Source organism: Zea mays, chromosome 1 (genome assembly GCF_902167145.1).
Source record: "Zea mays cultivar B73 chromosome 1, Zm-B73-REFERENCE-NAM-5.0, whole genome shotgun sequence".
In the NCBI taxonomy this organism is placed as follows: domain Eukaryota; kingdom Viridiplantae; phylum Streptophyta; class Magnoliopsida; order Poales; family Poaceae; genus Zea; species Zea mays.
The window spans coordinates 307421571-307563868 of record NC_050096.1 but is presented as its reverse complement, the minus strand read 5'-3'; the positions used below and the strand labels follow the sequence as shown (position 1 = coordinate 307563868).

The 142298-nt window shown below is 48.6% G+C and overlaps 6 protein-coding genes and 1 long non-coding RNA gene across 10 annotated transcripts; 3 read left to right on the top strand and 4 right to left on the bottom strand.

Annotated features, from left to right (window-relative positions):
• Nucleotides 1-40208: 40208 nt before the first annotated feature.
• Nucleotides 40209-40731, bottom strand: LOC103644352 (uncharacterized). Its single transcript, XR_002266900.1, has 2 exons — nucleotides 40620-40731; nucleotides 40209-40284 (listed from the first exon to the last, which is right to left on the bottom strand). It is a non-coding gene; the product is annotated as an uncharacterized lncRNA (long non-coding RNA).
• A 5284-nt stretch (nucleotides 40732-46015) lies between these two features.
• Nucleotides 46016-48212, top strand: LOC100285763 (glutathione S-transferase theta-1). The gene is made up of 6 exons (NM_001158653.1): nucleotides 46016-46171; nucleotides 46251-46324; nucleotides 46599-46659; nucleotides 47267-47320; nucleotides 47529-47814; nucleotides 47896-48212. Exons 1-6 carry the CDS (start codon nucleotides 46104-46106, stop codon nucleotides 48100-48102), a joined length of 750 nt encoding a protein of 249 aa, NP_001152125.1. The 5' UTR covers nucleotides 46016-46103; the 3' UTR covers nucleotides 48103-48212.
• Nucleotides 48145-55924, bottom strand: LOC103644346 (uncharacterized). The gene is made up of 10 exons (XM_008667562.3): nucleotides 52421-55924; nucleotides 52238-52330; nucleotides 51211-52118; nucleotides 50399-50487; nucleotides 50097-50200; nucleotides 49908-50007; nucleotides 49759-49834; nucleotides 49535-49649; nucleotides 48934-49465; nucleotides 48145-48842 (listed from the first exon to the last, which is right to left on the bottom strand). Exons 1-10 carry the CDS (start codon nucleotides 52665-52667, stop codon nucleotides 48347-48349), a joined length of 2760 nt encoding a protein of 919 aa, XP_008665784.1. The 5' UTR covers nucleotides 52668-55924; the 3' UTR covers nucleotides 48145-48346.
• LOC103644347 (actin cytoskeleton-regulatory complex protein PAN1) lies at nucleotides 52863-62707 on the top strand. Of its 4 annotated transcripts, XR_002266609.3 has the most exons (8): nucleotides 52992-54292; nucleotides 54394-55361; nucleotides 55458-55972; nucleotides 61759-61873; nucleotides 61954-62035; nucleotides 62183-62234; nucleotides 62349-62403; nucleotides 62478-62707. XR_002266609.3 is itself a non-coding variant. In XM_020547060.3 (2 exons), the coding sequence occupies exons 1-2, from the start codon at nucleotides 53080-53082 to the stop codon at nucleotides 55053-55055; spliced, it is 1875 nt and encodes a 624-aa protein (XP_020402649.1). In that variant the 5' UTR covers nucleotides 52992-53079; the 3' UTR covers nucleotides 55056-55991. The 4 variants fall into 4 exon arrangements, 1 of the variants encoding a protein (XP_020402649.1); XR_002266608.2 differs by having other exon boundaries at nucleotides 52863-54292; nucleotides 54394-55972; XR_002266610.3 differs by lacking the exons at nucleotides 61759-61873; nucleotides 61954-62035; nucleotides 62183-62234; nucleotides 62349-62403; nucleotides 62478-62707 and adding an exon at nucleotides 56531-56916 and having other exon boundaries at nucleotides 54394-55972.
• On the bottom strand, nucleotides 62579-73016 carry LOC103644348 (pentatricopeptide repeat-containing protein At5g52850, chloroplastic). The gene is made up of 2 exons (XM_023301378.2): nucleotides 63521-73016; nucleotides 62579-63245 (listed from the first exon to the last, which is right to left on the bottom strand). The coding sequence occupies exon 1, from the start codon at nucleotides 72901-72903 to the stop codon at nucleotides 70783-70785; it is 2121 nt and encodes a 706-aa protein (XP_023157146.1). The 5' UTR covers nucleotides 72904-73016; the 3' UTR covers nucleotides 62579-63245; nucleotides 63521-70782.
• On the top strand, nucleotides 72930-80356 carry LOC103644349 (rhodanese-like domain-containing protein 8, chloroplastic). Its single transcript, XM_020547061.3, has 8 exons — nucleotides 72930-73393; nucleotides 73548-73601; nucleotides 73962-74111; nucleotides 78744-78906; nucleotides 79170-79258; nucleotides 79345-79439; nucleotides 79614-79877; nucleotides 79963-80356. Exons 1-8 carry the CDS (start codon nucleotides 73094-73096, stop codon nucleotides 80147-80149), a joined length of 1302 nt encoding a protein of 433 aa, XP_020402650.1. The 5' UTR covers nucleotides 72930-73093; the 3' UTR covers nucleotides 80150-80356.
• Nucleotides 80357-81857: 1501 nt separating this feature from the next.
• LOC103644350 (COP1-interacting protein 7) lies at nucleotides 81858-94890 on the bottom strand. The gene is made up of 13 exons (XM_008667568.3): nucleotides 94477-94890; nucleotides 93940-94119; nucleotides 93730-93850; nucleotides 93607-93646; nucleotides 92984-93036; nucleotides 92830-92891; nucleotides 92325-92477; nucleotides 87467-87678; nucleotides 85697-87198; nucleotides 83049-83927; nucleotides 82451-82775; nucleotides 82284-82340; nucleotides 81858-82187 (listed from the first exon to the last, which is right to left on the bottom strand). Exons 1-13 carry the CDS (start codon nucleotides 94533-94535, stop codon nucleotides 82126-82128), a joined length of 3705 nt encoding a protein of 1234 aa, XP_008665790.1. The 5' UTR covers nucleotides 94536-94890; the 3' UTR covers nucleotides 81858-82125.
• Between the last annotated feature and the right edge of the window lie 47408 nt (nucleotides 94891-142298).

Below are 142298 nucleotides of genomic sequence, written 5' to 3'. Positions count from 1 at the left end.
TTGATCAATGATTTCAAAAACTCCCCCTTTTCCCCATAATCAACACTTTTCCCCACAAGAGACAATAAAAGAGTTTTGACAAACCAAAAACTCTAATCTACTATTTTCAAAATTTCTCAAGTGGTAGCTGATCCATTATTGCTTTGGCCTTTATTTTCTCCCCCTTTGGCATCAAGCACCAAAACGGGATCAATCTTGGCCCTTTAACCCCATTGCCTCACCAAAATCTTCAAATAAGAGTACAAAGGCAATAAGAGTACATGAGATGAACTTGGAATAAGTTACCCTCTCATCGGAGTGCAGTGGAAGTCTTTCATGGTCCAAGTCCACCTTTTCCCTTTCAAACCTCCTTTGAGACTAAAACAAGCAAACTCAAGCATAGGGTTAGTCTCAAAGGGTCAAGTTGTAGCACAGCTCCCCCTAAATATGTGCATCACTTGCAAAAAGGACTTGTGAGGTCCAGGGAGTGTTTGTACAACTTGAGCACCACAATAAGCAGCAAAATGCAGAATGAACATGATCAAAGGCATAAACACATGTATGCTACAATTCAATCCAAGTTCCGCGAATCTAAGACATTTAGCTCACTCCGCAGCCTGCAAAAGGTCTTCTCATCTAGAGGCTTGGTAAAGATATCGGCTAGCTGGTTCTCGGTGCTAACATGAAACACTTCGATATCTCCCTTTTGCTGGTGATCTCTCAAAAAGTGATGTCGGATGTCAATGTGCTTTGTGCGGCTATGCTCAACAGGATTTTCCGCTATTCGGATAGCACTCTCATTATCACATAGGAGTGGGACTTTGCTCAGAATGTAGCCAAAGTCCCTGAGGGTTTGCCTCATCCAAAGTAGTTGCGCGCAACACTGTCCTGCGGCAACATACTCGGCCTCAGTGGTGGATAGGGCAACGGAAGTTTGTTTCTTAGAATTCCATGACACCAGGGACCTTCCTAAGAATTGGCACGTCCCCGATGTACTCTTCCTATCGACCTTACATCCAGCATAGTCGGAATCTGAGTACCCAATCAAGTCAAAGTTAGACCCCTTTGGATACTAGATCCCGAAGCAAGGCGTAGCGACTAAATATCGAAGAATTCGCTTCACAGCCACTAAGTGACACTCCTTAGGATCGGATTGAAATCTAGCACACATGCATACGCTAAGCATAATATCCGGTCTACTAGCACATAAATAAAGCAAAGAACCTATCATGGATCGGTATGCTTTTTGATCAACGGACTTACCTCCTTTGTTGAGGTCGGTGTGTCCGTCAGTTCCCATCGGTGTCTTTGAGGGCTTGGCGTCCTTCATCCCAAACCGCTTTAGCAAGTCTTGCGTGTACTTCGTTTGGGAGATGAAAGTGCCGTCCTTGAGTTGCTTCACTTGGAACCCAAGGAAGTAGTTCAACTTGCCCATCATCGACATCTCAAATTTCTGCGTCATCACCCTGATAAACTCTTCACAAGACTTTTGATTAGTAGAACCAAATATTATGTCATCGACATAAATTTGGCACACAAAAAGATCACCATCACAAGTCTTAGTAAAAAGAGTTGGATCGGCTTTCCCAACCTTGAAAGCATTAGCAATTAAGAAGTCTCTAAGGCATTCATACCATGCTCTTGGGGCTTGCTTAAGTCCATAGAGCGCCTTAGAGAGCTTACACACGTGGTCGGGGTACCGTTCATCCTCGAAGCCAGGGGGTTGCTCCACGTACACCTCCTCTTTGATCGCCCCGTTGAGGAAAGCGCTCTTCACATCCATTTGGTACAACCTGAAAGAATGGTGAGCGGCATATGCTAGCAAGATATGAATTGATTCTAGCCTAGCCACAGGAGCGAATGTCTCCTCAAAGTCCAAACCTGCGACTTGGGCATAACCTTTTGCCACAAGCCGAGCCTTGTTCCTTGTCACCACCCCGTGCTCGTCCTGTTTGTTGCGGAACACCCACTTGGTTCCCACAACATTTTGCTTGGGGCGAGGCACCAGTGTCCAAACTTCATTGCGCTTGAAATTGTTGAGTTCCTCCTGCATGGCCAACACCCAGTCCGGATCTAGCAAGGCCTCTTCTACCCTGAAAGGCTCAATAGAAGATACAAAAGAGTAATGCTCACAAAAATTAACTAATCTTGAACGAGTAGTTACTCCCTTGCTAATATCACCCAATATCTGGTCGACGGGATGATCCCTTTGAATTGTCGCTCGAACTTGGGTCGGAGGTGCCTGAGGTGCTTCTTCCTCTTCAACTTGAACATCCTGTGCTCCCCCTTGATCATGCGCCTCCACTTGAGGTACTTGTTCGTCATCTTGGGTTGGGGGATGCACCATAGTTGAGGAAGACGGTTGATCTTGCTCCAAATGTTCCTGAGGCCGTACATCACCAATCGCCATGGTGCGTATTGCGGCCGTTGGAACGTCTTCTTCATCTATATCATCAAGATCAACAACTTGCTCTCTTGGAGAGCCATTAGTCTCATCAAATACAACGTCGCTAGAGACTTCAACCAAACCCGATGATTTGTTGAAGACCCTATACGCCTTTGTATTTGAGTCATAACCTAATAAAAACCCTTCTACAGCTTTGGGAGCAAATTTGGAATTCCTACCCTTCTTCACTAGAATGTAGCATTTACTCCCAAATACACGAAAGTACGATACATTGGGTTTGTTACCGATTAGCAGCTCATATGAAGTCTTCTTGAGAAGGCGGTGAAGGTAGACCCTGTTGATGGCGTGGCAAGCCGTGTTCACGGCTTTCGACCAAAAGCACTCGGGGGTCTTGAACTCTCCAAGCATAGTCCTCGCCATATCTATGAGCGTCCTGTTCTTCCTCTCTACCACACCATTTTGCTGAGGTGTGTAGGGAGCGGAGAACTCGTGCTTGATCCCCTCCTCCTCAAGGAACTCCTCCACTTGAAGATTCTTGAATTCGGACCCGTTGTCGCTCCTTATCTTCTTCACCTTGAGCTCAAACTCATTTTGAGCTCTCCTGAGGAAGCGCTTGAGGGTCCCTTGGGTTTCAGACTTATCCTGCAAAAAGAACACCCAAGTGAAGCGGGAAAAGTCATCAATAATAACTAGACCATACTTACTTCCTCCTATGCTCAGATAGGCGACGGGTTCGAAGAGGTCCATATGTAGCAGCTCCAGGGGTCTTGATGTTGTCATCACATTTTTGGTGTGATGAGAGCCTCCCACCTGTTTCCCTGCTTGACAAGCTGCACAAGGTCTATCTTTTTCGAAATGTACATTGGTTAGACCTATCACGTGTTCTCCCTTTAGAAGCTTGTGGAGGTTCTTCATCCCCACATGTGCTAAGCGGCGATGCCACAACCAGCCCATGCAAGTCTTAGCCATTAAGCATGCATCTAGACCGGCCTCTTCTTTTGCAAAATCAACCAAATAAAGTTTGCCGTCTAGTACACCCTTAAAAGCTAGAGAACCATCACATCTTCTAAAGACAGACACATCTACATTTGTAAATAGACAATTATATCCCATATTACATAATTGACTGACAGATAGTAAGTTATATTCAAGAGACTCAACTAAAAACACATTAGAGATAGAGTGCTCATTGGATATTGCAATCTTGCCTAAACCTTTCACCTTGCCTTGGTTCCCATCACCGAATATGATTGAATCTTGGGAATCCTTATTCTTGATGTAGGAGGTGAACATTTTCTTCTCCCCCATCATATGGTTTGTGCATCCGCTGTCGATAATCCAGCTTGAGCCCCCGGATGCATAAACCTACAAGGCAAATTTAGGCTTGGGTCTTAGGTACCCAACTCTTGTTGGGTCCTACAAGGTTAGTCACAATTTCCTTAGGGATCCAAATGCAAGTTTTATCGCCCTTGCATTTTGCCCCTAACTTCCTAGCAACTATCTTCCTATCCTTTCTACAAATAGCGAAGGAAGCATTTAAAGCATGATAAATTGCAGAGGGACCATTCATAACTTTTCTAGGAACATGAACAATATTCTTCCTAGGCACATGATGAATATTTTTCCTAGGCATATCTCTACCATGCATATAGGAAGAACTGGAAGCATACATAGTATAAGAGTCATAAGCATGTGAATCAAAAGTATTACAACTCCTATGAGACTGTCTTCCATCATTGTACATAAAAGCATGGTTCTTTTTAGTACTACTTGCCATAGGGGCCTTCCCTTTCTCCTTGGCGGAGATGGGAGCCTTATGGCTTGTTAAGTTCTCGGCTTCCCTCTTGAAGCCAAGCCCATCCTTAATTGAGGGGTGTCTACCAATCGTGTAGGCATCCCTAGCAAATTTTAGTTTATCAAAATCACTTTTGCTAGCCTTAAGTTGGGCATTGAGACTAGCCATTTCATTATTTAACTTTGCAATAGAAGCTATGTGTTCACTACAAGCATCAATATCAAAGTCTTTACATCTATTGCAAATAACAACATTTTCTACACAAGTTGTCGATTTACTAGCTATTTCTATCTTAGCATTCAAATCATCATTAATGCTCCTTAAGCTAGAAATCGTCTCATGGCAAGAAGATAATTCACAAGAAAGCATTTCATTTCTTTTAACTTCTAAAGCATGAGATTTTTGTGCTTCTACAAATTTGTCATGTTCTTCATACAACAAATCTTCTTGTTTTTCTAAAAGCCTATTCTTATCATTCAAGGCATCAATTAATTCATTAATTTTATCTACCTTGGTTCTATCTAGGCCCTTAAATAAACATGAATAATCTATTTCATCCTCATCACTAGATTCGTCCTCACTTGAAGAAGCATAAGTAGAGTTTTGACTACATACCTTCTTCTCCCTTGCCATAAGGCATGTGTGACGCTCGTTGGGGAAGAGGGATGACTTGTTGAAGGCGGTGGCGGCGAGTCCTTCATTGTCGGAGTCAGAGGAGGAGCAATCCGAGTCCCACTCCTTTCCTAGATGTGCCTCGCCCTTGGCCTTCTTGTAATTTTTCTTCTTTTCCCTCTTGCTCCCATGTTCCTGGTCATTTTCATTATCGGGACAGTTAGCAATAAAATGACCAATCTTACCGCATTTGAAGCATGAGCGCTTCCCCTTGGCTTTGGTCTTGCTTGGCTGTCCCTTGCGACCCTTAAGCGCCGTCTTGAATCTCTTGATGATGAGGGCCATCTCTTCATCATTAAGTCCGGTGGCCTCAATTTGTGCTACATTGCTGGGTAACGCCTCCTTGCTCCTTGTTGCCTTGAGAGCAACGGGTTGAGGCTCATTGATTGGACCGTTTAGAGCGTCGTCCACGTACCTTGCTTCCTTGATCATCATTCGCCCGCTTACGAATTTTCCAAGGACTTCTTCGGGCGACATTTTGGTGTACCTGGGATTCTCACGAATGTTATTCACCAAATGAGGATCAAGAATGGTAAAGGACCTTAGCATCAATCGGACGACGTCGTGGTCCGTCCATCGCGTGCTTCCGTAGCTCCTTATTTTGTTGATAAGGGTCTTGAGCCGGTTGTATGTTTGTGTCGGCTCCTTGCCCCTTATCATCGCGAATCGTCCAAGCTCGCCCTCCACCAACTCCATCTTGGTGAGCAAGGTGACGTCGTTCCCCTCATGTGAAATCTTGAGGGTGTCCCAGATCTGCTTGGCGTTATCCAAGCCGCTCACTTTGTGGTATTCATCCCTGCACAATGAAGCTAGAAGAACAGTAGTAGCTTGTGCATTTTTATGAATTTGCTCATTAATAAACATGGGACTATCCGTACTATCAAAGTGCATTCCACTTTCTACAATCTCCCATATACTAGGATGGAGAGAGAACAAGTGACTACGCATTTTGTGACTCCAAAATCCATAGTCCTCTCCATCAAAATGAGGAGGTTTACCAAGTGGAATAGATAATAGATGAGCATTTGCACTTTGAGGAATACGAGAGTAATCGAAAGAAAAGTTCGAATTGACCGTTTTCTTTTTCTCGTAGTCGTCGTCGTCGTCCTTTTGGGAAGAGGAAGATTCGTCGCTGTCGTAGTAGACGATCTCCTTGATGCGCCTTGTCTTCTTCTTCTTCCCGTCTTTGCGCTTGTGGCCCGAGCCCGAGTCCATAGGCTTGTCATCCTTCGGCTCGTTGAAGATAGATTCCTTCTCATTGTTGATCACGATACCCTTCCTCTTAGGATCCATCTCTTCGGGCGGTTAGTCCCTTTGTGAAGAGAACGGCTCCGATACCAATTGAGAGCACCTAGAGGGGGGGTGAATAGGTGATCCTGTGAAACTTAAAAACTTAGGCCACAAAACTTGGTTAATCGTTAGCACAATAATTGCCAAGTGGCTAGAGAGGAATCCTCAACAAAACACAATAACCAACAAGAATCAATTACAGAGAGGACACGGTGGTTATCCCGTGGTTCGGCCAAGACCAACGCTTGCCTACTCCACGTTGTGGCGTCCCAACGGACGAGGGTTGCAATCAACCCCTCTCAAGCGGTCCAAAGACCCACTTGAATACCACGGTGTTTTGCTTGCTTTTTCTCAATCCCGTTTGCGAGGAATCTCCACAACTTGGAGCCTCTCGCCCTTACACTTGAAATTCACAAAGAACACGGAGCAAGGGAGGGATTAGCAACGCACACAAGACACAAGAATCAGAGTGTCAACACGCACACAAGTCGCAACAAGAGCTCGCAACACAACTCAATGAGTTCACAACTCCACTAGAGCTCTATGCTATCACAATGAAAAGAATGCGCGAAATCGATGTCTTGGTGCTTAGGAATGTTGTAGGAATGCTTGGTTTTCTCCTCCATGCGCCTAGGGGTCCTTTTTATAGCCCCAAGGCAGCTAGGAGCCGTTGAGAGCAATCAGGGAAGGCAATTCTTGCCTTCTGTCGTCTGGCGCACCGGACAGTCCGGTGCACACCGGACACTGTCCGGTGCCCGATTTCTTTCCTTAATAACCGAAGCCGACCATTGGCAGACTTGGAGCCGTTGGCGCACCGGACATGTCCGGTGCACACCGGACATGTCCGGTGCACACCGGACAGTCCGGTGCCCCCTTTCAGCCGTTGGCTCGGCCACGTGTCCCGCGCAGATTGCGCGGCCGACCGTTGGCTCGGCCGACCGTTGGCTCGGCCGACCGTTGGCTCACCGGACAGTCCGGTGCACACCGGACAGTCCGGTGAATTATAGTCGTACGTCGCCGGTGAATTCCCGAGAGCGGCCACTTCGCTCGAACCAGCCTGCACCACCGGACACTGTCCGGTGCACCACCGGACAGTCCGGTGCTCCCAGACTCAGCAGAGTCTTGGCTGCTCGAGCCAAGACATTTACAATTGGATTTTTCCTGTTTCCAGCACTTAGACACAATACATTAGTCCATAAAACAATGTACTAAGTCTGAGAAACATACCTTTATTCTTGATTTGTACTTTGTTCACCTTTTTACACTTAGGCACTTGTGTTGGACACTAAATCACCAAAATACTTAGAAATGGCCCAAGGGCACATTTCCCTTTCAGTTCTTCGACCTCCTTAAGGATGCAGAAGAACCATCGTATGAACACACAAAAGTTTCCATCCTCGCTTTCATGACTCGACTTATGGCTATTAAGTCTAAGTTCGTGTTCTTGAACAATTGTTACAACGAGTTCTTGATCTTAATCAGTGAAGTGTTTCCACCAAAACACAAGATGCCGAAAGACGTGTATCAATGCAGGAAACTGCTCTCTGGTCGAGGTATGGACTATCAAAAAATCGATGTTCGTCCATATAATTGTATGCTTTTCTGGAAGGATCATGAGAACGATAAGAAGTGTCAGTGTGGACTCTACATATCTTATATTATTTCATTGGTTGAGTGCAATACATGTATTCTTAATCTGTCGTGATGTTACTTGTTTTGTAGGTACACAATGTTTGCTAACGTCATCGACTCGAGCCAGGTGAGGGTTCAGCGTGGAGGTTCGTCGAGGTCTGCTGCTCGTAGCTCCCGTCGCTCCACTCAAGATCCAGCAGAAGTGGAGCAACTGCGAGAAGAACTTAGGCGACAACAGGATCAACAAGCTGCGTAACATGAATATTATGCTACACAGATTCAACAACAGCAAACACTCATACAAGTAAGTTTAAAAGATAATAGCTTTCACTTTAAGATATGTATTGATTTAAAACGCTGATGTGAATGAGTTCGAGAAATTTGTAGCAACTAGAACAGGCCCAAGGGATGCACGTCCCGGTGCCCCCACCACCACCACCACCTCCCGTTCATTATCCTTGGTCTTCACCTCCACCTACACCTATATCTCCATCTACCGAACATCAGGTATGCAAATTCATCATTATTTACTTGTTATTAGTTATATTATGATGTAACTTAGCAAATACCATTTGTACATGTATATTAGACCCCTCCAGCTACCTTGCTGACGCATGAACGAGAAGACGGGTTAGACTTTGTCGAAACCCTCTTCGCTAGTGGTGGTATCAACCATCACTCGTCACTGTAACCCGATGGTGACCGGCGACCGTGAGCTTCCATGTTATTGTGTTCTGATACTTGAGACTTTTATTATGACTATGTATGAGATATTGTCTCTTATTAGTACTGGATGATGAGATGTGTCTTATTATAACTATGGATGAGACTTTTGTGATGTAATTGATGAGACTATGGATTTAAATATTGTTTTGTGATTGTGTGTGAGATGTTTTATGTGAAAATATGTTGTGCTATATAGTTGTTGATATATTTGTTATGTTGTGGAATGTGGTGTAAAATAAAAATAAACAACATTTGTAATGCTGGTCAAATTAACTTCCTAGAGGCTTATTGGGCCGTAGGTAACTTCTTAGGGCTACAGTCAATCGCTAACTTCCTAGGTGAAAGTCGCCTAGAGGGGGGGGGGGTGAATAGGGCGAAACTAAAATTTACAAAGTTAATCACAACTACAAGCCGGGTTAGCGTTAGAAATATAATCGAGTCCACGAGAGAGGGTGAAAAACAAATCGCAAGCGAATAAAGAGTGTGACACGCGGATTTGTTTTACCGAGGTTCGGTTCTCGCAAACCTACTCCTCGTTGAGGTGGTCACAAAGACTTGGTCTCTTTCAACCCTTTCCCTCTCTCAAACGGTCCCTCGGACCGAGTGAGCTTTCTCTTCTCAAATCAACCGGGAACAAAACTTCCCCGCAAGGACCACCACACAATTGGTGTCTCTTGCCTTGGTTACAATTGAGTATTGATCACAAGAAAGAATGAGAAAGAAGAAAGCGATCCAAGCGCAAGAGCTCAAAAGAACACGACAAATCACTCTCAGTAGTCACTAATGCTTTTGTGGAATTGGGAGAGGATTTGATCACTTGTGTGTGTCTTGTATTGAATGCCTAGCTCTTGTAAGTGGTTGGAAGGTTGAAAACTTGGATAACTTGAATGTGGGGTGGTTGGGGGTATTTATAACTGTAGCATCCCAAAAATTCAAATCCTGAAACTTTCTGAACCTTGCTCTAAATTCAAAATGAATTTCAAATTTCATTTCAAAATGTTTGTTTGCGAGTTGATATCAACAAATAAAGTATAGCGGTCTATATTCTCTCTAAAATCCTCCTCAAAATATCCTACAAATATTTCCCCAGTGATCCCCCTCAAATTGTTTACAGAAATACTGCCCAGATATTTCCCTAGTGATCCTCTTCAAGTTCTTTCCAGAAATACTGCCCAAATATTCCACCGATATATCTCCAGATATTTTCCTCCTGAGAAATACCTTCAGAATCATTTTTCAAGTCCCTATAAATATTTTCTTCATAACTTTCCTCATGCTCATACGTATACGTATGCCTCCAGTGTCATACGGTGAGCTCTACAAGCTAATCTCACTTATACAAGACAAATACATGCTAATCTCCCACTAATCCTCTCATCCTCCCCCTAATCCTCTCATCCCTCCCCCTAATCCCCCCACCATGGCTATAAATAGAGGGGCAAGGGCCTCCTCTCATCCCACCCCAAGCCATTTCATGGCAACTCTCTTCCCCCCCCCACACACACCCACTCCATGTTCCACACAAGCACACACTAGCACAAGGATCGTTCGGTCGTTCTTCGATCGTTCATCCCCCTGTTCTTAGTTTGTTCGTTCGTTCGTCCGATCGTTCATGGTTCGTTCGTCCGTTCGTTCGATCGTTCGTCCGTTCGTTCGTCCAAATAATCTTTTTCCTACCGTTATGCTGCCGAAATTCCGATCGTTCGTTCGTTCGATCATTCGATCGTTCATCGTTCGTTCATAGTTCCTATTCATCGTTCATCGTTCGTTCATAGTCCCTATTCATCGTTATTCCAGATAATCTTTGTCCTGCCGTTATGCTGCCGAAATTTCGATCGTTCGTTCGTCCGATCATTCAATCGTTCGTCCGTTCGTTCATAGTTCCTATTCATCGTTCATCGTTCGTTCATCGTCACTATTCATCGTGCGTTTATACGACTATTCACCATTACTATTCATCGTTACTATTTACCATTACTGTTCACCATCGTTACTATTCATCGACACTATTCACCATCGTTACCATTTATCGTTACTATTCATCGAACATCCGATCACCCCAAATTTCAACTACTCATCCGTCATGTTGTTTAGTCCACCTAAGACCAGCCAGACCCATATTTCAGTCATACGAACTCCGGTGACTGTGAATTTCCTTCCAGTAGGGAACCTCCCATCTGGTCACCCATCCTAGGTTTCTCCAAGTTGAGCATGCTTTACTTTGAGATTCCTTTGAACCAGGCTTCCAAACTCAGATTCCAATAATTCTTGTTTCTAAATTCTTATCAAACTATTCCCTATCCAACCATGTCATCCCTTAAGCCTGGTCCATATTCTAGAAAACTCCCAAAATACTCTTGTCCCATATTCTGCCTATAACTCTCCTGTTCATACTAAGTCAGACGATTCATTCGTCACTATTCTCACCAACAGTGAACTTCACTGTGCTACACCACATACACCCAGCTACCCTCTCCCTCTCCACACACACTCAACACCCTCAGCCAAGGAAAACACCCTACCCACTCAGTTACTCCGCTCTTCCGGCTACACGCATAGTGTCGCTTCGCCTCCAGTCCACCCTCCTGGTAAGCACCTCCGCTCCACCACCAGTAATATCACAACACCACATGACACAGATTCTACTCAAGACTCTACCCATCCATATATCGCTATTCTGACCACTATACTAAATATTTGTTGGTATACTTGCTTGTTTGTATGTTTGCTTATTCATGTTGCATAGTTATCGGAGCGTTCGTGTCGTCTCGTGGAGGTCAGATCTGCATGTCTACGCCAGGCAGTGGAGCTAGAAGCCAGTTCCAAGAGCTCCCCTTCCCCCTTCGCCGAATAAGCACGGCAAGCTCACTAGATCCCTTTGATGCATAAATTACCTATGATTTTTCAACCACAACCCTCAGCCTGTTATTTTATGCATGATATGATTTTGAGACAAGTTATTATGGCCACCCAAGCCGCTTGCCGCAATCAATCCTTAATATATTTGTTACAAATGATTTGAGAAAAGGTGTGAGTTTTTCAAAAGAAAATGCTTTTCAAAATGTGTATGATGAAGGGTTTTCACCCTTATCACCTTTGAGTAGGGATGATCAGGGACTACCTGGTTTAGGGGAGGGCCTAAGGTGAAGGCTCAGCTGGTTTAGGCGTGAGCAGAAGGATTGTCCCCTCATATAAGGACCGGTTTGTCATCTTTCACTACCTGTACTCATGATAAGTACAACCACTCGAGACTGTGTGGGCAGTCACTCAATCTGAACTCGTACGGTCCAACCCCAGGGTTATGAAGGCTGGGGAGCACCGGGAGGATAAGGAGGGGGAATGTTTGTCCGGTTTGGACATGGTGGTGGCCTGACTCCTTCCGGTATAACCGTTAAGGTTAGGACGTGCGGGGAAAGAAAGAGATTCGGATTCGGATCTCATTGATCATGAGATCACAGAGCCGGACTAGTGGGTAAAGTGTACACCTCTGCGCAGAGTTTGAAAACCTATTCAAATAGTCTGTGTCCACAGGAATGGACGAGTCTGGTATGGTATGGCAATTAATGTTTTGTTTCCAAAAAAAAGATATGGTTTTGAGAAAAGTGGTTTTTAAAAGGTTCGGCGGTTGAGCCGTGAGCTATGGTGGACGGGAAGTCCAGTAGCTGTTTTTGAAAATGAAAACCAGTGGGAACTGCTGAGATACCTGAATGGTTTAGTCCAGGGGATTTTGTTATAATACTGAAAAACTTCCTGCTCCTTTTGGAGAGGATGCGCTTTGCAAAAATACAAAATGTTTTTTCAAAACAACTCTGTATAAATTATTGTTGTTTCTGCAAAATATCTTGAGCTCCACATATTCCATGCATTATATCTGATTTCCCCATTCCGTGGGTGAAGGTGGGCTGCTGAGTACGTTTGTACTCACCCTTGCTTATTTGTTGTTTTTCAGAAAAAGGAGATCGGGTAAGAGTTACGACTGTTCCCAACCTTGCCTGTGGCTGTTGGACCGCTGAATTGCTTCACTGCGTATATCGGACTGCTTCAGCCCCACTCTGATGATATGTCTCAAGTTGTGGACCAACTCTTAAAGTTGTTCGCCACCTTTGTAGGTTTGTCTCGTTTAAGCAGATTTGGTATCATCTGATGTATAAATGTGTTTACTAGTCTCCTGGGACTAGTAATTGTATCACATTTGAGTCCTAGAGGATTGGGGACGCTTCAGGTGGTATCGGAGCTGTTAGGTTGGCCGCAGGACGTAACCCTTAGCCTGATCAAAAGTTTTTGAGTCAAAAACTATTTTCTTAAAAAAATCTTGCTCTCATCCCTTCATTTCAAAAATGTTTTTCCCCCTTTCCTTCTCTCAGAAGTCAGATGGAGGTCCGTTGCCAAACCAGCTTTTGCCAGAATGAAGATGGTTTCCCCAAGTTGCTGAGAGCATGTACAGTTCGCCTCAGAATCAGGAGTCAGCCAGAGTATGATGGTCGTGAATTCGTCGAGCATGGCATAGAGAAGTGTGTCGTGACTGTATACATTGGATCCAGTCCGCGCCATGTGGAATGGAGTGTCACTGCTGCTGGGCACAGATTCAGAGACACCTGCCAAGTCGTCGCTCGCAAGGCATTGAGGGCCCTGTGTAAGATCTATGAAGAAGAAGTGGCCGACACACCGCTCAGATTCTTTCTGCCCTTTCAGAGAGATCGTCCTGTTTGGATGGCCAGGATGCGTGCATTGGAAGGGAAGCAGCTGCTTGAGGACGACCCTACAGTCGTGTACCTCACTGCATACCTGCTCACCCTGGATGCACAGTATGATTTCTTGGCTCGGCACCACCGTCAGATGATTGCTCGAGCAGAAGATGAAGAGAAGCTCAACCATAAGCTCCATGTGGATCTCACCACAGCTCAAGCCCGTGTAGCTGCCTTGGAAAGTCGTGAAGTCATTGATGTTTCTGCAAAATATCCTGAGCTCCACATATTCCATGCATTATATCTGATTTCCCCATTCCGCGAGTGAAGGTGGGCTGCTGAGTACGTTTGTACTCACCCTTGCTTATTTGTTGTTTTTCAGAAAAAGGAGATCGGGTAAGAGTTACGACTGTTCCCAACCTTGCCTGTGGCTGTTGGACCGCTGAATTGCTTCACTGCGTATATCGGGCTGCTTCAGCCCCACTCTGATGATATGTCTCGAGTTGTGGACCAACTCTTAAAGTTGTTCGCCACCTTTGTAGGTTTGTCTCGTTTAAGCAGATTTGGTATCATCTGATGTATAAATGTGTTTACTAGCCTCATGGGACTAGTAATTGTATCACATTTGAGTCCCAGAGGATTGGGGACGCTTCAATAACCCCAACCACCAAACTAGCCGTTTGGTGGAGGCTGCTGTCGCATGGCGCACCGGACAGTCCGGTGCGCCACCGGACACTGTCCGGTGCGCCAGCCACGTCACCAGGCCGTTGGGTTTCGACCGTTGGAGCTCTGACTGCTGGGCCCGCCTGGATGTCCAGTGGCACACCGGACATGTACTATAGAGTGTCTGGTGCGCCACTTCGCGCGTGCCTGACTTCTGCGTGCTCTGGCGCGCATTTAATGGTGTAGCAGGTGACCGTTGGCGCGAAGTAGTCGTTGCTCCGCTGGCTCACCGGACAGTCCGGTGCACACCGGACATGTCCGGTGAATTATAGCGGAGCGAATTCCCGAAGCTGGCGAGTTCCAGAGTCTCTGTCCTCTGGGGCACCGGACACTGTCCGGTGTACACCGGACAGTCCGGTGAATCATAGCGGAGCGCCTCTGGATTTTCCCGAAGGTGAAGAGTTTGGCTTGAAGTCCCCTGGTGCACCGGACACTGTCCGGTGGTGCACCGGACACTGTTCGGTGGCACACCGGACAGTCCGGTGCGCCAGACCAGGGCTGCCTTCGGTTATCCCTTGCTCTCTTTGTTGAAACCGATTCTTGGTCTTTTTATTGGCTAAGTGTGAACCTTTGGCACCTGTATAACTTATACACTAGAGCAAACTAGTTAGTCCAATTATTTGTGTTGGGCAATTCAACCACCAAAATCAATTAGAAAATAGGTGTAAGCCTACTTCCCTTTCAATCTCCCCCTTTTTGGTGATTGATGCCAACACAAACCAAAACAAATATGGAAGTACATAATTGAACTAGTTTGCATGCTTGTAAGTGCAAAGGTTACTTATAATTGAGCCAATATAAATACTTATAAGATGCGCATGGATAGTTTCTTCATTTTTATCATTTTGGACCACGCTTGCACCACATGTTTTGTTTTTGCAACTTCTTTTGTAAATCCTTTTCAAAGTTCTTTTGCAAATAGTCAAAGGTAAATGAATAAGATTTTGCGAAGAATTTTCAAGATTTGAAATTTTCTCCCCCTGTTTGAAATGCCTTTCCTTTGACTAAACAAAACTCCCCCTTGATAAATTCCCCCTCTTAGTGTTCAAAAGGGTTTTAAGATATTGATTTTGAAAATACTACTCTCTTCCTCTTTTGAACACAAAGAGATACCAATTTGAAAATCATACCAATTGAAAACTCTTTCTAAAATTAGTACCAATTGAAAACCAAAATTTTTGAAATTGGTGGTGGTGCGGTCCTTTTGCTTTGGGTCCTTTTGCTTTGGGCTAATACTTTCTCCCCCTTTGGCATGAATCGCCAAAAACGAAGTCATTAGAGCCCTTTGAATAACTACTTTCTCCCCCTTTGGTAAAAGACATAAGAGTGAAGATTATACCAAAGACGGAGTCCTTTTGCGTTGTACTTAGGCTCTCTCCCCCAAAGATGGAGAGTTGCCCGGAGCGACGGCGAAGGATGAGTTACGGAGTGGAAGCCTTTGTCTTCGCCGAAGACTCCAATTCCCTTTCAATACACCTATGACTTGGTTTAAAATAGACTTGAAAACACATTAGTCATAGCATATGAAAGAGACATGATCAAAGGTATATGAATGAGCTATGTGTGCAAATCAACAAAAGAAGTTCCTAGAATCAAGAATATTTAGCTCATGCCTAAGTTTGTTAAAAGTTTGTTCATCTAGTGGCTTGGTAAAGATATCGGCTAATTGATCTTTAGTGTTAATATATGAAATCTCGATATCTCCCTTTTGTTGGTGATCCCTTAAAAAGTGATACCGAATGGCTATGTGTTTAGTGCGGCTATGCTCAATGGGATTATCTGCCATGCGCATTGCACTTTCATTATCACATAGAAGAGGAACTTTGGTTAATTTGTAACCGTAGTCCCTAAGGGTTTGCCTCATCCAAAGTAGTTGCGCACAACAATGGCCTGCGGCAATGTACTCGGCTTCGGCGGTAGAAAGAGCTACGGAATTTTGCTTCTTTGAAGCCCAAGACACCAAGGATCTTCCCAAGAACTGGCAAGTCCCCGATGTGCTCTTTCTATTAATTTTGCACCCCGCCCAATCGGCATCCGAGTAACCAATTAAATCAAAAGTGGATCCCTTAGGATACCAAAGCCCAAACTTAGGAGTATAAACTAAATATCTCAAGATTCGTTTTACGGCCGTAAGGTGAGCTTCTTTAGGGTCGGCTTGGAATCTTGCACACATGCATACGGAAAGCATAATATCTGGTCGAGATGCACATAAATATAGCAAAGAGCCTATCATCGACCGGTATACCTTTTGAGCCACGGACTTACCTTCCGTGTTGAGGTCGAGATGCCCATTGGTTCCCATGGGTGTCTTGATGGGTTTGGCATCCTTCATCCCAAACTTGCTTAGAATGTCTTGAGTATACTTTGTTTGGCTAAGGAAGGTGCCCTCTTGGAGTTGCTTCACTTGAAATCCCAAGAAATACTTCAATTCCCCCATCATAGACATCTCAAACTTTTGTGTCATGATCCTACTAAATTCTTCACATGTAGACTCGTTAGTAGACCCAAATATAATATCATCAATATAAATTTGGCATACGAACAAGTCATTTTCAAGAGTTTTAGTGAATAAAGTAGCATCGGCTTTTCCGACTTTGAATCCATTAGTGATAAGAAAATCTCTAAGGCATTCATACCATGCTCTTGGGGCTTGCTTGAGCCCATAAAGCGCCTTAGAGAGTTTATAAACATGGTTAGGGTACTCACTATCTTCAAAGCCGGGAGGTTGCTCAACATAGACCTCTTCCTTGATTGGTCCATTGAGGAAGGCGCTCTTCACGTCCATTTGATAAAGCTTGAAGCCATGGTAAGTAGCATAGGTCAATAATATACGAATTGACTCAAGCCTAGCTACGGGTGCATAGGTTTCACCGAAATCCAAACCTTCGACTTGGGAGTATCCTTTGGCCACAAGTCGTGCTTTATTCCTTGTCACCACACCATGCTCGTCTTGCTTGTTGCGGAACACCCATTTGGTTCCTACAACATTTTGGTTAGGATGTGGAACTAAATGCCATACCTCATTCCTAGTGAAGTTGTTGAGCTCCTCTTGCATCGCCACCACCCAATCCGAATCTTGTAGTGCTTCCTCTACCTTGTGTGGCTCAATAGAGGAAACAAAAGAGTAATGTTCACAAAAATGTGCAACACGAGATCTAGTGGTTACCCCCTTATGAATGTCGCCGAGGATGGTGTCGACGGGGTGATCTCGTTGAATTGCTTGGTGGACTCTTGGGTGTGGCGGTCTTTGTTCTTCATCCTCCTTATCTTGATCATTTGCATCTCCCCCTTGATCATTGTCGTCATCTTGAGGTGGCTCATTTGTTTGATCATGTACTTCATCAACTTGAGCTTCATCCTCATTTTGAGTTGGTGGAGATGCTTGTGTGGAGGAGGTTGGTTGATCTTGTGCATTTGGAGGCTCTTCGGATTCCTTAGGACACACATCCCCAATGGACATGTTCCTTAGCGCGATGCACGGAGCCTCTTCATCACCTATCTCATCAAGATCAACTTGCTCTACTTGAGAGCCGTTAGTCTCATCAAACACAACGTCACAAGAAACTTCAACTTGTCCGGAGGACTTGTTAAAGACTCTATATGCCCTTGTGTTTGAATCATATCCTAGTAAAAAGCCTTCTACAGTCTTAGGAGCAAATTTAGATTTTCTACCTCTTTTGACAAGAATAAAGCATTTGCTACCAAAGACTCTAAAATATGAAATGTTGGGCTTTTTACCGGTTAGGAGTTCGTATGATGTCTTCTTGAGGATTCGGTGAAGATATAACCGGTTGATGGCGTAGCAGGCGGTGTTGACTGCCTCGGCCCAAAACCAATCCGAAGTCTTGTACTCATCAAGCATGGTTCTTGCCATGTCCAATAAAGTTCTATTCTTCCTCTTCACTACACCATTTTGTTGTGGGGTGTAGGGAGAAGAGAACTCATGCTTGATGCCCTCCTCCTCAAGGAAGCCTTCAATTTGAGAGTTCTTGAACTCCGTCCCGTTGTCGCTTCTGATCTTTTTGATCCTTAAGCCGAACTCATTTTGAGCCCGTCTCAAGAATCCCTTTAATGTCTCTTGGGTATGAGATTTTTCCTGTAAAAAGAATACCCAAGTGAAGCGAGAATAATCATCCACAATAACTAGACAGTACTTACTCCCGCCGATGCTTATGTAAGCAATCGGGCTGAATAGATCCATGTGTAGGAGCTCCAGTGGCCTGTCAGTCGTCATGATGTTCTTATGTGGATTATGAGTACCAACTTGCTTCCCTGCTTGGCATGCGCTACAGATCCTGTCTTTCTCAAAATGAACATTTGTTAATCCTAAAATGTGCTTTCCCTTTAGAAGCTTATGAAGATTCTTCATCCCAACATGGGCCAGTCGGCGGTGCCAGAGCCAACCCATGTTAGTCTTAGCAATTAAGCAAGTGTCGAGTTCAGCTCTATCAAAATCTACCAAGTATAGCTGACCCTCTAACACTCCCTTAAATGCTACTGAATCATCACTTCTTCTAAAGACAGTGACACCTACATCAGTAAAAAGACAGTTGTAGCCCATTTGACATAATTGAGAAACGAAAAGCAAATTGTAATCTAAAGAATCTATAAGAAAAACATTGGAAATGGAATGGTCAGGAGATATAGCAATTTTACCCAATCCTTTGACCAAACCTTGATTTCCATCCCCGAATGTGATAGCTCTTTGGGGATCTTGGTTTTTCTCGTAGGAGGAGAACATCTTCTTCTCCCCTGTCATGTGGTTTGTGCACCCGCTATCGATGATCCAACTTGAGCCCCCGGATGCATAAACCTACAAAACAAGTTTAGTTCTTGACTTTAGGTACCCAAATGGTTTTGGGTCCTTTGGCATTAGACACAAGAACTTTGGGTACCCAAACACAAGTCTTTGACCCCTTGTGCTTGCCCCCAACATATTTGGCAACTACCTTGCCGGATTTGTTAGTTAAGACATATGATGCATCAAAAGTTTTAAATGAAATGTCATGATCATTTGATGCACTAGGAGTTTTCTTCTTAGGCAACTTAGCACGGGTTGGTTGCCTAGAACTAGATGTCTCACCCTTATACATAAATGCATGATTAGGGCCAGAGTGAGACTTCCTAGAATGAATTCTCCTAATTTTGCTCTCACGATAACCGGCAGGGTACAAAATGTAACCCTCGTTATCCTGAGGCATGGGAGCCTTGCCTTTAACAAAATTAGACAATTTCTTAGGAGGAGCATTAAGTTTGACATTGTCCCCTTTTGGAAGCCAATGCCATCCTTAATGCCAGGGCGTCTCCCACTATAGAGCATACTACGAGCAAATTTAAATTTTTCATTTTCAAGTTCATGCTCGGCAATTTTAGCATCTAATTTTGCTATATGATCATTTTGTTGTTTAATTAAAACCATGTGATCATGAATAGCATCAATATCAACATCTCTACATCTCGTGCAAATAGTGACATGCTCAGTGGTAGATGTAGAGGGTTTGCAAGAATTAAGTTCAACAATCTTAGCACACAATATATCATTTTTGTCTCTAAGATCGGAAATGGAAACATTGCAAACATGTAATTCTTTAGCCTTAGCAAGCAATTTTTCATTTTCAAACCTAAGGCTAGCAAGAGATATGTTTAATTCTTCAATCTTAGCAAGCAAATCATCATTATCATTTCTAAGATTGGGAATTGAAACATTACAAGCAATAGAATCAACCTTATCTAACAAATTAGAATTCTCATTTCTAAGGTTGTCTATAGTCTCATGGCTAGTGCTTAGCTCACTAGATAATTTTTCACATTTTCCAACTTCTAGAGCATAAGCATTTTTAATTTTAACATGCTTTTTGTTTTCCTTGATTAGGAAGTCCTCTTGGGAGTCCAAGAGATCATCCTTCTCATGGATGACACTAATTAATTCATTTAATTTCTCTTTTTGTTGCATGTTTAAGTTGGCAAAAAGAGTACGCAAATTATCTTCCTCATCACTAGCATTATCATCACTAGAGGACTCATATCTAGTGGAGGATTTAGATTTAACCTTCTTCTTTTTGCCGTCCTTTGCCATGAGGCACTTGTGGCCGACGTTGGGGAAGAGAAGTCCCTTGGTGACGGCGATGTTGGCGGCGTCCTCGTCGTCGGAGGAGTCGCTAGAGCTTTCGTCGGAGTCCCACTCGCGACAAACATGGGCATCGCCGCCCTTCTTCTTGTAGTACCTCTTCTTCTCCTTTCTTCTCCCCTTCTTGTCATCGCCCCTGTCACTGTCACTAGAAATAGGACATTTTGCAATAAAGTGACCGGGCTTACCACACTTGTAGCAAACCTTCTTGGAGTGGGGCTTGTAATCTTTCCCCCTCCTTTGTTTGAGGATTTGGCGGAAGCTTTTGATGACAAGCGCCATTTCCTCGTTGTCGAGCTTTGAGGCGTCGATGGGTGTTCTACTCGGTGTAGACTCCTCCTTCTTCTCTTCCGTCGCTTTGAATGCGACCGGTTGAGCATCGGACATAGAAGGACCGTCAAGCTCTTTGATCTTCCGTGAGCCCTTGATCATAAATTCAAAGCTCACAAAATTCCCGATTACTTCCTCGGGAGTCATTAGTGTATATCTTGGATTGCCACGAATTTATTGTACTTGAGTAGGGTTAAGAAAAATAAGTGATTTTAAAATAACCTTAACCACCTCGTGGTCATCCCACTTTTTGCTCCCGAGGTTGCGCACTTGATTCACCAAGGTTTTGAGTCGGTTGTACATGTCTTGTGGCTCCTCCCCTTAGCGAAGACGGAAGCGACCGAGCTCCCCCTCGATCGTTTCCCGCTTGGTGATCTTGGTGAGTTCATCACCCTCGTGCGCGGTTTTGAGCATGTCCCAAACTTCCTTGGCGCTCTTCAATCCTTGCACTTTGTTGTACTCCTCCCTACTTAGAGAGGCGAGGAGTATTGTTGTGGCTTGGGAGTTGAAGTGCTCGATTTGGGCCACTTCGTCCTCATCAAAATCCTCATCCCCTACGGATGGTACCTGTGCTCCAAACTCAACAACATTCCATATACTTTTGTGGAGTGAGGTTAGATGAAATTTCGTTAAATCACTCCACCTAGCATAATCTTCACCGTCAAAGGTTGGCGGTTTGCCTAATGGAACGGAAAGTAATGGAGTATGTCTAGAAGTACGAGGATAGTGTAAGGGGATCTTACTAAACTTCTTGCGCTCATGGCGCTTAGAAGTTATGGAGGGCGCGTCGGAGCCGGAGGTGGAAGGTGATGAAGTGTCGGTCTCGTAGTAGACCACCTTCCTCATTTTCTTTTTCTTGTCGCCACTCCGATGCGACTTGTGGGAGGAAGCTTTCTTCTCCTTCCCTTTCTTTTTGTTGCGGGACTCTTCCGATGAAGCCTTCCTGTGGCTTGTAGCGGGCTTGTCGCCGGTCTCCATCTCCTTCTTGGCGTGTTCTCCCGACATCACTTCGAGCGGTTAGGCTCTAATGAAGCACCGGGCTCTAATACCAATTGAAAGTCGCCTAGAGGGGGGGTGAATAGGGCGAAACTGAAATTTACAAAGTTAATCACAACTACAAGCCGGGTTAGCGTTAGAAATATAATCGAGTCCGCGAGAGAGGGTGAAAAACAAATCGCAAGCGAATAAAGAGTGTGACACGCGGATTTGTTTTACCGAGGTTCGGTTCTCGCAAACCTACTCCCCGTTGAGGTGGTCACAAAGACCGGGTCTCTTTCAACCCTTTCCCTCTCTCAAATGGTCCCTCGGACCGAGTGAGCTTTCTCTTCTCAAATCAACCGGGAACAAAACTTTCCTTGACTTCCCCGCAAGGACCACCACACAATTGGTGTCTCTTGCCTTGGTTACAATTGAGTATTGATCACAAGAAAGAATGAGAAAGAAGAAAGCTGTCGGCGTTTCGAGACCGGGGGGTCCCTAAGCCGACGAGTGAATGTCGCCGCGTGCCCCAGCCCAGATGGGTCGACACGAGGCCGAGCGCGAAGGGGGGAAGTGAGGTGGCCGGAGACAGGCGTGAGAGAGGTGGAAATCCCGCGGCCTTCGTGTTCGTCCCGCGCCCAGGTCGGGTGCGCTTGCAGTAGGGGGTTACAAGCGTCCACGCGGGAGAGGGAGCGAGCGGCCTCACGCGAGCGCCTGTCTCCTCCTCGTCCCCGCGCGGCCAACCTTCTCTAAGAGGGCCCTGGTCCTTCCTTTTATAGGCGTAAGGAGAGGATCCAGGTGTACAATGGGGGGTATAGCAGAGTGCTACGTGTCTAGCGGAGGAGAGCTAGCGCCCTAAGTACATGCCGTCGTGGCAGCCGGAGAGATTTTGGCACCCAGCTGGTGTGATGTCGTGGCCGTCGGAGGAGTGTTGGTGCCTAGCGGAGGGACAGCTGTCGGAGCTATTGAGTCCTTGCTGACGTCCTCTTGCTTCCGTAAGGGGGCTGAGAGCCGCCGTCGTCACAGAGTATGCGGGGCGCCATCATTGCCTTTCTGGCGGAGCGAGCCAGATGGGACGCCGGTCTTGTTCCCCGTGGCCCGAGTTAGCTCGGGGTAGGGTGATGATGGCGTCTCCTGTTGACGTGGCTGGTCTGCGCCCTAGGTTGGGTGATGTGGAAGCTCCTCCGAAGCCGAGGTCGAGTCTGTCTTCCATGGCCGAGGTCGAGTCCGAGCCCCTGGTTCGGGCGAGGCGGAGACCGTCGGCTGAGGCCAGGGCGGAGTCCGAGCCCTGGGGTCGGGCGGAGCGGAGTTCGTCGTCTTCCGGGGCTGAGCCCAAGTCCGAGCCTTGGGTCGGGCGGAGCGGAGTTCGCCGTCTTCCGGGGCTTAGCCCGAATCCGAGCCCTGGGTCGGGCGGAGCGGAGTTCGCCGTCTTCCTGGGCTTAGCCCGAGTCCGAGCCCTGGGTCAGGCGGAGCGGAGTTCGCCGTCTTCCAGGGCTTAGCCTGAGTCCGAGCCCTGGGTCGGGCAGAGCGGAGTTCGCTGTCTTCCGGGGCTTAGCCCGAGTCCGAGCCCTGGGTCGGGCGGAGCGGAGTTCGCCGTCTTCCGGGGCTTAGCCCGAGTCCGAGCCCTGGGTCGGGCGAAGCGGAGCTTCCTATGGTGCCTGCGGCCGGGCCTGACTGCCTGTCAGCCTCACTCTATCAAATGGCACCGCAGTCGGAGCGGCGCAGGCGGCGCTGTCTTTCTGTCAGGCCGGTCAGTGGAGCGGTGAAGTGACGGCGGTCACTTCGGCTCTGTCGGCTGGGGGGCGCGCGTCAGGATAAAGGTGTTAGGCCACCTTAGCATTAAATGCTCCTGCAATTTGGTCGGTCGGTGCGGCGATTTGGTCAGGGTTGCTTCTTGGCGAAGACAGGGCCTCGGGCGAGCCGGAAATATGTTCACCGCTGGAGGGGGCCTCGGGCGAGACGGAGATCCTCCGGGGTCGGCTGCTCTTGTCCGAGGCTAGGCTCGGGCGAGGCGTGATCGAGTCCCTCGAATGGACTGATCCCTGACTTAATCGCACCCATCAGGCCTTTGCAGCTTTATGCTGATGGGGGTTACCAGCTGAGAATTAGGAGCCTTGAGGGTACCCCTAATTATGGTCCCCGACAGTAGCCCCCGAGCCTCGAAGGGAGTGTTAGCACTCGCTTGGAGGCTTTCGTCGCACTTTTTTGCAAGGGGACCAGCCTTTCTTGGTTGCGTTTTGTTCCGGTGGGTGCGCGCGAGCGCACCCGCCGGGTGTAGCCCCCGAGGCCTCGGAGGAGTGGTTTCACTCCTCCGAGGTCTTAATGCCTCGCGTAATGCTTCGGCTGGTCTGGTCGTCCCTCATGCGAGCTGGCCGTAGCCCGGGTGTACGGTCGGGTCCCAAGTTCTCGGGCTGGTATGTTGACGCTGTCAACGGTTCGGCCGGAGCCGGGTTTGCGAGAGCAGCCCCGAGCCTCTGCACAGGGCGAGAGGGCGATCAGGGATAGACTCGACTTTTTTACATACGCCCCTGTGTCGCCTTTCCGCAAGGAGGAGGGGGGGGGGGAAAGCGCCATGTTGCCCTCGATGGGCGCCGAACATGGTGTCTCCGGTGAGCTGCAAGCGGGTAATCCGAGTGGACGTCCGTGCCCCGTTCGTTAGGGGTCGGCTAGGGGCCCAGAGCTGCGCCCAAAAGTACCTGCGGGTGATCTGCCGGACTCGGTCCCCGGGCGACGGGGTCCGAGGGCTCGATGCCTCCCTCTGATGGGATTCCGTTACAAGATCGTTCCCGCTGGTCTCGGAAATGTCCTAGGGTACCTCGGGAGCGTAGCCCGAGCCTTGGTTATGTATCGAACGTACCCATGGTCATCCCTCGCTCTGTGTCTGAAGCGGCTGTGAACCTTTCGGGGGCCAGCCTTCGAACACCTGATCAGTAGTGGGCGCGGAGCCCGAGTAGCCTGAGGCGGCCGTGGAACCCTTCCGAGGGGCCGGCCTTCGAACCTCTGACCAGTAGTGGGTGTAGAGCCCACGCGATCTGAGGCAGCTGTTGAACCCTTCCGAGGGGCCAGCCTTCGAACCTTTGATCAGTAGGGAGGCTCGGAGCCTGGTTCCTTCGGGGAAGGATCCTTTTCGGGGTATCCCCCTTTCCCGGTCCCTGTTGCAAGAGAGAGAAAGAGGAAAAAGGAAAAGGATACAAAATCGAACGACGCGGCGTACCTTTTTGACGTGGTCATTATGGCGAAGGCGAAGCGTCGCCCGCTTCTCCTGCCAGAGGCGCCGCCTGTCCCGCCGCGGAGTTAATGCGACGGGGCGAGTGGTTCGCGAGGCGGCCGTTGCACGTGCACGAGCCGTTCGAGGAACGGAACACGGACGCGTTGTCTTCACGCCGTGAGAGAGGGTTCTCTCGTCGCCCCTGGATGGGACGTAGGCTTGGCTGACGACGTGACCGCTGCTCCTGCCCGCCTGCCACCGCCATTACTGCCGGCCCATTTTTGGCCGTATTGACCGTCGCGCCAGGCTGGCGCTGCTGGGTCGTGCGCTGGGTCGCCTCGAGTCGCGGTATTGGTTCCGCAGTCGAGGAGGCGCGGTGGTGGCGCAAGTGGCGGTGCAGCTGCATGCACGAAGCATTCGGCGCGCCGGTTGCATGACGCGTGGGCCTGGGCCTCCATGCCGGGCGTGTTGGGAGTCGGAGAAGTGCGCCCACTTGGCGCGGTTGCATGCCGCCTGCATGGCTGCCTGCCCTTTTGCTCGCTGGTCTGGGCAAAAGTGGAGAGTCGCTTGTAACCGCTGGGCGGTTGTACGCACCACGCACGGCGGTTTGGCTTCTTCTGCTCTGAGCCGGCTTGCATGACGTGTGGGACCCAGCCCCCGCGCCGTAGGGGAAGACCTTGGAGCGTGTTGGAGAAGACTCAGCCCACGACGGCTGGGGACGCAAGTAGGGAGAGTCGCCTTTAAAAGGAGGGTGACCCTCTTGGAAGGCGACCATGTCTTCGCGCTCCCTTATGCATCGTGTCCTTCCACCTTCCAAGCCCCCGGATGGGGGATTCCCGCCGTCTTTCCGCTTCGTCGTTGGAGGAACGCAACTCCGCGGGAGTTGGTACCTTTCAGCCATCGTTCGGCTTCAAGGATTTTCATCATGCAACCCGGTTGCACCCCTCCACCGGCGGTCACCCAAGATGGTGACCTCCAGTTCGACGGCGGGGGAAAGCAAACCGGGCCGCGGCCTCTGCCCCTCCCTCAGCCTCAAGGATTTTCATCACCAGGGTTGGGGAGGGGAGTGTGCCGAGTTGGGGTCGGCCCCTGCGTGGGCGGCGGCCCGCTCCTTCCCTCAGTGATCGGGGGAAGGGCGGTTGTTGTCCGTGGCGCTGGCAGCTGCCGCGTGCCTGGCTCTCGGACGCGAGTGGCTTCGGAGCCGCTCTCGGCGTTGGTTTCTGCCACGGCAGTTGGAAGAGGTTCTTCCGCCGACGAGATAGCCAGGGCCGCCCACGGACCGACCTCCAACTCTACGGCCTTCTGCCCGTCCTTGCCTCACGAGTTTGGGCATGGGCGGGGGCCTCCTGGCAGCAGCATTCGCCCTGAGGTCATCGCTGCCGCTGTTTGGCCCCCCAGAGCAGAAGTCGTCGTCGTCACCGCTGCCGGAGCGGGTGACGGCGTGCCGTTCGTCGGTCTTCTGTTGCTCCGCAGGCCCCCCCATCAAGTGGGGTTGTTCATACCTGCGGAGGTGGAACCGGAGTTCCGTTTGTAATGGCACTTTGAATGCCAGTGTTTTTGTTCATTGTGGCTGTCGAGGCCTGAACATGTATGTAATTTCGGCACGGAGCCGTATTTTTTCCTCATTTTCGAGCACTAAGACTCGCCTGTTGGTTGTCTGAACCGCTTCACCAAGCGTGAGTCGCCCCGTGTAAGGGTGACGAGTGAGGTATCCGTATCCCGGAGGCGTAGGAGTCCCTCGGCTCGGTCAGCCTTGTTGTCCGAGGCTTCTCTTGCTCAATTAAAGGAACCCCTCGGCCGCTCTTCGATGAGCCGAGGCCAGGGGTAGCGGTGTCAGCGCGAACAGAGGCAGAGTTGGCTTGAAAAGAAGACCTGGTCGGCCGGAGCCTGGCCGGGTCGTCCGTTAGCGGGACCGACGCCGGAATTGACCAGCCGAGGCCTCGGGTTGGGCTGACGTCCTCGGAGGACAGCTGACCGAGGCCCCGGGGTGACCGGCCGAGCCGCCTGCTCGGGCCGAATTCCCGGAGAAGACCCTGGCGGCGACGGCCCGGGCTTGGTGATGACGCCGTCCTTCAGAGTGGAGGTCTTCGGACCGCGTCGTCGTCCGAGGCTGGGTCGGACTTCGCCGAAGGTGTTGTCGACGCCGAGGTTGCTGCTGCTTCCTTCAAGCGTCAAGATCCGAGCCTGCAGGATCGGATTGTCTTGTAGCGTGTGTTTCCTGCGGCCGCCGAGGCCAAAACAAACCCTCGCCGTGTTGTAAAGCTGCGTCTTTTTTCCTCTTGTTTTGAGTACCCGGACTTTTTTGTCGGTAACAGAATTGTTTGTGCGAGCGAGAGCTGCTTCTCACGGAAGGTGATGAGTGAGGTATCCGTATCCCGGAGGCGTAGGAGTCCCTCGGCTCGGTCAGCCTTGCCGCTTACGCGCACTCTTACCCGTCCATGGGGTTCTGTCACCGACGTAGTCAAGAAGGCTCGAAGAATCGCTCCGGCAGAAGAGCTTCCGAACGTGAAGACTTGTTCGATCCGCGGAATCACTTATCCGAACGTGAGTTACTTATCGCAGAAGGTGATGAGTGAGGTATCCGTATCCCGGGGGCGTAGGAGTCCCTCGGCTCGGTCAGCCTTGGCTGCTTACGTGTACTCCGCCGTTTTCAGGATCCACTTTCGAAGTAGTCAAAAAGCACGAAAGACATTCTGGCAGAAGGGATCTTTTTTCGAGGAAAAAATTCGACGCAGAGGGGGTTCCCCCCTTTTAGCCCCCGAGGGAGGGTCGGGCTTTGCCGAGGCGAGGCCGACCCTTCCTTGATGACTAAACTTTGCGTGGGAGCGAGGTATATGAACAACTTGAAAACATCTTAAGGGTAGAAGCGACGTAGCTGTTGGATGTTCCAAGCGTTGCTGTAGACCTCGCCTTGACTGTTGGCCAGCTTGTACGTTCCGGGCTTCAGAACTTTGGCGATGACGAACGGCCCCTCCCAGGGGGGCGTGAGCTTGTGCCGCCCTCGGGCGTCTTGTCGCAGCCGAAGCACCAGGTCGCCCACCTGGAGGTCTCGGGACCGGACCCCTCGGGCGTGGTAGCGTCGCAGGGACTGCTGGTACCGCGCCGAGTGTAGTAAGGCCTTGTCCCGAGCCTCTTCCAGCTGGTCCAGCGAGTCTTCTCGACTAGCTTGGTTGCTTTGGCTGGCATAGGCCCTTGTCCTTGGGGAGCCGTATTCCAGGTCTGTGGGCAGGATGGCATCAGCCCCATAGACTAGAAAGAACGGCGTGAAGCCCGTGGCTCGGCTCGGCGTTGTCCTCAGGCTCCAAACCACCGAGGGGAGTTCCTTCATCCATCGCTTGCCGAACTTGTTGAGGTCGTTGTAGATCCGAGGCTTGAGCCCTTGTAGAATCATGCCGTTGGCACGCTCTACTTGCCCATTTGACATGGGGTGAGCTACGGCGGCCCAGTCCACCCGGATGTGGTGATCCTCGCAGAAGTCCAGGAACTTTCTGCCGGTGAACTGGGTGCCGTTGTCGGTGATGATGGAGTTCGGGACCCCGAATCGATGGATGATGTTGGTGAAGAACGCCACCGCCTGCTCGGACCTGATGCTGTTTAGGGGTCGGACCTCGATCCACTTGGAGAATTTGTCGATGGCGACCAACAGGTGCGAGTAGCCCCCGGGTGCCTTCTGCAAGGGGCCGACGAGGTCCAGACCCCATACAGCAAAAGGCCAGGTGATGGGTATCGTCTGTAGACCCTGAGCGGGCAGGTGGGTCTGCCTTGCGTAGAACTGACACCCTTCGCCGGCGCGGACAATTCTAGTGGCGACGACCACCGCCGTGGGCCAGTAGAAGCCTTGTCAGAAAGCATTCCCGACAAGGGCTCGAGGCGCTGCGTGATGGCCGCAAGCCCCCGAGTGTATCTCTCTCAGGAGTTCCTGACCTTCGGCGATGGAGATGCATCGCTGGAGGATGCCGGAGGGGCTGCGGTGGTAGAGCTCCTTCTCATCTCCCAGCAGGACGAACGGCTTGGCGCGCCGCGCCACCCGCCGAGCTTCGGCTCGGTCGGAGGGTAGCTCTCCTTGGTGGAGATATTGCAGGTACGGGGTCTGCCAGTTTTGATCAGGCGTGACCCCGCTTTGCTCCCCCTCGACGCACAGCGTCTCGCCCTCGGGGGCCGAGGGTACCTCGGGCCGAGCCGTGGGTGCCTCGGGCTGTGCCGAGGGTACCTCGGGATGTGCTGAGGGTACCTCGGGCTGGGCCGAGGGCGCCTCAGGCTCGGGCGTGTCGCCGATCTTGACGGAGGGTTGATGCAGGTCTCGGGAGAAGACGTCCGGGGGAACCGTTGTTCGCCCCGAGGCTATTTTAGCCAGCTCATCCGCAGTCTCGTTGTAGCATCGGGCGATGTGGTTGAGCTCGAGCCCGTAGAACTTGTCTTCCAGGCGCCGAACCTCATCGCAGTAGGCCTCCATCTTCGGGTCGTGGCAGTGGGAGTTCTTCATGACTTGGTCGATGACGAGCTGCGAGTCACCGCGAGCGTCGAGGCGTCGGACCCCTAGCTCGATGGCGATTCGCAACCCGTTGACCAGAGCCTCATACTCGGCCACATTGTTGGACGCCGGGAAATGGAGGCGTAGCACATAGTGTAGGTGCTTCCCGAGGGGCGAGATGAAGAGTAGGCCTGCGCCAGCTCCTGTCTTCATCAGCGACCCGTCGAAGAACATGGTCCAGAGCTCCGGCTGGATCGGAGCTGTTGGGAGCTGAGTGTCGACCCATTCAGCTACGAAGTCCGCCAAGACCTGGGACTTGATGGCCTTCCGAGGACCGAACGAGATTGCTTCGCCCATGATTTCCACCGCCCACTTTGCGATTCTACCCGAGGCCTCTCGGCACTGGATGATCTCCCCCAGGGGGAAGGACGACACCACAGTTACCGGATGAGACTCGAAGTAGTGTCGCAGCTTCCGCCGTGTCAGGATCACCGCATACAGCAGCTTCTGGACTTGTGGATAGTGGATCTTGGTTTCGGACAGTACCTCGCTGACGAAGTAGACTGGCCTCTGAACGGGCAATGCATGCCCCTCTTCTTGCCTCTCGACCACAATCGCGGCGCTAACCACCTGAGTGGTCGCGGCGACGTAGACCAAGAGGGCTTCTCTGGCAGCTGGGGGCACCAAGATAGGCGCCTTCGTGAGGAGCGCCTTCAGGTTCCCGAGGGCTTCCTCGGCCTCAGGGGTCCAAGTGAAGCACTCGGCCTTCCTTAAGAGGCGGTACAGAGGTAGACCTCTTTCGCCGAGGCGTGAGATGAAGCAGCTCAGAGCCGCGAGACATCCCATGACCCTCTGCACGCCTTTCAAGTCCTTGATGGGCCCCATGCTGGTGATGGTTGCGATCTTCTCCGGGTTGGCTTCGATGCCCCGCTCGGAGACGATGAACCCCAAGAGCATGCCTCGGGGCACCCCGAAGACACACTTCTCGGGATTGAGCTTGACGCCTTTCGCCTTGAGACATCGGAATGTCACTTCAAGGTCGGAAAGGAGGTCGGAGGCTTTCCTCGTCTTGACTACAATGTCATCGACGTAGGCCTCGACCGTGCGGCCAATGTGTTCGCCGAACACATGGTTCATGCACCGCTGGTACGTCGCACCCGCATTCCTCAAACCGAATGGCATGGTGACATAGCAGTACATGCCGAAGGGTGTGATGAAAGAAGTCGCGAGCTGGTCGGACTCTTTCATCCTGATTTGGTGATACCCTGAGTAGGCATCGAGGAAAGACAGGGTTTCGCACCCAGCAGTGGAATCCACGATTTGGTCGATGCGAGGCAGAGGGTAGGGAACCTTCGGACATGCTTTGTTCAGACCAGTGTAGTCTACACACATCCGCCATTTCCCCCCTTTCTTTCTCACAAGCATAGGGTTGGCAAGCCATTCGGGATGGAATACCTCTTTGATGAACCCTGCCGCCATTAGCTTGTGGATCTCCTCGCCTATGGCTCTAAGCTTCTCCTCGTCGAACCGGCGCAGAGGCTGCTTGATGGGTCGGGCTCCGGCTCGGATGTCCAGCGAGTGCTCGGCGACATCCCTCGGTATGCCGGGCATGTCCGAGGGACTCCACGCGAAGACGTCGACGTTCGCGCGGAGAAAGTCGACGAGCACTGCTTCCTATTTGGGATCGAGCCCGGAGCCGATCCGGATCTGCTTGGAGGCGTCGCCGCTGAGGTCAAGGGGGACAGCCTTAACCGTCTCCGCTGGCTCAAAGTTGCCGGCATGACGCTTCACGTCTGGCACCTCCTTAGAGAGGCTCTCCAGGTCGGCGATGAGGGCCTCAGACTCGGCGAGGGCCTCGGCGTACTCCACGCACTCCATGTCGCATTCGAACGCGTGTTTGTACGTGGGGCCGACGGTGATGACCCGTTGGGGCCCGGCATCTTGAGCTTCAGGTAAGTGTAGTTGGGGACGGCCATGAACTTCGCGTAGCATGGTCTTCCCAGTACCGCGTGGTAGGTTCCTCGGAACCCGACCACCTCGAACGTCAGGGTCTCCCTTCGGAAGTTGGAGGGTGTTCCGAAGCAGACGGGAAGGTCGAGTTGTCCGAGGGGCTGGACGCGCTTCCCGGGAATGATCCCATGGAAGGGCGCAGCGCCTGCCCAGACAGAGGACAGATCGACACGCAGGAGCCCGAGGGTCTCGACGTAGATGATGTTGAGGCTGCTGCCTCCGTCCATTAGGACCTTGGTGAGCCTGACGTCGCCGATGACGGGGTCGACGACGAGCGGGTATTTCCCCGAGCTCGGCACATGGTCGGGGTGGTCGGCTTGGTCGAAAGTGATGGGCTTGTCGGACCAGTCTAGGTAGACTGGCGCTGCCACCTTCACCGAACAGACCTCCCGACGCTCTTGCTTGCGGTGCCAAGCCGAGGCATCCGCCGCTTGCCCACCGTAGATCATGAAGCAGTCGCGGACCTCGGGGAACTCTCCTGCTTGGTGATCTTCCTTCTTGTCGTCGTCGCGGGCCTTGCCACCCTCCGCGGGTGGCCCGGCCCTGTGGAAGTGGCGCCGAAGCATGACGCACTCCTCAAGGGTGTGCTTGACGGGCCCCTGGTGATAGGGGCACGGCTCCTTGAGCATCTTGTCGAAGAGGTTGGCACCTCTGGGGGGTTTCTGAGGGTTCTTGTACTCGGCGGCGGCGACAAGGTCCGCGTCGGCGGCGTCGCGTTTCGCTTGCGACTTCTTCTTGCCCTTCTTCTTGGAGCCGCGCTGAGTTGACGCCTCAGGGGCATCTTCCGATGGGCGACCCTGGGGCTGCTTGTCCTTCCGGAAGATAGCCTCGACCGCCTCCTGGCCGGAGGCGAACTTGGTGGCGATGTCCATCAGCTTGCTCGCCCTGGTGGGGGTCTTGCGACCCAGCTTGCTCACTAGGTCGCGGCAGGTGGTGCCAGCGAGGAACGCGCCGATGACATCCGAGTCGGTGATGTTGGGCAGCTCGGTGCGCTGCTTCGAGAATCGCCGGATGTAGTCCCGGAGAGACTCTCCCGGCTGCTGTCGGCAGCTTCGGAGGTCCCAGGAATTCCCGAGGCGCACGTACGTGCCTTGGAAATTGCCGGTGAAAGCTTGGACTAGGTCGTCCCAGTTGGAGATCTGCCCCGGAGGCAGGTGCTCCAACCAGGCGCGGGCGGTGTCGGAGATAAACAGGGGGAGGTTACGGATGATGAGGTTGTCATCGTCCGTTCCACCTAGTTGGCAGGCCAGACGGTAGTCCGTGAGCCACAGTTCCGGTCTCGTCTCCCCCGAGTACTTTGTGATAGTAGTCGGGGGTCGGAACCGGGTCGGGAACGGCGCCCGTCGTATGGCCCGGTTGAAGGCCTGCGGACCGGGTGGTTCGGGCGAAGGACTCTGATCCTCCCCGCTGTCGTAGCGTCGCCCACGCCTGGGGTGGTAGCCTCGGCGCACCCTCTCGTCGAGGTGGGCTCGACGGTCGCGGTGATGGTGCTCGTTGCCGAGGCGACCCGGGGCCGCATGCGCTGTGTTGCGCGTGCGCCTGGTGTAGACCGAGGCTTCCCGCATGAATCGGGAAGTCGCGACATGAGGTTCCGAGGGGTACCCCTGCCTTCGGGAGGCGGAGCTCTCGGCCCGTCGGACCGCGGCGCCTTCCAGGAGATTCTTGAGCTCTCCCTGGATTCGCCGCCCCTCGGTGGTTGATGGCTCCAGCATCGCGCGGAGCAGCATTGCTGCTGCAGCCAGGTTCTGGCCAACCCCACTGGATGCGGGTGGCGGCCTGACCCTGACATCGTCGGCGATGCGGTGCTAGAAGCCCTGGGGTAGATGACGTATTTCTCCGGCCGGAGGTTGAGCCGCCCATGCCTGCCCGACGTCCCGGCGGATCGGCTCAAGCGCTCCTGCTCCCTCGTCGAGCCTGGCCTGCACCCCGCGGATTTGCTCGAGCTGTGGGTCATGGCCCCCCGCCTGAATGGGGACCACAGCTAGCTCCCGTGGGATGTCAACGCGAGGCACCGGCCTAGGGAGATCACCGTCCTCCGGCATGCCGAGATGGTTGCCTTCGGAGGGACCCCCTAGATCGACGTGGAAACAATCGCGGCTTGGGCCGCAGCCCTCGTCGCCGAGGCTACGGCTACCGTCGGAACAGTCGGAAAGGCAGTAGTCGCATGCGGTCATGAAGTCCCGCATGGCACTGGGGTTGCCAAGTCCGGAGAAATCCCAACAGAAGTTGGGCTCATCGTCTTCCTCGGACCCAGAGGGCCCGTAGGTCGAGACGTCCGTCAGCCGGTCCCAAGGCGACCGCATATGAAATCCCAGAGGGTTTGGACTCGCCTCTACGAGAGCGCCCGCCAAAGCGAAACCGCTAGGTGGGTTGAGGCTGAATCCAAATGACGTGGGATGGGAATCGGTCGGTACCTCTTGGTCGACGGGCGGTGATGAAGTCACGTCGGGGACTGACTGCACCGTCGTCTCAGGTACAAGGGTGACACCCAGCAAGCCTTCCGCGAGCGTGCTGGCGTCGTCCGTTTGCTCGGGATTGGCGTGTTGCGGGGAGACGGCGCTCGTCTTCATCTCAAGCGCGAGGTCGATGCCCGGTGCGCCCACCACGCGGGGAAGACGTCGTCGATTCCGCCGCCGGCGGGCGGGCTGTCAGCCGCCATTGCTGCTGTCGCCCGGCGGTGGAATGAGTATCATGTCGTAGCTGCCGTCGAGGGACATGAACTCAAGACTCCCGAAACGGAGCACCGTCCCGGGTTGGAGAGGTTGCTGGAGACTGGCCATCTGGAGCTTGACGGGCAGCTGTTCGTCAACACGCAGCAGGCCCCTACCTGGCGCGCCAACTATCGGCGTTTCGAGACCGGGGGGTCCCTAAGCCGACGAGTGAATGTCGCCGCGTGCCCCAGCCCAGATGGGTCGATGCGAGGCCGAGCGCGAAGGGGGGAAGTGAGGTGGCCGGAGACAGGCGTGAGAGAGGTGGAAATCCCGCGGCCTTCGTGATTGTCCCGCGCCCAGGTCGGGTGCGCTTGCAGTAGGGGGTTACAAGCGTCCACGCGGGAGAGGGAGCGAGCGGCCTCACGCGAGCGCCTGTCTCCTCCTCGTCCTCGCGCGGCCAACCTTCTCTAAGAGGGCCCTGGTCCTTCCTTTTATAGGCGTAAGTAGAGGATCCAGGTGTACAATGGGGGGTATAGCAGAGTGCTACGTGTCTAGCAGAGGAGAGCTAGCGCCCTAAGTACATGCCGTCGTGGCAGCCGGAGAGATTTTGGCACCCAACTGGTGTGATGTCGTGGCCGTCGGAGGAGTGTTGGTGCCTGGCGGAGGGACAGCTGTCGGAGCTGTTGAGTCCTTGCTGACGTCCTCTTGCTTCCGTAAGGGGGCTGAGAGCCGTCGTCGTCACAGAGTATGCGGGGCGCCATCATTGCCTTTCTGGCAGAGCGAGCCAGATGGGACGCTGGTCTTGTTCCCCGTGGCCCGAGTCAGCTCGGGGTAGGGTGATGATGGCATCTCCTGTTGACGTGGCTGGTCTGCGCCCTAGGCTGGGTGATGTGGAAGCTCCTCCGAAGCCGAGGTCGAGTCTGTCTTTCGTGGCCGAGGTCGAGTCCGAGCCCCTGGTTCGGGCGAGGCGGAGACCGTCGACTGAGGCCAGGGCGGAGTCCGAGCCCTGGGGTCGGGCGGAGCGGAGTTCGTCGTATTCCGGGGCTGAGCCCAAGTCCGAGCCCTGGGTCGGGCGGAGCGGAGTTCGCCGTCTTCCAGGGCTTAGCCCGAGTCCGAGCCCTGGGTCGGGCGGAGCGGAGTTCGCCGTCTTCCTGGGCTTAGCCCGAGTCCGAGCCCTGGGTCGGGCGGAGCGGAGTTCGCCGTCTTTCAGGGCTTAGCCTGAGTCCGAGCCCTGGGTCGGGCGGAGCGGAGTTCGCCGTCTTCCGGGGCTTAGCCCGAGTCCGAGCCCTGGGTCGGGCGGAGCGGAGTTCGCCGTCTTCCGGGGCTTAGCCCGAGTCTGAGCCCTGGGTCGGGCGAAGCGGAGCTTCCTATGGTGCCTGCGGCCGGGCCTGACTGCCTGTCAGCCTCACTCTGTCAAATGGCACCGCAGTTGGAGCGGCGCAGGCGGCGCTGTCTTTCTGTCAGGCCGGTCAGTGGAGCGGCGGAGTGACGCCGGTCACTTCGGCTCTGTCGGCTGGGGGGCGCGCGTCAGGATAAAGGTGTCAGGCCACCTTAGCATTAAATGCTCCTGCAATTTGGTCGGTCGGTGCGGCGATTTGGTCAGGGTTGCTTCTTGGCGAAGACATGGCCTCGGGCGAGCCGGAAATATGTTCGCCGCTGGAGGGGGGCCTCGGGCGAGACGGAGATCCTCCGGGGTCGGCTGCCCTTGTCCGAGGCTAGGCTCGGGCGAGGCGTGATCGAGTCCCTCGAATGGACTGATCCCTGACTTAATCGCACCCATCAGGCCTTTGCAGCTTTATGCTGATGGGGGTTACCAGCTGAGAATTAGGAGCCTTGAGGGTACCCCTAATTATGGTCCCCGACAAAAGCGATCCAAGCGCAAGAGCTCAAAAGAACACGACAAATCACTCTCACTAGTCACTAATGCTTTTGTGGAATTGGGAGAGGATTTGATCACTTGGGTGTGTCTTGTATTGAATGCCTAGCTCTTGTAAGTGGTTGGAAGGTTGAAAACTTGGATAACTTGAATGTGGGGTGGTTGGGGTATTTATAACCCCAACCACCAAACTAGCCGTTTGGTGGAGGCTGCTGTCGCATGGCACACCGGACAGTCCGGTGCGCCACCGGACACTGTCCGGTGCGCCAGCCACGTCACCAGGCCGTTGGGTTTCGACCGTTGGAGCTCTGACTGCTGGGCCCGCCTAGATGTCCGGTGGCACACCGGACATGTACTGTAGAGTGTCTGGTGCGCCACTTCGCGCGTGCCTGACTTCTGCGCGCTCTAGCGCGCATTTAATGCTGTAGCAGGTGACCGTTGGCGCGAAGTAGCCGTTGCTCCGCTGGCTCACCGGACAGTCCGGTGCACACCGGACATGTCCGGTGAATTATAACGGAGCGAATTCCCGAAGCTGGCGAGTTCCAGAGTCGCTCTCCTCTGGGGCACCGGACACTGTCCGGTGTACACCGGACAGTCCGGTGAATTATAGCGGAGCGCCTCTGGATTTTCCCGAAGGTGAAGAGTTTGGCTTGAAGTCCCCTGGTGCACCGGACACTGTCCGGTGGCACACCGGATAGTCCGGTGCGCCAGACCAGGGCTGCCTTTGGTTATCCCTTGCTCTCTTTGTTGAACCCAATTCTTGGTCTTTTTATTGGCTAAGTGTGAACCTTTGGCACCTGTATAACTTATACACTAGAGCAAACTAGTTAGTCCAATTATTTGTGTTGGGCAATTCAACCACCAAAATCAATTAGGAAATAGGTGTAAGCCTACTTCCCTTTCACTAGGGGCTACAGTTAGCCGTAAGAAGTTAGTCGTAGGAAGTTAGTCAGCTGACGGCGCTGACGGCGTGAAGCTACTAACTTCCGAGAACCTACTGTTGGGGACTTGTTCTCAAATGCTATGAGTTAAGAACAAGGCAACACAAAATGTTAATGATTAAAGACCTTCGTCCTTCGAAGCATTATCTCCCTTAGGAAATAATGATCTTCAGACGAAGGTTATGAAGGACGTACCTTCACCATCTCGGTATATAATAATAATGAAAGTAGAAGCATATAAAACATGGAAAATAACATGAATAATCATATGACATCATTAGGATATTTTTATTATATCATCATGAATAAACATGAATAATATCGAATTACATTTATACCTTCGGCTTGACATAAGGTAAAAATCCAGGTGCGACATGCGAGTGAATCCAAGTTAGCGTGAACAATACGGTGTTACTGTTCATCTATTTATAGGCACATGACGCAGCCTATGTAAAATTACATCCATGCCCTTGATATTTACTATTGAGTTAAGGTCAATCTATCGAGGACTAGATAGCCTTTTCCTCTTTAAGTCGGTTTCATTTTCCACCGCTAAGCCAAAGCTTCTCCACGCGTAGCTCCAGAACTGGTTCATCCTTCTCCCAGACCATGCTTTTCCTATCGTGTACAACTTCATTCCGAGGCCGAAGGTCCCTGTGAATGTATTATACTTGGAAAACATGTTAGTTGTGTTTTTGAGGACCTTCGGAAGATGAAGGCCCCCAACACCTACTAACTTCCGAGAGGCTTCTTTGGTTGTAGGAAGTTAGCTAACTTCCTAGAGGGCTCTAGAAAGTTCCGACAAAAATTTCCGAGAGCCAAACTTCCGACGGGATGGCTTAACTTCCGAGAGTTTAGCTAACTTTCTAGAGTTTAGGGCTAACTTCCTAGGGTTTAGGCTCTAGGAAGTTTACTATTTTGGTGTAGTGTAAGAAGGACATAGAGAATCAGATGAACTTTTGATCGATAGGTAGTGAATATATCCTATATTCTAAAACGTGTGAGTTTACTTGCAAAACAGACAGGCCGCGTCACCTAGGATGTCTCCATCGTTGGATCGAGTTCTAAAGTAATATGAGATGTCTATCTATATTTTACATCTAGACCCTTGGTGAAACTCTTTTTGTCTCGTGGTCCTTCCACCTCCCTTTGCTCCAGAGTCTTCGAGCTCTCTTATACGAAAGAGATGTGCATTGTATGTCTTTTAATGTCTTTTTTCTTCTAAAAGAACCGCCTTTTACTGCTGAGAAGATGTTTTTGTTTTTCTTTGCCACTACTATACTATAATGTATTAGCCGAAGTATATTAGCCATAGACGTGTCGTTACTAGCTTGAACCGTACCCAATGGGTTATTGGTAAAAAAAATATTGCCAAGCACACATAAATATAACTAGGTCTGTGCCCGTGCGTTGCCACGGGAGTAAAAATTCAGTGTGAAACATAGATACGACAAATATTACTACGATATACAAAATTCGCGTGCCAAGAAAAACAAAATACAATGCAATGAAAAATGTTATACTCTTGCCATGCTACACAAACTGTAGTTTCACAAAGTCATCGCAAGCAATTCGACCAAGCAGAAAAATTGTAGCACATTTGCTAGAGGTCTACATTGTTTTTGTTTCCCATTTGCCGATTCTATCAGGTCATGCAGGGTCTCAGTCACCACCTGCTGCTTGGATTTGAGCACCCTAGTAAACTCTAAAGCAGCACCCTACAAGAAAATTATCCAAACATCGTGAAGAACTCCGAGGGTGATATAACCACCACAATCTTTGTTGTTAATAAAGCTGAGATATGAAAACAGAGAACACACCTGATTGTAAGAATATGACATACAAAATATCTGGTGTGGTGATAGGGACAATTTTATTACATTACAAGTAAAAATAGTAATCACCATATACAATATTTGTTGTTGCAGCTGCAGTCGAAAGCAAGCAATCAACACGGAAAATGATTCATAGCTCCATACAAATGTAAAAACGATGGTCATTCGATCCTAAAAATAACTGTGGCACATGAACAAATCACTGCAACCCATGAAAATCAGCAGCATAAAATGGTGACTGTAAAATCATATGTCAGCAAATGGAACAGTCATCCTTGGAACATATTGTGCAGCCATAGATCATATTGTTGTAGGTTAAACTTGTAAAAGACCACATACCTAGCATGTTTCCCAGCTCCCAAAAGAGATCATTCTGCTTGTCCTTCTTACATTTCTCCCTCTCAGATTTATGCACTTTCTTTGGAGCCTTCCTTCCACACTTATTGTTCAAGAAGATAGGTCTGTCAAGATGTTCAGCATCAGCAAAAAATGTGTCATGCACTTGTAGTAGAAAAGCTAGTTAATTCCTCAAAGAGCATAATGAGCCTATCCCACTCTCTGATTCTACCTTATCCATAGCCTCGACATTAGAGAAAGGCTAGTTTAATTTGAAGGTGTTATCAATTATTCAGTGACATACATCCGAATTTGCTTCTGCTAGTTTCCCAGGTACATGATACAAAACATACAGACTAAAAGAAATTTCCAAAAATCGTCTGATCATTATACTTTCCTTCATAACTTGATGTTCAGTAAACCCTACTAACTATGGCTGATATGTTAGCAGCTATTAAGATATACTCTGTATATGTGCATATTGAGTTGATCGGACCTGTTCATACTAAGAAAAGAGCTCATCTTGTGTTGTATCCACCATAACCTCCGACAACTACATTTGCCTGACAAAAAAACAGATGTTAGTAAGGAAAAATAAGAAGGAAAATGACAAAACCCCACATAAACATTAGTGGTGTGGTTTTAAAAACCTAGCTGCATTTCATACAATCTAACATCTGAAAAATTTATAAGGTTTCAATATCCAAATAATCCTCCTCAAGGGTTTGACTAACAAGCAGTTTCTTAGCTGCCACCATCTTCATCACCATCAGCTTCAATTTTTGTGGTCGCATCATATGTTAATCGCATCGTATGGAACCTTTTAGGGATTTGTTCTGTCAGTATATCAGTGGCTATTCATGATATCAATGGCCAAATCAAAATAAGAGGGAGTATAACTCTCCATTTGCATGTGTATAATCGACTTCCAATGGCAAAAATATAAGGCGCAAGCAATATATATGCATATCTGCAATAGGAAAAAGTATCCCACAAAAAATAGCATTTTTTAAAAATGTTTAGTACTCGAAATATGGGTGTTGTTTCAGCACCAATGGTAACGTTATCAGTTTACTACCAAACAAATTTCCGCACATTTCACTTGGTTATTTAGAACAATAATCTGTAATTCGATTATTAATTCTCAAGAATATCATAATATTTGTAACAGGACAACATCTTTGGCGACTAATGGGTGCCTTTAATGATTGAACGGCACTACGACAGCACCAAAATTAACACACGAAGGGTACCCACCAGATCAAACAAAATTTTGGATGTCAATCTAAGCCTTAGGGAAGGTGCCACAAGTTAATTTAAACTAAGGGCCTGTATAGCTTCAGACCCAACTCCTTGGTGCTAGGCGTCCTTAAAACATCTTGATTTCGATTCCATTTTGAACTAAAGACTCAAACCACTACATTTTAGGCCACAAACCCCAAATTACGTAAGAATCTAGGAGCTAGATCAAGTATCTCCTTAGCAACGGGAAAAAGGGACATGGTCAAAGTACCTTCCCAAGTAGACTTCCAAGAAAATGGAAATATTGCAGATGTAGTTCATGAACCAATCCTGATCCTGGGTTTGGGTACAAAAGATGATCAGCAGTCTCCTACAAAAGAAAAATCAAGTATTCCAAAAGAAGCACGTGAGGCCTCATCCAACTGTAAAGCGATACTACAAGTACATATAATAGCTATTCCACCAGAGCAATTCTGTTTGTGACATCAAAATAAATATATTTGTGAACCAGAATTCTACTAACTTAGTACTCCCTCCGTTCTTTTTTATTTGTCACCGATTAGTTCAAAAATAAACTAACGAGCGATAAATATTCGAGAACGGAGGTAGTAACATGTATTAGTAGTTTAGGACACAAAAATATAATGGTCGCTGCTACAATGATACCATTGCACTGGATGAATGAGACCAACCAAAAAAAGATACCTTGAAGAGACCGTACTGCACATCAAAAGCCGCTCGAGTAATATTTTCCATGAAATCCTTGAAAATTCCACCACCATCAATTCTCCTCACCATGTTCATTAATAAATGAAACTCAAATCTACATACATCAAGAAGTTTGAAGTATCATATGATATTAGCACTTTAGCAGAATGTGTCACGTGTTAAACCCACGAGGAAAGATAAGAGAATGTCATCATACTGGTCATTTGAGATCTTCTTCAGAAAGCAAACTTAGCTGATCAAAAGCATCTTCCAAAAGTCGACTTCTTATTTTGAACCGTTGTCTTGTCAATGCAGAATGTGATGTTGATTGTCTAGAACACGTTAATTGGGACTGCTAGCAGAAAGTGGAAAAAAGTTCAAGACATTGTTTGGGAATATCTCAGCTCACAAAAGTTTAATGATTGCAAATTGGTCAACATTCATACATGCTTCTCAAAAAAATGGAAGAGCACTGCAGAGCTTTAGGCTATAAGTGAATTTATGCCACACACTCGTGGAGCAAATAAATCCTACATCATTGAACCAAAAGAAAATATTCAACAACAACAGGTGTAAGGTGTTTTTTATTTTGTGCTATCCCAGATTCAGGGCACAACATCAGGTTCATGATGTCTTTCCGGTAAAGCGACAGCCGACCATGTGTGCACTACCCAAAGAAACACCAGTAGTCCAGTATGCATACAGTATCATTAAAATTTTCTCAATAATCAACAAATAAGTATGATATGAAGTCCTTACAACAAAAAAGAAACACAACCTGCCCAAAATCAGAATTCAAAGAAAACAAAGAAATAATAACATGATATCAAGACAAGATTATCAACCTGTGTGAGAAGTTCAGATAACCCAACCCTAGCTCTAGTCTTGACATTCTCCACTGACAACTTTTTAAGGCCTGAAGGGTTGGGTGACACTTTTTGAGTAGAAGAGGATGGAATAACCCACAGAAGTTGCCATAATGCCTGCAGATTGATATAGTACTCAATTGAAACCAACAACAAACACTCAATATTATAGGACATAAAATCACAGTTGAAAAAATAGTTATGATGTATGCACTCTTTGTGACAGTTCAGAACATGACATTATTTTCGTTCAAATTTTTATTAGCTTATTAGTTAACAAGTACAAGCCATGAATGGAATGTCGTATCCCAGTCAGAATTACTATAGGGATTGCAGCATGCTTGAAAACAAGATGCAGCCAGAAAAACACCCCCACCCACCCACCCAACCACCCAATAATAGAGCTTCCATAAGGCTGCCTCCAGCAGCTCCTGCATTCGGTTGCGGGTGCGCAAAATGGGGAACAAAAACACATTATTCACGCATCCAGCAGGTTGCACATGAGGTCACACAAAATGTTGTGGCCTTTAAGACAGTTATCCATGCCCCTGGAAGATATTTAACAATCAGCACTCAGCAGTAGAGGATCTGACATCAATCAAGAAACCTCACCAAATAACTTAACACATTACTTCTTAAGAAAATGTATAACTAAAACCCTTTGGCAACTACAGTAAAAAACCAGAGATAGAGAAGCAAAATATGATACATGAAAGGCACATGAACTGACCAAGTCTTGGAAGCCATACAACTTTGAAGTAGTCAAGAAACCCAACACACTCAACAAAATCTTGCAGAAAGGATTCAAATAATTCAACATCACCAGTCCCTCTGCATATAATAGAAATTGCATCTCCAAGACGTTTGGCCATTGTCGATCGCTTCTCAATGTCTGAACATTTGTTAAGCAAATTTTTATGCCAAGCATGCCGGATACGCCATAAACTGATCAGCACAGGGCAATGGAATACTTCTCTGTTAAACATGTTATATGGTCAGGCAATGCAGCACAAGGAAAAAGTAAAATGAAGTTTTAAAAAGCTATTCACTACCTTATTGTGCGAACGTCAGCCAAGGGACCATCAATAATGAAGCCACCCAATTGCCAAGTAGGATCTTTTGTATGCGCTCGATCATAAAAGAGCACCCACCCATTTATATATTTCACCATGTGCAAAATTGGGGTTATAATCCACGCAATAGGAATTGCATTTTTGTGCTGATCGAAAACAAGGATGCTATGTACAGGATACTGCAAAATAGTGAATGAGAATGCTACACTGGAATGAGTAAATTTTAAACTACTATTGGAACGACATATTTTAAACTACAATCCTGGTTATTTTCAACCCATAAGCCAATACTAATAGTGTCATCATCATCAAGCTCATAAACAGAACGACATATTTTCCTTTCCAGTCTCCTAACATATCTATGAGTAAGAAGATCGTCCCTGTTTGATGGACCTCCTGCTTTTCAACCATTTTAGTATGCCTCTGCATTATGGTCTCCACTGGAATGCCAACATAGAGCAAAGACATAACTTGAAGACGCAACTCATCAGATATGTATGGTGCAAACATTGCCTTTGTCCCTACAGCCATCTTGTCCATAGATGGTTCAACAATCAAGCGCTTCACAATAAAATGGCACACACATCCCCGCTTTGTATTAGGTGCCAACATGTGGTAGTTTGTCGCGATGTGGGATGCACATCTGCAAGTGCGACCTACTGAAAACCGCTACCCTAAATGCACAATGCACAGTGCCTATTTGGGGATGCACATGCGTGAGCTGCTGGATGCAAGTCTAACAAAGAAAGAGGTATAACCAACAACAGAAAGCTTAAGAGGTATAACCAACAACAGAAAGCTAATCCCTATTCTAATTCTCTATCCAAAATTCCAGATTTAAACAATCAAACCTCGATCATGCACCATCTCACCAGATCAACGAACCAGGCTTAGCAAACACGAATCTAGACAAGCACCATCACATATAGCCAAATCCCTACACAGATCTACTGCTTTGAAATGTCATTTCCTTCCTCGATCTAGTTCAATAGAATCTGACACACATCAACAACGAAACTTAGACAGAGCGGAAAATGAAGAAAGGGGAGCAGAGCAACCTCAATGGCGAAAGAATTGGTGAGAAAGTAGGCGAGCCCAACGACAGCCACGAACATGGCACACTCACGGCTCCACGCCACGTCGGACCTTCTTTCTTAGACAGAGCAGAAAATGAAGGAAGGGAGTAGAGCGGTCGGACGATAGAAGGGAGGGACGGAGGGTTTGCTACCTGGAATCCTAGAGCTTGGGTGTGGACTTCTTCTCAACGCTGAGGACAATGGTGTCCGTGCCCCGAACGCCGACGACGGTGTTGCCCTTGCGGACGGCCTGGAGAGCGTACTCCACCTGGAAGAGGTGTCCATCGGGGTTGAAGACAGTGATGGCGCGGTCATAGCGGGCCATCGTGCTGGCATCGCCGGCGGTTAGGGTTTGAGCTTGCTTCCCGACCGATGGTGGTGGCGTGTGGGGCGGGGTACGGGGAGGTGAGGGTGAGGGTATGGCGGCTGGCAGGCGGCGTGCGGGTGGTTCGCGCGGCGGCATTTGCGGCGTGCGTGCGGTGCGGCTGGCAGGCGGCGTGCGGGTGGTTCGCGCGGGCGGTTCGCGCGGCGGCATTCGCGGCGGGCGTGCGGAGCAGTAGCGGCGGGCTGTTCGCGGCGGCAGCAGTCTACAGTATCCCCTTAATAGTTAGTAGAGATAATAATAATATAGTCTATAAAATTTTCCTTTTCATGATAGGGTAATATGATACTATATACACTTTTTTATTTTGCTATTTTTATTTTTCATGTTTTTGTCAAAAGCGGATTTGGGCCCTAAAGACTCACACACAATAATTTCATCACATGAAACAAATTTACGTCTGTTTTTATCTATTGAGATACTTCGAGCAAAAGAGAATACATCAAAAGCTTCAAAATTCTTCTCTTTGTAGCTCTAGTTCCGAGAATACAGAAACAAACTAAAAATCAAATCCTTTCACTTACCCATCAGCCACTAAAATAAAATAAATTCTTGCAAGTAATCAAGATCAGAGCATTAGCTCAATCGGTCCATACAAGCTATATCAAGATAAATACACTCTATATAGCTATCCTTTTTAATGAACATGTGATTCTTTTCTCTATTTTTTTCATTGCAATCCCAGAATTGATATGATTTCACTACACTGAAATTATTAGAAATGGATAGACCATTCAAAAACATAAATGGTCAAATATTAATATATATAAAGTACATACTTTGGAGAATAGATGTACAAGAAGAAACCTCAATTATTGATAATTTCAGTTATTGAGGTTTCTTCTTTTACCTCTATTCTGCAAAGTATGTCCTTTATTAATATTCTTCTTTTTACATCTATTCTCCAGCGAGCGACCTTTGTTAACCTCGGCCTAAAAACCACTCTCACTAGAATTCAAACTAAGTACTTGAGGAGTGCTACTTAGACCACCTAACCAACTCATTTAGAGGCCCTTTCGCGGGTCAACACACTCAACTATGATGCTAAAACTCCTTAGTAATGTATGTAGCTATTTGCTATATGTTTAACCAACCATCAATGTATAAAAGTATATCCTACAAGTGTTGTTAATAAGCATGCTCATTTGAATGCTATGTTAACATTATTATACCTTGATGAAAATATATTATATTCTCCATTTCAGAAACATATAAGCCTGTGATTTTGTAATCATTCAAAATTTTACAAAATAGTGCTATCCGCAATTATAGACTATACCAAAAGAAAGGTACAATAAAAATAAAACGATGTGCATAGCAACGTCGTGCGAAAATTCTAGTTAGCATTCTATAGCCCGAAAGATGCAAATGCATTGTACTGCATGTCTGCCTATTTCACAGCAACGAAGCCCAGTTACTCCCTTACCACAATCATGCAATTGGTGTGGTGCATCAAGACAAGGGACTCTCCTAGCCCTAGTGACAGAGGGTTCTAGGGCCTCTCATTAGCCCCTTTGGAAGGGAGTCTCCTCGTGTATGTACCAAGAAAGCCTCAAGAAGGTTCACCTAGGCGAGACCATGCAGTGACAAATAACACCATGTAGTTAAGCATCATGCTACATGCATAGAAGTAAGAGGGAGTGGTTGTGACACTATTGACACCCTCCTACATGACAAATGAGTTCCTAAAGATGCTAAGACAAAAGAACCAAAATCACCATATAGAGAAGCCCTAGATTCAAATCCCTAAGACAAAAGAACCATAATCACCATATAGAGAAGCCCTAGGTTCAAATCTACACGACTTGTATACCTCGTTTCCTTCTTAATATAGAAGTAAACAAATGTATAATAAATTTGTCTCGTATATGTAATTGCTTTATAATAATTAGATTATATATTTAAATATTCGATGTGATATATGCTAAATAAGTGGGTGGAAACACCCTTATACGTTGCCCTCGCTGCGCCGCGTCTGCGTTCTGTCTGTCTTCACTTATCCGAGGTTCCGTGCAGCAGTGGAAAAGAGCAGATTTTAGCAGAGCAGCGAGGGTCGGAGAAGCCTCCCCAAGCTTCGAATCGCTATGCAGCCCGTCAAGGTGTACGCCGACCGGCGGTCGCAACCCTCCCGAGCTGTCATCATCTTCTGCAGGTATTGTTGTGACCCCGTTCCGTTCAGTCATCCTCCGGCCGGCCGGCCGCCGATTCTTGATGCCCGCCACCGTTTGCAGGGTGAACCAGATCGATTTCGAGGAGGTCACGGTGGATCTGTTCAAGTCTCAGCACCTCACACCCGAATTCAAAAGTACCATCCTCAGACCCTTTCTTGACCCCCATCCACCCCTTCTCTCTGTCTGTCTGTCTGTCTGTCTGTGATATAGAGACATATGAGAGGGAGAGTTCTTCCACCTTCCTCAAATTCAGCGGCAGCTGTGTAATATTTCGTAATTTTTTTATGTGCTTTCCGTTGCTATATGGTCTTGCTTGCATGAGTGACTGTGGGTAAATATTGAAACTCATTTCATTAGTATTGCAGTGTTTCTGCATGTACGCTCATCTGCCTTTCTCTCTTCTTTCAGAAATAAACCCAATGGGACAGGTACCTGCAATTGTTGATGGAAGATTCAAACTATTTGAAAGGTGTGCCTTTTTGTTTATTATTTGCTTGCTTATCTTTTTCTCAACTTTGCTGAAAGGTCAACCACATAGACAGACTGCATTAAGCTTGACACGGGCTAAAAAAATCTTTATTTTCCCTTGTTTTCTGCTGGTAGCGTGTTAGCTTTGTTTTTTTTTCTTTACCACATATTAATTAGAAGATGACGCATTCCTATTCTTACATTATATAAGTTTGAATAGAAACTGCAAGCGTATCTGATGCCTAAAAAGAAATTTTCTAGACCTTCCAATAGAGCTGTTTAACAACTATGGCGATAGTAACAGAAAGAGACTTGAAAAAGAGACTTGAAAGGATGAAATATAACCGAATACTTATTTTTAAATAGGAGCACATGAAAAACTACTTGATTCATGGTTTCTGTTGGGTTTGAACCCTAGTCTATCCAACTTGCTTGGGAGTTGGGACTAAAAAGGCTTTGTTGTTATTGTTGTTTTTATTGATATGATTGGGATCATCTGGTTACAATATTATTTTTGTTATACGCAATTATTTTGTACATGCTTAAACTGTCCTATTTATGGTTGTAATACTTGATGTTTCGTGATGAAAAATTTGCTTTTGTGGCAGTCATGCGATTTTGAGGTATCTTGCATCGGTTTTCCCTGGAGTAGCTGACCACTGGTGCGTTACATATTAGCACTAAACTTATTTTATTTCCACAAGTGTCGCTTTATCTTTTAGGAATATTATGATTTAATGATCTTCGAATATTAATGGCATTTAATGTAGATGTGGCAATTTTATGTGTAACAAGCACTTCATCTTTGTTGATCGTTCAAGTTAAATCCGAGTATGGTAATTAATTAGTAATATTTAATTTATGATATAGGTATCCTTCTGACTTGTTCACCAGAGCCAAAATTGAGTCAATCTTGGATTGGCATCACTCAAATTTGCGGCGTGGTGCAGCAACCCTTGTAATGCACACTGCATTGGCTCCCTTCCTTGGTCTTACGACAAGTCATGAGGCTGTGAAACAAGCAGAGAAGCTTGTGATGCAGTCACTGGGGGTGATCGAATCCGTATGGCTGAAAGGCGATGCCAAGTTCTTGCTAGGTATCCCCCAGCCATCGATTGCAGATCTGAGCCTTGTCTGTGAGATAATGCAGTTGGAGGTATGCATGCTTACTGCTTGCTGCTGCTGCTATCCAGATCCAGATCCTCCTTGGCGATGATGACCCCTTGTATGTTTGCAGATCCTTGGCGATGAGGTCCGTGACCGATTCCTGGGAGCTCATGAGAGGATCCTTGTCTGGATGGACAAGGTGAAGAAAGCCACGAGCCCTCATTTTGAGGAAGCCCACGAGCTCCTTTTCCAAGTGAAGAAGGCACGCATGGTGCAAGGCAGCAGCAGCAAGGCTTTTGAGTCGAGCACAAAGCTCAAAACAGCATCAAAGCTCTGACGACCAAAGGCAGAATAAGCGACAGACAGATCCATCTTGTGATATAATATAATAAACGGGAACTATTATTAATTACTGTTGGTATTAATTACACTTATTCCAGAAGGCCACAAGTGCTTCGTTGCACTTACTTATTCCACAAGGCCACGGTCGGGAACTACTTACTGTTCGTTCCAGCATGCTATAGTAAACAACTCTGCAACAACATCATCCCCAAAAAACAAGCAAACAACAAAATTGGTATCTAGTCTGTCTTGAATCTGTGTGAAATCCTCTCCAGGCCGTCCTTGCACTCTTCCATTGCCCTCTTCGACTTGTCTCCAAGGGTTGCACCAAACGCAGATACGCTTCCCTTCACTTGTGCTGATACCTCGTTTGCCCTGGAAGCAGCACAAGCCCCAAACTCGGTACACCACTGCCTTGCATCTGCAGCTTGCTGCTTTAGGATTGCGATGAAGGACCTCACATGCTGCATCACTCTCTCCACCGCACCCCGAGACCTCACCTCCATCTCACCAGACATTGTCTTGAGCTTCTCCAGCAGAGCTTCTGCCTGGTTGATAGACTCGTCGACTGCGTTTTCTTTGCCAGCGTTAGCCCATGTCACCCCAGCTGAGGCGTCATCCTTCAGTTCTCCTTCGACAACAACTCTGATTCCTTGACGCTCCCATTGGTTCCGGGCCTCCTCAAGGGCGCGTGCATGCTCCCGGGCCTTTTTGGCTTCCTCCTCTGCCCAAGCCCTGGTTAAGTTAAAGAGCACAATAACATCATGCACAATGAAATAATATGCACAAAAATGATCAAATCTCAGATGTCAAGAATTCTTCTTGCCTTGCCATAGATAACGCCTTCCTCTCCACTTCAAGCTCATACTGAAGTTGCACAACAGCCGAGTTATCGCTCTCAATTTCCTTTTGGAGTTTCTCAATCCTACTCTTCTCGAACGACACCTCCACCTTCTTGCTCAGTACGTTCTGCAGCTGTTCCTCTACCTCACTCCTCAACTTCAACAGAACTTCCATTTCAGACTCAACAGCAGCTCTGCCCCTGACCAGAATATTCTTCTCTTCCTCTCTTTCTGCCCTCAACCTATCTAGCTCCACCCTAGCTTCTTCAGCTACTTTTTCAAGGGTCTCTACCCTTTCTCTTTCCTCCTTAAGCTCCCTTTCAAAACTTGCATTAAGATCTTTCTCGACCTGAGCAACCAATGCAGCATGTGCATTTACAGCTGCTTCAGCTATTTTCTCTGCCTCGATACGGGCAACCTCCTCCAGAACCACTTCGCCAGAATCACCAGCTGAAAATGCTAGGGCAGCTTGTCCCTTTGTCACAGGTTTGTTCGGTTGGAAAAGTCTTGTGAAACCTTCAAGACAAGAGCTTTAGCGATAACCCTGAATCCACACCAGGAAGATCAATTATACAAAGAGCTTACCGAAGGCAAGAGCTGTAATGCTCTGGTCTCCAGCATCCAAGTCTGCAGCCAAAGCTGGCCAGGCAGCTGTGTTTATCTTATCGATGTCTATGTAGCCAGATAGTTTGAACAAACACTGCCCAGAGAGAGAGAGAGAGAGAGAGCACATTAATGTAAGCATAGACAGCTGATGTCAAGATAGAAATCATAAAATTTTAGATGAAAAAAAAAATTCTATTTCTTACATTTCTGTCAACTTCAGGCAGTTGTCTCTTATCCAGGGCCATTTTCCAACTCACAAGGTCTTGACGTGACAAAGGACTGAAGGGAAGACAACTGATTAGGAGTTTGATAGAGCGTATGAGAGAGGCACATACAATTGAAATATCATCACCTCTCAGGGGAAAACAAGATATGATTGTCATGAACATCTTCTGGGATATTCATATCAGATCTTGAAAGCTTGCTAGAAATCAATCCAGCTTCTGCTAGGCCTATGGATATATTGGAATGAACATGAATGACATTACACAATAATGATTCACTAATCCATACATAAACTTAGCTTCGAGACATGCCTCACCTTGTATGAATGGAAAATCAGGATCTTCAGGTGTGACATCGTCAAATGCAAGTTCAGTGACATTATCAATATACATTGCTGGATACACTTTTGAGAAAGTGTTCCTGTATGGAAACCACGAGAATAAGTTGGTTAACAGAATAATCACCTAAGAGAGCAAAACTGAAAATTTAACAGCAAGAGGCAATGACCTTAAACGTATGAAGAATATGAAATAGGACAAAAGAGAAATGGGACCATACTGCATATTTGCAACAAACACTTGGGAGGTCTACTGATACAAAGGAATAATAGATATGCACCTTGAAAGGCAATTGCTCGCAGCTACCAACCATCGAGCATACTCACGCCGGGTACACAATTCACCAGCTTGAGCACTGGATTCGATCACCTTAAAAGAGGACAAATTATTAGGCAAGGTGTTCCATAAAGATTATCTATCTAACTAACTCCATTCCATAGTTTACATCATGCAAATGAGACGGCACAAGATATGGCATGGCACTTATCCACAATGGGTGAGTTTCGATTGAGGAAAAGTTGGAAGGGGTGGGGCAACCCATGGTTTTAGATTTAGAGATGGAGCCATCCATGTTAGATGTGTTGTGAAGATGGGATGAACCAATTTTTCGTTTGGTTCAATGGATGAGGGGTGGATGGGATGAGAATAGTCAACTATTTATATCTCTTACCTTCAAATAATAACAGTTAATGGTATACAAATCAATGGCAATCAACACTAATATTTTCATGGTTACTATTAATTTATAACAGAATATGTTAATCATCATTGACTTTACTCTAATAAAAACTAAGTGACAGCAAAATAGACTAATTTCCATAATTAACGCTAATGTTGATATAGTAATCAACAACAGCATAGACTAATTACCAAACAAACAACAAAAAAAAAACCCAAAGGAGGTCAGGTTAAGGCCCAACCTCCGATGAGCAAACAATATTGCTTCATGGCTAAATTAAGTTTTTTTTATATATCCTTAGAGGCTTAGGCCATCCAAATGTTATAGACAAAACAAAGAACCATCCCCACAGATCAAAACTAAAATAACAAGAATCATCATCAAACTGAGTAACAGTGACTCCCGAGAGATACCTTTAGAATCTGCAATGCAGCTATAGCATTTTCCTGGGTTGGGTCAACAGAAGCTGGAACCACAATCGGCCCTGCGGGCACCTGTAAAGCAGTGGATACTACAGAGGGAGCAGGAATTCCAGGAGAAGAAAAATATTGGTCAGGTGGTGTGGACTCCAATTGTTTGTTTTGGTTTTCTAATTCACTTTCTCCTTTATACAGATCCTCTACTATAGTTTCCTCCCCATCTCCTGTCTCACTGGTCCTTGTAGCCATGGATAACTCGTTTGATCCAAGTGGATGCATCCCATCGGCGCTTACATGTTCCATATAATCAGGCAATCCGGATGGAGAAAGTTCATCTTTGTCAAGAGTTTGTGGGTTCTGCTCGACACCTTTGTCTTCTGGGTGAAATGCAGCAGCAATGGCACCTTCAGAGATGTCCTGGATGGGCACAACATCTGAATCTAGCACCATTGCATCTGAAGTTAATGTTTCATCGAAATGCTGGTTTTCTGGCAAATCCATTTTGGGATCTGATGTTTCTTCTACATCAGGAATTTCCTCCGAGGGGCCTGCAGCATCGAGTATGGGCAAAGGTGGTGGTGGATCTTGATTACCATCGGATGCAATGAGATTGTCAAACTGATTCGCTTCTTCACCGACAACATGGTCACCATCAGTAACAGGCTCAGTGTTCTGCAACAGGTGCCCCACTTCACCTTCAGCTGGCACCCCAGGAACCTCGTTTGACTGTAGAGGCGTCAGGAATTCATCTGTATCTTCTTTTTTATCGAGGTTGTCATAGTCTTCTTCGTCCCAATCCGTTGGTAAGGAAGCTTCCCTGGTAGCACCATCCTCTTTGTGGGAGTGATAATCAGGGTAAGATTCCGTGGCAGCAGTCTCTGTAGGCAAGTTTTGCAATTTTCCTGCATAGAGCAAAGTGAGCAGGATAGGGAGGCTTTGGTTCTTGGAAATGGAATGAAAATGTACGATGTTTTTGCTAGGGTTAGGGGAAAAAAAGCAAAGAAAGAGAAGAGATGAATACCAGCTGCGTGGGTGCCACTGCTTCTGATAGAGACGGCAGCAAAGGTAATGCCGGCGAGGAAGAAAAAGGCAGCAAGTCCAGGTCCAAGAAGCCCTGAGGAGGAGCTACCATATCAAAGGTTTAGCTAGCTAGAAGATGGGAAAGTAAGGAGGAGAAGAAGATGGCGGATGGAGTGAGTCTCACCTCCTGCTCGGCCGAACCCTAGAGTAGATTTGTCGGCGCCGTCATCCGCGCTGTCGGAGTCGGAGGACCAGCCAGCGAAGGAGTTGGGCGGGGACGAGCCGGGAGACGCTCTGACGGGGCGCAGGCGCGGGGTCGAGAGGAGGAAGAGGACCCGAGCAGGGAGCGGAGCAGGGGACGGCCGGCGAAGATGGTGGAGCTGGAGACAGCATGCCATCTTGGCCGGGTAGACAGCGACAGAGGCGGGCATCTTGCCCTTGTGGCCGGGTGCAGTGAGGCAGGCAAGCTGAGAAGAGAGGCACGTGGTGGTGGTGCTGCTTCGGCTCTTTTTATCTGCTCGGCTGCCTGGCCGTCGCCGGAGCAGGACGACGACGGCGTAAGATAAGAGAAAGATAGGGTGAGCTGAGCTGAGCACCCACCCACCAACTTATTTTTAGATGTCCTATCTCATTTTATTTTTTATATTAAAAAATAATAAGGGCCCAAGCGAGAAAGAAGAGAGAGAGAGACGAGGGGCTCTCGTATCTCTTTCCTCATCACCCACACCCCACATCTGATTGGATAGTCTGGGCTGGGCATGAACGAAAACGGCCCAGCCCATCCTCCGGTCCTTCCCCGGTTTGGCCGCTCGCCCGCTGGCTCCCGGTCCTTCGAATTGGTCGATGATTTGGATTGGAAGATCGGATCAGAATCAAACCTATCCAATATTGCAATCCAAGTTCAGTTCAACAGATCGAGGATTCAGCCAGGAATTTGAGGCAGCAGAAACAGAGGACAGGAACATCGATCGATCCATGGCCGCGACGCACGTCCTGCACAGCTTCTGGCGACGCCACCGGTGGACGGTCCTGCGCTCCCTGCTCCTTGTCGCTCTGCTCCACCGTCTCCATCTCTTGGCCTTCCTCGCCGCCTCCTCGCCCGTCTGGCTGCTCACCGCCTTCCTTCTCGGCGCAGTCCTCGTCAACAGCGAACCCAACGTCCCCCTCGCGGTCGCGGCGGCATTAGAGGATCATGAGGGCCGCCACCTCACCACCGCCGGCACGGGGCCCAGCTCCAGCTCCAGCTCCTCGGACGACGGCGCCAACGAATCCGAGGAGGACGTGGATGAGGACCACCTCGTCGTCGACAAAAAGGAGGCCGTTGCCTGGACGGCGGACGACGAGCATAGCATCCAGAGCATCGGGTCGCTGGAGCTGGAGAGGAACGCCAGGCTGGAGAAGCTCATGTCCAGGATAACTGTCCATCGGGGCCTCACCGACCTCGATGTCCACACCCCCGCCGTGCTGGCGCCCAGGACCAAGAACCCCTTCGACCTCGACCTCGACCACGACGCAGCTATGGACGCCCCCGGCTCCGCCCCGTCGTCCTTGCTCGGCCAGCACACCAACCCATTCGACATCCACATCCAGCAACCGGACGAGGTGGAGGAGGAGGACGACGACAAGAAAGCGGCAATGCTGGTGGGACGGCACGACAGCTTCACGGCCCAGCCATCGCGCTTCATGCCCTACTTTGTCGCCGACGTCCCGGAGGAAGAAGGCGGCGGCGGCAGCGGCAGGGACGCCGGCAGCGACAACTCCAACTCCAACTCCTCCAGCCCGTCAGCCTCTACGGCCAGCGATCACCAGACTCAACAAGAAGCCGCAGTCAAAGTAGAAGAAGCACCTGCGGCAATGGCATCGACGTGGGACGGCAAGGGGAACGGGACGGTGGTGGCGGTGGACGTGGAGCTCATCAGTGATTCCTCTGACGACGACATGTCGCTGCAGGCTGACGATGCCACCGGCGGCAGCCTGAACAATGCCCATGATCCCTCGGACGAGGACGAGGAGGACTCGTTCGAGGTGGAGAGCATCACGCAGCAAGTAGCTGCAGGTACCTGCTCTGCATTTTGGTTTCGGAGAAGCCTCAGCCATTGCTTGCTGCGAATGCAACTGTATCCAAAAAAATAATGAATAAATCCATGTGATGTGCAGCCAAGCAGCAGCTGCAGCCCGTGTCGCCTCCGTCAGAGCAGGGGCACCGGGACGAAGAAGACAAAGAGGTCGCGAGCATCGTCAGCGGCCGCAACGAGTGGGTGCCGCTCACTACGTTGGTGTCAGTGGAAGAGAAGGAGAAGGGGGAGAGGGGGCTCACAGAGAACAGGGAGCACCATATATTGGGCGCTGTTCCGGCCATCGACGCCTCCGCTGGTGCTCGAGTTGGAGCTGCAGGTGCAGTGGTCGCAGCCGCACCAACACCACCGGCAACAGATGTTGCTTCAGGACCACCACCTGTAACGGCAGCAGCACCAACACCGCGGCCAACTACTGTGGCGCCACCAACCCCACCGGCAACAGATGCTGCTGCAGGACCACCACCTGTAGCAGCAGCACCACCACCACCGGCAACAGATGTTGCTTCAGGACCACCACCTGTAGCAGCAGCACCACCACCGCGGCCAACTACTGTGGCGGCACCACCACCACCGGCAACAGATGTTGCTTCAGGACCACCACAACCGGCAGCAGCAGCACCACCACGGCCAACTGCCGCGGTAGCATCAGCACCACCATCAGGGAAGCTGAGCAGCAAATCCAAGGTGGCCTCCAAGAAGATAGACCCCAAGAAGGCTGTCTTCGGCTTCTTCCGAAAATAGTGAATGCTTCTCTATTCCTTTGTTTGTTTTTTATTTCTTTATTTACTGACACGCCTCTCAGGCTTGTACTCTACACGAACAAAGAGCAGTTTCCATGTATATAGGTGGTATAGCCAAACAACCCAATAAATAGATCAATTAAAGGGCAAACAATTCTACAAAAAGGTAAATGTAAGACATTTTGTTTTTTTTCTATATATATTACTTTTACTAAGCATCTAGACATAGTCACATAGTGTATATATATCCAAGTACACAGCAAAAGACATTATAACTTGGAATGGAGGGAGTACTTACCAGTAAAAGGTTAGTAGTTGGACGATTGGCTGCAACTGCATCTACAAGATTCAGATTCTTACCACTAAGCAGAGATGGAAAGCAATCCCTTACTTATGTTGGCAGGATGGATGATGCTTTATGCTTCGATCTTGGTATCGGTGACAGATTTCACACGCAAACCATCTTATTCTTAAACCACCCACCACGCAAGTTGATCCACCCCACACACCTTCAGCTTCAGGCGATCTCTTTTATCAAGCAAGCAAACCCCTACCCATTCATTGCTCACGCACGCATTCAAGACCATGAAGTCCACCTTGCCATCTATGTCCTTCCAATCACCCTGTTTCAAGATCCAACCGGCTACTCAGCAGAGCCTCTGGCCTCCTCGGCGACAGAGCACGAGGAAACCAGGACTTCCTCTAAAGCTTATACGTGCAGCATTAGGACCAGACGCCAATGGCGGACTCCTCAATGCTGACCGCAGAGGTGCCACCTTACCATCTTCGCCCCTGTCAGATGTAGTTCAGGAGTTTTACTCCTCCCTCAATGAAAGGAACAGCAAACGGCTCGACAAGTTGATGGCCCCTGATTGCATCATCGAGGATACCGCATATTATAAGCCACTGGATGCTAAGGTCAATTTCTCACCTGCTTCAGCATTTCAGTCACCCATGTAACATTGAAGCATCAGGCTTGCATGGTTCCTATTGTTGCATAATCCAGCTCGGTTTTCGTTTTCTTTTTAATTGGTTGATTAGCTTCCTTTCTTTTTTTACCTAATTGATAAATTGGTTAGTTTCTTTTCTTAGGTCCTGTTTGGAAGCAAGCCAGTTTTTAAGAAACTATGAATCCAATTTCTATAAACTGACGCATAAACTGATATGTTTGGAACCACCTCAATTTCCATAAGCCAGTTTATTAAAAATTGGGTGCTTCCAAACATGCCCATAGTTGATTGGTCCACTTCCTTTCTTAGCTGATTAGTTTCCTTTTTTTAACATATTGGTTCATTTCCTTTCTTAGCTACTTGATTGTTCATTGATGTTGTGACTTGTGGCTGTGAGCCTTTGTAATTACATGTGTAATCAGATCAAGAGAACACACCTAACGCAGCGGTGTATTTTGGCAGCACCAAAACTTAGTGTGTTCTTCTAATGTCCGTGTTGAGTTTTATGAGCGTTTGAGTGATTCAGGGATCATCTTCGTTTCTGGCAAGGCTCACCGGAGTACAAGGCGACAACTGGTATCAACGTCGTTGTCGTGTTGGGACTGTGCTTGCAGTTATGCAACGCGGACAAACTGCCTCACCACCGCATCGCCGTCAAGAGACGGGGAGCGACTCTGGCAATGGCGACCGTGTCCTGGTGATCTATCAAATCGTGAAAGAGATACTGACCAAGACCAACGACTCCCTTCGTTCATAAATATATGACACCGTTGTCTTTTTAAAAAAACTTTGACCACTCGTCTTATTCAAAAAATAATGAGTTATCATTTATTTTGTTGTGATTTGTTTTATCACTTAAGGTAGTTTGTTCTTTATTTAAAATTTACATTTTTGAATAAATATTTTGAATAAGACGAGTGGTCAAAGTTTTCGAAAAAATCAACAGTGTCATATATTTGTGAACAGAGGTAGTATTATTCATGGGTGACGCTCTTGAAGTTGAAGCTATAGGCGAGAGGCCTGTGGACAACCGTGAACGTTGGCACCACTGACTACACCAACGATCGCAATGCTCTAGAGGCCATCACCCTCGGCCCTTAGGGTACCTCCGGAGATGCAAGGGACGACCACGAGCAAGACGACCGCTAAGATTGCGTGTGACACACTCAAGAAACGCACCTCGCTGCAGACCGAGTGCGCCAAGCGAAGGTGAACACGCTACGACGCTAGTTCAACTCGCTCAGGTTCAAGGACAGTGAATTTGTTAACGACTTCAGCATGCACATCATTGACCTAGTCAACCAACTAGAGATCCTAGACATTGATTACCAGGAACCAGAGACAGGCTAGTCCACCGAGGCACTCGTAGATTGTGATGATGATTAAAACCCTTCTCAATCTCAAAACACTATCTATGAAGGAGTTGATTGGAAAGCTCAAGGCGAAGGAGGAACAATACGATCTCGGTGGTAGCAACGGTGGCGAAGCCTTAGCTGGCCTAAACCTGACCGAGAATGAGTTGGTGGCACATGTTGTGCTCCAGCAGTGGAAGCTCGGGCGGCAATCAGACGTCGCCAGGCATGAGTCGTGGCGTGGTAGCGGGCACAACAGAGTTAGTGACAGCTTAAGGCCACCATAGGACAACAATGACAATGGAAAGGGAAGCGGATTGTTGCTGACAAATGTAAGTATTGTGGTAAAACAGACCATTGGGCTCGTGAATGTCTTAGGAAGAAGAGGGACGAAGTAGGCCCGTGCGACCCAGGCTAGGGAGGAGCTCACCGAAGAGGCAATAATGTTGGCCCTTTACCTCCATCGTGACCCAAACTAAAGAAGAGACAAGGGGACACCAATGTAGTTGTCCTCCCCGAATCCATCATCATCATCGACGCATCTCGCGTCGCCAGATGCTAGAGATGGACTCACTTTCCAGATCGAGGATGGAGGCAGCACGCAATGGGTGTTCACTGAGGACCTTGAGCCTGTGGCACTCATGGCTTCGGCGTTCGCCAATGACACTAGACTGCCTCCCACAAAGGCAGCCCCAACCCCTACACCAAAGATCCACCTCGATGAGAACTGGATGTTCGTCTAGCTTGAGAAGGGCGGTGGCACGAGCACGCGCTGGATCCTTGACATCAGTGCGATGAACCACATGACAAGGGAGCGCATGGCCTTCTCTGAGCTCGACACCGACGTCCACATGACCGTTCGGTTCGGTGATGACACCATGGTCGCCATCGAGGGCCGCGACATTGTCCTCTTTAGGTGTAAGAGTGGGAGCACCAGGTGTTGGCTGGTGTCTACTGTAACACCCCATCCACTCCCAGATCGGCGGTACTTACTCCTGGCAGCTCTCTAGGATCATATATTGTCCCCACAGACCAACACGAGTTTTTTGTGCGCACTTTGTCCTCACTCATGCGCACCTGAGAAAACTCCCTGGTCGGTCACCCATCCCAAATTGCTCCAAGCCAAGCACATTTAACTTGGAGGTTCTTTCGAGATAGGCTTCCAAAAAAGAAGATGCACCTTGTTGATATGAGTACTCTATTAATTCTATTAAGCCTTGGGCCAGAATATCACCATCCTCCGGGGCTAGGATATCACATCTACTTCATCCCCTGATTGACAACAATCATCACCAGCCTTGGTCAACTAAACGAGGATGGACACAAGGTCCTGATCAAGAACGACGTTCTCAGGATCTAGGACCAGCGCCTACGGTTGCTGAACGTGCGACGTTCAGCAAGCCACCTCTACGTCCTTGACATCAACATCGCTCAACCTCTGTGCCTCGATGGTAGGCGCTCGGAGGTGACCTGGCAATGGCATGCCAGGTTCGGACATCTCGGGTTCCAGGGCTCCGGGAACTATCGAAGGATGGCATGGTGCGCGAACTACCACTGGTCGACCACATCCGTTCCCTACGGCCAACAAGTATTGTGTGCCTCATTTGCTCGACCTAGTGCATGCAGACTTATGTAGTTACCCTGGAGACACCTGGAGGGAAGTTGTTCCTCCCTGTCGATGGCAAGAGTCGCTTTATGTGGCTCATGTTGCTGGTGTCAAAGGACCAGGCTATGGAAGCCATCATCCAACTCCAGGGACACGTAGAGATGAGGCAAAACCGACTATGGTGGCGAGTCCACGACGCACATGTTGGATGACTATTGCTCCAAGCATGACATCCACCATCTCGTTGTGCCATACACGCCCTAGTAAAATGGTGGGGGTGCAGAGGCATAACCAACGATGCTTGGCATGGCTAGAAGCATGTTGAAGACCAAGGGGATGTCGGGCTGGTTGTGGCGGGAGGAGGTCACCACAACCATCTTCATACTCAACTGATCACCGACGAGGAGTGCCGAAGGAAAGGCGTCGTTTGAAGCATGGTATGATATAAAGCCTTTGGTTCACTTCCTCCCGCATGGTGCATGTGAAGATGGTCGAAAAGCACCAGCAAAAGCTAGATGACCGGAGTACACCGATGGTGTTCATCGAGTACGAGCCAGGGTCCAATGTGTATAGGTTCTACAATCCTAACACCGGATGTGGTGTTTGAAGAAGGAAACACGTGGCACTAGATCAGGGTCAACGGGTCCAACGCTACGGGAGCAGAACCGTTCCACATTGAGTTTTCGACGGTGATGCTCTAAGGCACGGACACCGTTGAATCAGAAAAGGAAGGCACTGAAGACATAACATCTATGTCGGGTACAAGCGATGTGGTGCCTGTGTTAGGCTCGCTAGGGCACATGAGTGGTGCAACATCAGCGCCAGGCTCGCCAACGATGCCAACGACATGCAACACATATACACCCACGCTCGGTACACCTCCAGCGATCGGTACACCTTCATCATAGACGAAGGTGGAGTTTGTGTTACCACTTGACACTACTTCAAACCTTGCCATTGACCACAGCAGTGGGATGCCTTTCCGATTCAAGATGCTAGATAATGTGCTTAGGTTGGTGGAAATTCCCGGGTTGGTAGAACGAGAGTTCGTGGTGGCTGAGGACTTGCTCCTTACCACCACTGATGATGAACCGGCCACGTTCGAGGAGCCTCGAGGCGATGCCCGCTGGTGCAAGGAAATAACAGGAGATGCCATCCATTGAGGAGAACAAGATGTGAGCTCTAGTCGACCTTCCTCTAGGCCATCGTCCAATTGGCCTGAAGTGGGTTTACAAACTAAAGCACGATGAGCAAGCGTTGCTGTTAGGCATAAGGTACAGATTGTTGCAAGGGGCACACCGGCACATCCAGTAGCCAGAGATAGACTACCGACGAGGCGTTTGTTCCGGTCGCACAGATGGAATCTATGCAGATCTTGCTTGTTGTTGCAACTCAGAGGGGCTAGCTTATGCATAAAATGGATGTCAAGTTAGCGTTCCTGAATGGCGAGCTCAAGGAGGTGTACATCCGGCAACAGTCGAGCTTTGTTGTTGTTGAGCACGAAGCGAAGGTCCTACGACTAAAGAAGGCGTTGTATGGGCTTCGCCTGGCGTTGTGAGCTGGAACACAAAAAAATGGACAACACCCTATGCCAACTCGCTCTTCACCACGTGTGCCAGCGAGCATGGGATGTACACCAAGGGCATCACAACGTCGCGTGTGGTGGTCGGGGTCTATGTCGATGACCTGATCATCACTGGAGCAAGGTTGGAGGACATCGATGCGTTCAAGTAGCAGATGCATCGTCTGTTCCGGATGAGAGATCTTGGTCTCTTGTCCTTCCATCTCGGGCTGAAGGCCAAGCAAGGGCGTGACTTGATCACGTTGGGGGAAGAAGCGTACGCCCGCAAGCTGATGGCGAAGGCTGACATGGGGAACTATAACCCATGCCACACGCCAATGGAGGTCCGATTAAAGCTCTCGACGAAGAGCTCAATAATGGAGGTCGATACGACGATGTACAAAAGTTTGGTGGGGAGCCTACGCTATCTGGTTCATATTAGGCCAGACATTACATTTGTGGTGGGTTTTGTGAGCCGTTTCATGGAGAGACCGCGACAAGAGCAGCTAGCCACCCTCAAGCACATCAGGCACATTCTGACAAAATCAAGCAGGAGGCGATAACCATGCTAGGATTGCCGATCTTCAACAAAATGGTAAACCTAGCATACAAAATTAGAAGCTAATTAATTCTGATAAACAACTATGGTATACAACGTCAAGCAACACATAATGAAAGCAAGCCACACACAACATCATTATTTGTTCCGTTTAAAACCGTGGCACATGAATGTAACGTCGGACAAAAGTATAAAGATGACAACGACAGACAATGCGTCCATGGCAAGATTGGCATCCTTAAGGTCAAATAAACCGAGATAGACTTAGGGGGAGATTATTGCATAATCTAGCTCAAATTTTATTTCCTTCTTAGCTGATTGGTTAGTTTCCTTTCTTAGCTAATTGATAGCTGATTGGTTAGTTTATTTTCTTAGCTAATTGGTAGTTGATTGGTTAGTTTCCCTTAGCTAATTGATTGTTGATTGGTGTTGTAATTTGTGGTTGTGAGCCTTTATAATTGTGTATATAATCAAATCAATAGAACACACCTAACACAACAATGTATTTTGGCAGCACCAAAACTCAGTGTGTTCTCCTAGTGTTCGTGTTGAGTTCTGTGAGCTTTTGAATGATCTAGGAATTATCTTCTTCGTCTCTGGCAAGGGACACCGTAGAGTAGAAGGCGACACCTGTACTTATGTACACAAAAATAAAAGAAAAAAATCTGGCATGCAGTGTACCCATATCTACTTCAAACGACTGATGGAATCCATGGGAGAGAAGGTCAAATTTGCCATCGACGAGGTTTGTCAAGGTGCAGGACGGACCGCTGCAGTAATGTGGCACCTTGGTAAGATCACTGTGCTTTTAAATTATAAAGCGATGGGAAAATTTGACAGGACAATTATGTCGTCATATTTCTTGCTACAGAATGGAATGGATACATCATCCCCTTTAGCAGGGGCTGCAGCTTCTACATATGCTCAGTAAATGGAGCAGTGCTTCTTATCAGGTAGCTGAGATCAACCCCTCTGTATTTCAGCCAAGCTCTTAGAATTATGGTAGTGTTGGTTATGGTTTGTACAATTTGCATTAAGCAATGAAAAAGTAAATGTGCATCCCTTTACCTGAGATAGCAATGATTTCACATACACTGCAGGAAAATCCACATCTTCAATGAGTCACCACTGAAGCCAGGAAAGTGGGCATTGGTAGGCACACTAATGAGGCTCCTGCCTTTGCTGCTGCACAAATCTGTATAAGTCCAATCGAACAAGCCATACCTTGCACTAATCATCTCCCATGAAAAATTTCAATGCCTACAGGAAATACTCAACATTGTTACCAACTTATTCAACGTGTTCCCCAAACCAGCTGAAGGTATGTGCTTCAACAAAAATTCCGTATAGACTGTTACTATCTAAATCTAGCTAAGCATACTGATATCCCTACAGGTTTCCTCAAGGATCCAGAAGCAGTAGCTCAACCATTCATTAACCTCTACAAGTTTTATGTGGAGCCTTTTATCATCCCCTTTCTTGCATATTATACCCACTTTTGGACATATGTGGGTCGAGGATTGAGTATGGTGCTACACATCTTGTATAACCTATATAAACGGCTTATGTAAAGAGCTTAACTGACTGAAATTCAGAACAATAAATTTGCAAAGATTGGTCTATTAGTATGTTAATTGTTAACTCGATGCAATGAGCTAAAAAAAACGTCCTTCATTGAAAAATATCTATTGGTGAATTACCAGTAACATCAGGAATAGGCGAGAAGCAACCAGCCCATGAGAACCAGATGTGCTATGGGGAGACTCCGTGGTCAAACTTTTCATATAATGTGATACTGGTTATGTTATGACGGGTAAGGTGTATAGTAGGAGGCCAAAAGGGCCAGTTAACCGGGACACAATAGAAACCAGTTCAGATTGAGTCTGTTGCAGGTTTGTTGCAACAGAAATAGGAGAGTTTGCTGCAGGTTTGTTGCAACAGAAATAGGAGTCCTTAAATCAAGGCCAGTTTGTTAGGCCATTAGGTTTTCTGTTCAGCAGGGATATATATTCCCATCCGTGTAATGAGTAATGTATGCATTGATCAATCTAAGAAAAAGGAATTGTTCCTTGCCTTTTGCCGAGTTCTCCAGCCGAGCAGCAGCACGGCTCCTCCTCGCCCCGCTCGTCCAACCCTCACCCTGAGATAACCCACTCCTATAATCTGAGAAGTAGAGAAACAGAAAATGACAACATTTAGTTTGTCTATAAAAAATGACGTTTTATCATAAGGATGTAGATATTCACATGAAATGTCTACAAGAACTACAGAGCATTTAGTTTGTTTAAGTCCTGATGTTTTATTAACAATAGTATTGAGAAAAATGTGCTCTGAAAAGAAAGTGCTGCCCCACCAGAACCGGGGTAGCATTCGCCTGCCACCATCACCATGGATGCGGCGCTGGAGGTTGCTGTGGGTTCGGAGACAACTCAACTCACCGGCATGGAGAACGCTCAACAGGCTACAACTGCTTTCCCAGAGCTAGGGGAGCCGGCCCCTACCACTGTGGCATCCTTCATCAGCAACCACACCTGCCCTGCTGCACCACCGCTGCTCCAGGAGCTCCATCAAGCGCCACCAAACCTGAAGAAAAAGAAGAAGCAAGAGTCCAGGCCGACCCGCAGGAGCATGCGGCTGGCGGCGATCGCATGGCCATGTGGGAACATCCAGGAACGCGCGCGCCAGGTCCTGCTGAAGCGCCTGGGCTTGCTGCCTAAGGAAGGCCAGCCGTCTGATCAGGTTGCTGCAAGTGCCGCGCTGGAGACCTGCATCAACCTCTTCAAGGGCCCGTTGTCGTCCTTGGTGCTGCAAGCGCTGATGGACCTCTGCGGAATCCTTCCACCACAGGGCCCTGCGGCACAGGGTTAAGGCATGCGGTCAGCCACGCTCTGTGTAGCACTTCTTCGTTCTTTTGTGCAGGATGTGTCATGTTATATCTGCACCACCAATTTGTCCGGTGGTCCAGAATCACGGCAGCAGCCAGGGGCCTTCAATTGCTGCGATTCTGCTGGACCACTCAGCTTAGCCGTCGTCGTTCGTCGTCACATGTGCTTGTCTGTCTACTATCTGCAGTGTTCTGGGAACTTCAAGGTTCATGCCAGTACCCCCTGTTCTGGATCTGTTTCGAGTGTAATGGAATTAATTTGCCACTTCCTTGGCTTGGTTTGTTTTATCTTGGGTCTCAGCTGTCTACCGATGTCTCAACATAACTGCAAATTTTGAGCTGGAATCTGCGTGGGCTCAATGAAGTGGCTAGGCGTGATTCTGTACAGGAACTGGTCCGGGATACTGGTAGTACCATTGTTTGCTTGCAGGAGACTAAACTCGCTACAATCGACGATGCAACCATCCTTCGCACCTTGGGTCAGAAATTTTTTAACAACACTGCTATGCTGCCTGCAAATGGATCTAGGGGTGGGATTCTGCTTGCAGCTTCGAATGATTTTTTCTCACTTTCGCAAGTGTACACCACCTCACACACTGTCTCGGCCTTGATCACTATGAAGGCAGACAATTCAGCTTGGTGGATCACATGGGTTTATGGGCCACAGTTGGGCGCTGAGAAACTTGTTTTTCTTCAAGAACTAAGTGGAGCACAACGTTGGACAAAGTGGTTGGCGTTAGGAGATTTCAATCTCATATATCAAGCCTCGGATAAAAATAATTGTAACTTGAATCGACGCCTCATGGGCGCGTTCAAATCAGCGTTGGACAGCCTACAGATGAAGGAAATCCACCTCAATGGTCGCCGCTTCACTTGGAGCAACGGGCAAGTAAATCCAATGCTAACAAGAATTGACAGATTCTTCTGTACAACGGAATGGGAGCTGCATTTTCCTAGCTGCTATCTGCACTCCCTTCCCTCCCTCATGTCTGGCCACACTCTGCTTCTCCAGGGAGAATTGACGACGACACATAGCCCCTCTTTCCGTTTTGAAAATTTTTGAGTAAAGATGGAGGGATTCAAGGAGGCTGTTCAAGCTGCCTGGCTGAAACCGCTTCATTCTTCCTTTGCACCCCTGAAGCGCCTTCATATCAAATTAGCGCGTGCAGCAAAGGCCATCAAACTATGGCGCAAGACCAAAGTGGGAGACACGAGATTACAACTTGCAATTTCCAAAGAATTAATCCTCTGATTTGAAATTGCTCAAGAGGAGTGTGTGCTCACCCAAGAGGAACTGGATCTCCTGAAGGCACTCAAAGTCAGAGCCTTGGGACTTGCTGTAATTGAAAAATCGAGGATCCGTCAAAGGGCTCGCCTCACTCGCATTAGGTTGGGCGACGCAAACACTAAGTTCTTCCACCTCTCTGCTAGCTCCAGAGCGCGTAAGAACTTCATCCATTGTCTGCCGCCCCCAATGGGAAACTTAGTGGTAGCCCATGAGGAAAAAGAAAAGACCATTCATGAACACTTTAAATCTCACCTAGGGACAGCCCCGGAGAGAGGGATCACCCTCAACTAGCCGGCTCTAGCTTTAGCGCAGCATGACCTCTCATCGCTAGAAGCGTCGTTCTCCCTCGAAGAAATAAAGGAAACAATCTTCTCAATGCCGAGTGACAAAGCACCAGGCCCGGATGGTTTTACAGGTTTATTCTTCAAAGTATGCTGGGATATCATCAAGGAGGACGTTCTTGAGGCTTTTCACCAACTTCATAGCATGAATGGGGCGGATTTTAAATTACTCAACTCTGCCAACATCGTGCTTATCCCTAAGAAGACGGATGCTTTGACAGTGGGTAACTACTGCCCCATCAGTTTGATACACAACATAGCAAAAATCTTCTCCAAACTGCTTGCTAACCGGCTGGCCCCGCTCCTCAACACTCTAATCTCCAAATCACAAAGTGCCTTCATCCATAAAAGATGTATACAAGACAACTTCCTTTATGTGCATAACGTAGTTAGAAGACTACATAAGCAGAAAAATCCGACGCTCTTCCTGAAGCTTGACATCCAGAAGGCTTTCGACACAGTTAATTGGGGATATCTCCTGGAAGTCCTCCAGACCTAGTGCTGCAACTTGGGCCGTGCCGTGCCGGCCCGGCACGAACCCACCGTGCTTCGGGCCTTAGTTAGTCGGGCCTAACAAGCACGAAATAAAATCGGGCCGTGCTTTACCGGGCCTGGTGAGTAGAAATAAGGCCCAGCACGGCCCTAAAGCACGGCGGGCTTCCATCGGGCCGTGCTGGCCCAGGCACGGCACGCAGCACACAGAGGACGCAGAGTCCAAGACGCGACGCAGACGGAGAAGGTGTCGCCGTGGACGCTGCGCCTGCGGCTGCGCAGTGCGTGCGCTCCAGCAGTCCAGCTCGTGGACGCTGCGGACTGCGGCTGCGCTCCAGCGCCCAGCGCCCAGCGGTCTCCAGAAGTCCAGCCGAGCGGCTGCGCAGGATCTCATCCGACATCCGCTGCTGGTCGTCGGGAGTACGAGAGAAAGAAAGGCGTTGGCCGTCGGGAGCTCGTGCACTCATCCACATCCACTGTTGGCCGCTGGGCGTAGGAGCAGGCCGCTGGGCGTAGGAGCAGGCGAGCAGCAAGCTGGGCGGCTGGGCGTGTAGTAGATGAATGGATTGCGGCGGCCGGTGGAGCGAAGTGATAGGAAACAGGAAACCCTAATCGCGTGCGGTAGCCGGTAGACTGAGTGAGCCTGTGACTGGGTGTGCGGTGGAGAAAACGTGCTGTTTCGTGCCGGGCCGGCACGAACCCGGCCCACAGCGACGTGCCGGGCCTCATAGCACGACGGGCCAACATTTGGAGCACGGCCCAGCACGCGATTCGTGCCGTGCTAGCCCGTTTTTAAATCAGCCGTGTCGGGCCGTGCTTTTTTCATTTTTTGCGGGCCGTGCTCGGGCCGGCCCATTGGGCACGGCCCAAACTTTCAGGACTATCCAGACCATGGGTTTTGGCCCTCGTTGGCGTGAGTGGATTTCCATCCTTTTTGGGTCTGTCTCGTCTCGAGCCATCCTCAATGGCCGATAAAGAGCAACCATCCAGCACAGGAGAGGTGTTAGGCAGCGAGACCCCCTTTCCCCTATGTTGTTCATCCTCGCCATTGATCCGCTGCAGCGTATCCTGGACCTTGCAGCCAGAAATGGGATCCTTTCCCCCGTTTCGCTAACTACAGCAAAACTAAGGACTTCTCTCTATGATGATGACGCTGCTATCTTTATCAACCCCTCTAGAGAAGACCTCCTGGCGGTCAAAGACATCCAACACGCTTTTGGATGTGCCTCGGGCTTGGTCACTAACCTTGAGAAGAGCTCTATCCACCCGCTAAGATGTGAAAACACTGACCTAGACCACATGCTCCAGCCGTTCCAAGGGACCCGGGGGACCTTCCCGTGCCGTTACCTTAGCCTCCAACTTCACACCCGGGCGCTCTAGAGAATTCATGTCCAACCTCTGATCGAGAAAATCGGGAACCGCTTGGCCGGATGGAAAGGAAGCATGCTAAATCGGGCTGGCCGTCTCACGCTTATGTCTTCCGTCATGTCCACTATGCCCACATACCACTTGTCGGTCTTTCCCCTCGCGACATGGGCCCGTAAACGCATCGACAGGATCCGCCGCTCCTTCCTTTGGAAAGGAAAGGTTGAATCAAATGAAGGTCATTGTCATATGGCTTGGCCGCTAGTCAGCAAGCCCAAAGCCCTTGGCGGTCTGGGCATCCTCAACCTCGACAAATTCAGCTGCGCCCTCCGGCTAAGATGGCTTTGGAAGAGCTGGACAGGAGAGGATCACCCTTGGAAAGGGTTTGATGTGCCTTGTAACCTTACGGAAGGCTCCTCTTTAGCGCCTCCACCATCGTCACCGTTGGAGATGGCAAGACAGCCAAATTCTGGCATGACAGTTGGCTTGATGACATGGTGCCAAGAAACCTAGCACCACACCTCTTCGAGCTAGTCTCAAGAAAGAACAAGTCGGTTGCTAATGAAATCAATGACGGGAATTGGATCAGGTCGTTGAGAAGCAAGATTACCTCCATGGTTCAGATCGAGGAATTCGTCTCCCTCTAGATTAGACTCCATGATTTCCACCTTCAACCACAGGTGTTGGACTCCATTACCTGGAAATGGAACCCTGACGGTGTCTTCACGGTAAAATCAGCCTACAACGCGGAATTCATCGGATCGTACAACCACATTAATTCTGGTTTTGTCTGGCGGGCACAGGCAGAGCAAAAGTGCAAGGTTTTTGCTTGGATTCTTCTACAGGACAAGCTCCTTACTGCTAACAATCTTGTCACTTGGGGTTGGCCGCACCAACCAAACCGCTCCCTCTGCAATGGTCCCTTGGAGACCAGCCCCCACCTCTGTTTGCAATGCCCTTTTGCCCGTGCGGTGTGGCATCAGATTCTAGTTTGGGAGGGCTTGAGCCTCCCGGCCTAGGCTGACCCTGCTCACTTCTCTAGCATAAAAGACTGGTGGGAAGCTAAATCCTCCCCGCTCCCAAATAACCAAAAGCGTGACTTCAACGGCCTCATGATATACACCCTGTGAATATCTGGAAGGAGAGAAACCGGAGGATATTTGAAAACAGCGCCCTCACCCCTATCCAATTAGCCTTGAGGATTAAAGAGGATGTGTTAACTTTCAAGAGAGCTATGTTCCCCCAGTATTAGGGCTGCTGCAGTGGTTTAACTGCTTTGTGCGGGTCTGTTGGGAGCGTTCCTCATGTTGTGTTTGCTAGTCTGTCTTGTCTCGGTCCTCGGACCTGTACAATGTGTTTTCTAAACACTCTCCTTGTAATGATTAGGTAGAGCTCCTGCCATTTTTTTCAAAAAAAAGAATTTCCCAATAATGGTTAATTGTTGTTTCTACTGTTATATAATACTACTTCCGTCCTAGTACATAAGGTGTAACCACTTTTCATTCTAGTCCCACTGCCAGGGCCCCTCAGATAGGTTAGATAAAGATAAGGCTAGTTTGGGATAAGATTATAATTAGAGATAAGATTAGATCTAGTGCTCAGAGGTCAAGTAACACTCTATAGAAGGAGAAGGATTGTATCAATTGAAGGTAAGCAAGAGATTAGAAGGAAATCCCTTCTCTCTTGTCGAACGTGGGTAAAGCCCTGCGGCCGGCATCCCTAGTGCCTCTAACCCTAGCTGTCGCCGTCAAATCCTCGCAGCCATCTGCGGCCCATAACACCTACAATATAAAGCGTCTCTCTCTAAACATGTTTACATTGATGTAGTAGTATAGAGAATAAATACATTTCTCAGTCTTTAAACCAGATGTGGTTACACCTTATATACTGGGATGGAGGAAGTATGTGCTAGCGTTGTGTAATGAATGTGACTATGTGTCCTTTAAAGGAGAATAGGAGATAATGTACTACATTGAGCAGTACAGTTCACATGAAAGGTAGAAAAGTGTTATGTTTTAGACCACTTTCTGGCAAAAATTATAGTGCTAGCTTTCTATATCTTACTATATCGTGATTTGAGATTGAAAATCGACTGCAGTGAACAGAATGGTTTTTTTGTGGGAAGAAGCAACAATCAGAGCATCTGACATCTAAGTATCTTAGCATAGAAATTAGAAACCCAAATAAACTTTGTTATATGAGATTAATGATTATTTGCTATTGGCTAACTGAGTAGGTGAAAATGGCAAGTGCCATATTCTGCCGTTGGCATAGAAGGTTGTGACGTCAAAGGTGTATAATCAATTTCATAGAATGTATCATGTGTGGTTTTTTTCTCGAACGCGCAGGAGGACTGTGCATCTTTATATATTAGAGAAAAGAAAAACACCCACGAAGGGCAAAAGTACAGAACACAAACACACACTCAACCACACACACTCTTCTAAAGCACACACCAAGACAGGGAGACCTGCCACGCAGACCCCAACGCTTACAAAGCACAAACATGGTCAACCAAATTAATGCTCCCTAACTGCTTGGCCTCGGCTAGAACCCAGCAAGCGAGCTCATCAAGGAAGGATCTTAACACCTTCACAATGAAAGGGGACTCCTCATGGAAGATCACCCGGTTCCTATGAAATCAAAGGCACAATGCCCCAAGGATGATAGCAATGTTGAAGCCCTTCTTCTTGTCTTTATGGATCTGATTGATCACTCCTCCCCACCACTCTGCAAAGGAGGCCTCCACAGGACTAGGAATAAGATATCCTAGATTAAAAGATGATAGAATGCCATGCCAGAACTGACGTGCAAAAACACATGTAGTTAGAAGATGTTGAACTGTCTCCTGCTCTTGATCATAAAGGAGGCAGACTACCGGGTGGGGCATGCCACACTTTTGCAATCTATCAGTTGTCCAACACCTATTTCTTATGGCCAGCTATAGTAAGGTTTTGCATTTTTGGAGGCCCATGATTTCTATAAACGCTTCCATGGCTCAAAGGTGATAGAACCAGTGAATAAAAACGCTTCCATGGCTCAAAGATGATAGAACCAGTGAATAAAACTTTTTAACAAGATTTAGAAGAAAACTGGTCAGATGACTCATGCCTCCATACATGTGTGGTTTCTGTGCACTGAAATATCCATAAATTCTTGTGAGGGAAGTGTCTCCGCAAGAACAAATAAGCAGACCCAGAATTGACCTTCTTTTCATCCCAAAAAGTTTAATGTGGAGCTCCTTTTCGTATACTCTGATTGAAGAATCGCACAGAAAAAAAAATACTTACATTTCCATGGGAATACTTAACAAGAACCCAAGCTCGGTTTTCAGCAATTGATCGGCAGCACAGAACTTGGATGCCTGCATCCCTCTTCATCCCACAAATATATCTGTTCGTCATGATCTTGTATCCGAGGAGCACGGCGGATGCCTGAAAGTGTATTCCGTGACACTGAATCTGATGGATCCAACTCTAGTGCCTTCTTGGCAATATATTCACCAACCACCGGTTCATTGTGGAACTTGCAATATACCAGCAGGGTCCTGTAAATTGATAAGTCTGGCTGGACGGGCATGGCCTCGATGGTGTGTGCCACCTCTGTAAAGCGGCCTGATCGTCCTAGCATATCCAGGAACAATGTATAGTGGCTCTTTTGTGGGGGGACATCAAACATATTCGCCATAGAGTTGAAGTGTTTGATGCCAATGTCAACTAAGCCACCATGGCTGCAGGCAGAAAGCACAACTGTGAAAGTGACCCCATCAGGCTGAGCTCCAGCCAGAATCATGTCTTCAAAAACTGACAACGCTTCAGTGTAAGAGCCGTTGAATGCCATCCCAAAGATTATAGCATTCCACGACACGACACTGGGTTCCCTGATTGACTGGAAAACACTCTTAGCATCCTCCAGACTCTTGCACCTGCTGTACATGTTTATGAGGCTGTTGGAGAGAGATACCTGACCGCTCAATCCCAATTTCACTGCACAGCAGTGCAGCTGCTTCCCGGACTCTATGGATGCCAATGTCGCAGCAGCAGAAAGGAAGCAAGCTAGGCTGAAACCGTCGATACTAACCTCCTCGTGGAACATGTGAAGTATCATGCCGAGTGCCCTGTGGTGAAGCCCCATCTGATTCAGCCCTTTGGCCAGGCTTGTGTATGTGAATCTGTCCCTCACGAAGGACATTGTGGTAGCCACCTTCCACGCGTCATCCATTCTTGCAGACCTTGCGTACACATCAACAAACGAGTTTCCGGCAGCCGCGTCCAATGACTCCGAACTGGTCTTGAGCACATAGGCATGGATCTTTGCAGCGTGCAGACATGCATGTGCGGAGGTGCAGCCTTTCAGAAGAGTGGACAGGGTGAAGGAGTTGGGCTTCACTCCGGTAGCCCGCATACGAGCAAATGCCGCAAGCGCCTCTTGTTCCCTGCCATGGCGCATCAGTCCAGCAATGAAGGAAGTCCAGGTCACCACGTTGGGCATGTCAGCCGCGTGGAAAGCAAGCAGCAAGTCGAGGGAACGTGCGGAGGACTTGCTGTACAAGTCGAGGAGCGCATTGCAAGCAGAGGTGTCGTGCTCCAGACCAGACTTGAAGAGGCGGCCATGGAGCTGCTGTCCGATGTGCAGCGAGTGGTCCGCGGAGCAGGCGGCGATGAGCGCTGCGTAGGTGAAGGCATTGGGAAGCACAGCAGAGCGTTCCATGTCACGGAACGCCAGCAGAGCACGATGGAGCTGGCCGCGACGCGTGTAGGCGGTGATAATTGCCGTCCAGAGCACGACGTCGGTTTCGGGAGTGGCGTGGAGCACGGCGCGTGCGGAGACCATGGCGCCGCAAGCGGCGTACATGTGGACGAGCGCGGTCTTGAGGACCAGGCCGAGGTGGGGGCCCCAGCAGCCCCAGCGGAGGAGCTGCGCGTGGAGCTGGCTGCCGTGGCGGTGCAAGCGCATGGAGGCGCAGGGCGCGAGCAGCTTGGAGAAGGTGTGCTGGGTGGGTGCGCAAAGTGGGAGCATGCACGGGTAGAGCGCGAGCGCCCCGTGGCAGTCCCCGGCGCGGAGGAGGGCGGATATCATGGCGGTGTAGGACACGGTGTCTGGGCACGGCATTTCGCTGAACACCCTGGTGGCGCCGTTCCACTCCTCGCAGTCGGCATAGAAGATGAGGAGGGAGCAAGCGAGGACGGGGTTGGAGGCGGTCAGGCCACGACGGCACGCCTGGGCATGTATCTGGTACGCGAGGCGGCGGTCGCGGCACCGGAGCAGGGCGGCATAGGCGAACTGGTCGGAGGCAGCGACGGCGGGGTGGGCTCGGAGAACGCGGCGGAAGACGGTAAGTGCGGCGGCGTGGCGACCGCAGCGCGCGTGGCCAGCGATGGCGGCGGCCCAGGAGGAGGCGAGGCGTTGTTGGCGGAAGACGGCGAAGAGCGGCGATGGCTGCCATGGCATGTCGCTGGGCGGCGACGGTTCTTCCTTCCCGGTACTTCCCTCCGCTGTCGGTGTCTGCTCTCTTTCCCAGTATAATTTTACATAGTTTACGAGTTTTTTTTAATATAACTCTAAAAAAACCCAGGTGTCCTAGAAATCCGAAGAAGAGTAGAGCAGAGCAGACAGAGGATAGCGTGCGTGAAAGCCGCCCATGGCGTCCACTGTCCACCACAACAGCCACCAGGCGCTCCTCCTCCGGCCTCTCCCCACTCCGTCTCGCCACCCCCGCCTCTCCTTCTCGCCGCGCCCAGCCGGCCTCCGTTCCTTCTTCCCGGCTTCTGGTTGCCGCCTTGGCACGCATGGCGTTGCGCTTGCAGAGCCAGAGTTCGTTCCCCTACAGGAGGAGGAGGAGGAGGAGGAGGACGCCCGATTCGTCGTGGTGACCTTCTACAAATTCGTGCCCCTCTTTGACCCCCACGCCGAGGTCGCCAGACACCTCAACTTCCTCCAGGTTCTTCTGTCCTGCTCGACTTCGCTTTCGTCCAGTACTACCGTGTCTCATTTCTCCACCCAATTTACCACATAGAGTATGGGAAACGATGCGATTTCTTATGCGTCGGCGTCGCGTCTGTCTAAATCTCTTCTTCTTATGTATCATATATCAGGGACGCGACATACATGGTCGCATTTACTTGAATGAGAAGGGAATCAATGCTCAGGTAACAAGCTTCTGCCCCCATCCCCAGAATAAAATTATACACGAGCACTCATTGTTGCCATTGACTGCCCCAGAGGCTTAACCTATGTTCAAATCAAATGCCTCTCGCATCGTGTCCTTTTTTCTTTTGAAACGAAAGCAACTATAATCAAAAGCAGTTGTTGGCTTGCCATCAAAATATTAATGTAGCACTTTAGATCTTATTAGTATGGAAAGTTAAAAGTAGCTTGTTATTTTGTTAACTGCACTAAGCGGTTCGAGCACGTGAATGTGCTAGGCCCTATATTCTTTACATACATGATCAAAAAATGCTGCTGCACCTGTGATATTTTTTATATTCTAAATTTTGTTATTGCCGCAGTACAGTGGCCCTCACAAAGATGCAGTGGCATATGCAGACTGGGTTAAGAAACATCATCAGTTTTCTGATATGCTTGTTCAAACCTCACCAGCTGTAACTGGGCATGCCTTTCCTAGACTGAAACTACGGTACAAACCATCACTTGTTCAGGTATGTTATCCCTGTTTTTTTGTTGCACATGAAATACAAGGTTCAGTAGCGTCTGATTGGCTCTACTGAGCAAAAATAGCGAATAGTTTTTGTAGTCAAGGGTCCATTGATAATAAAGCTTGAGAAAATGTATGTGCTTAAATAGGAGAAATTTTTAGCCCTCTGCTTCAAGATTCAATCCCGAAGCTTGTATGTCTTAGTCACTTCTTTGCAAATTCAAAAGCTTATACATGGTGATGACCTTCCACAGTTCTGCCCCCAGTCCCCAGGTCCCTCTCATGTTCCTACATTTTTATTGATGATGAATTACCTTACTGCTTTCTGTCAAAACTAGTAGGATTCCCTCTTGTAGTGTATTCCTAACTTGCTTTCTGATGGAACTGGTTGAAGGCCTTCAGTCTAGAAACATGAAACAATTTTGTGACAGAATTACTCATTAGTTTAAACTTGACCAGTATTGTATGGTTTATTCATTGAATGTTAGTTCAGACATGAAATTTGGTGCTTATACTATACAAATTTACATGCTATCAGTTATTAGGTGATGACTCCTGCTCTTTTCTAGTTCTGGAGTTGAAAGTGCAGTGTAATATTAATAATATGGCAAACACGACCTGGTGGACGCTTCGGCGGTTAGTGTTGCGAGAACCCTTTTTTTCTACTTAACACAAAGAAACGCAATTGGTAGCATTGTGTGTTCCTCTTCAATATTAGGATTATTGTACATCCTAGCCTATTATACAACATGTACTTGACTTGTACTACACGATGTACTCCTCTTGTACATGACTATATATATGAAAGGCAGCCCCCACAATAGGTGTATGGTGATTCCCTCAATACCAATCTACCTGGTACCAAAGACTTGTCCACCCACCACAAACCCTAATGCCGCCCCTCTAGGTCATGTGTGCCTAGCTCGTCGCTTGTCGTGTCGTCCACCTCCCTAGACCGTGCCTTCTCCACCCCCTGCCCCCTAACCCTTCCCAACCGGCGGCGCTGGCAATCCTCCTCGTCGCCATCATCTTCCAAACTCACCATGATGACGGCGGCGGCGTCCAGCCCCCGCCACCGGCACCCTCACCAACTCCTCTAGATCAAAGTCTGTCCCGGTGTTCAACATCTCATCATAAGGCACCATCTCCATCAAGTGCCATGTGCCGATCACCCTCAAGTTTAAGTGTCCTAACTCTCCCTGTTCGGCAAATTCAGTCTTCACTCGGACATCGGTGGCACGACAGAGCCACGTCATGACAATCTAGTGTGGGCAGCGGCGGATCCCTATGTCCACAACTGGCTCCTCACCACCGTCGCAGATGATGTCCTTGGCCTTAGGCTCGCCCACGAACCAGATCAAACCGCCCACCAACTTTGGACGGTGATTGTGGACCTCTTCCAGGCGAACAAGGCCCCCTACGCCATCTTTCTCAATCATGAGTTCCACTCCATGACTCATATGACCTCTTCGTCGACGAGTACTGTCAGGAGATGAAAGCCACCACCAACACCCTTCTTGACGTTGGTCATACCATCGTCGACTCGCAGCCCATCCTCAACCTTCTATGAGGTGTCAACCCTCGCTTCTCCACCACCACCACCAACATCGTCAATTCCAATCTGCTAACTGACTTCACAACGACACATGAGAGGTTGGTGCTCAAGGAACTCAATCTCGCTAATGAAGGGAAGGTGACGTTGTAGATGGCCCTCTATGCGGGTTCCCCTTGCTGCGACTCAGCCTGACACGTGACCACCTCTAGTCTAGGCACCCACGTCCTATGCAGTGGCGGTCGCGCCTACACCAATACTGCAGCAGTCAAGGCAACTGCCCAGTCAGCAGTGTTGGCGACCCCAACAATGGACATGTTTGTTTTACTTTTTTGCTGATTGTGGCCACCAGAAACTATTGCGGGCTGCCAAACGCCTTTCTTTTTAGCCCGCATTTGTGAGAATTGCTTTGGTAAAAATTGTCCAAATCAACGTGAACACAGAAGTGACTGTGTCATCGTGATAGGAGGAATCCATCACTTCCTAGATTCTAAACCCTATTTTCCCCTTCATCTTCCTCTGATGTAATCCCTACGATACTCAAATTCTCCCCACAACCAGATTCTCCCCACAATTAGATTCTCATAAAAGCTCGTTAGAAAAAAGCTGAACCAAACAGGCCCAACAAGCACAAAGGTCGCGACGGTGGCAGTGGTAGACTGTTCCAAGACGGATCCACAATGCCATCCCACTGGTTGGCCCCTGGATCTACTTCAACCCCTGGTGCGACCAGTAGGCGTAGTGCAGTCCCCTGTGCCCTAGCATGCCTGGCGTGCTGCCGGTGCCCCCATCCGACATCCTTGGTGCCTACTCACATGCACACACCACCTGTGTCGGCGTAGTTCTTCGACATCACTACTCCTCCGACTGTTGCACATCCACCTTGTCGGCAACAACACCACTTTTCGTCTTAATAATGTTATCGTTGTCCCTGCCTATCTGCTACCCCTGCCTATCTGCTACGACAAAGTTAATGTTGTCTATATGACCGCCAACCCGTAACAAGTATATCGAGATTGACATTCATTTCGTCCATGAGATAGTTGCTTTGGGACAAGTTTGTGTTCTTCGTTCTCCTCGGCCCACCAGTTCGCTGGTATCAAGACCAAGGGTCTTCCCGTGTAGTTTTTTATTTTTATTTTTGGACCAATCTATGTGTTTGTGATCCTTCCGCTCTATGGATGGGTGTTAGAATTACCATATAGCCTAGCCTATTGTTATCGTTAAAATAGAAACCCTAACCTAGAGTTGAGAGTGAGGTTTCTTTCCTAGGATGCCACGGAGGCGAGGCGGAGCGTGCAGGCTAGGAAAGCGGAGTGGAAGAGGAGCGCTGCGAGGAGCGGTGGGAGAAAGGTTGGGTGAGGGAGATGTCCCGCCACGCGGACGAGGTAGGAGGTTGCGTGACTGTCGGAGCAGAGGGCGGCCACGGGAGGGAGTTGGGCGCGCCAGGGAGGGAGGGAGGCCGACACCATGGGCTAATGATTGTTGGTGCCATACTGGCAGAGGGGGAGGCGTTGTTCGCGTGGGTAGAGGGGTTGGGCGCAAGGGGCTGCGCGGACGAAGCACAAACAGTTGTCGGTGGCGCCAGAGTGGGCGTGAAAGTGGCACTGGTAACCGTCGACGGGTCTAGGGAGGGGAGAGCTGCGTGTCGGAAGGCGCCAATCGTCCGCACGGGGAGGGAGGGGATAACTGGGGCTAGAAACGTGGTGGGGTGGGCGGAACCGGCCACAGCGGCGTGGGGGTCATGGGCCATGGGGGAGGGGCTAGTGGCGCTCAGATCTCGACGCCGGGAGTTGGAAGAAGAGAGACGCCCGCGTTGGGGGTGGGGAAGATGGTGGCGCTTGGTGAGAGAAAGTCGTGCGCGGCCAGCATAGGTGCATTAGCGGCCATGGAAGGAGCAGCCACGACCTGCTAGGCGGCTGAGGAGCCGTCGATGGGTGTGGCGTTTGTTGGACACTAGCGGACAGAGGAGAGTAGGGGCGGTCGCATCTGGGCAGGGGAAAGGCGGTAGGAACGGGGCTGGCTGGCACGTATAGGGGAGAGGAGGCGTCGGCGGCCGCACGCGCAGGGACAAGGATGGCCGGGACGCGTAGAGGAGATCCCGCGGTGGCGGCCACATGGCGAAGGCGGCGCAGGGGGGCAACGTTGTGGAGGTCGAGAGCCACGCGCTAGGTGGGGAAGACGATTTGCGCGACATCGGCGTTGTGCAGGGCGTGAGCTACACGCGGTTGGGGAAGAAAGCTTGCGCGACATCGTGGGGCATGAGCAGGGACGGAGGAGAAGCTGCCACCGTGCGTGGATTAGGGAAGACAGCGGGCGTGAGCAGGGATGGAAGAGAGGCCGCCGCCGGGGAAGGAACCACTGGGGGATGTGGAGGGAATCCGGGAGGGTGGCGGCCGCGCTCGGGTCCCATGGCGCCAGCGATGGAGACAAGGAGGCGCGCCATTCGATGAGCAGGGAGGCGCTGGCGGGAGAAGCAGCCTGGTGGCTAGGAGGGAGAGAGAGGAAGGCTTGATACCATGTTAAAATAGAAACACTAACTTTAATTGGGCAGGGGATATATTAATATATATCCAAGTACATGGGCCATGGCCCATTACAGGGACACAATGCACAATATGCTAACAGCTACACATGTTGTACTTCACTTGTAACTCTTGTGTGTGTGTGTGTGTAGGGCAGCGCTATTCGTCATCCTAGAATGGCTTAACAAATCTTCATTAGTTGTTAAGTCATTTTTGGGTGCGTGATGATCACCTAGGGTGATAAACTGTGTGTGTGTGTAAGCAGGTGTACGATGATTCCTCCGGTACCTTTCTACATTCAAGTCGCCGTTCACGTCTAGGGTTGTATTTTTTCCTGCTACTTTACATTAGTATGAATTGGCAGCACTCATGAGAGAGAAAGAGGGAAGGAGAGAAGTGTTATTCTGTGAGTCATTCATCACTGAAGTTGGGGGTGCATTTATTTTGGAAATATCAGAAACTGGACCTTTTAGTTTTATCTATTCTTATATTTTATTAGTTTTTTAATCCAACTTTCAGTGAGGTCTTAAGAGATTTTATTTCCATATGAAATTTCCAGTTAGAAGGAGGTAGTTTGCATCTTCCGTTGCTGGACCCTAACATGCGTGCGACACCATTGACTCCATCAGAGTGGAAGGAAAGACTTGAAGCTAGGACATGCCTTGATGTGTCCTCAGGCGAAACATCTGGAAGGGGGCTTTTGCTGCTTGATGTGAGGAATGGTAAAGTACTTTATATACGCTGCAAATATATCCAGGCACATGGTGTTCTGGCTGAATCGGAGCACTTGGTTCCCTCCCTCTTTGAATAACAAACAAATCACGTCAGTGTCTTTAGGCTGTTGTGCCCATGCTTATTACAGTGTAAAAATGCTAGGACAAGCGCTAAGCAAAGATCATCATCATTCTTGTATTCTATATATATGGTTGCTCATTACAATGTTGATGATGTATTGTCTCGTTCCTTTCCTTTTTATTTGGATCAGATTATGAATGGGATGTTGGGCACTTTGAAGGTGCTCAGCGGCCTAATGTGGACTGCTTCAGAAGCACTTCCTTTGGACTTTCGGGAGAGGTAATACATTGCTGTCATGATGGGCAACTCTTGTTTATTAATTTGCTACACTTAACTAAACATGATATGTAATTGGTCGTTTACAGACAGATCCTCTAAATGGTGTAGACAAAGAGAGGACAGATATACTAATGTACTGCACCGGGGGGATAAGATGTGATGTGTATTCAACAATTCTTAGGTAGGTAATTATAATTATATTATATACTACCTCTCGGTTATAAGGGCTGTCCTCACCGGTGGTGGGTGTAAATGAGTGTATTCGACATAGTGGAGTTTGAAATAGGTGGTGGGATAGCGAGCAAGCATGTGTCTTCTCTCATCTTGGCCTTGCCAAAATGTGTTGTTATTGCAGGAAGAAGGGCTTTCGGAATCTGTATACACTGGAGGGAGGAGTGTCGAACTATCTCAAGGTGGAGGGGCCAGCAGGGTGGGTGGGAAATCTCTTTGTCTTTGATGGCCGGCTCTCGTTGCCACCAGCGACATTCAATGAGGAAGAAGATGAGGAGGAACAGCAGGAGAACAAGAGGTGGGTGGGGTGCTGCTACGTGTGCGGATCAGAGGTGGTGGAGCTGCGGCACCGCAACTGCGCCAACATAGACTGCAACCGCCTTTATCTGTGCGTGTGTCTCCATCTCCATCGATCAGTGATCCCCAGCTGAAGCTGAGCTGACTGACCACCGTTACGTTTTGCAATGCTGCAGGTGCTGCGGTTGGTGTGCGGAGGAGCTGTGCGGCTGCTGCTGCTCCGACTGCAAGGTCGCCCCTCGGCTGCGGCCGCTGCTGCCAGGCCACCAGAGATACTTGAAATGGCATGTCTACCGCGACGGACGGACGGACGATGAAAACAAACTTTATGGTTTTGTTGACGATGACAGCAGTGGCCTGTGAGGTTGAGATAGTTCACGACTGAAAATCCAACATCCCAGGAGGGAATACTTTGTCTTGTCGTGTGCCTACCTACTTTTATACTTGGACAGATGAGTGAGTGAGAGTTCAGAGTTGAGCCGGCTATGTTTAGAGTCACATGAAGCGTTCAGATGCAACAAACTTTATGGTTTTGTTGGGTTTCTTACAAATTCCATTCCACTTTAGACCTCTTGTTTCTAAACCATATGGTATTTTTCTCGAAAACAAAAGAGAACTGCGCATCATTGTATTAAGAAGAGAAAAAGGTCTAAACCGACAAGTAGAAACCAGAAATTTGGAGGGATTTTATCAAACACATAGCGGTTCCGATGATTCCATAGGATCCAAAACCCTAAAATAATTAGAGAATTGAGACCCTCTTTGGCTACACCTTGCAGCTGGTCACTTAATCTCTCCCACCACTGCATACTGCTAGATTCACCTGGTTGGGGGCTGAATCCCTGCAAATTAACCTGACCGAGCAAACGAAACCAGAAATGCCTAGCAAAGACACATCCAACCTGTCCTCAGGCTCTTGCGGACAACTTTCTGGATGGATAAGACCTCTCTTTTGGAGTCGATCCGCTGTCCAACATCTCTTAAAAGCAGCCAACCATTGAAAAAAAAATTGCATTTGGGAGGGGCCCAAGAATGCCAAATTCTCTCCCAGTGCCCAAAATTAGTAGAACCAATGAAAAGACTTTCGTATGCAGCTTTGGCAGAATACTTTCCATCTGTTGCAAATCTGAATATATGTTTATCTTCCTGATTCTGCAGCAGGTTAATGGAGCTTAAAATGTCCCAAAGGTCCAGGAAATCAACTAGCACTCCAACTGAAACTGCACCTCTAATATCTGTCAACCATCTTCTATCTGTCAAAGCCTCCTGGACTGATCTAGTGTTCAAATTTCTCTTGGGCACAGCAGCAAATAGTCTAGGAGCCAAATCCTTTTTCCTTGCAGCCAGCGATCCTTCCAGAAAAGGGTTGAAGAACCATTTCCAATTTCCGTTATAACAGCCACAGAAAAGAAAGCCTTCACTGTTCCAGGGATCTGCATAGGGAACAAGGACCATGGCTTATCAGGATCAGTTCTTGTCATCCATAACCATCTCATTCTTAAAGCCCAGCCAAGTTCCTTAAAGGCTGAAGATTCCTAGTCCTCCAAGCTCAAGAGGATGACAAACTCTTCCCCAAGCTACTAAATAGTGTCCCCCTCTGACATCCTTTCTTCCCCGCTAGAGAAAACCCTTCCTAATTTTGTAAATAGCTTTAAGAGCTCCAGGAGGAAGGTCAACAGCCATGGCCAAATATATTAGCATCCCAGTCATTACAAATTGAACTTGAACTCTTCTTCCAGCCAGTAAACCTATTGTTGGTGCTATTGCACAGTAGTACAAATGTAACACATATGGGTTCTGGAACTGCAGGTTCCTAGTGCTATTTTTTTGTTGGCAACATATCTAATGTAAAAAGGATTAGAGTGCTAACATACTAATACCAAATCATGTTAATCAGATCCATCATCTACGGTTGAGTTTAATTTTACCTCCTTTTCATAAAATAGGACACCATCTCCCGGTGAGATCGCATTCAGCCATAGATGATGAATTGAACAAGATTTGGAGATATGTTGCCTTTTTGTTTAATACATAACATCCAAACAGTACCTCTCTCTGAATCTACTTATGATGAGTGCAAACATTTGAATAGTAAATCTGGAACAAAAAGTATCACCATATATATCAACACAAATAGTTAGGGTACAAAACCACAAGGGCAAACAACCATCCATCGCCACACACAGCCTTCACATAGGCTGTCTAATGACAAGTCCATCATATAGTATGTATGTATTTATGTATACGTGTGTGTAAATATATACTAGAAGGGAAAAACCAAAAGTATGTACTGTGCTGCGCCATTATATTCCTCTCCTCCCAAATTGATTACCTTGTGCTCACAGAACAATCACCTTGTGCTTGCTGCGGAACGGTGACAGTAGGGAGAAGGACCGAGAAGCTGATGAAACAGTAAACAAGCATAGTGAACATTCCACCACCACCACTAGGTCATGGTTGTTAGAAATCGATTCAAGAGACAAGTTGTGCACACAACCTTTTGAAGAAGACGCACCAGAGTCATCTTGAGAAATGAGATTCTTCAGCATCGAACCTGAAAAGCAAGAATCCCCTTTTTTATATAATAATGGCCTTATAGGAACGGCAAAACTTTATTTGAAAGTTAACAAACTAGGAGTATTTGAGACAGACAGACTGCCATACCATCTCCTGCTGAGGCTTCGTCAACTGATGAATCCATTGCGCCCTCAGCATGGCTTTTCCTGCCAAATTTCAAAAGTTTCCTCAAGCCTTTTGGCTCTTTGCTTCGAGGCTTTTCACTTACCACATGGCCCTCAACTGAAACTGTGTACACAGGCTCAGGCACTCGAGCCTTAATGCTATTTGCATGCGCAAGTGATTCAGGTAATGGACTGTTGTCTGATGCATTCTCCAGCGATGTCACCCTAGCAAAGGGGGCCTGGTAAGGTTTCTCCACGGCGCCCAAGGTTGGCTCCTCAGGTTCATCCTTTAGACACTCAGTCACCACCTAGTCACAATGGGTATTCTTTTATCACTCTAGCTTACCGTATCCATCAAACCATAATTAGTCCCTCCGTTTTTTTATATATGACGTTTTCTAGTTCAAAAATTAACTATTGGACGTCAAATATTTAGAAATGGAGGTAGTACATCGCAACAAGACACATTTAATAGTACAGAGCAATGTCTGGCCTTTTAATTGATGACCAAATCAGGAATACAATGCACAGAAACGATGAAACAGACCATTGACTAACAAAGAACAGCATAAAGACCATACCTCATATGAGCTCCCCAGGTCATCAGATCTCTCAGCCTCCGGAAGAATAACTGGAGACAGCGGAGCCCTGATAGCTATGTACTCCGATTCTGGGCTGGGCTTCTCTGTCCTGTCATCACTACAAGTTTCCTTTGCTGCATTTCTTCCAGAATGTAGAATGACCGCCTCATCTTCGAGCATCACAACGGTCTTCTCAACCACCACATTATCGTCGCTGCTGTTCATCCTTGAGATGTTACCGTTGGTTTCCTTTACACTAGCAGTTTCTGTTGTACGAAGAGATTTAGCTCCAGCTGAAACCTCTTTTCTCTCTCTACTAGCTACTGCATTTTTCACAACAGCAGGAGCTTGCGAGTATTTGACCTTCAGTTCTGGTAGTGTTGCTGATTTACTCTGGTCAAGCTGCATTATAGCTGAAATTTTCTTTGTCTGGCTATCTTGTGGCATGCTTTTTCTCCGCGGGCGGTCCACGCTTGCTGACTTGGAATTCAAAGTATGGCCAGTCGAACTGTTGGTTTTAGGTTCAGCAAGTTTTCTCAATCTCTCGTTGGATGATTCGGTCCTCCCACTTCTCTCCTTCATGTCTGTCAAGGTTGGCTTACTAACTGCATTAGTATTGTCATTTAGTTTGCTTGATTTTGCTGTTTTTTCAGGATCAGTCCCTGGGGTAGTTTTGATAGGAAATTTTCTGAGAGGTGAAGAGGATGCAAGTTCGGTATCGCTGAGCTTTGAGCTCTTGTAGGTGCTGGGGGAAACCTTGGGAGAAGGCTTTACTCTGGGCTGCTGTGGTGTTGGTGCATTGGAAGTGCTGCTTCTTGCAGCAATCCTCTTTTGCCTCTCTAGCTTAAGCCTTTCTAGCCGTTTGATCTGTTCCTCTTCCTGAAAATGGGAAAATCACTAACTCAATGTTGAAAAGTTTACAAATGTTGCAACAAGTTGTCTGGTTAGATTAATTCTACCAATAAATAAACCTCCATTATAAGAACAGGCAGGACAATAAGAATGACTACCCCGATTCAAGTTATTCTTCATGTTCGATTGCATGCCTTAGCGCGTAAATAGTTGCAATTTTGTACAACTTGCTTCTAAGGCAATTGATAGTGACACCTACAATTGTCTTCCTAGGTACCAAACACTATTTAGTGGAGCCACCACATGAAGAAACAATTATCTAAAAAAATAATGGTGGATAAAAATACTTGATCAGGAAGGAAGTCCCCTCTGCTAAACATTTCAGGTTACTTTTCTAGGAAGACTTAGATGGCATGGTTAGAGCTATACCTATTAGTGAGAAGTTTTCGTAGGAGATCTTAATGGGCATGTAGGCACAACAAGTACAGGTTTCGAGGTTCTTCATGGAGGTTTTGGGTATGGTAGTAGGAATTAGGAGGGGAGGAAGTCTTGGACTTTGCAGTAGATTTTTATTTGTTGATAGCCAACACTTCCTTTAGGTGATAGAATCCCATTCAGTGACCTATAGTAGTGGCCAACACTCTAGTCATATTAACTTTGTCCTCACAAGAAGAGAGGACAAACGAGCATGCTTGATTGCAAGGTGATGCACTGATGCCTCGGGAGTGTGACGTCTCTCGATATAATCTTGTTGGTTTTTAGATGTGTGCTCGTAGGGATAAACAAGCCATGATTTCAAGAACAAGGTGGTGAAAACTAAAAGGAGAGACGTCAGACGTTCTCAAGAAAAGGCCACAAAAAAGAGCCTTTGGAAAGAAGAAGATGACGCAAACAAGATGTGGGAGATGACAACCTGCATTCAGAAGGTGGCCTCATAGATGTATGGAGTAACCAAAGGGAGTGGAGACGAAGCTAAAGATATTTGGTAGTGGAACAAGGAAGTCCAAAGAGTTATTAAGAAGAAAGAATGTTATAGACATTTAGACGTTTATACCATGCCAAGTGTATGGACAATACAGAGAAGTACAAGGTAGCAAATACGACTGCAAAGCAAGCTATAAGTGTGGCAAATGGTAGGATGTATGACGATCTTTACCAACGTTTGAGTACGAAGGAAGGAGAAAAGAACATATATAGGATGGATAGAGTCCCTGAGAGGAAGACAAGGGACTTCAACCAAGTTAAGTGCAATTAAGGATGAAACGGAGCACCACTTGGTGAAAGAGAATGAGATCAAACATAGATGACAAAAGTATTTTGACAAATTATTCAATGGGAAGAATGAGGATACAACCTTTCAGTTGGATGACTCTTTTGATGACACTAATAAGCGCTTTGTGTGTAGGTACCAAGAATCTGATGTTATAGAAGCATTGAAAAGGGTGAAAGCGGTAAGGCAATGGGCCCTGATGGATAGGAGCGTATGGAAAACAACTATCCATGTGCATGAACCTTGACTTCGGTTTCTATCGGGTTTCAGCTCAGCCTACATCAACTTGCTTGGGACTAAAATGCTTTATTGTTGTTGTTGTTGTTGTTACTTTTAAAATAATATTGATATTCAACATCAAAGCTACAAGATTCTAGACAAACTAATAAGAGAACATCATACCTGAAAATTTAACTTGTGTACAACATTAACTAGATTAAAACAACAAATACCGAGTGGCAAGGAACATCAATATAATTCACGCAAGAAGGGTTAATAAGTATAAAAAAAAGTAATACACCAATACCTGCTCTTTCTTTGCCTTCTGAAGGTCCGCTTTATATATTCGCAAGTTTTGTGCGCGTTTCTGTGCATCAGTCAGCGGGCCTTTTGATGATGACAACCTCCTCGCTGAAGCATCTTTTCTACGTTTATCCAAACTCTCCTGTGAACTTCTTAGCTTCTTGTCTTTCTCTGGCTTCTTTATTTCATCCACAGTGCTCAACAATGCATCTTCCATATGTGCATCTTCAACCATGGTGGCAGATTGACTCTGTATCTGACTATTATAATCCATTGCTGGATCATATCCAAACGAAACGTCTTCACATCCACGCTCCGGCATCAATTCAGCTGGCTCATAGAAAAGCTGACTACCAGCTTTAGCATCTGATATCTTCTGAACAGTTGAGGGAAGCTCAACATCAATGTCAATGGCAGTACGACATTCTGGTTCATGGTTATCCTCTGAGGTAGACCTAAGAGGTATCATAAACGATTCATCTGCCAAGCTGTGCACATTTTTGTCAACCAGGGTGGGGCTCTTGTACTGTGCTTCTGCAAGAGGATCCAAAGAACTCCCTCTGTCCATTGACTTTTCCTGTCCATATATCATGAAGTCATCACTTGTTCCTCTTCTGTATCTCACACCTCCAGCTTCAATCTCCTTTATGTCATCACATCCAAAGCTCATGCCTTCACCTTCCCCATACATCATAAGTTCATCACCAGACAGCATCTGCTGGGGTCTAATCCTCTCATTTTCCATACTGAAACCTGTTGTATTATGTTCATTGGCCCCAGCAGAATTTTGCTCCACCAAGAGAATTGAATCAACATCAACGCTTGTGCTCTCCTTCATCCTTGCTGGGGGTGCTTTTTTCTCACTGGCGAATAGGTCCGCGTCATTATCTCTTTTCTCATCAGCTCTTAGCAGGAAACTCTGGAAAACATTCCAGCTCCCTTGGTCTCCATCTTGCCCATATGACATTCCATTCTTGCTATATTCATCTGCAGACTCGAAAACCATCTTCCTAGCATCTTTTTTCTTTGAACTTGAGCTATTATTCTTTTTCTTTCTGGACTTGGCGTGTGAATCGTCGCTATCCTCTGATACTACATCTGAACCTGTTTGTGAGTCACTGTCTGATGATCCGTGCCTTTTCGATGTTACATTGATATTTCGGATGACAACCACACTAGGCTTCTTCTTACCTGCCCTTTTATCTTTTTTATGGGACCTGTGACCATAAGAAGTTTCCCTCTCTGAACCACTCTGGTCACTTTTATCATCTGAAGTTTCTGAGTCCTTGCTATCTGAGTGTTTCTTTGATACTCTCCTTTCTGAGGGGTGGTACCTGGTCTCATCCATTGGGGGGTAGGGGGAAGGGTAATATGGGTTCATTCCAGGATAGTAAGGCATGCCTTGCATAGAGTAAGGTGGATGCATTGCCCATGGTGGATATGCTGACTGATATGGACCATGGAAGAACTCATGGGGAGCACCAGAGTGCTGAGATGTCCTTTGATCTGTCAAGCAACAAAAGTTATTGATGATAGCCAAGGACACTTAGTAAATTGAGGGTACATTTCAATCAACTTATGGGGGAATTTTTAAATCAAGCATGAGACAATTAGCTTCAAGGGAGAGTCAACAGTTGCACATAATGAATGAATAGAAAATCAAGCTCCATCAACAGAAAGGTTCCTGTATAATAATTATCCAGTCTCAAGGAACAAGCTATTGTGAGCTTGTAAGAACATAAGTTCAGTCATTGCACTAGACATCAAAACATACCTGCTTTAGAAGCATCTTCGCCATTTGCATCTCCGTTGGAAACAGACATAGATTCCATAGTCTGCTTCATGTTGTCCCCCATAAACATAATGCCAGAAGGATTAAACGGAGGAAATTCGGAGCGTGCAGACATTGCTTCAGGTTCAACTTCAATCCACTGTCCAGTTTCATGCTTTTGCTTCCACAACTCAATGAATTGTGTACATGCCTTCCTATTTATTGAAAGCACACCAAAGTGGTAAGCATCAAAGGATTTAACGTTAATACAGTGAAATTTTGCTTCCAGGCAACTATGTAACTTATCAAGGTCTGGTAGTATGTTTTCCATCTATATGAATCGAAAATAAATTATAAAAGAGTAGCATGCACCAGCTGTCCCTAAACTTGTTCGGGGGTGTAACCTAGGTCCCAAAACTATTAATTTGCAGTTTCAAGTCCCCAAACTTGCTACGTGGTTTACCAGAGGTCCAAACCGACCTAAGTCGCAAATTAGTATTGATGCACCTACTTCGCATCTTCATGGCACCTGTGCCACCCTAATTTTGCCAACTCATGACTCATAGCAGTACTAGCCCTCACATGACACTCAGCAAACAAAAAAAATCTGATGAGACCCACCCAATGCAGAGAGATGAGGTAGGGAAAGAGAAACAATATATGGAGATATATTGCCTATGGACTCATGAATTAAACATTTAGCATCCAAGATGGCACTAAAGTTTCCACGTAAGCGATTTGATGATGATTTAGAAGATTTGAACCTCGAGTGAAAAGGTTAACAAGTTCAAGAACATGAAGCTACAAATCTATCACAAACCTAGATTACACGCCCAAGCAAGTTTAGAGACCACCAGTGCACTCCACATAAAAACACTGGTGCAGTAATCAATCTATGAAAGAACCATGAGTAAAATACACTGGCGGTCCCTAAACTTGTAGCGTTGTATCATCCCGGTCCTTAAACTACCAAAATGACGAAAGAGTCTCTAGCTGAGTTGGTTAGGTGGTCTAAATAGCACTCTTCAGATCCTGAGTTCGAATCCCAGTGGGAGCGAATTTCAGGCTGGGGTTAAAAAAGGTCACTCGCTGGTTTCCTTGGTTGTGTGCACACAAGATGGACTGGCCTATGGGGGGCGGATCCACGTGTAGGGGTTGAGAGGGCTCAAAGCACAAGTAAAGATCTAGCATGGACCCTCATGTTGCATGGGGGCAGCTTTCGTGACCTTTCTCGGTCAGGGCTCCGATTGAGCTTCTTATTAATATAATGCCATGGGGACGGTCTTTCCCCTACTGGCCAAGTTTTTTTCTTGACACCCAAAATGCACATGCAGGTCCCAAACTTGTAAAATTGTATCATCCCAGACTCTAAACTTTCAACGTGCACATTTCAGTCCATATACTTCTATGGTTGTTTCATCTGGGTCCATAAACTTATTTTTGGTGTTATCACAGGTCCAAATAGTCATGACCCACTCCACATGCATTTTAGGAGTTTAGGGATTTATTAGATGACACAACCATACAAGTGTAAGGGCCGAAATGTGCACGTTGAAAGTTTAGAGACTAGGGTGATACAATTTTACGCTGAAATGTACACGTTGAAAGTCATTCTAGTAAATATTAAGTCATTTTTCAGAAAAAATAAGTTATTATTGTTTCAGACATTTTTTCTAGGTTTTCTTAGACATTTCTTATGTTATTGGTTTGTTCGTTCCAGAAAATATTAAGTCATTCTAGGTAATTTTAAGTGATTCCAAAGTCTAGGTAACATAAATATTGTCATTTTTCAGAAAACATTAAGTTATTATTGTTTCAACCATTTTTTCTGGGTTTTCTCAGACATTTCTTATCTTATTGGTTCAGTCATTCCAGAAAATATTAAGTCATTCTAGCGTACAAACAACATTTAAGTCATTCTATGTAACTTTAAGTCATTCCAAAGTCTAGATAACATTTAAGTCATTTTAGACTACATTAAGTCATTTTAGGCGAGATGGCTCGGCTCGACTCTTGGGCGCTGGGCAGGCGCGGGGGCGGCTCGACCGGTTGGGCAAGCTGGCTCGGTCGACTTTGTTGGGCGGGCGCGGGGGAGCCACGCAGGGGCGCGCCGGTTGGTCCAGGTGATGGACTGTTGGGTCCATCACCTAGGGTGATGAATAGAATAGATCTGGCCCTATATATATATATTAGCCACCCTAATTAGGGTTAGGGTTTTCTATTCTATCCAACATGGTATCAAGCCTATCTTCTCTTCCCTCCCTCCCACTCTTCTCAGTTCATGAGCCACCTCTCGTGGCCGCCGGTCTCCCCCTTCCCCGTGCCCGCCTCCCTTTCCATGGAGGTTGCACGACCTTCCCCTGCACCTGCGACCGGCACCGCCAACACCACAGGAACACCTCCACGCTGCCCAGCCGCACGCTAGCGCCGACCTCCCTCTTCCTCGTGCTCGCACTCCGCTCTCCGGCCCAGCGCCCAACTCCCCGGCTCGACGCCATGCTCCACGTCTTCGCCCTCCATGGCGCCCTGCTTCCTAGCTCCATCTTCTATGCGCCTCGCTCCCTGATCCGACGCCCTGCTCCCCGTCTTCGCCCACCATGGCGCCCTACTCCCTAGCATGCTCCCCGCATGCCGGTGACGGCAAGCCTATGGCCACCTCAGTTTCATTTACCGCTTCAGCGACTATGAAGGAAACCGAGCTAGCAAGGTCCGACATCTTTGACGACTATGAGCAATGCATTTTGTCAACAAAAGATAGAACCTCTGATAGACCTTGAACGCAGATGTCCAGGTTGCTAACAATATCCTCTTCCTCCGGCAACATGGGGGCATGGGTGGCCTGCAGGCGCCGACCTCTCCCTTCCTGCTCTTGCTCCCTATACGCTTGTCCTTCGCTCCGCCGCGGTCCATGTGCCTCCCTACCGTGTGTGTGTCTCCTTTCACAATGGGCAATTTCCCTGAGGCACGTTCGTGCTCTTTGATCGAACCATGAATCGGGTTCTCCGTGTATCCTTTAGCTTTTGTTCACCCTCACGAGGGCCACCAAGCTCCAGGGTCATTCGTGTTCCGTGGTGCGGAGATTGTCTCTGTGACGATCGAGGCCTTGTCATCTCCACCGCGCATGCTCGCCATTAGCCTACTCACCACCGATGGCCCCAGCGCCCATCCTGGAGACTCTTTGGAGGTGCCTCCACTGGCACTCTACTCGTACCCCATGTCATCGCAGCCCACTACTGCTACTCCCACCGACTGGGTTGCCAACTCTGGCGCCTCGTACCACACCACTCCTAACTCTGGTACTGTATCTTTACCACATCCCCATAACACCACCTTCCCTTCTTCCATCATTGTCGACAATGGGTCAACTCTGCCTGTCACCTTAGTAGGTGACACGGTCCTTCCTGGTTCATTGTACCTCAACAACATCCTTGTTGCCCCCAACATCATACAGAACCTTCTCTCAATCCGTCGCTTCACCACTAACAACCATTGTTCTATAGAGTTCGATCCTTGGGGACACCATACGGGACCTTACCACTCATGTCATGGTCACCCGATGCGACATCTCGGGTCCCCTATCCTATTCGCTTGCCTACCCCACCTCCCTTATCTCGTGTTACCACACCCTACACCCTTGTTGCGGTTGCCTCTGCCTCCACTTGGCATTGTCGTCTTGGCCACGCTGGTAACGACGTCCTCTCCAAACTCTCGGGCACCTCAGCCATCACCTGCCCCGCGGCACCACTACCTCTCTTTGCCATGCCTGGCTGTTTGGGCGTCACACTCGCTTGCCCTTCTCTTCTTCCATCTCCCACACCACTCGCCCCTTCGACCACGTCCATTATGACCTTTGGACATCCCCTACCCTAAGCATCTCTGGTTATAAGTGCTATCTAGTCTCCTGGATGACTTCTCTCACTACATGTGGACCTTTCCTCTTCGCCACAAGTCTGACACCTTCACCAGTCTTACTTATTTGTACGAGTGTCGACTCAGTTTGGGCGCATCATCCGAGGTTATCAATGTGATAACGGAAGGGAGTTTGATAACTCCACATCTCGTACCTTCTTTCTCTCCCATGGTGTGGAGCTATGATGTCGTGTCCTCACACCTCCCCTCAGAACGGTCGAGCCGATCGCATGCACCAACATGCCTCGTTGCCTCCTCTTCCAAACTTCTCTTCCTGCCCACTATTGGGCTGAGGTGTTGAACATTGCCGCCTACCTCCTCAACCGTCTTCCCTCCCAGGCGATCAGTGGGTTCTTCACCCTCTTTGGCACCCTCCTACGAGCACCTTCGCGTCATCGGGTGTGCTTGCTATCCCAACACATCTGCCACTGCCTCCCACAAACTTGTGCCTTGTTCCACTCGATGTCTCTTCCTCGATTACTCCTCGGATCACAAGGGATACCGATGCCTTGACTTTCTCATCCACTGCATCATCATCTCTCGTCATGTTGTTTTCAATGAGAATGTTTCCCCTTAGTGGCTCCTCCCCACCTTTCGATTTTGATTCCCTCGATGTCGATCCTGTCAACATCTCTCCTCTTCCCCTACCCCCGGTCCCGACGCACGACCCCGTCGCCCCCGCCTACGCCATGCGTGGGTCCGTCGCCTTCGCCCGTGCCATGTGTGGCCCAATCGTTTCCGATCGCGCCATGCGCGGTACTATACTTCTCGGCACATGTGGCTCGTTTTGTCGATCCCACCCACATCTACCGGCAACATGTGTGGCCCAGTCCACTGGTCCACCCTACCGACGAGTCGCCCCATGCCGAGCCACCGGTGCACCATCCAGTCGCCATCGACCATCAAGTCACATCAATTAGGGTTAGGGTTTTCTGTTCTATCTAACACTTACATCAAGCGAGAAGCACCAAAACACTCTGCAAAAGTGATCAGATACACCAAGTTGTCGATGTCAAATCCTGCTGCTACAGCACGTGCAAAGGCCATAGCCTGTTCTTTACGTAAGACTGTTTTGCGAGTCTCTAGCACTCTGAGCAATTGATCCCTACAAAATATGAAGTATGTGATCAGATGATTGTATGAACAACATTCTATAATGCAGTTAAATTCACCACGAAAATAAAAATACAAACGAATGCTTCTCCAGAGAAAACGCACACATAAAGAAGTCATCCAAAAAGTAAACAGATGATGTAATAGAACAATCAAATGATGATCACGCCAGAAATCTATGCATATCTTCATGAAATGGAGCATATGTTACTCCATAATGAAAATAAGTTCTAGTTAAATCACGGTGGTATCCATGTAGACCAGTTTTACTGCCAATTGTCATCCATGGCATCGTTAAGTACTACATTACAGAAAACAAAACATGCTGCTTTAGACATAGGTACTTTGAATTCTCCTCCTGTGTAGCATCATGATTCTGCAATGGTGGAATTGGTTGTGTACCAGCCTGCCAAGAATATGGAATCTCAGAACATGATAAGCACATATACCATTACTCTTTTGCAGAAAGAAGAGGCAGGTTTATCTGTACAAATTCACCTTGTATGGAACAAGTGCCCTATCTGCATCAGGATTGTAACTTGCCTTACTACCTGTAAGTAGATGGGTCAGGGACATTCAGCAACAGGGCAGAAGAATACAAGAACTGTCGCCAAAACAAGTTGCACCTCAGATTCATCCTTCAAGAAAAATGTAGCTTTTTTAAAGTAGATGAGACTATGAGAGTGATCTCTTCCTAAAATGCACGACGTGATAGCTAGCTCCATCTCAGAATGCATAACTTCCAATGAGCTAGCTAAAGCTAAAACTAAAACAATTAATTTAAGAATCCATATAACTAGGAAAGGTCACTCCATGCATATACATTGGGATTTCCTTGTGCAGCCCAGTATGTTGAAAACAAACTATCTGCCTGTAAAAGATCCAACAGCATTGCCTGATTTTACATTTACACCAAACTTTATAATGATTAAATGCTAAAGTAAATATTGCATAGCAATTTGCCAAGTATCATGGTCCATGAAGATACGGAAAGTTCTTTTTTGGTAACAAATAAACATTGCTCATTACTTAGGTGATAAAACAAAGACTCCACAGATGGCACATATGCTGTTTGTTCTATGACTCGTGGTGAAATAAAGAAATGCTCGTCAGCATTTCACCTTCCATGCAGTCCACCAATTTCCCATTATAGTATTCCACCTAACAAAGCACAAATATGAACATCTCATCTTTCTGATATTAGTATGTTAGTCAAAAGTTATCAGGCATAGATGTCTGCTTACAGATCTCAACCCAAGACTGTCACTGCCCTGGACGGCAATGCCATCCTCGATCTGCAATATCTCAGACTCTATGGTTGTGACCCGCTCCAGGACCTCTGGTGTACTGACAAATCGAACAAACCTGCGAAAGAGAGGGATTCAAATCACCACGTATATTGTCAAAGAACAAATTTGCAAATGACAACCCCTAACAATGGGACGCAAACCAACCTATCCAACGTGCCCCTGGTAAACCAGGGTGCATCAATCTCTGGGTCAGGCTCAAGTGTGATAGAATAGCCTCCCTTGGCAATTTGTTCTTGTGCAACCTTGAGATGGGCGACGAATGGGTTCAGCAGACCAGAGGCTATCTTCTCCTTCCGTCCATTCGCCACCACAACTAAATCACACCTAGAAAAAAGATGGGGAGAAGAGAGAAACAAATCATTTGCGTGGCAGACGGTAAAGCTGCGGCCATAGTACTCGATCAAATTTAGAGCATGAGGACATCAGATCTAGCAGACTAGCACTGCAGTGTTAACCAAGCCAGGCTTGGCAACGCATACGAGGTTAAGGCGAAAGCCGAAAGCTTTGCCGTTTCATGGGGAAATGCCATGCCCGAGCTTCCAGAGCTCGCTCCATTTTTGGCAACACGCCACACACCAGAGCCACAAAAGATGACACATATATATATAATTGACTGGCCAAATTACCAGAGGAAACAAAGAAACATCGCCGGGAGTTACTCGAGCAGATCCGGCAGCTCACCTGGTGCGGGTCGGGGTGAGCTGGAACACCGCCGATTCAAGCCGCGTATCCGGCCTCATTTGCAGAATGGTTCTTGCCGATTCTCCTTATGTGCCAGATCTTGCTGGAAGGAGACGGAGGATTTCAACCGGATTGGATCAGAAGACAGAAGGCGGCCAACCAGAGTGAGTGACGAATTTGGAAGGGAAAATGCAGGTCTCGATGATGCAATCAAAGAAGACGAGTGATCCGAGAAGTCTTGTACGTACGAACCAAATTAAAGAACAAAAGAAGAGATAAATAGGAATTGGAAAGTGAAAATCTGTAGGGGGGAGGGGAGGGGAGGTGGGGTGGGGAGCGCGGGTGGTGGTTGAGTGCAGTGCAGACTGCAGACAGGTTGAGAGAGCTTGCTTTAATTTGTCGCTGCCGCTGCCCGGTTGGTGGAGGTTATTTACATTAAATTTTTTTATTAAAACGGCTGTTTTACCTGCAGCTGTCTATAGAGCAATATAAAAAACAGTAAAAGCCCATATAAATTAAAGTCAAGCGTATATTGTTGTTTATTTTTCAAAACAAAGAAACCTCAAGTGATAATAAATTTGAGACACAATATTTTAGCATAAGCAAGAATAGTGAGAACAGTATCAGTCCTTCGATAGGCAATCATTATGGTTTTGTCCAGCCATATATTACATCAAACGATCGGAATTTATGATGCCCACTAAATATTCTTATTCTGACGGGTAGCCTATAATGCCGATCCAATGTAAACGTACCATAGAAAATAGCATTAGCCAGTGCGTTATAAAGAATGCATACCTGCATCCAGATATTAAAATTTTATAAATTTAAAATATATGAAAAGCGAGCAATTTATTTAGTCCAAATTATTCTCATGAAGCAAATCCATTGTCCAAACATGAAATTAACATGAAGAGATTTTATTTTGTTAGTAAGGACCAGTTATGTATATTATGCTGTGATTATATTAAACCAGGCAAAAAATAGGAATTTTGTTGAAATGTTAAGACCAAAAATATCAGCAGCCTTTCATATGAAAGGAAAGAGATGTACAACAATGACTCACAAAAAGAAATGATTGTAGATCCAAAAGTTAAATATTCTAAACTCACACCGAAGCTATATCCGTTGCCCCCAAAAAGCAAATGTGGAAGTAACACACATAATGAGGTATAGAGGAAACACGTGATACAGAATTCGTTGCATCCTCAATCATTCACTCAAAATTTATCACAAAACTACAAATACTAACTAAATTAATATAGCATGCAAGGGCATAATTTTTAAATTAAGTAGCTTTTCAAGCTGCAAATGATGCCAAAAGAGCAAAAAAACATTCTTTCTATCACAAAAAAGCAATGTAATTAGAACACATATATGTATTAGCATGGTTGAGGTCCCTTTAATTGCTCTGATCATCATAGTTAAGTTTGGACTCAAAATTTTTGTAGCAATAGCCGTACCAAACTCAAGATGCACTATTTCCAAAGCAATCTAATGAATTCCCCATGTTCACCCAAAAATTGATGTTGGTCATCTGTTCTCAAATACTATAGATCAAGAACAAGGCAACACAATTGTGATTTTTTATAGATATTCGTCTCCCGAAGCATTATTTCCACATGGGTATAATGCTCATCAGACGAAGGTCAAGAAGGACATACCTTCATCATTTAATATGTGAATAGTAATGTGAAAGGATAAAGACAGTAACTGCATTTCATTAATTCATACATATTCGCATTTCACAAAACATGTATGAATGTTGACAGTATTAATATTACATTTGTCGGTACCCTAAATCAGGGGTACCCTCTTCTACAGCATGAAGACGCCGCTCCAATACGACGTCCCCTGGCCACGCGGGGGACGACGTCTGACCCCACCGCATGGGCAGACCAAAGGGTGTCACATGGAAAGGAAAGACAACACATCCCAGTAAGTCCGGACCCCCACAGAAGGACACTGGACCCCTATACATATAAGTCCGGAGCCCCCGGGTAGGTCTGAACCTCAGCAGGGTCCCGGAGCGAGGGGGACCCTGGTATGAGCAGGGGTCCGGTGCTAACACGTGTCTGGGCCTTGCCCTCCACTTCCTGCTCAGGCGGAGGCCCGCTGCTTGTGGCCCATGATATAAGCTACCGGGCCGAACCTGGTGTGAAGTCGTGCAGCCCCTCATTTATTGGGAGAAGACATGCCGCCTGCCACTGCGCTGACGGGCGCCGTGTCCTCTCAGCATTTAATGTGTCCCATCCCATCCGCTGGCAGGCGGTGTCAAGGTCATCCAGCAGGCGGCGCGCCTGCTGGGTCTGCTGGCGAACAGTACGACCGTGCCAGGCAGCACACTGTACTCATCATCCCTTCTACAAGAAGCTTCCCCTATACGCCAAGGATACGCAGATCTTGGGCGTCAGGGCGCAAGAAGATTGCCTCGGCAACAGACATTAGTAGGCTCCAAGCACTATATTCTTTATGTCCCTGTGCCCACATGTCGGGGCCCAGTGCCTTTGTGCATGCCCCCCTTCAACTATAAAAGGGGAGGCATGCGACGTTACACACACACGCAATCTTAGGTCACACCTTAGACTCGCAGGCTCACAAGCAATACATCTCACAGTGGAGTAGGGTATTACGCTCCGGCGGCCCGAACCACTCTAAATCCTTGTGTGTTCTTGAGTTCTTCCCATTCATTCCAACGATCAAGCAAAACGCCTAAGCCCCTCCTCATCTCAGGATTTAGGGCGGGTGCACTCCGCCACCCGGCCGGAGATTTACTCTCCGATATTTGGCGCGCCAGGTAGGGGCTAGGCATTAGGTTTTTGCTTGATCCCTTGCCCAAGCATGATGGTGCAGATCATTGAGCACCACGCCGAGACTTCGGTTGACTTTGCGGTGGAGGGAGAAGTTGTTTCCTCCACACCGTAGGTTCCCAGTCGCCCAGCACTAGTCACTCCTACTGTGCACGCCGCACGGCAGCACACGGTAGCACAAACGTCCCGAACTCCATCAAGGGCGTCTCCGGGGGCGTTGTCAGCAGCCAGGGAGTTGTTGCGACACCCTCCAAGCTCCACGGCCTCACCAGGAGCCATGAAGCAATGGTGGGACAACGTCGACCGACTGCTCAGTATGGCGCATTCTACCTTGACCAGGTCGAAGACGCGGTCATCCTGGCGCCAACACGAGGCATCAGCATCTATGCGCTCCCCCTCAGTGAGGGGCGCACAGACCAACGACCTCTGGGCAGAGCTCAACCGCAGGCGTGCGGAGGAGGACGCCCGGTATCCTTGGAAAGGGCGCGCGAGCGCCGCCAAAACATTGATGGTCGCGACCTCGACCAAGATTTCGCTGCGGTTGCACCGCAGACACCAATGGGCACCCGGTCCCAAACGGGTGTCCCCTTGGCCGGTGTGGGCTGCGCCACTCTTGCGGATCATCTCCGTGCGGCGTCCTGGCCGCCCAAGTTCCGGTCGCACCTGCCGGAAAAATGCGACGGGACGACGAACCCGTCGGAGTTCCTGCAGGTGTACGTTACCGCCATCATGGCAGCAGATGGAAACACCGCTGTGATGGCAACATATTTTCATGTGGCCTTGTCTGGACCTATCTGAACCTGGCTCATGAACCTCACCCCAGGATCAGTCTACTCCTGGGAAGAACTCTGTGCGCGGTTTGTGGCGAACTTCGCTAGTGCTTACCAACAGCACGGTGTGGAGGCCCACCTCCATGCAGTGAGGCAGGAGCCAGGGGAGACCCTCCGGAAGTTCATCTCCCGCTTCACCAGGGTGCGAGGTACGATACCTCGTATTTCTGATGCTTCTATCATCACGGCCTTCCGACAGGGAGTACGTGATGAAAAAATGTTGGAGAAGTTGGCCACACATGACGTGGAAACTGTCCCCACGCTCTTCGCTCTGGCCAACAAGTGCGCCAGAGCCGCCGAGGGCCGTGCATGGCACTCGGCCCCACAAACTGGAGCTGCCCAGTCGGGTGGCTCGGGGGCCGTCCTCCGGGATGGAAAGAAGAAAAAGAAGAAGGACTGCGACTATCAGAAGCCGCGGTCCACCGCTCTGGTGGTCGCAGCAGCGACCGGAGGCCAGGGTGACCGCAAAAAACGCCCACGGCCGCAGAGAGGTGGCAGCGGTTCATGCCCTGTGCACCCGAACGGTCGCCACAACGCCGCGGAGTGCCGCGAGATCATTGACCTCGCAAAACACGTCAGTGAGCGGCGCGAGCAGTCTTCCAAAGACGGCTCCCCGCCTCGCCGCCGCCCCGACAAGGAAAAGGTGGACGACGGCGAGGTGGCCGCGGCTGAGCGGGACCTCGGGTACCAGTCACCCGAGGGGGACCTGAAGTATATCTTCGCTGGAGGCTCCTACTCCGGTGAAGACAACTAGACGGACCCCAGAGGGACCCCGTGTTACCCGGTCTACGGAGCTGAAGCACGCCTTCCTCCGGAGGCCCTTCTGAATCCCCCACGGATCCAGGTTGCAGACAGGTACATGCAAAAGTGGCCGCAGCCAGAGACGAGGGCTCTCGTGTCAAATGCAGACGGGAACCCTGGGTCGGGGCTTAGCCCCACGACAAGAGCCATACCAAGAGGGGCTCTGCAACTCTCCCCTAGTTGGGAAGGACCCTTCGAGGTAACGGGAGTGCACCGACCCAGGGGCAACCATCTAGCTACGACTGGAGGAGTACCTTACCCCGATGCCAAATATCTCTGTAAGTTCTATCCATAGAGCAAGAATAAGGGGTCGAGTCTGTTTCCCTTTTTTGTAACTTGATGACGCATACGTGTACGACAACCCGGTGGGGTCTGCCCCCATGAACACATACTATTGGTCTACACACATGCACGACAAGTTATAAAGAGAAACTACCCCCTCAGCTATGCTCTTGTGATAGTTCCATCTTGCTGCTCCATGGCCCTACCTTGCAGTCTTTCAGATAATACTTTTTAGCTAACCCACCCGTACGGTTTCCATCTGTCTGGCATAGCGACATCCGAATTGAATAGCCAGGCTTGCAGTTTAGGGCCCCTGATACGAAAGTAGGGAGGTCCGACAGCCTGGGGGCCGGCTCTAGAGAACGGGACCCCGTTCCATAGGGTGATCCGAAGCCCATGTAGCCGCTCAGCCAGGTCCTGTACTGTGGGCCTACATGCTCCACCACCCCGTTACGGGAACTTAGTATCTAGAGCTATAAGTCTTGCGGGTCCGACAACCTTGGGATTGGAGCTAGAGAACGGACATTAGTCTCCTGGGGTGGTCCAGAGCCCGTGCAGCCACTCAGCCTGGTCCCGTACCGTGGGCCTGCACGCTCCACCGCCCTGCGACAAGTGTCCTAGTATCTAGAACCGCGACCCAAGGGGGTCCGGACACGTAACTTGGCCACCCGGACTAAAACCTGCAGGTCCCGAGTATGTATCAAAGGGTGACTAATGTCAGACGGAGAACCCTATGAGGTGTACTACTAATGCTTCCTAGCTATAAGTTGTGTACAGATCCAGATCCCGGTGAGTTGCCTCCCGAGGATTGTTGACAACCTTTTCAAAAATGCTGGTATCCAACCTCAACACATCAAGCCTGCATCCTAGGTGGGGGGCCAGGTACTAAGGAGGAGTCAACAACATCGCACACAACAGGAACAGGCGTTACACAGATAAGTGTTAAATGCTGCTTAGAAGACAATATTTATTTCTTTACAAAAACAGGGGAAGGCCTGGGGGCCGATTCTAAAGAACGGATGCCCGTTCCATAGGGTGGTCCAGAGCCTGTGTGGCCGGTTAGCCTGGTTCCGTACCCAAAATCCTGCACACTCCACCACTCCGTGACGGGAGTCCTAGTATTTAGAACTAAAGTCATGTGCGTCCAACAATCTGGAGGTCCGGCTCTGAAGAACAGGCACTTGTCTCCTGGGGGGTCCGAAAACCATGTAGCCACTCAGCCTGGTTCCGTACCGTGAGCCTGCATACTCCACCGCTCTGCGGCAGGTGTCTTAGTACTTGAAGCCACCATCTAGGGGGTTCGGACACACAACTGGGCTTCCCAGGCTAAATCCTGCGTATATATGTTATTACATTTTGCTCTCAAACAAATGTCATTAAATTCCCTTACAAGCGGGACTCCATCTCCATTTCTGTAGGAATTAACTACGCTGCACCAGCAAGAGTCGCGCTGGAGCTGGCTCCGGACAGCCCACCAACGACGGCGACCACCTCTGCACCAGCAGCGACAACGACCTCTGCTCCGAGCGGCTCGCCAGCAGCAGCGATCACCTCAGGGTGAGCGCTACTGCGAATAGGTCCTCGCCCCCGTCCTCCTACGGGGGTGACAGCGAGGCCATTAAAGCCAAAGGGCCAGAGGTCCGGCGACAAGTGGCACTGGCGGTCTCGCTAGCGGAGGCAACCATCTCTGCAGTGGGCAACCTCACCAGCGGAGGCGACTACATCAGCCCTACTGGTGGCAGCGACCACCTCTGCACCGATGGGCAGCGGCTGCACTAGCACGCACGAAGAGGTCTTCGCTCCCGTCCTCACTGCGGGAGTGAGGACAAGACCATCCAAGAACGTCGCCGCCACCCCCGCGGCGTACGACGTCTTGTACGACCTCCCGGTGCGACCGGTGGCGCGGGAGAAGCCGTGGATGTGGCCAACCCATGCGCGGCGCGACCGTCGCCCGTGGGTGGACGGGCAGCCACGCTCCGCCCCAACGGCAGGGGGCAGCACCGGAGGCAGCACCAGAGCCACCCAGGCCGGGGAGCCAGGCACGCGGTAGCTGACGGCGCCACAAATGGCCGGCCCCGTGTACCTAGAGTTCGCCTCCTCCGCAAGGCCGGCGAACGCCCTTCTCCCCCGAATGCTGGAGGAAGAAGCGGATCGCCAGCCCACGCGGAAGGTGAAGCTCCCACTCGGCTCGCCCTCCTCCCCAGCGCGGATGATGAACATCCTTGAAGCTGAGGGCAGGGGGGAGGCCGCAGCCCAGCTCGCTTCTCTCCACCACAAGGCTGGTAGTCATCCTTGTGGATGACCACCAGCCAGAGGTTGCGACCGGGCTGCGTGATGAAAATCCTTGAAGTCGAATAATGGTGGAAGGATGCCAACTTCCATGGGGTTGCACGCCTCCAACGACAGCAAGAAGACAAGATCGGCGACACCACCTTGAGTGCGCGTTCTTCAACGGTGAAGTAGCCGGAAGAGACGACCTTGACGCGGATCCCTCCAGAGAACACCGGCGCACCCCATCTGGAGGCCTAGAAGGCGAAAGGGCACGGTGGTCGCAAGATGAGCGAGGCATGTCTACTGCCCGGGAGATCGACCCCTTTTTAAAGGCAGATCCCTCCACTCGCGCCCCTGGAGCGTTACGGGTGAAGTCTCCCCCGGCGTGCACCAAGGATCTGAAGCGTCCCGATCCTCTGGGACTCAAATGTGGTACAATTACTAGTCCCAGGAGGCTAGTAAACACATTTATACATCAGATGATTTCAGATCTGCTTAAACGAGACAAACCTATAAAGGTGGCGATCAACTTTAAGAGTTGTTCCACAACTCGGGACATATCATCAGAGTGGGGCTGAAGCAGCCCGATATACGCAGCGAAGCAAATCAGCGGTCCAACAGCCACATGCAAGGTTGGGAACAGTCGTAACTCTTACCCGATCTCCTTTTTCTGAAAAAAACAAATAAGCAAGGGTGAGTACAAACGTACTCAGCAGCCCACCTTCACCTGTGGAATGGGGAAATCAGATATAATGCATGGAATATGTGGAGCTCAGGATATTTTGCAGAAACAACAATATTTTATGCAAGGTTGTTTTGAAAACATTTTGTATTTTTGCAAAGCGCATCCTCTCCAAAAGGAGCAGGAAGTTTTTCAATATTAGAACAAAATCCCCTGGACTAAACCATCCAGGTATCTCAGCAGTTTCCCACTGGTTTTCATTTTCAAAAATAGCTACTGGACTTCCCGTCCACCATAGCTCATGGCTCAACCGTCGGACCTTTTAAAAATCACTTTTCTCAAAAGCATCTTTTTTTTAAAACAAAACACTAATTGCCATACCTGTCGGTGTTTTGGGTCCGACCGCACACCCGGGGTTGCCCCTCAAGGTGTTTTTAGGAGTAGGACGTCGTCGACGACTGTAGCAAAATGGTTCGTGCCGATCACACGAGGGACAGTGGACAAGATTTACAGGTTCGGGCCGCTTAGAAATGCGTAACACCCTACGTCCTGGTGAGTATGTAAACGAGGTTACAAGAGGGCTCTCTGGATTGAGGACACAGAGAGTTAAGGTGGGTGGCTAAGTAAGATAGGGTCGATCGTTCTGAAGGGATGCCCCCTAGGCCTTATATACTCGACCGTGGGGCAGTACATGTGGATATGATAACAACAAGTAGCTAAAAGGTAGTGAACCTCTTGAGTTTATCCCTACGTAACCTTCGCCGACTTATCCTCGCATGGCTCCGTTGCATGAGGGCTCCAGCGCGGGAAAGTCGGGTCTCTGTTGCGATTTACTCGTTCGACGTTGTGGGCCGTCCGGGTTTGCACCAATCCGGTCTTACGTCTTCTCTGCTTTGTTGGTTGTTTCTCCCCAGGCCCACGAAGGAATGACCTTACGATTTATTGGGCCCTTGGGCCTTTCGTGAGGTCTTTTACTCCTTTAGTGGACCCGGGGGATATCTATCCCCCACAAGCCCCCGACCTTTGGGTTAATTTAGAGGTAATCAACCCAAAGATCCCAGGTCCAAAAAATGACTTCCTGCTGCCTTCTCTTGCTCCGATCACTCATTTGACCGAAGCTTAGTTTCGTGCCTGTGCCTTAGAGGTCGGCATTTCGATTTGTAGGATTATGAATTTCATTGGGTGCACCGGAGGTGCACCCAATGGGTGTAGCCCCCGACCTTTGAGTAGATTTTAGAAAACAATCTACTCGAAGGTCTTCCCCAGAAATTATCTCCATTTGTGCTCCTGCATCTTGGTTGAGGGTTGGTCTTTTAATCTTGTCCCACGCCTTAGAAGTCGGCACTATTTCGGCTTGGAATGATAATCCATGGGGTGCACCGGAGGTGCACCCAATGGGTGTAGCCCCCGACCTTCAAATGGATTTTTTAAGGATAATCCATTTGAAGGTCTTCCTTTTGTGCCTCTTTGCTGAAAATTATCCCTTTCGTTTGTAGAAATTGGCATGAAGCTATTTGCATTACACTTTGGAGGTCAGCATTATGTCATCAATATTTTGCTGCAGAGGTCAGCATATATTTTGTCTTTAGCAGCCGAGTTTGCAATCCATCCATATCTTGCTAGGTAGTGCGATTTATTTGCTTCTGCGACTGATTGGACGTTTGATGGACGTTCTCTATCCAGTCTTCACGTCGCTTCTGTCGGCCATATATTGTACTTCGCTGGCTATATTTGGCTTTCCTCTGATCCTTACTGATATCTCATTTTTGTCTTGAGGTATTTACTGCGTGCCCTGCACGGATGTGACCGTTTTGAAAAATATACTGGTAATTCCTGGGCGTCCCCCCCAATGGGTGTGGGCAAGGGACGGCTTGGTACGCTGAGTGTTTTATCCGGCTGCTTCTGAGTAGTAATGCGATGGGACGGCTAGTGTAATCATATCCTTTGCGTTGTTGACTGGAGTCCCAATGGGTGTAGTGTTGCATGAAACAGCGTCAGCTGCCTGACGTGTCTCCAGACGGGTGGAAGTGCTTATTGAATGCTTTGCGACTGTTCAGTGACCACGGTTGGAGGTGAGCGGTTGCCTTTCCCTTCTATAAATAACGCTGTTGCTCCTCTGGTTTTTTCACATCTCTTCGTTGTTCTTTACTGCATCCTTCTCTTCCCTTCTGTCTACTTCCGCCATGGGCAAGAGTAACAAACGCAAGCGTGAGCCGACTCCTCCGTCGGAGGACTTCGGCGACTCGGAATACTCGGAGGAGGAGTTCTCCTCCGAGTCCGAGGGGTCTCCGGCTCCCGTCTCTCCCCCGGCGTCGTCTGATGATTCAGACGACTCCCAGGGGATTGCCGCGGAAGTCTGGACGTACATCCGGGCCGTCGAGCGCTCCGGGCTCGAGGGCTCGGATGAGTCGGAGTTCTCCTCGGACGAGGAGGACTCGGACGGCGGCGAGGACGAGGATGACGACGACGACGACGGCGATGACGACGACAGTGGCGACGGCGATGCTGACGGCAGCGGCAGCGGCGGGGGCAGTGGCGACAAGGGCAGCACCAGAGGCGGCAGCAGCACGGGCAGCACCAGGGGCGGCGGCGGCAACGGCAGCACCAGCAAGGCCAGTGGCTAAACGCCACTGGTCTTTAGATATTAGTATAGTGTAGTTAGAATAATGTAGTAATAGTAGGGAAGCACCAACTCGCAAAGAGTTGGTTTGTAAGCTTATTATCTTCCCTTTAATGAAAATGATGTTGGCCCCTTCTCGACGACTTGCTTTCCCTGATTATAGAACTGATTCTTTTGAGACAGTAGATGAATAACTTGTGCATCACACTGACGCTTCCAGAAGTAGCTGCCGAGTAATCTTGTAGTCGGTATCGGTGTTTTAGAAGCGACGCCGAACGATTGAAGGTCGACGTCGGCATTTTAGAAGTAATGCCGAGCGGTTGAATATGAGATCAGCGTTTTAGAGGCAACGCCGAGTGACTGGAGGTCGACGTCGGTATTTTAGAAGTAATGCCGAGCGATTGGATCGCGAGATCAGCGTTTTAGAGGCAACGCTGAGTGAGTGAAGGTCGGCGTCGGCATTTTAGAAGTAATGCCGAGCGACTGAATATAAAATCAGCGTTTTAGAGTCAACGCCAAGTGAATGAAGGTCGGCGTCGGCATTTTTAGAAGTAATGCCGAGCGATTGAATATAAAATCAGCGTTTGAGAGTCAACGCCGAGTGAGTGGAGGTGACGTCGGCATTTTAGAGGTAATGCCGAGCGACTGAATATGAAATCAGTGTTTTAGAGTCAACGCCGAGTGATAGCCGGCCGCATGAGTTATTTTGAGGATGATAACCGAGTGATGAAGTGGCACGTCGGCTTTTTTGGAAATAACTGCCGGATGACCACGTGGCATGCTGGGGTTTCGGAAATAACCGCCGGGTGATGACTGGGCACTTTTTGAAACGGTATGTGGCTCGAGAATATCCCATAAGAGTTGCGCTTTTAGCCGCCTTTGCTTTCCGTGCCCTAGTTCTTGCATTCCCGCATCTGAATCTTCTCTGCCATTCGCCTCCTGCTCTGCTCGCTGGTAAAAATCGAGATGGTGCCCAAGAGGAAAACTGCGAGCTCGTCTGCTGCGGTGATCCCTCCAATCGACCCCAACAGCCAGTTGCCTTTCGCAGGTAACCATATGTCCATTATTTCCGAAGCTGAACTTCTTCACCTCGTATCCATCGGGGTTCTTCCTCTGCGGGAACTCTGTTCTTGGCGGATTTGTCGCTGGACTACTGTCCCAACAGAGGATACCCACGAGTCTGTAGTTTACGCTCCTTTTCTTCTCCGCGGCCTCGGCCTTCCCATCTCTCCCTTTTTCCGCGGCCTCATTGATTTCTACCACATTAACTTGACCCATTTGAACCCTAATACCATTATGCAAATCTCCATTTTTGTCCACTTATGTGAAGCCTTTCACGGCGTGCTACCGCATTTCGGTTTATGGAAGTATCTGTATCATTGTCGCCCTGGGATGGCCGGGGGACAACATCAGTTGGTCGGAGGTGCCAGTTTGGAGATGCGCCGTGGATGGAAAACTGAGTATCTTGAGATTCCCCTCAAGGATAGCATTAAGGGGTGGCGTCTAGAATGGTTCATAGTTGATAATTATGGAAATTCTCTCCCCTCCCGGTCGGGAAGACAGCCAGACGTTCGCACTCCGAGCTGGACCGAGTCTCCCACAGATCAGGAAGTGGCTGAGGCAGGTGTGTTGCTAGCTGAAGTTGGACTGCTGAAAGAGAGAGGTCTAACTGCTGAAGCTGTGGTCACTGACTTTGTTTTCAAGAACATTCAGCCACTGAAGGACAGGGCCTATCCGGCATATCTGTATCGAGGGCTAGCCGATTCGACTCGGGTTACCAATAGGAGAATTCCTTCTGTAGACTTGGTAAGCCGACTTGAAATGATCCTCAGGGGTAAGGTTTCAAATGTTGGTGCTCCAGTGGCATACTCGGCCTGGAACCTACCTCCTCCCAAAGCTTTCACCCTTTTTGTGTCAAATCCGCCTGTGACTGGTGGCAATTTGGGCCTTAGAGTGCGACCCTCTGCTGAAGAGGTCAGTACTTTGGTTGCTTCGCTTGGGGAGATTCCCGATGATGAACGACAGGTTTATTTTGAAGTGCCCCTGAACCCTAGTGATGCGGACATAAATGACATGCTTGATCTGTTAGCTGAGGATTCATCCGACGCTGCTCCTGTTGGTACGTTGGCAGTGGTGCCCCTTCCAGAGGTTGATACAACTTTGGATGTCCCGAAACCTGTCATTACTCGCCCAAGGCGCCCTAGCCGAACCAGTCAGCCTGAGCCTTCTGCTGATGAGCAAAAGAAAAAGAAAAGACGCCTCCGGCGAGTATCCAGCTTTGATGAGGACGCCGGTACCTTAGTCCCTGCTGCTGAAGATGTGCCTACAACCGGCCTTACTGACGCTGACCCCAATGGGTGTACTCAATCTGTTGCTGATCCCAATGTGGGTGCTCCATCTGTTGCTGATCCCAATGGGGGTGCTGCTTGCGTTGTTACTGTGGAAGATGAGGAGGAAGAAAATGAAGCTCCTTTAACTCGGAAAAACAGTCGGCAATTCATCGCCAGTGGTGGAAGTAGTGGGGTTCCTTCTCCTGCTTTGTCTGCCCTCATTGGTCTGCAAGAACTGTCCCTGGCCAACTTTGATCAAACTCTTGAGGATATGGTCCTGTTGGGGACCTTCGGCATCCGAAGGTCCTCAAAAACAGGATTTAACAGTATTTCTGGAGTATAATGTGTGAACAGGTATCTTCGGATTCAAGTCAGCATCACAGTAGACCAGAGTAATACGAAGGTTGATACAGGGCCGAAGGTGTGAGCAGGAAAGCTTCGGCGCGGTAGCAACAAGCGAAACCGACTTAAAGATGAAAAGGCTATTTAAACCTCGACAGATTACTATAGAATTATTATCAAGTGTAAAGGGCATGAATGTAATTTTGTATGGGTTGTGTCCCGTGCCTATAAATAGAAGAACAGTACCCCCGTACTGTTCACGCTGACTTGGCATTCGCTTTTTGCGTCACGCTTGTACTGTCATCTCCTCCCGATTGAAGGTACACTTGTAATTCAACGATATTTCTGTTTATGCCTAATAATAATATATAATTGTCCATGCTGTCTTTTATATTCTTTACATTTCATCCTTCGTCATTGTTTAATGAATTTATGAAGGTACGTCCTTCATAACCTTCGTCCGTAAACCATTATACCCTAAGGGAAATAATGCTTCGAAGGACGAAGGACTTTAACGATTAACATTTTCTATGTTGCCTTGTTCTTAACTCATAGCACTTGAGAACAAGTCCCCAACATTGGCGCCCACCTCCGGTGAACTCACTTCCACTCTTTGAAGTTTTTTGAACACTTTCGGCGATCATAGATCTTCGTTATGGCGCCGAAGAAAGCTTCAGCGACTGGGGCTGCAGCTCTGCAACCACTGGACCACAATCAGGAGACAGTCTCCCTGCGGGAGGCCCGAAGCCAGAAAAGGAAGGCTGTCAGTCCGACACCACCAGAGGACGAGATAGATCAAGAAATCAGAGATATGGAGATGCTTCATCAACAAGTACAGAGGAAGAAAGAAAAGATGGCCAGGCTAGCTGAACTGCAGAGGCAGATAGACGAAGCCTCTGAAGAAGTTCGTCATCTTGCTCAGGATGAGCAACACCGAAGGCCTCAGCACCAAGACCTTCATCAGGAGGGTTTTCCCAACGAGGATGACTGGTATGACAATTTCCATCATGGGAATTTTGTTTTTGATGATGCTTCTCCTCTATCCGCTGAGCTGCAGGCTACACCTTGGCCTCCGTCCTACAAGCCGCCTCAGCTTCCCGTATTCGATGGCCACTCAGACCCGAAGCAGTTTTTGATGAGCTACGAAGCAACAGTATCTTCGTATGGTGGCAATGCTTCAGTCATGGCCAAATCTTTCGTTATGGCTATCAGAAGTGTTGCTCAAACGTGGTATTCCTCCCTTCGACCAGGAACGATCACTTCATGGCAGAAGCTGAAGGACTTGTTGTTAACTAGCTTTCAAGGATTTCAGACGAAGCCGGTCACTACTCAGGCTCTGTTCCAGTGCACCCAGGATCACGAAGAATACCTTCAGGCGTATGTCCGAAGGTTCTTGCGTTTGAGGGCACAGGCACCAACGGTGCCCAATGAAATTGTCATCGAGGCCATGATCAAGGGGCTTCGGCCAGGACCGTCAGCTCAGTACTTCGCCAGGAAGCCTCCTCAAACTTTGGAGAAGCTGCTCCAGAAGATGGACGAGTACATTCGGGCCGATAATGATTTTTGCCAAAGAAGGGAGGAGGCTTTCAGGTTTTCTGAAATGACCAGGGGCTTCGGAGGGAGGTTCTACCCGAGGCACGTGAGATCAATTCATAACTCTACACAAAATGATGATAGAGGAAGCCAACAGCAAAGGCCACAATGCTCCTCACAGGCTTCGGGGCAACAGCAAAGCTCCTTCCGACCACCAGCTCCAAGAGGCAGAGGCGCCAGGGGCTTTGGAGGAAGATTTGGCGATCAACCGAGAAGAATCTTTTGCTTATTCTGCGGTGAGAACAAAGGCCATACTACCAGGATGTGCCATGTTACTATTCAGAAGCAAAAGGAAATAGCTGAAGCAGCAGCACAACAAGCTCAGCCGAAGCAGGTCATGCATACAGCTTCGTATCATTCGCCCTACATTCCAGAATATGTGGGCAATCATCCTGCAGTTTCTGTTGCTTCGGTGAGTCAGCCTCAAGCTTCTTGGCAACAGCCTCCGCCTCCACCTCCGTTGCAACAAGGCCAGCAGCCAGAAGGGAGCCAGTATGCTCCACACCAGAGGGACTTCAGAGAGCAGTCCGAAGCTCGTACAGTCAATAGCACTGTGCCAGAGTCAAAGCACATCTATTGACAAATATCCTACCTTAATAGCAATCCTTTTCATTCAGTTTTATTTTCTGTAATAAAGGACATTGTTTAGATTTCATGTAATTAGTTTCGTTGAATCCTACAGGGAAAATATATTTTCTTCACAGGCTTATATTGATTAAAGTTCAAAGACTTGTGATAACAAAGAGGACCTTCGAACTATCAAAAATTCTTCGAAGCAACAAAAAAGTCGTTCTAAGGAACGAAGAGTAAGTTTGCCGAAGTCACAAAAAAGTCGTTCCAAAGGGAGCGCAGTGTAAGTTTTCTGCTCCAAAGTCGTTCCAAAGGGAATGCAGAGCATACAGCGAAAAGTCAACGCTGATACCGCCTAAGTAAAAGGCGAAGCGCGAAAAGTCAACGCGAATACCGCTGAAAGTAAAAGGCGAAGAAGCTCCTAAGGGAGGCTTACAGCGAAAAATAAACGCTGATTCCGCTGAAGTAAAAGGCGAAGAAGCTCCTAAGGGAGGCTTATAAAAGATTGTGTTTTATTGCAGGGATGCGTATGTATCTTCGGAATAAACATCATCTCACATGACATAACATCATCGCATCATTTTGCATAGCATAAGCATCATACATCATTTTGCACATGGCACAAGAGGTGGACACATTATCAATCTACAGAAGAACGCTTTGAAAAAAGGGAGAAATCATAGTCACAAAAAGATACATCATTGATCTTCGGAAGTGTAGCTTCGGAAAATATTTTCACGAAGCCTGGATATTATTCATCAGAATATTGGATATTGTTGTGACAAAGAAAAATTCTTCTTCACGAAGCATGAAAAGAAGGGAAGGTGTTTTTTCGTCAAAGACTCAAAAGCGGTACGTGTAAAGTTTCATGCATCGTAAAGAATTGACTAACAAAAATAGGTATATTACATTTGGGGTTACAAAATGTTACAGTATATTACATTTCAGAAGTTTTCACAAAAATACTTAATCTTCTCTCAAAACGACTTCTGCAGCCTCGTTCAGGAGCCGATTGACGACTTCGTCCATAATATCTTCAGCCATCTTTTTAATTTCGTCGTCTCCTTTCGGCTGAGGGCCCGAAGACGTTTTAGCAGGATCTGAAGTAAGACAGGATACGGCTACATTGCTATTACAAATCGCAAACAAATCTTAAAGCCTAAAGATTACAACACAATAAAAACTATTAGTTAATACCTAATTGACCTTCGGCCTCTGCGCTCTTTTCAGCAGCCTCAGCTATTTCTCTAGCATCGTGAATGCCCTTTTCACTTCTTCGAATAATTTCTCCGGCCATTTCTCGGCCACCATTATCCCAGATATCGGTAAAAAATTTTCCACCAATTATACTAGCTTCGGCCGAAGGATCTCTTGCATCTTCAAAGGACAAAGCAGCTTCGGACTGTGCTAAAATTTTTACATGTTCGCAGCCCTTCTTCTCTAAGATGGTGGCAATCCCTCTGGCACCAGAGAAGGCACATATATCTCCTCGGCTATTTAAAATTTCTTCGAAGGCCTCAGCTTCGTGGTCGATCCATTCGATGGGACCTTCGGGATTGCCTCTCGTAAAGTTTTCTTCGCTTGAGAAGGCGCCAACCCTGGCGAAGCTAGCTTTTAACTTCTTAACACACTCTATAGATTTGTTATAGCATCTCTTTCTGGACGAACGAAGCTCTTCAACAGTTATTTCTAGGTGATCGGCCCATTGGTCGCTGAGTTCTCGCTTTGTTTCTTCAAGTATGCGTTCTTCCTTGGCTCTGGCCAGTTGTTTCCGAAGATCTTCAATTTCCCGCTTCTGAGCTTCAGCTTGACCTTTAAAAGCAGCTTCGTCCTCCTTTATTTTATTTATCAATGAGTACAACATTTTATCTTTTTCGAGACCTTCGTTCCTCAGTTCAATAACTTCGGAACGAAGGTTGCTCAGGGCTATAGAACACCCTTCGTCTTCAGCATCTTTCTGTGCCCTGAGGGCATTGCTAAGTATCAGGCCCTGCAAAGAGAAATATGTCTGGTCAATAGGTTTAAACAAGCGAAAAATTTTGGACTCAACAAAAAATACAAGGATTTCATTTGTCGCACCTTTAAGCTATTGTAAGCTAGGCTGTCGGCCAGATCGTTCTTCGACAGCACTGAGAGCCCGTCTTCTAAAGTTGGGAATCCGAAGCTCCTGCTCATCTCCCTACAGCCAGAAATTTCCTTGCTGTCGGGGAGACAATACAAGAAGTCTTCTTCTCCACTGCCATTGAATATTAACGCCCCCTTTGGATATTTCAGTTTTTGGGCGTAGCGCTGGGCCTCTTGCTCTTCTTTTTCCGATAGTTTTTCCCCGAAGCATGACGAACAATATAATCACGAACTTTGGGGGATGCTTCGGGGGCAATGACACCGGTTTCTTCAACAAAAGTTGGCTTTGTTATTTTTTCTGCCTCACTTTCCAAGGATTTTATCTTTGCAGGCTCTGAGGGCGCAGCTTCGGCTTCAGTCTCTTGCCCTGGAGCTTTAGAATCAGAAATTTCAGTTGTTGTTTCAGGAATGACAGCAGCCCTCTTCGGAGGTGTGCTTGAAGATTTGATCGTTTCCAGTACATCTAGCACATTAGCCATTCTCTTTCTTTTCGGAGTCACTGCTGGCACTTTTTGATTTTTTACTGTCTCAATGTTTGCTGCAGGACTCAAAACTTCTGATGTTTTGGATCCCTCAGTTATTTCTTCTACCTCTTCCATTTTTTCTGTGGACGGCGCTTCGACCTTCTCTTTCGTTTCTGATAACAAAATCTTTGATTGTTCCAATTCTATCTTTGTTGGCACTTCGGCCGTTTCTGCGACTTCTGGCAGCAAGGTTGGCTCGGCTGGTTTTTCAGCTTCGGTGGCCGAAGAAGTTTCTCCGGTAAACTCAGGCACCGAAGCTGGTTCAATATAGCGCGGCCGATGTGTAAGGACCTTTATCTTCTTTCTTCTCGGTTCTGGCTCGCTAGGAGCAGTTGCAGCTTCTTCTTTTGCAGAGGTTGTGTTTTTTCTCTTCTGCCTTCGAATGGGATAGCAATAGTCAGGGTAGACAAACCCGATTGCATCAAATACCCGATTCAGCCTCTTCTTTTTTCGGCCTCCGAAGGCTGCTGACATTGCAGTGTCTTCGGCCTTCGAATAAGCCCCAAGCAGTTCATCACTTAAATTTTCAATACTTTTTAACCAGTCATCATCTGGCTCAACGAATTTATCTCCAAATTTAAAAGTGTACTTCAACCTGATAAGTCCACCTTCGTCGGCCTCTTTTACGGTTTCTTGTGGCATTTCCCATTTCTCCGCGAGCGGCCATATCCTGAAGGCAATATGCTCTTGTACTAAGTCTCTCGTTCCAATGAAAGAGCAGACTGCGCCGAAGGCCCTCTGGCATTCTTCGGCAGCTTCATTCATTTCAACCTTCGGCCTCCGAAGGCCGAAGCTTTGCCAGATAGGGCGCATAATTATACCTTTGATATCTTCTCGTATTATCAGATCATTCTTCACATAAAACCATTCTGTCATCCAGTCGCCGGGCCATCTCTTCCGAAAGGTTGGCACGGGGCAGCTTGACCCGGACCGAGAAACAAAACTGTAGCAGCCAAAATTATTGTGATACTGTTCTTTACCCCAAGGTTTTGTCTCATATGATAATTCGTGTATATTACAGAAGCTTTTTGCATCAGGCTTCAGACCTTGGCTTCTCACGGCCCACACAAAGAAATTCAGCTTTATAATTGCCTCGGGGGTAAGTTGATGGAGATAGATTTCGAATATTTTTAGCACCTCCACAACGAAGCTGCTCAAGGGAAATCGCAGTCCAGCTTTCAAAAAGCTTCGGTACACTACGACTTCATTCTCTTCGGGATGGGGGCAAGTTTTTTCCCCTTCGTCCGCCCTCACAATGGACAAATCCCGGAAATACCTTCCTCTCATATTGACAAGATGATTTTCTTTGATAGTTGATTTACCATAAACTGAATGGCTTGGTCGCCAGGGACGATCTTCGGAGTCTTCACCACCACTGTCCACATCATAGCTGTCACTGTCACCAGTATCCTCAGACAAGCCTTCAAGAATCTCCTTGGTGATTTTTTCTGTGTTGGTCTTTGACATTGCTATGAGAAACCCCAAATTTTTCTCTTCGTCGAGGCTCAGCTTCGTCTCAGCAGCAGTCTTCTTATCTTCGGACATCTTCGGAGATGCTAAAAAACTATTTTCAAAGTCGAAGCTTCAAAACTAAAAGCTTAGCAAATCTTAGTGCACAAGAGCTAAAAATTGAGTGAGTGGGAGCAGTTGGCCAGAGAGCGTATCAAATGAGTTTGCGGTATGGCCGTATTTATACGCCAAGAGCGTTGAAAATTGAAAGACCCCGCTTGTCAGTGAATGTTGCTATTCTAGCAAAGGGAAGGTGTTTTTTCGGACCTTCGGCGTAAAGCCTTCGTCCATGTTGCAATCTAAATTTATTATTTTAAACAAATTAATATTGCGAGGGGCTACTGTTGGGGACCTTCGGCATCCGAAGGTCCTCAAAAACAGGATTTAACAGTATTTCTGGAGTATAATGTGTGAACAGGTATCTTCGGATTCAAGTCAGCATCACAGTAGACCAGAGTAATACGAAGGTTGATACAGGGCCGAAGGTGTGAGCAGGAAAGCTTCGGCGCGGTAGCAACAAGCGAAACCGACTTAAAGATGAAAAGGCTATTTAAACCTCGACAGATTACTATAGAATTATTATCAAGTGTAAAGGGCATGAATGTAATTTTGTATGGGTTGTGTCCCGTGCCTATAAATAGAAGAACAGTACCCCCGTACTGTTCACGCTGACTTGGCATTCGCTTTTTGCGTCACGCTTGTACTGTCATCTCCTCCCGATTGAAGGTACACTTGTAATTCAACGATATTTCTGTTTATGCCTAATAATAATATATAATTGTCCATGCTGTCTTTTATATTCTTTACATTTCATCCTTCGTCATTGTTTAATGAATTTATGAAGGTACGTCCTTCATAACCTTCGTCCGTAAACCATTATACCCTAAGGGAAATAATGCTTCGAAGGACGAAGGACTTTAACGATTAACATTTTCTATGTTGCCTTGTTCTTAACTCATAGCACTTGAAAACAAGTCCCCAACAGGTCCCAGAGGACTTGTTATCAGAGCCAGTGGATGATGATGCAACAGAGACTTGCGCTGCCGTGCCCGATGCTGGGTTGAGGTCATCCCGTGCCTCGTCGACCTTAGAGCGCGATCTCGAGGGTCGGGATGCTGACCTGGATTGTCCTGATCCCATGGAAGTGGCTAAAGGCCCGTCATCCTTAGAGGTGGTTACTGCAGAGAGCCTGGACCCCAAGAATGGTGCTGATACATGCCCAGCCCCCGAGGATGTTGCCGGGGATGACTTAGCTCGGGTGAAGAGTGTAAGCCACTGCCCAGCCCCCGAGGGTGCTGCCGGGGATGATCCGGCTCAAGTGGGCAGTGCCAACTATGACCCAGCCCCCAAGGGTGCCCAAGCAGGGTCTCCTTCCTGCACTTCCATGGACGTTCACGCGGGATCACCTCCACATTCTGGCTGCATGGTGGTAGCCCAAACTTTGGACCAGGGAGTCGCTTTAGAGGGCAGCGTCCCCGCTGATCGAGCGTTTGGCTCTGCTGAAGGCACTGAGCTGATTCCTACTGGTCCGTTGCAAGCTGCTTCGGGTGGTGGCCTTGCGCCTGGTTATCAGCTGATTTCTCCTGATTTGGGGATCCCTTCGTTCTTTTCCAACCTCCAGGTACTGTGCTGTATTTTAGCTTGATCTTTACGTTGCATGAACTTTTGTCATTATGTTTATCTGTTCTTCTCATCAGGCTTTGGTGGATGGGATGGCCAGCCAGCTGAGATTGCAGGGTGCTTCCGTCCCAGAAGTGGCTTCGTCTCTTGCGTGTTGGAATCCAGTGTCACTTCATCGTCGTGTATCCGAGCTGGAGGCAACTAACGCTGGTTAGTGCCCTTTTTCTTCTCTTCGCCTTTGTTATGGACTGTTTTACCTTCTGACCTCGCTTTGTTTGACTACTTCTTGCTAGAAATGACTCGGCAGATTGCAATTCTTGAGGAAAAACATTCCCGAGATCAGGCTGAAATGGTTCAACGGTGCGCTGACTTCGAGGAGAAGTACTCTCAGAGCCAAACTGAATTAAATCAGGTCTCCGCTGCCTTGGATGGCGCCAATGCTCTGAGTTCTTCTCTTCATGCTCGGCTTGACTCTGAAAAGGTAACTTACAAAACCATGCCTTGCCTTGCTACGCTCTTATTACCTGCTTGACTTCTGAAAGAGTTGGTTTTTGTTGGCAGGAAGAAAAAAGTATCCTTGCTGCTTCTCGCGACAATCTAGACAGATTGTACCGTGATTCTAGCAACTCGCTGACCATCCTGGAGAGGAGTCACCGCTTTACAATGGAGGAACTGGACAATCAGCGTTGTAGGTTGCAAGAATCTGCGGACGAAGTGACCCGCCTTAAGCAATTGATATCAGCGAAAGATGCCACCATCAAAGAACTCCGAGCTTCCAAGAAATCCGTTGCCCAGGAGTTAGAGGCCGCTCGGCTGGCTGCTAAAGTTGCCGAAGAAACTGCAGCTACTCTCAAAACCCAGCGCGATAAAGCCATGGACAAGGCTATTCGTGCTGGACGAATCTTGATGAGGAGACCCGGCGTGGTTGTTCCTGAAGACATAAATGCTGACGTGCATGCTGCTCCCGATTCCTCGAGTCGTCCTACTTCGTCGGTCGCTCCTGAAAAAACATTGCGAAATAGAGAAACATTTTGCGTGCTCTGAGCGCGCGACTAGCATGATCGAGTATTTGTTAGAAGACATCAGTTTATCGTTCGAATGACATAATTACTCTCTTATTGTATCAGGATTTATTGGTTCGTAAATTTGTGGTAATGATGCATGATGATTATGAAATTCGTTAGCGGGATATGGAAGTCATCCCCTGAATTACGTAAGCGCGAGCATGCTGCGCCGGCTTAATCCACCGCTTGACTTCAGCTGATGGCTCCGTTAGTAGGGCATAGTGGTCACCCCAAGTTAAGTACGCGTGAGCATGTTGCACCGCCTTAAGTCGTTGCTAACTTAAGTCGATTGCTCCGTTTGTAGGGCATAGTGGTCACCCCGAGTTAAGTAAGCGTGAGCATGTTGCACCGCCTTAAGTCGTTGCCGACTTAAGTCGATTGCTCCGTTTGTAGGGCATAGTGGTCACCCCGAGTTAAGTAAGCGTGAGCATGTTGCACCGCCTTAAGTCGTTGCCAACTTAAGTCGATTGCTCCGTTTGTAGGGCATAGTGGTCACCCCGAGTTAAGTAAGCGTGAGCATGTTGCACCGCCTTAAGTCGTTGCCGACTTAAGTCGATTGCTCCGTTTGTAGGGCATAGTGGTCACCCCGAGTTAAGTAAGCGTGAGCATGTTGCACCGCCTTAAGTCGTTGCCGACTTAAGTCGATTGCTCCATTTGTAGGGCATAGTGGTCACCCCGAGTTAAGTAAGCGTGAGCATGTTGCACCGCCTTAAGTCGTTGCCGACTTAAGTCGATTGCTCCGTTTGTAGGGCATAGTGGTCACCCCGAGTTAAGTAAGAATGCAAGTCGATCGTAAACGAGCCGAGTATCTTTGAAATCTCTCTTTATTGATGACATGTTTCCAGAGTACATTGTCGCCCCAGCTGTTTTGAAATACAGCTAGGGATAAAACTTTCTGAGGTGCTCTATGTTCCAGGAGTTCCCAACTTCTGTGCCATCCATCTGAGTGAGGCGATATGATCCGGGCCGAGTGACTTCTGCTACTATGAAGGGTCCTTCCCATAAGGGTGATAACTTGTGTCGTCCCTCCCCCGTTAGAATTCGGCGGAGGACGAGGTCTCCTACTGAAAAGAACTGTTGCCACACAGCCTTGTCGTGATAGCGCCTTAGGGTCTGCTGGTACCGTGCTGATTGGATTACCGCATTCAGCCGTTCTTCCTCAAGTACATCAACGTCCTCCAGCCTGGTGGCCTCGACTTCTGCTATGCTTTCGAAGATCAACCTTGGCGCCCCAAATTTGAGATCAGCAGGTAGCACTGCCTCCGACCCATAAACCATGAAGAAAGGAGTGTTTCCATGCAGGGCTCGGCTAGGTTGGGCTCTCAGGCTCCAAACAACATAAGGCAATTCTCTTATCCACTTTCCTGCGAATTTTTCATTCTTATCGAAGACCCTTTTCCTGAGTGCCTCCAATATCATTCCGTTGGCCCGCTCAACCTGCCCGTTGGCTCTTGGATGTGCTACAGATGCGTACTTGATCTGAATGCTCTTTTGCTCGCAGAAGTCGAAGAATTCTGAACTGGTGAAGTTGGATCCTAAGTCGGTGATGATGCTGTTTGATATCCCGAATCTGAATATTATGTCTTGTATGAATTCCACAGCCTTAGCAGAGGTTAAAGAAGCAATGGGCTTGAACTCTATCCATTTAGTGAATTTGTCAATCGCCACCAATACATGAGTATATCCCCCTTGAGCTTTCTTGAAAGGTCCAATCATATCCAGTCCCCAGCATGCGAAAGGCCAGGTTACTGGTATGGTCTGCAGTTGCTGTGCTGGCATATGTTGTTGCTTTGACAAGTATTGGCAAGCTTCACACCTCTGGACCAACTCTGCTGCATCGTTCTTCGCCGTTGGCCAATAGAATCCTGATCTGAAAACCTTTTCGACTAGTGTTCTGGATGCTGCATGAATTCCACATTGCCCTGCGTGGACCTCCTCTAGAAGTTGCTTCCCGGTGGACGAGAGAACGCATTTCATGAGGATGCCTGACGCGCCCCTTCTGTACAATACTTCCCCAATGAGTGTATAGTGAGCTGACTGCCTGGCAATGCGATCTGCCGAGTTCTTGTCATCTGGCTCTTCTTCATTCTTTATATACTTAATAATCGTCCGCCTCCAGTCATCAAGGTCTGACTCGGGTTGATCTATGATGTTGCACTCTTCTGTTTGATCCATTGAGATACTCGGCTGAAGAATTTCTTGCACGAAGACCCCGGGTGGGACCTGAATTCGACTGGATCCGAGCTTGGACAGTACATCGGCTGCTGTGTTCCGATCTCTTTCTACATGATGAAATTCCAGACCCTCGAATTTATCTTCCAACTTTCGGACGGCCGCGCAGTATTTTCCCATTGAATCACTTGAACAATCCCATTCCTTGTTTATCTGGCTGATGACTACCAGAGAATCTCCGTATACCATCAATCTCTTGACACCCAGCGATATGGCGATGTTCAATCCGTGTATCAAAGCTTCATACTCGGCTGCATTGTTAGAGGCCGGGAATAGCAACTGGAGGGCGTACTTGAGGTGTTCGCCTCCAGGTGCGGTGAAGAGGATCCCTGCCCCTGCTCCCTGCAGCTTCAGCGAGCCATGAAAATACATTCGCCACACTTCTGCAGTTTCTGGATTATCAGGTACTTGTTGTTCTGTCCACTCTGATACGAAATCAACCAGTGCTTGAGTTTTGATGGCAGTGCGAGGCCGGAACTCGATGTCATGAGATCCCAGCTCGCAAGCCCACTTGGCTATTCGTCCAATGGCTTCCTTGTTGTGAAGAATGTCCCCTATTGGAAAACCAGTGACTACTATGACTTTGTGGTCGTCAAAGTAGTGGCGCAACTTGCGGGCAGTTAGAAGTACTGCATATAACAGCTTCTGAACCTGAGGATACTTTTTCTTCGAGGGGCCTAGAACCTCACTGATGAAGTAAACAAGATGTTGTACTGGACGGGCATGTCCTTCTTCTACTCGCTCGACTACCAACGCGGTGCTTACCACGTGAGTCGTGCAAGAGATATACAGCAACAAATCTTCAGCCGGTTGAGTCGGCGTAGCTCGCCGGGGTGGTTTCAGTACTGGTGGTGTTGTCAAGAATTTCTTCAATGCGTCTAGAGCTTCTTGTGCTTCTGAAGTCCATTGAAACTTATCCACCTTCTTGAGTAGCTTGTAAAATGGCAAACCTTTTTCTCCCAGCCTGGATATAAATCTGCTCAGAGCTGCCATACATCCAGTGAGTCGCTGAACCTTCTTTTGTGACCGAAGAGCTTCCATCTTCATGATAGCTTCAATCTTATCTGGATTAGCCTCAATTCCCCGGTGGCTGACGATAAACCCGAGCAATTTTCCTGCTGGTACCCCGAAAACACATTTTTCAGGATTGAGCTTCCATCTATATCTTCTTAGGCTGTTGAAAACCAGCTGTAAATCTTCGATGAAGTTTTCCGAATTCTCTGTTTTGATCACCACATCATCTACGTAAGCTTCCACACGCTTGCCCCAGTGATCGGCTAAGCATGTTTGAATGGCTCTCTGATAAGTCGCTCCAGCGTTTTTGAGGCCAAACGGCATGGAGGTATAACAGAAAGCACCAAACGGAGTGATGAACGCTGTTTTTTCCTCGTCTTCCTTTGCCAAACTAATCTGATGATACCCGGAATAGCAATCTAAGAAAGACAGCACAGAACATCCGGCGGTAGAGTCCACCACCTGATCTATCCTTGGGAGCCCGAAGGGATCCTTCGGACAGTGTTTGTTGAGATCAGTATAGTCGACACACATGCGTCAATCCACTTTATTCTTTTTGAGTACAAGAACAGGGTTAGCTAGCCACTCAGGGTGTAATACTTATCTAATAAATCCGGCCGCAACCAAGCGAGCTAACTCGGCGCGAATGGCCTCTCTCTTGTCGGGCGTGAAACGACGTAGCTTTTGCCGGATCGGTCTCGCCTGGGGATAAACCTTCAACTTGTGCTCGGCCAGTTCTCTCGGGACTCCCGGCATATCCGCAGGTTGCCATGCGAATACGTCCCGGTTATCTTGCAGGAACTGGACGAGCGCGCTTTCCTATTTGTCGCTCAAGCTGGAGCTGATGATGGCCGTCTTGCGCTCATCAGCGAACCCCAGGTTGATTCTCTTAGTATCTTCAGTCGGTCGCATAGAGGTCGCGGCCTGGGCTTCCTTTGCCGGTACTGCGAGGCTTTCTCCAGGCTTAGAGTTCGCCGGTATCGAGGAAACCGTCGAGGGCTTGGTGTTGAGGGCTGCTTGGATGGCCACTGGGAAACATTCTGCGGCGCCTTGGAAGTCAGCACGCACAGTTATGATTCCTTATGGTCCTGGCATCTTCAGTACCATGTATGTGTAGTGGGGGATGGCCATGAATTTGGCCAGCCCCGGCCTCCCGATGATGGCGTTGTACCCACAGTCGAAGTTCGCCACTTCGAACCTCAGGAACTCGGTTTTGTAGTTCTCCGGAGTTCCGAAGGTGACTAGCATGTAGATGTAGCCCAGCGGATATTCTCCTTCCGTCGGCACGATGCCGAAGAAAGGAGTGTCCGACTCGTGGAGCTCTTTGAGGTGAACTCCCAAGCCTTGGAGTGTTTGGGGGAAGGTGACGTTGATACTGCTCCCCCCGTCCACTAGCACCTTCTTTACCCGGCTCTCTCAGATCACCGGATCGACGAGGAGCGGGTATTTGCCCGGATGGTCGAAGTTGAGCCATTGATCCTCCCGAGTGAAAGTGATCGAGTGTTCTGACCACCGGTATGGGGCGAGAGGACCGGTGGTCGCCACCAGTATCTGGCGGTCGTTGAGCTTTTGTTGTCTCTTGTTCTCCTGCGACCCATGTACGCCGAAGATGACGTTGACCTCCCTGTCGACGCGTGGGAAAGCTCCTCCTCCTCCCTCCTCCGGCTGATGAGGTTGTCGCGGTTCATCCGGTCCTCCTCTCGGCGGAGGAGGAGGTAGAGGTTGGAAGGGTCGGCCATGCCCAACGGAGTGCTTGAAGTCCCGGCAGTTGCGAAGAGTGTGGCGCATGTCCTTGTGGTATGGGCACTGGGCGTCGAGGATGTCGTCCAGCGTGCGCTCACCTCCGCGAGGTCCTCCTCGGGCGCGAGAGGCAGGCGGTCCGGCGGCGTGTACTTCTTCGCGAGGCCTCTTCTCCCAGCGTTTGTCGGGTGGCTGGTTCGCGTCGCGTCGTGGTGCTGCCGGTACAGGCTTTGCTCCTCCGATGAGGTCCTGAGCTCGCTCGTCGGCGGTGATGTAGAGGTCGGCTTCCCGGAACAGCTCCTCGGAAGTAGTCGGCGCCTTCTGTAGTATGGCTCGGACAAAAGCCGAGTCGTTGGATCCTCTATAGAAGTCCTCAATCACGGCCGCCTCCGTGACCTCGGGGATGCGATTTCTCATGGTCTGGAACCTTTTGAGGTACGACCGGAGAGTTTCATCCCCCGGCGCTTGATGGATTTGAGGTCCCACGGTTGCGCTGGCTTGTCGGAGAGGGACTGGAAGTTGGCGGTGAAACGTCGACTGAAGTCTCCCCAGTCGTCGATGCAATGTCGGGGTAGATGTCGTAGCCACTATAGCGCATCTTGCCCAAGGACGATGGGCAGATACGCGGTCATAACGTCCTCAGATGCTCCGGCAGCCCGAGCAGCGGTGGTGTAGACGGCTAGCCAACCCCCCGGATCCTGCTTAGGTTCATACTTGTCGACATTGGATACCTTGAAGTTAGGAGGCCACTGGATGGCCCTAAGGCGCGGAGTAAGAGCGGACACTCCGCACGTGTCCTCCTGTCGTCGGGGACGATGTCTGTCCCGGGGAGGGGAGTTGTGATTGTGGTTCCTCGACCGTCCCCGGGTGGTTCCGCCAGTTGAGGCCGTTGCCGACTCAGTCCTGGTGGCCTGGCTCTGAGTCGGGATGCCATGATCCCGGTCGTACTCCTCCCGACGGCGAATCTCGTTTTCATGCTGCCGCTCGCGCGAAGCATTGATGGAGCTTCGTGCGTCTCGGCGACTGTTGATGGCGTGTCGTAGATCGTTTGGCGGGTGAGCAAGCGGTAGAACATGGTTGGCTGCCTGGGTGAACAAGCGTCGGTATCCCTCGGCGTCGGGAGTCCGAGGAAGTCCATCAGCTATCCGAGCTAGTACCCCTCCGACTTCGCTTGGCGTGTTCATAGCTCGGGCGAAGTCGGGATTCAGGTTGCGCCCGAAGAGCGGATTCTCCCGGCGTTGCCTTGCATCTTGCTCGGCTTGTTCCTGAGCCCGCCGGCGATCACATCGCCGGGAGTTCCTTCGTTCTCTGAAGACGCGTTCTTCCGGAGTTTCTCCTATCTCCGAGACCTCGTCTCGCGAGACAGGCTGTTCCGGATCCCGTTCTCCGGCCGCGTGATGTCGTCGAACGTTCCTGCGCCGATTCCTCCGTCGGCGGGACTCTCGTTGAGGTGGTTCTTCTCCGGGTGCGGTCGGTTCGTCGTCAGAAACGGCGGGCGACTCCACTCTCCCGATGAAGAGGACGTCGGGGTAGAATGGTGCTGCTGTCGTGGCGACTTTCTTTCCGTTCTCCTTTGAGGCCGGAGGAACGGAAAGAACGACTTGCTTTTCTCTGGTCTCCTTCTTCCTCGCGATCCGCGTCCATTCTTTTGTCGGGGAAGTAGACAGCGGAGTCTTCCGGGTTAGCGAACTCTCGGCCCCCGGCTTTCCGAAGACGATCTTTTTCCGAAGAGCTGGATGTTGCGCCTCTCCGGCATTTTCGGGGTTTGTTGGAGGAGACTTCTTTTTCGGCGGATCCGCGATACGGTGTAGAGTTCCCTCTTCATCCGCTATGGATGAGATTGTCCCAAAGCAGAATACGGATCCAGGACACATGGTGATCTTGCTGTTGAAGGTGACGGCCATTGAGCTAGCTTGGATCGTCGACACACCCCTACCTGGCGTGCCAGCTATCGGTGTTTTGGGTCCGACCGCACACCCGGGGTTGCCCCTCAAGGTGTTTTTAGGAGTAGGACGGCGTCAACGACTGTAGCAAAATGGTTCGTGCCGATCACACGAGGGACAGTGGACAAGATTTACAGGTTCGGGCCGCTTAGAAATGCGTAACACCCTACGTCCTGGTGAGTATGTAAACGAGGTTACAAGAGGGCTCTCTGGATTGAGGACACAGAGAGTTAAGGTGGGTGGCTAAGTAAGATAGGGTCGATCGTTCTGAAGGGATGCCCCCTAGGCCTTATATACTCGACCGTGGGGCAGTACATGTGGATATGATAACAACAAGTAGCTAAAAGGTAGTGAACCTCTTGAGTTTATCCCTACGTAACCTTCGCCGACTTATCCTCGCATGGCTCCGTTGCATGAGGGCTCCAGCGCGGGAAAGTCGGGTCTCTGTTGCGATTTACTCGTTCGACGTTGTGGGCCGTCCGGGTTTGCACCAATCCGGTCTTACGTCTTCTCTGCTTTGTTGGTTGTTTCTCCCCAGGCCCACGAAGGAATGACCTTACGATTTATTGGGCCCTTGGGCCTTTCGCGAGGTCTTTTACTCATTTAGTGGACCCGGGGGATATCTATCCCCCACAATACCACAGTAGACTCGTCCATTCCTGTGGACACAGACTATTCGAATAGGTTTAGACTCTGCGCAGAGGGGTACACTTTACCCACTAGTCTGGCTCTGCGATCCCATGGCCAATGAGATCCGAATCCGAAACTCTTTCCTTCCTTGCACGTCCTAACCTTAACAGTTATACCAGAAGGAGTCAGGCCACCGCCATGTCCAAACCGGACAAAACATTCCCCCTCCTTATCCTCCCGGTGCTCCCCAGCCTTCATAACCCTGGGGTTGGACCGTACGAGTTCAGATTGAGTGACTGCCCACACAGTCTCGAGTGGTTGTACTTATCATGAGTACATGTAGTGAAAGATGACAAACCGGTCCTTATAAGAGGGGACAATCCTTCTGCTCACGCCTAAACCAGCTGAGCCATCACCTTAGGCCCTCCCCTAAACCAGGGAGTCCCTGATCATCCCTACTCAAAGGTGATAAGGGTGAAAACCCTTCATCATACACATTTTGAAAAGCATTTTCTTTTGAAAACTCACACCTTTTCTCAAATCATTTGGAACAAATATATCAAGGATTGATTGTGGCAAGCGGCTGGGTGGCCATAATAACTTGTCTCAAAATCATATCATGCATAAAATAATAGGCTGAGGGTTGTGGTTGAAAAATCATAGGTAATTTATGCATCAAAGGGATCCAGTGAGCTTGCCGTGCTTATCCGGTGAAGGGGGAAGGAGAGCTCGCGGAACTGGCTTCTGGCTCCACCGCTTGGCGTAGACTTGCAGATCTGGCCTCCACGAGACGACATGAACGCTCCGATAACTATGCAACATGAGCAAGCAAACATACAAACCAACAAGTATACCAACAAATATTTAGTATATTGGTCAGAATAGTGATATATGGATGGGTAGAGTCTTGAGTAGAATCTGTGTCATGTGGTGTTGTGATATTACTGGTGGTGGAGCGGAGGTGCTTACCGGGAGGGTGGACTGGAGGCGAAGTGACACTATGCGTGTAGCCGGCAGAGCGGAGTAACTGAGTGGGTAGGGTGTTTTCCTTGGCTGAGGGTGTTGAGTGTGTGTGAAGAGGGAGAGGGTAGCTGGGTGTATTTATAGCTGGGTGTATGTGGTGTAGCACAGTGAAGTTCACTGTTGGTGAGAATAGTGACGAATGAATCGTCTGACTTAGTATGAACAGGAGAGTTATAGGCAGAATATGGGACAAGAGTATTTTGGGAGTTTTCTGGAATATGGACCAGACTTAAGGGATGACATGGTTGGATAGGGAATAATTTGATAAGAATTTAGAAACAAGAATTATTGGAATCTGAGTTTGGAAGCCTGGTTCAAAGAAATCTCAAAGTAAAGCATGCTCAACTTGGAGAAATCTAGGATGGGTGACCAGATGAGAAGTTCCCACTAGAAGGAAAATCACAGTCACCAGAGTTCGTATGACTGAAATATTGGTCTAGCTAGTCTTAGGTGGACTAGACAGCATGACGGATGAGTAATTGAAATTTGGGGTGATCGGATGATCGATGAATAGTAACGATGAATAGTGATGGCGAAAAGGTTGCCATAGATATCATCGATAAATAGTAACGGTGAATAGTAACGATGAATAGTAACGATGAATAGTAATGGTGGATATTGATGGTGAATAGTTCGTATGAACGAACGATGAACGATGAATAGTGACGATGAATGAACGATGAACGATGAATAGGAACTATGAACGAACGGACGAATGATCGAATGATTGGAGAACGAACAATCGAAATTTCGGCAGCACAACGGCAGGACAAAGATTATCTGGAAGAAAGATGAATAGGGACTATGAACGAACGATGAACGATGAATAGAAACTATGAATGAACGATGAACGATCGAATGATCGAACGAACGAACGATCGGAATTTCGGCAGCATAACAGCAGGGAAAAGATTATTTGGACGAATGAATGGACAAACGAACGATCGGAATTTCGGCAGCATAACGGCAGGGAAAAGATTATTTGGACGAATGAATGGACGAACGATCGAATGATCGGACGAACGAACGATCGGAATTTCGGCAGCATAACGGTAGGACAAAGATTATCTGGAAGAACGATGAATAGGGACTATGAACGAACGATGAATAGGAACTATGAACGAACGATGAACGCTCGAATGATCGAACGAACGAACGATTGGAATTTTGGCAGCATAACGACAGGGAAAAGATTATTTGGACGAACGAACGGACGAACGGACAAACGAACCATGAACGATCGGACGAACGATCGAACGATCGGACGAACGAACGAACAAACTAAGAACAGGGGGACGAACGATCTAAGAACGACCGAACGATCCTTGTGCTAGTGTGTGCTTGTGTGGAACATGGAGTGTGTGTGGGGGGGGGAGAGAGTTGCCATGAAATGGCTTGGGGTGGGATGAGAGGAGGCCCTTGCCCCTCTATTTATAGCCATGGTGGGGGGATTAGGGGGAGGGATGAGAGGATTAGTGGGAGGATGAGAGGATTAGTGGGAGATTAGTATGTATTTGTCTTGTATAAGTGATATTAGCTTGTAGAGCTCACCGTATGACACTGGAGGCATACGTATACGTATGAGCATGAGGAAAGTTATGAAGAAAATATTTATAGGGACTTGAAAAATGATTCTGAAGGTATTTCTCAAGAGAAAAATACTTGGAGATATATCGGTGGAATATTTGGACAGTATTTCTGGAAAAAATTTGAGGGGGATCACTGGGGAAATAGTTGTAGGATATTTGGAGGAGGATTTTGGAGAGAATATAGACCACTATATTTTATTTGTTGATATCAACTCGCAAACAAACATTTTGAAATGAAATTTAAAATTCATTTTGAATTTAGAGCGAGTTTGAGAAAATTTCAAGATTTGAAATTTTGGGATGCTACAGGATCCCACCTTATGACACGGGGGCCAGGCCCCACATGTCATACAGACCAACCCTAAGAAGGAGCGTGCAACTGCCCTGCGGTTACGTGCCCCTTCATTTTCGGGGCAACCAGCGGTCAGGAAGGCGAACCGTCGCGCAAGGGGCATGCAACCGCCCCACGGTTAAGCGCCCTTCATCTTCGCCGTATCCAGCGGTCAAAGAGGCGAACCGCCGCGCAAGAAGCGTACAACCGTCCCACGGCTGTGCGCCCCCTCAGCTCCGCCGCAACTGGCGGTCCAACTCAGGGGCCTAGGCCCACATGTCATGTAACCGGCGCACCGGTTACCGTGTGCGAAGAAACCGCACCACCGCTTGCGCCAATGCCACGTCTTCTCGGGGCTGTCACGGGAATCTGAAATGGTAAAATTTTTAGAACCAGTGCAGCGACTCGAGGCAGCCCCGCGCATGGCCCAACAGTGCCATTATGTACGATGGTCATAGGCCAGTCAGCCGTGGGAATAGGTGCGGCAGTTGGCATGGCCATAGGCGGGCCGGCAGTAATTGCAACAACAGGCACGCAGGAGCAGCGGTCCAACCGCCAATCAGACTCTGGTCCCACCTGCAGGCTCGCATCCTCCCCTGAGGCGGGACCGGGGGCCACTGTCGGTACCCTAAATCAGGGGTACCCTCTTCTACAGCATGAAGACGCCGCACCCATGCGACGTCTCCTAACCACGCGTGGGACGGCGCCTGACCCCACCGCATGGGCAGGCCAAAGGGCGCCACATGGCAAGAGAAGACAACACGTCCCGGTAAGACCGGACCCCTATACATATAAGTCCGGAACCTCCGGGCAGGTCTGAACCTCAGTAGGGTCCCGGAACGAGGAGGACCCTGGTATGAGCAGGGGTCCGGTGCTGACACGTGTCTGGGCCTTGCCCTTCACGTCCTGCTCAGGCGGAGACCCGCTGCTTGTGGCCCATGACATAAGCTATCGGGCCGAACCTGACGTGAAGTCGTGCAGCCCCTGCATTTATTGAAGAAAGGACGTGCCGCCTGCCACGGCGCTGACGGGTGACGTGCCCTCTCAGCATTTAATGCGTCCCGTCCCATCCGCTGGCAGGCGACGTCAAGGTCATCCAGCAGGTGGCGCGCCTGCTGGGTCTGCTGACAAACAGTGCACCCGTGCCGAGCAGCGCGCTATACTCATCCTCCCTTCTATAAGAAGCTTCCCCTGCACGCCGAGGATACGCAGATCTCGGGTGTCAGGGCACAAGAAGATTGTCTCGGCAATAGACATTAGTAGGCTCCAAGCACTATATTCCTTGTGTCCCTGGGCCCACATGTCGGGGCTCGGTCCCTTTGTGCATGCCCCCCTTCAGCTATAAAAGGGGAGGCATGCGACGTTACACACACACACGCAACCTTAGATCACACCTTAGACTCGCGAGCTCATACAAGCTCACAAGCAATACATCCCACAGTGAAGTAGGGTATTACACTCTGGCGGCCCGAACCACTCTAAATCCTTGTGTGTTCTTGCGTTCTTCCCGTTGACACCAACGATCAAGCAAAACGCCTAAGCCCCTCCTCATCTTAGGATTTAGGACGGGTGCACTCCGCCACCCGGCCGGAGATCTACTCACCAGCGGAGGCGACCACGTCAGCCCCACCAGTGGCAGCAACCACCTCTACACCAATGGGCAGCGGCTGCCCCAGCACCCACGAGGAGGTCCTCGCTCCCGTCCTCACTCCGGGAGTGAGGACAAGACCATCCAAGAACGCCACCGCCGCCCCCGCGGCGTATGACGTCTTGTACGACCTCCCGGTGCGGCCGGTGGCGCGGGAGAAGCCGTGGATGAGGCCGACCCGCGCACGGCGCGACCGTCGCCCGTGCGGTGGACGGGCAGCCACGCTCCACCCCAGCGGCAGGAGGCAATGCCGGAGGCGGCACCAGAGCCACCCAGGCCGGGGAGCTAGACACGCGGCAGCTGATGGCGCCACAGACGGCCGGCCCCACGCACCCGGAGTTCGCCTCCTCCGCAAGGCTGGCGAACGCCTTCTCCCCCGAATGCTGGAGGAAGAAGCGGACCGCCAGCCCACACACTCGGCTCGCCCTCCTCCCCAGCGCGGATGATGAACATCCTTGATGCTGAGGGCAGGAGGGAGGCCGCAGCCCGGCTCGCTTCTCTCCACCACAAGGCTGGTAGTCATCCTTGTGGATGACCACCAGCTGGAGGTTGCGACCGGGCTGCGTGATGAAAATCCTTGAAGCCGAATGATGGCGGAAGGATGACAACTCCCATGGGGTTGCACCCCTCCAACAGCAGCAAGAAGAAAACAAGACCGACGGCACCACCACGAGCACGCGCTCTCCGGCGATGAAGTCGCCGGAAAAGACAGCCTTGACGCGGATCCCTCCAGAGAACACCGGCGCACCCCATCTGGAGGCCCGGAAGGCGGAAGGGCGCGATGGTTGCAGGAGGAGCGAGACATGTCTGCTGCCCGGGAGATCGACCCCTTTTTAAAGGCAGATCCCCCACTCGCGCCCCTGAAGCGTCACGGGTGAAGTCTCCCCCGACGTGCACCGAGGATCCCACCTTATGACACAGGGGCCAGGCCCCACATGTCATATAGGCTAACCCGAAGAAGGAGCGTGCAACTGCCCTGCGGTTACGCGCTCCTTCATCTTTGGGGCAACCAGCGGTCAGGAGGGCGAACCGCCATGCAAGGGGCATGCAACTGCCCCACGGTTAGGTGTCCCTTCATCTTCGCCGTAACCAACGGTCAAAGAGGCAAACCGCCATGCAAGAAGCATACAACCGCCACACGGCTGTGCGCCCCTTCAGCTTTGCTGCAACCGGCGGTCCAACTTGGGGGCCCAGGCCCACATGTCATGCAACCGGAGCGCCGGTTGCCGAGTGCGAAAAAACCGCACCGCCGCTTACGCCAATGCCACGTCTTCTCGGGGTCGTCACGGGAGTCTGAAAAGGTAAATTTTTCAGAACCAGTGTAGCGACTCGAGGCACCCCCGCGCATGGCCCATCAGTGACATTAAGTACGATGGTCACAGGGCAGTCAGTCGTGGGAATAGGCGTAGTGGTTGGCATGGCCATAGGCGGGCCGATAGTAATTTCAGCGACAGGCGCGCAGGAGCAGTGGTCCAACTGCCAATCAGACTCTGGCCCCACCTGCAGGCTTGCATCCTCCCCTGAGGCGGGCCCGGGGGCCACTGTCGGTACCCTAAATCAGGGGCACCCTCTTCTACAGCATGAAGACGCTGCTCCCATACGACGTCCCCTGGCCACGCGGGGACGGCGCCTGACCCCACCGCATGGGCAGACCAAAGGGCGTCACATGGCAAGGAAAGACAACACATCCCAGTAAGTCCGGACCCCCACAAAAGGACACCGAACCCCTATACATATAAGTCCGGAGCCCCCAGGTAGGTCCGAACCTCAGTAGGGTCCCGGAGCGAGGGGGACCCTGGTATGAGCAGGGGTCCGATGCTGACACGTGTCCGGGCCTTGCCCTCCACTTCCTGCTCAGGCGGAGGCCCGCTGCTTGTGGCCCATGACATAAGCTACCGGGCCGAACCTGACATGAAGTCATGCAGCCCCTGCATTTATTGGGAGAAGACGCGCCGCCTGCCACTGCGCTGACGGGCGACGTGCCCTCTCGGCATTTAACGCGTCCCGTCCCATCCGCTGGCAGGCGGTGTCAAGGTCATCCAGCAGGCGGCGCGCCTGCTGGGTCTGCTGGCGAACAGTATGACCGTGCCAAGCAGCACACTGTACTCATCATCCCTTCTACAAGAAGCTTCCCCTGTACGCCAAGGATACACAGATCTCGAGCGTCAGGGCGCAAGAAGATTGCCCCGGCAACAGACATTAGTAGGCTCCAAGCACTATATTCTTTATGTCCCTGGGCCCACATGTCGGGGCCCAGTGCCTTTGTGCATGCCCCCCTTCAACTATAAAAGGGGAGGCATGTGACGTTACACACACACGCAATCTTAGGTCACACCTTAGACTCGCAGGCTCACAAGCAATACATCTCACAGTGGAGTAGGGTATTACGCTCCGGCAGTCCGAACCACTCTAAATCCTTGTGTGTTCTTGAGTTCTTTCCGTTCATTCCAACGATCAAGCAAAACGCCTAAACCCCTCCTCATCTCAGGATTTAGGGTGGGTGCATCCGCCACCCGGCCGGAGATTTACTCTCCGACAACATTGATACCTTTGGTTTACTTGAAGGTGAAGACGCGAGAGAGTGATTACAATTCAGCATGAACAGTACGGTGCTACTGTTCATCTATTTATAGGCACGGGACACAGCCTGAGTAAAAGTACATTTATGCCCTTGACATTCATCTATAAGCATAACACGAATCATTAAGGACTGAATAGTCTTTGTCCCTTTTCGGTCATCATCATACTTGATCTTCGTCATCACATCAAGCTGAAACTCTTCGGCTATAGCTTCGTTGTTCATTCTTGTTATCTTCGGGCTACATCTTTACCCTGTCACGAGAGAAAACCTTCATCCCGAAGCCGAAGCCCCCCTGTAACGATCCATGTCATACTAAAAACAATGATCAGACACGATTTTTTGACCTTCGGAAGAGGAAGACCCCAATAATTGACTATATAATCGCATTTCATTTCCTAAACATAACAACATATCATTTCTAAATAAAACCTGTCACATAACCATATCATGATGCAACCTGAAGAATTGCAACATATCCAAGCGTAAACTCAAGTATTTCAAAATACCTGGCTTGTACTCAAATCTGCGGATAAAATCATAAGACAATACTCCTCTTGTTTGGGACATACTTAGTTTCTAATTTGAAAACACAATAGAACAAAAACAAGAACAAAAATTCCATATATGCCACTCGATGGCACACGAGGAATGAGTATAAATTCCGATGTCACAAAGGGAAATTTTCCTAGTAATAATATATGCCACCAATATAGAAATTCTGAGTGGAGCAACCAAATTCCGATATCATCCCCACAAAGTTATACCAGATCGTTTTTCACTGCGAAGTACCCATTGCGCTAAGAAAACACAGATTGAGATGCCGATTAAGCACCCTCCTGCAAAATGTCAAAGTGCATTCCCTGAGTGACTAATCGTCCATAGAAAAGAATCACCCATGTTGCACAATTCACTTGAATTCCAACACCAACCACTGTCCCATAGATCACATTTACCTAGTCCAATAGACACCCACACATGCAACAACAAAATGAGACCTCTCCATGACTCCATTGCACCACCATGGTGACAATAGGCGAGCTGGATCTTGCAACGCAACCGTGTAGCACCCTAGTTTTCGGTTATCACGGTTAGTAGTCTGGAGTCTATCAACACATATTTTTCAAAGATATTTTGTTGCCTGAAAGCTTGTTGATCATATGTATGCACCTTATATATATCCCACCCCAAATATCTTTGAAGACTCATGTATTATTATGATTATGTTTAGCAACAAAATTTATATATACATTTTTATATGATGTCTTGTCCCCTTGAAAAAGGTGGAGAAGCCTGGGAGGACCCTCGGTCTGGGACGGCGTCGCGCCTCCTCTACTCCTGGCTCCACGATCGGCCGTCGGCGTCTCCTCTCCTGGCTCCTGCCTGCTACCTCTGCCTGTTGGTCTTCTGCCCGATTGCTTGCTAGTGTCCAGCGGTTAGCACGTCTGGCGTCTGCGAGACAGCCATCACGCCGCCCAGACTGGCAATTGCGCGTTCGGCGCCTCCTATGGCTGTGGTTCTGTTGCTCACCGGTTTGCAGTCTGCTGCTTGCCTAGTTCGGTGCTTCGACTGCTTTCGTGCTTGATCCATCATCCCTGCTTGAATTGAATGCCAATGGCCTAGCCCTGCCAGCGACAAGAAGCCAGGAAGGTATATTGCTGCTTACCTTACGTCCTTACCTAACATATATTCCCTATACCTTTTTATTGTTTTTTCACTAGTAGTTTAATTTTATTTTATTTCTGACATTCAATGAGACAATGATGAGCAATTGATTGATGAATGATATTGCATATTGTTGGCCTAATCTAATTTAAAGTAAGAGATTAATAATAACCATACTGTTTAGAACATGAATTATCATTCTTATATTATCATTCAATTTGTGATATTTTTTTTTATTTTAGTGCTTTGTGTAATCATATCATTGAGAAGATATCTATCTGGAAGTGAAAAAAAGAAAAAGGAAAAAACGTGTGGATGATCTCATAGACTCACAGTGAGGAGCTATTGACAAGTTTTTCAAGAGCAATACTAGTGCTTTTGAAGTGAAATATTTTTTGGTTGTAGTTGATATGGCAGTTACTTCTTTACAAACCATATTTGAAGAACTCATGGTGTTCAAAGATATATTTGGTTTTTTATTAAGCTCGACTGTCATGAAGTCATTGAATGATACTGAACAACTTGCATACACTTTTTCTCATGATGGTTCATCTGATGTTGAGGTACATGATCTTATTTCTGAATTGAAGATTTTGAAATTTTCTTTATCAGATGGCATATTGTCTACCATGAAGATATTCGAGCATGTTAGAGATTTAGATTGCTATCCTAATATCTCAATTGCTTATCGAATATTATTTACTATGTCTGACGGTTGCATCAGCTGAGAAAAGCTTGTCAAAATTGAAAATATTGAGGAACTATTCGAGAACAACAATGACTCAAGAGAGATTAAATGGTTTGGCAATTCTATGCATTGAGAAGAAGTTGTTGGATGAGATTAATCTCAATGGCATAATTGATGACTTTGTATCACAAAATGTTAGAAGAAATTTTTAGCATGATATCATGTGGCATGTGACAATTAAGTGTTATGGCTCTCATTTATATTTGTCATTTTATAATCTTTTAAACATGGAATAGAAGTGTTTTCTATTGAATGTTCAATAATATATGTTTTTAATTATATATATATATATGTATATATATAATATACATGGGTGGATGGGGCCTCCATATTGCATTTCGCCTCAGGCCCCCAAATAGTCCGGAACGGCCCTGCTCAACCCCGTGGCCTATAAAAGGCCTGCCCAGACCTCCTTCTGCCCTGCACCAACTCTCCAGAGTACTTCCCCTCCTCTCTCTTCTCCACCGCGAAGCCGCCAACACCACCGTCTCCTTCCTCCGCCGCTCGCCGGTGAGAGCTCGCCTAGAAGCTCTAGTCTCCAATACAACCCCACACCCAACTCCGCCTGAACACACTCTCACTTGCCCACCACCGCCTCCTAGCCAAAATGCACGAGAGCCGAGGCTCTCAGCCGACCTCTGGCCAAGTGTTGCCTCGCCATGGAACCCAACCTCCCAGAGCGTTTGTCCTAAATTAACCCCTTCCCCTAAGTTCACCTAAACCCCCCTCCTCGTCACCGTGCTCTCCCCCACCCAAGAATCAAGTTGTCGATGGTGAACTATCGGCAAGCCGCTCCACCAAGGGACGGTTCAAATCGAACCGGGCGCTCACTGCCTCCCCTTAACATCGTTGTAGTTGCCTCCCTCCGCTATGTGGGCCCCGCACACATGGTGTTCCTGCCCCCATCCATGTCACCCAGACCACTAGCTCAACATGGACCAACATAGCAGCCTGGACAAGCAGCCCAACAGGGCCCAAATGCCATTGGTTGGCCCCTTCTCCCTTTTTATTCTTTTCCCTTTTTCTTTTCCTAGTTTTTTTCAAAAAGGATAAAAATGGACTTCATATATATATACATAATAATATATTACAATTTCATGATGCCCTTCATCTTTATGAAAATGTTGATGTAATATTTTCTCTGGTTGTTTTGTTAGACGAAGTCGAGATCATATGAAGGACCGGTGAGGTGATCAGAGGTGGTGAATGGGAGCCACAAAAAATTCTCTAGTTGAGAGAACAATCGTGACTTGATCCCAACTTCAATCAAACCCCATGAGACTCGAAAAACTGCATAACACAACACAGATCAATTCAGTGTCGATTGACTGAACCAAACTGCTAGTAGAGAACCAATCTAGAAAACTGCAGAAGATAGAATTCAGAACTACAGATTAGGGTGAGTGGAGTGGTAGTGCTGCTCTAACGGCTGGCGGTGCCAGGCAGCGATAGTGCCACATGATGGAGCGGGCAGTGTCACACAATGAAACTTTCCCATAATGATCTTAAATTTGCAGAGTAGCAAGCGCAAATGGTGAGAAGATGTTTCATGAAGTTTGAACTGAAACAAATCAAAACTCTGTGAATAGATTCGAAATCTCGGCTTTGAATGCAGTTTTGATGGGGTTTGCAAACTTGAATCAAACTAAGAAAGAACAATACCTGCACGTGATATGCTCGTAGTAGAGACTGGAAATGATCTATGGGTGATCCTCCAGTAGCAGGTGTCCCCAATACAATCCACAAACACAAGAAATCAAGGATTAAAACAAAGAACCACAAGAGGAAGAGAGGGACTGAGAGAGGAGTAATCAAATCAAAGACTTCAAGAAGAAAAAACTGAGCACATGATTTGAAAGATGATACACCACGTGTGGATATAGCCACACTTCCTCACAAATCCATAGTCACAGATGACACAAATCAAAATGACAGAGGATCTCAAAACTAGAGCTAATACTAAGAATGAAAGTGTAGGTGCTCTAATCCTAGCCAACAAAATAGCCAAAAGAGATAACTACACACAACAGTCCTCCCACTTATTTATGGGTGGATATTTCACTAGACTAAACTACCCTTAGATACATAGAGCTCATCCACTTAGTCGAGAAAAAAATGGACCAACTCATGGAATATGCATCTGACAACCACACGCTACTCACGAAATTGCTTCGCCTCGACGCACTCTTCACGATGACGCCATGTGCCGCCTTTGATTCCCACCAAAACTGCATCGTCGAGTTTTTAGGCTGAAATCCGGCCAAAATCGGTGAACTGAAGCACTGGATGGTTTAGAGTCTCAACCACCAAAACCGTCACGAGGAGCGCACCTCGTGCACATCCCCCACATCCCGAACACATGTCCCGCCAGTCCGCGACCACGTCGGCAACACGATCTCACTCCTCCACGTCTTTGCACTGGAGCATGTCCCAAGTGTCAGCCACCATGGCTAGTCACCCAACTTCTCCAGTCCCTCGAACAAGACCCAACACTTGTCCTTCGCCGCTCCCGACCCATCGGCACGAACCCGCATGATCTTCACCTTCGCGTCGAGCACCATCCTTGAACTGCGCACCATAAGCCTAGAGACAGTTGCACAACACAAACTCGTACTCTAGTTAGTCCACTAACTCACACCAAAGCACTACCCATGTTGTCAATCACTCGTCATCAACCTGAACCATAAGGGACAAATCAACCTTGTGTTTGCAATCTCCCCCTTGATGAGTGCATTCTTAACACTACCACACGAGCATAAAAACCATCAGAAAAGGAAGAAAGAATCCGGTCAAATGACCAAAAAGCCAACAGAAGCCAAATACAAGTCATTGAGAGGGAACAAAGCTTGGTCGTCAACGAAATGGCAACAGCTCAACACAACCAAACGCAAATGGCTAGTCCACAAGAAGAGTAGAAATGGGCTCAACACCACCAGCCAGAACTCAAATCTAGATCAGAACATAAAAATAGTGGTAGGGCTAAAATCAAAGTTAGTCCCTCCATAAAGAGGAAAAAGGCTCAACACAACTAACAAGAGTTCCCCAAATCTCAAAAGCTCGCCCTAAAGCATAGCTCAAGAACTCACAAAAAGAAATGCATACCAGAGAAAGAAAAAACTCCCCCTTGGATCAAGATGTGTGTGAGTGAAAAAATTCTCCCCTTTGTTGATATATGCACTCGACAAGCATGCTAATTAGAAATTCTCCTCGGATAATAATTCTCCACATTGAAAAGCCCCCCTTGCAAAAACAGAAAAACAACAGCTCCCCCTTAAAGAGGAGTGAAAGGGAAATGACCTTAAACCATTTCTTATATTTGATTTTGGTGCTTAATGACCGTCACAACCATTCGAACTAACTAGTTTGCCTAAGTCTTTGATTCACAAGTTTATAAGTTTAGGTTCTAAGTCAGAATTAGCTCAACACCAACCTAGAAGGGGTAAATTTTGGAATAGAAGAACTTTGCCTAGTTCTATACTTTAGATAAGTTGTAAACACCCCCAGGAACATATTTAACTCATGCAAAGAGGTTGGATAGCTCAGTTTCAATGAAACACCATTTTGGACCAATTTGAGCTAGAAAAGGAATATGAGTTGAAAGAATTAAAACAATCAAGTTCCATGACTTGGACTAGTTGGAAAGTCACTATATATGTTTGTTTAAGTCCTAGGAATATCCTTAAGTACAACCAAACTTGTTTGAACAAGATTTGTCAATGATTGCAAAAACTGGTCTATGCTCTGCATACCGGACAGACCCAGTGATGCACCAGTCTGAGTGCGCAGAGACGGCTACAACAAGACTTCGACAACAGATTGCGTCGGACCGGTCCAGTGTACAAGGACCTGGTCTAGAGCACCGTCGGACCAAAGTTGCAGAGAGGTTGTAAAATGGGCAGTTTGGAGCTAGGGTGTCGGACCGATCCGGTGGTGCACCAGACTGTCTAACAAGATTCAATGGTTGACTAACAATCTCTAACGGCTCCCTCCTCTAACAGGATCATACTGTCTGGTGGTGCACCGGACTAGCACTGTAGGCGGTCCGGTGCACCCGTAGAAAATGTTTTTATCCCATTTTGTTCTAACGACTATTTGGGTGGTTGGGGGCTATAAATAAACTCCCATCCAACACATTGAAGACATAAGAGCTACACCAAACAACTATACATCAAGTGCAACACCTCCTACGCTTCCAAAGCCAAACACACACCACATCCAATCGATTTGAGTTTGAGAGACTTAGCGGCTTGTGCATTTGAGTGTTACAAATTCTTGTGATCTTGATTTGAGTTTTCATTCTCACTCTCATCCTGAGAGCACCTAGAGGGAGGGTGAATAGGTGATCCTGTAAAAACTTAAAACTTGATGCCACAAACTTGATCAAGTGTTAGAGCAATAAAGCCAAGTGGCTAGAAAGGAGTTCTTGCAAAACACAATAACCACAAGGATATCAACACAGAGAGGCACAGTGGTTTATCCCGTGGTTCGGCCAAATTCAACACTTGCCTACTCCACGTTGTGGCGTCCCAACGGACGAGGGTTGCAATCAACCCCTCTCAAGTGATCCAAAGATCCACTTGAATACCACGGTGTTTTTCTTCCCTTTCACTATATCCTGTTTGCGAGGAATCTCCACAACTTGGAGTCTCTCGCCCTTACAAAAGATGATCACAAATGAACACGGAAGTAAGGATGGGATGAGCAACACACACAAGTCCACAACAATACGCACACACACACGGCCAAGACTTGAGCTCAAATGAATATCTCAAAGTTCTCACTAGAACAGAGCTCAAATCACTAAGAATGTCAAACGAGAGCGCAAAGACGAAGTGTGAATGAACAAGAATGTTCAAAGTGTGCTTGGTGTCTTCCTCCATGCGCCTAGGGGTCCCTTTTATAGCTCTAAGGCAGCTAGGAGCCGTTGAGAGCATTCCAGGAAGGCAATTCTTGCCTTCTATCGACTGGCGCACCAGACAGTCCGGTGCACCACCGGACACTGTCCGGTGCAGATTTATTTCCTATTCTAGCGCAGCCGACCGTTGAAGGTTTGGAGCCGTTGGCGCACCGGACAGTCCGGTGCCCCCTTCAGACCGTTGGCCTGGCCACGCGTCACGCGCGGATTGCGCGGCCGACTGTTGGCTCGGCCGACCGTTGGCTCACCGGACAGTCCGGTTATTTTTAGCCGTACGCCGCCGACGAATTCCCGAGAGCGGCCTTTTCTCCAGAGCCAGCTTGGCGCACCGGACACTGTCCGGTGCACCCAGACTGAGCAGAGTCTTAGCTGCTCGAGCCAAGTGTTTTCCAATTGTCTTTTCTCTGATTCTAGCTCTTAGACAAATATGTTAGTACACAAAAATCAATGTACTAAGTCTAGAATCATACCTTTGTATTGATTTTCACTTTCTCCACCCTTTGGCATATACTCATTCCCTTAATGTGTGTTGGGCACTTAATCACCAAAATCTTATAAAAATGGCCCAAGGGCACATTTCCCTTTCAATCTCCCCCTTTTTGGTGATTTATGCCAACACAACAAAAAGCAACTAAAAGAAGTGCAACATCAATGCAAATGAGAACACAAATTTGTTTTGATTCAAATTTGGCATATTTGGATCATTCTTTGCCACCACTTGGTTTGTTTTTGCAAATCAAACTCAATTTCCTATCTCTAAGTCAAATTCACTTGTTGAGGCATATAGAAAGGTATTCCAAGAGAAATTGATCACTGATTCAAAAACTCCCCCTATTTCCCATAATCAAACATTCTCCCCACAAGAGACCAACTTTTGACAAAAAGAGACATTTAGAATTTTGACAAATCAAAAGTCCTAACTCTACTATTTTCAAAAATTCTCAAGTGGTAGCTGATCCATTTGTTGCTTTGGCCCTTAATTTCTCCCCCTTTGGCATCAAGCACCAAAACAGGATCATTTTTTGCCCTTAAACCCCATTGCCTCACCAAAATTGTCAATTAAGAGCAAAAGGCAATAAGAGACATGGAGATGAACTTGGAGTAAGTTACCCTCTTTTCGGAGTGCAGTGGAAGTCTTTCATGGTCCAAGTCCACCTTTCCCTTTCAATCCACCTTTGAGACTAATTTAAGAACGCTCAAGCACATGGTTAGTCCCAAAGAGTCAAGTTGTAGCACATCTCCCCCTAAATATGTGCATCACTTGCGAATGGACTTGTGAGGTCCGGGGAGTGCTTGTACAACTTGAGCACCATAAATAAACAACAAAATGCATAAGGAACATGATCAAGGCATAGAACACATGTATGCTATAAATCAATCCAAGTTCCGCGAATCTAATACATTTAGTTCACTACGCAGCCTGCAAAAGGTCTTCTCATCTAGAGGCTTGGTAAAGATATCGGCTAGCTGGTTCTCGGTGCTAACATAAAACACTTTGATGCCGGATGTCTATGTGCTTTGTGCGGCTGTGTTCAACAGGATTATCCGCCATGCAGATAGCACTCTCATTATCACATAGGAGTGGGACTTTGCTCAGATTGTAGCCAAAGTCCCAGAGGGTTTACCTCATCCAAAGTAGTTGCGCGCAACACTATCCTGCGACAACGTACTCGGCCTCAGCAGTGGATAGGGCAACAGAGGTTTGTTTCTTAGAGCTCCACGACACCAGGGACCTTCCTAAGAATTGGCATGTCCCTGATGTACTCTTCCTATCAACCTTACATCCAACATAATCGGAGTCTGAATATCCAATTAAGTCAAAGGTAGACCCCTTTGGATACCAGATCCCGAAGCAAGGCGTAGCGACTAAATATCTAAGAATTCGCTTCACGGCCACTAAGTGACACTCCCTTGGATCAGATTGAAATCTAGCACACATGCATACGCTAAGCATAATATCCGGTCTACTAGCACATAAGTAAAGCAAGGAACCTATCATAGATCGGTATGCTTTTTGATCAACTGACTTACCTCCTTTGTTGAGGTCGACATGTCCGTCGGTTCCCATTGGAGTCTTTGCGGGCTTGGCGTCCTTCATCCCAAACCGTTTGAGCAAGTCCTGCGTATACTTCGTTTGAGAGATGAAGGTGCCGTCCTTGAGTTGCTTCACTTGGAACCCAAGGAAGTAGTTCAACTCACCCATCATCGACATCTCGAATTTCTGCGTCATCACCCTGCTAAATTCTTCACAAGACTTTTGGTTAGTAGAACCAAATATTATGTCATCGACATAAATTTGGCACACAAATAAGTCACCATCACAAGTCTTAGTGAATAAAGTCGGATCGGCTTTCCCAACCTTGAAAGCATTAGCAATTAAAAAGTCTCTAAGGCATTCATACCATGCTCTTGGGGCTTGCTTAAGTCCATAGAGCGCCTTAGAGAGCTTACGCACGTGGTCGGGGTACCGTTCATCCTCAAAGCCAGGGGGTTGCTCTACGTATACCTCCTCCTTGATTGGTCTGTTGAGGAAAGCGCTCTTCACGTCCATTTGGAACAACCTGAAAGAATGGTGAGCAGCATAGGCTAACAATATGCGAATTGACTCTAGCCTAGCCATAGGAGCAAAAGTCTCCTCAAAGTCCAAACCTACGACTTGGGCATAACCTTTTGCCACAAGTCTAGCCTTGTTCCTTGTCACCACTCCGTGCTCGTCTTGTTTGTTGCGGAACACCCACTTGGTTCCCACAACGTTTTGCTTGGGATGTGGCACCAGTGTCCAAACTTCATTTCTCTTGAAATTGTTGAGCTCCTCCTGCATGGCCAACACCCAGTCCGGGTCTAGCAAGGCCTCTTCTACCCTGAAAGGCTCAATAGAAGAGACAAAAGAGTAATGCTCACAAAAATTAACTAATCTAGAGCGAGTAGTTACTCCCTTGCTAATATCACCCAATATCTGGTCGACGGGATGATTCCTTTGAATAGTCACTCGAACTTGAGTTGGAGGGGCTTGAGGTGCTTCTTCCTCCATAACATGATCATTTTGTGCTCCCCCTTGATCACACGCCTCTTCTTGATGAACCTGTTCATCATCTTGAGTTGGGGGTTGCACCATTGTTGAGGAAGAAGGTTGATCTTGCTCCGTTTGTTCCTGTGGTCGCACATCTCCAATTTCCATGGTGCGTATGGCGGCCGTTGGAACATCTTCTTCATCTATATCATCAAGATCAACAACTTGCTCTCTTGGAGAGCCATTAGTCTCATCAAATACAACGTCGCTAGAGACTTCAATCAAACCCGATGATTTGTTGAAGACCCTATACGCCTTTGTATTTGAGTCATAACCTAACAAAAGCCCTTCTATAGCTTTGGGAGCAAATTTAGAATTCCTACCTTTCTTCACTAGAATGTAGCATTTACTCCCAAATACATGAAAGTATGAAACATTGGGTTTGTTACCAGTTAGAAGCTCATACGAAGTCTTCTTGAAGAGGCGATGAAGGTAGACCCGGTTTATGGCGTGGCAAGCCGTGTTCACGGCTTCCGACCAAAACCGCTCGGGCGTCTTGAACTCTCCAAGCATCGTCCTTGCGATGTCGATAAGCGTCCTGTTCTTCCTCTCTACCACACCGTTTTGCTGTGGTGTGTAGGGAGCGAAGAACTCGTGCTTGATTCCTTCCTCCTCAAGGTACTCCTCCACTTGAAGGTTCTTGAACTCGGACCCGTTGTCGCTCCTTATCTTCTTCACCTTGAGCTTAAACCCATTTTGAGCTCTCCTTAGGAAGCGCTTGAGG

Excerpts from the sequence above, each read along its gene's own strand:
- LOC100285763 (NM_001158653.1), top strand. The coding sequence starts at position 46,104 with ATGCAGCCCGTCAAGGTGTACGCCGACCGGCGGTCGCAACCCTCCCGA. Across the intron at positions 46,660-47,266 it reads AGATTCAAACTATTTGAAAG|TCATGCGATTTTGAGGTATC; the intron begins GTGTGCCTTTTT and ends CTTTTGTGGCAG. Across the intron at positions 47,321-47,528 it reads CCTGGAGTAGCTGACCACTG|GTATCCTTCTGACTTGTTCA; the intron begins GTGCGTTACATA and ends TTTATGATATAG.
- LOC103644346 (XM_008667562.3), bottom strand. The coding sequence starts at position 52,667 with ATGCCCGCCTCTGTCGCTGTCTACCCGGCCAAGATGGCATGCTGTCTC. Across the intron at positions 50,201-50,398 it reads GCGAGCAATTGCCTTTCAAG|GAACACTTTCTCAAAAGTGT; the intron begins GTGCATATCTAT and ends GTTTCCATACAG. Across the intron at positions 49,650-49,758 it reads TGCCTGAAGTTGACAGAAAT|TGTTTGTTCAAACTATCTGG; the intron begins GTAAGAAATAGA and ends CTCTCTGGGCAG.
- LOC103644348 (XM_023301378.2), bottom strand. The coding sequence starts at position 72,903 with ATGCCATGGCAGCCATCGCCGCTCTTCGCCGTCTTCCGCCAACAACGC.
- LOC103644349 (XM_020547061.3), top strand. The coding sequence starts at position 73,094 with ATGGCGTCCACTGTCCACCACAACAGCCACCAGGCGCTCCTCCTCCGG. Across the intron at positions 79,259-79,344 it reads CCTTTGGACTTTCGGGAGAG|ACAGATCCTCTAAATGGTGT; the intron begins GTAATACATTGC and ends GGTCGTTTACAG. Across the intron at positions 79,440-79,613 it reads GTGTATTCAACAATTCTTAG|GAAGAAGGGCTTTCGGAATC; the intron begins GTAGGTAATTAT and ends TTGTTATTGCAG.
- LOC103644347 (XM_020547060.3), top strand. The coding sequence starts at position 53,080 with ATGATTTGGATTGGAAGATCGGATCAGAATCAAACCTATCCAATATTG. Across the intron at positions 54,293-54,393 it reads CACGCAGCAAGTAGCTGCAG|CCAAGCAGCAGCTGCAGCCC; the intron begins GTACCTGCTCTG and ends TGTGATGTGCAG.
- LOC103644350 (XM_008667568.3), bottom strand. The coding sequence starts at position 94,535 with ATGAGGCCGGATACGCGGCTTGAATCGGCGGTGTTCCAGCTCACCCCG. Across the intron at positions 87,199-87,466 it reads CGAAGATGCTTCTAAAGCAG|ATCAAAGGACATCTCAGCAC; the intron begins GTATGTTTTGAT and ends GTTGCTTGACAG. Across the intron at positions 82,776-83,048 it reads ACCTGGGGAGCTCATATGAG|GTGGTGACTGAGTGTCTAAA; the intron begins GTATGGTCTTTA and ends CATTGTGACTAG.